Source organism: Hippocampus guttulatus, chromosome 11 (genome assembly GCF_054856545.1).
Source record: "Hippocampus guttulatus isolate MCC_2025c chromosome 11, RoL_Hgut_1.0, whole genome shotgun sequence".
Classification (NCBI taxonomy): domain Eukaryota; kingdom Metazoa; phylum Chordata; class Actinopteri; order Syngnathiformes; family Syngnathidae; genus Hippocampus; species Hippocampus guttulatus.
This window is the reverse complement of record NC_141271.1, coordinates 15457415-15559778: the sequence shown is the minus strand read 5'-3', so window position 1 is coordinate 15559778 and position 102364 is coordinate 15457415. Positions and strand designations below refer to the sequence as shown.

The 102364-nt window shown below is 47.1% G+C and overlaps 4 protein-coding genes and 1 long non-coding RNA gene across 11 annotated transcripts; all 5 read left to right on the top strand.

Moving 5' to 3' along the window:
* Positions 1-14077: 14077 nt before the first annotated feature.
* Positions 14078-54466, top strand: bcor (BCL6 corepressor). Its single transcript, XM_086124171.1, is given in 16 exon segments — positions 14078-14120; positions 14272-14398; positions 28193-28274; positions 28370-31471; positions 33975-34031; positions 34636-34801; positions 35725-35787; positions 35790-36005; positions 36971-37240; positions 39617-39927; positions 40864-41148; positions 48144-48310; positions 49096-49241; positions 51463-51540; positions 52689-52842; positions 53391-54466. Coding segments are annotated over 16 exon segments (5622 nt in total). The 3' UTR covers positions 53746-54466.
* A 1017-nt stretch (positions 54467-55483) lies between these two features.
* Positions 55484-60143, top strand: atp6ap2 (ATPase H+ transporting accessory protein 2). Its single transcript, XM_086124368.1, has 9 exons — positions 55484-55624; positions 56699-56829; positions 57248-57376; positions 57461-57556; positions 58222-58359; positions 58442-58495; positions 58820-58969; positions 59048-59167; positions 59508-60143. Exons 1-9 carry the CDS (start codon positions 55549-55551, stop codon positions 59700-59702), a joined length of 1089 nt encoding a protein of 362 aa, XP_085980494.1. The 5' UTR covers positions 55484-55548; the 3' UTR covers positions 59703-60143.
* A 920-nt stretch (positions 60144-61063) lies between these two features.
* LOC147198311 (uncharacterized) lies at positions 61064-62256 on the top strand. Its single transcript, XR_015102339.1, has 3 exons — positions 61064-61213; positions 61586-61675; positions 61966-62256. It is a non-coding gene; the product is annotated as an uncharacterized LOC147198311 (long non-coding RNA).
* A 979-nt stretch (positions 62257-63235) lies between these two features.
* On the top strand, positions 63236-77604 carry LOC147198310 (uncharacterized). 6 transcript variants are annotated; one of them, XM_086123881.1, is made up of 23 exons: positions 63236-63409; positions 64332-64423; positions 66052-66167; positions 67218-67448; positions 67703-67809; positions 69229-69335; positions 70256-70556; positions 70978-71147; positions 72066-72197; positions 72301-72334; positions 72451-72505; positions 72605-72672; positions 72754-73220; positions 73491-73618; positions 73778-73894; positions 73980-74096; positions 74173-74268; positions 74463-74656; positions 74737-74771; positions 74924-74967; positions 75056-75124; positions 75213-75363; positions 75814-77604. In XM_086123881.1, the coding sequence occupies exons 2-23, from the start codon at positions 64364-64366 to the stop codon at positions 75943-75945; spliced, it is 2931 nt and encodes a 976-aa protein (XP_085980007.1). In that variant the 5' UTR covers positions 63236-63409; positions 64332-64363; the 3' UTR covers positions 75946-77604. The 6 variants fall into 6 exon arrangements, with proteins under 6 accessions (XP_085980007.1, XP_085980005.1, XP_085980006.1 ...); XM_086123883.1 differs by lacking the exon at positions 63236-63409 and adding exons at positions 65194-65357; positions 65455-65621 and having other exon boundaries at positions 64408-64423; positions 72451-72672; XM_086123879.1 differs by having other exon boundaries at positions 72451-72672.
* A 734-nt stretch (positions 77605-78338) lies between these two features.
* Positions 78339-98123, top strand: impg2a (interphotoreceptor matrix proteoglycan 2a). 2 transcript variants are annotated; one of them, XM_086124156.1, is made up of 22 exons: positions 78339-79130; positions 79201-79431; positions 79847-80013; positions 81642-81667; positions 81770-81802; positions 82219-82268; positions 82371-82426; positions 82692-82847; positions 82991-83049; positions 83180-83200; positions 84966-85174; positions 86098-86141; positions 88205-88388; positions 88831-89462; positions 89555-89830; positions 89904-90123; positions 91792-92002; positions 92967-93155; positions 94744-94945; positions 95029-95108; positions 95229-95280; positions 96422-98123. In XM_086124156.1, exons 1-21 carry the CDS (start codon positions 79067-79069, stop codon positions 95269-95271), a joined length of 3153 nt encoding a protein of 1050 aa, XP_085980282.1. In that variant the 5' UTR covers positions 78339-79066; the 3' UTR covers positions 95272-95280; positions 96422-98123. The 2 variants fall into 2 exon arrangements, with proteins under 2 accessions (XP_085980282.1, XP_085980281.1); XM_086124155.1 differs by having other exon boundaries at positions 78340-79130; positions 82368-82426.
* Positions 98124-102364: the final 4241 nt, after the last annotated feature.

The window sequence follows — 102364 nt, the reverse complement described above, 5'->3', positions numbered from 1 at the left end:
TATTCGGTTTGCGTGTGATGTATACAGAAACCTTCAAGCCACAGCAGTGAGGAATAATAGATGCTGTCGGGCGATTTTTAACATCCCGGATGTACGCATTTTGCCAGTTACGCAAGTTACTGAGATTGTCATGCATCGAATACGACAGAAACCTTTTCATTCGTGCAAAAGATACAGTGGCGTAACGATCTTAAATCGTGGCTATTAATTACGGGTCGCACCCTGCTGGCCCCGGTCTCCTCTGCCCATCTGCTTAACTGGATTTTGATGAAAGAAAATTGCGCGCCGTGTCCTCCGCAAATCCTGACTTTTCTTCATTTGCTGCACCCATCTGAAAAAGAAAGGAGGGCGTCCAGATGCTGCAACATTTCACGGCTCGCGTCGCCAGAGCAGAGGAAATAAGCGAATCTCCCTATCATGCGGGAAGAATTATTATTCGCCCCCCCTCGAATCATGGCATGCTTCGTAATTGGATACAATTTAACAGCCACGGCCCACGGGCATGTCGGCAGGCGCGCGGCCTACTATTAGCTCGCCTCGCCTCACCGCCCTATCATTTGTCACATCTGTGTTTGTGTGCTTCTGTGTGTGTGTGTGTGTGTGTGTGTGTGTGTGTGTGTATGTGTGTGTGTGTGTGTGTGTGCGTGTGTGTGTGCGCGCGTGACGCCAGAAACCCGAGCCATTGTTGGAGTCCGGCCATGACGCACAGAGGAGGGAGGAGAAAAGGATACGGAGGGGGGTGGTGGTGGCTTAGGCAGAATGGCGGCAACAGCAGACTCTCCAAAACAAGGCGGAGCTTTGTCACCTCAGCACGGGCCGCCCGACGGCTGCTGCTCGGCGCGCTTGCGCCCGCCGGGAGCGCCGCCTGTTGTTTATTATAGTCCAGCCATCAAACCTCCTCCTCCCTGGACGCTTTCGGTTAATAGCCAGATCACAGCCCGCACGCAACCACCGCTTCAAAGCCGAGCGCCTCACATCAAATAGTTCAATTAGCCGCTTTGACTGGGGGCTGTTTGCCCTTTGCCTCGTCCAATCATCAGCGCGCTCGTTAGACGCAAGCGGCGAGAACAAGAAGGAGAAGAATGACAGTATGCTTGCCAAATGACAAAACTCATTTGACCAGAACTGAGGAGTAAGGGTACAAGAATGTCATGAGAAAAATGAAAAAATTAGAAGACTACCCCCCCACCCCCGTCCCCAAAAATCATAATGCCACAAGAACATCGCAATGTTATCCTCAAATGAGGGTAGTTCGAGCGTGGTTTTTTTTTTCTCCCCCTCTCCCTCCCTTGTTTCTTTCTGACTTTCGGGTTGAGTGAACGCTGGCGCGTTTTGGCTGCCGCTGCTCAACCCGTATTGTTTTGTGTTTTTTGTTATTGTAAAGTGTCCTTGGGTGTCTTGAAAGGCGCTTATAAATAAAATCTATTATTATTATTATTATTATTATGAGAAAAACTTTCCGATTTTTGTCACAAGAATAAGCGGTCATGTTATGATAAAGTCGAAGTCGAAGTTCGGAAATCAAATCACGTATTTTTACCCAAAACGCTGAAATGCCACAACAACAAAAAAAAACTCTAAATCTTGAAACAGAAAAGTCATCAGGTAAAAGAAAATTCATAACGTGTCGAGAAACAAATTATAATATTACAAGTCATACAAGAATGTTCCAATCCGAAAATGATTCGTACAAAAACTTGGTTTCAACAAATCTCACTGTACAAGAAAAAAAACTAACGTTACAAGCAACATCAAAATGCGGCAAAAAAACATAAGGTTTACAGGAAAAGTCAAAATAGTCCGAGAAAAAGTTGGAATGTGAGAAGAAAAAAAAGCTGAAGCGTAATGAGGGAAAAATTATAATGTTCCAAGAAAAAGTTCTGTCAAAAAAAATGTTACAGAAGAAACATCATAACATTCAAAAGAGAAAGCTGTAATGTTCCGAGAAAAAAGTCATTCAATTCTGAGAATAAAGATTTCTCAAAGAACAAAGGTCCAATTGTAACGGGAAAATTTCATTATACGATGAGGGGAAAATTTTAATGTTCCAAGAGAGATTACAATTCTCCTAAAGAAAAAAATGACATATTGTTCCAAGGAAAAAGCCTTAAGTTTGAATGGGAAAAGCCGTAATGTTACAAGTTAAAAAATAAAAAATCTTCCAAGAAAAAGGCAAAGGTGGAGAGAAGAATCACGTATTTTCAGTGCAACATTAGTCATCAAAACAAAAAAGTCAAAATGTTCCAAGAAAAATCCGAATAGGACCGAAAACAAGATGTTATTAGAAAAGGTTATATTTTACAACCCAAAAAATGGAATTATATGGGGAGAAAATTGGGATTTTTACGACCAGATAAGTTGTCGTAAAGTAAACGTCATGTTTCGGTTTGTGACCAACAGTTGGCACTGTAGGGCTCCCCCTGCAGCTGCACACCTGTTGGTCGTTATGTGAAAAGGACTCCCTCCCGACCACTCATTGTCGGGTCATTGTTGCTGTTTGCTTGTTGCTGTTGGCTACTGTCATGTTTGTTTGTTGCTGTTCGTTGGCTGCTGTCATGTTTGTTTCAGTCAGGTTTTGGTCATTGTTATGTTTTATCTTCAGTCATGTTTTGTTTGATACTTTGGACTTTGTTTGTTTTGGATTTAGTTCTCTGAGTTTTAATACAATCTTTCAAGTACACCCGGCTCCTTCCTCCTGCCTGCTTTTTGGGGTCCACCACCACCTCGACACGTGACGGTAAATACTGGTCGACTGAGGTTTGTCTGAGCTTTGATGCTAATGCTTTAATGCAAGAACCTTATTCATTCTCCTTTTTTTTCAAAAATTCTTTGAAGTATATGTGTATGTGCTTTTGTTTGTTGTGTCCGTCGAAATTATCACTGCATTTTAATATTGAATCAGTTGGCTGAGTTGTAATGAAGGTCATGGCCCCATTTGAAAAACAAAACCAAACAAAATGGCGATCGGGCGAGCAACAGGTTTTGTAGGGCGTGACGTCATAGCCAAAACAACCAATCGGGATGAACATGTACGGCATCCAAAAGACGTCTCTGGCCTTCTCGCGCCTCGTCACGTTCACTTGCCCGTGCGCGGAGCGGCGTGACGTCAGCCTTTCCGTCCTGCTTCCTGTGCGATAACGGATGCAAAGGCAGCCGCCTCGCTTCCGTCCTGGAAAGAGTTAAATTCGTCGCGCGCGCGCGCCCGCACGCACACACAGCCTGCCACCGCCCCAGATAACGGAGGGGCGCCTCTCCCCAGCCAGCCTGCCTCCGCTAATCGCAGTGGCGGGGGGGTGGAGGAGTAGAGGCGGGGAGGAGGGGCGGGGAGGGGGGTGGAAGCGAAGCGAAGCGCCGGCGGCCTCCTCACATCGCTGGGCTTTTTATTGACGCCGCCTGCCTGCCTGCGTGTGCGTGTGTGTGCGTGCGCGCGCGCGGCTCAGCGCCAAAGAGGTCCGCGTGCTTGTGTGCGGATGTGTGCGTGAGCCGAGCGCTAAAGAGGCGTGCGCGATTGTGTGTGCGCCGCGACAGAGGCGAGCCGGAGTGTGTGTGTGCGTGTCTGTGTGTGCGCAGCGGAGCGCTAAAGAGAAGCGTGTGTGTGTGTGTGTGTGAGAGAGAGCGTGTATGTGTGTTCCCCGCCAGCAGCGGAAAGCAGGGAGAGGCGGGGAGCTGCGAGGGTGGGTGGCGAGGTTATGAGCGGAACTCGACAGAGGCCGACAGACGCGCGGGAGGGAGGGAGGGGGGCCGGGGGGGGGGGGGGGGCTGACGTGACGGAGCGGTGGGGGGAGGGGGAAAGTGTTTCTTGTGCTGCGCTGCCGAGAGCCACCGCCGCTCCTCGTCGTTGTACGACGTTTTGAAGCTTTTTTTAAATTTTTCTTTCGAATGGAAAGGGATGCTTGGCAATCGCGGCGATAAAGCGGTTGGTTGTTTTCAAGGGAGGAAGGAAACTCGTGTGGAAATTGTAGTTGTGAGAAAAAATGGAATTGCCATTGTTACGCCGGGACAAAAAAACAAGTCGGTTTTGAGAAAATGTCACGTTATGAGGCAAAACGTCGAAAGCTGGCGATGAAAATGTCGTAAATTTTCGAGAACAGTCATATTCTTATGAGAGAGAAGTGCTACCTTTCTGAGAATAAATTGTAAGTTTATGTGACAAAGTGTTCAATGTTTCGCGAAAAAGGCTTCACAGAAGACTCTCAATATTACAAAAAAAGAATAGTTATGTTACAGTAAGGAATAGTTGTAAATTTAAGCAAAAATATGTGCAGTGAGACAAAGTAGACGGTTGTTTGTAAGATAAAATCCCAAGGTCGCAGGGTAAAATATCGTAAGGTTGTAAGGATAAAGTCGCACTTTTCACACAAAAAGTCTAAGAATAAATTTGTAAGTTAACAAGAACTAAGTTGTGTATTTATAATAATGTAAATTTTACGAGGAAGAAAAACTCCTGGCACAAAAATAAAGTTGCGAGGTTGCGTGAAGTAGTATTGGGATGAAATATGTGGAAAAAGGTCGGAATTTTACACTTTTCGCGACAATATATGAAACTACAATCGCAAATCGTAGTCTTACATTGAAGTCACTACATTAAAAGGTTGTACGTTTCCAAGAAATAACATTAAATCAGGTTGGGGGGGGGTCCGAATTTTGTAAGAATAAGTCGTAGTCTTAGCGGAAAAAAATAAACAAAGTTACGACAAAAGAAGTCAGGCAATGCGAATGAAGATGGCGTCATAATGTTCACGAATTCTTGTCACAAGATGTTGCGAATTTTTTTTTTCATCAATTGCACTTTCGGTGAAAAAAATCGGAAGTTCCTTTGTCAAGAAAGAAATTTGTGAAAACAAAGATGTCTTGTCATGCGTCGTCACTCAAATGCGCCCGTCCTGGCAGCGGGCAGCGTCTGTCCGAATGATCCTCAACACGGAGAGGTGCGCCCCTGATTAATTGCGCCGTGACCCCCTTTGATAGATTGTATCGATGAACCTATAGCAGGGTATCGATTCAATCCTAATCTATAGGCCCCATCTCTCTCGCTCGCTCGCTCTTTTACCTCTCCGTTGGCTGGGAGCCCGGCTCGCCCCGCCGAGCCTGCCTGTAATTATCCCCGGCGAGGCCGCGCTAACTCAGCGTGGTGCGCCTGTGGGGAACAACCGGTTAACTCCACACGGGAGGAGCAAAGGGAGTGGGGGAGGGGCCTGTGTGCTCATCCGTGCACGTGCGACGCCGGAGAGGGAGGAAAAAAAAAAAAAAAGAGGAAGCGGTCGCTGTTGTTGTTTTTCTTCAGCATGTCCTTTCACGAACCCTCAAGCTGAGTCCCCGCGAGGAAAATTAGACGCCGTAAATGACTTCAAAACAAAGAACAAGATGAAGCTTTTCAGCGCTGCCGATGTTCCGACCGATGTGTGTGAAGCATTTGGAGATTCTCATTTCCCTTGATCTTGGCAAGAACTTGTTTCATTTGTATTCAGACTTAACCGCTCGATTGTCAACGATATATCACGCTTGATTGTTCACGCCCACGCGGCTGTATATCACAGATTTCCGAGCAATCGTTTTTATGTGTTTTTGCGGCATATACAGGCAAGTCCGAATTTAGAGTTGCGCGGTTTGAGTGTAGTGCTCGGCCGAAGCCGCAACATGGAGAGCGACACTGAGCTCTCCTCGAAGTAAATGCGGCATAATTAGAGACGATCTAAAACTCTTAATGTAATTGCAGAAACGCTTCATGTCACTGAATGTCAGGAAACTGCTATCAATCATCACCAAAATATTCCGTGGACATCTGTACTTCTGCCTATGTCAACCTCTGAAAAATATCAGAACAGGTGCCCCAATATGGAGAGATAGAGAAATCTATTTTTATTGCACATGAAGCCTTTTCCTCGCCATAGACCATCTCGAAAGAGAAAAGCTTTACAGAAAGAAAAAAAAATGTAGACATTTGTACTTATACCCACTTTACCCTCCAAATGATCGCCTCATTGTTTTATATTTGAATGGACATTTAGCGCTTTCCTCTTTAAGGAGACTTTTCACTGTAGCAAATTTGATCTCAGACGGAAACACGAACACACACAAAAAACGGAAATGGGTAGTTTTTATTTTTATTCTAATAGTGCATAAGTATGAGCATACACTTATTTGACACTTCATATAGCCAGCGTAGAAATAAAAAAAGGGAAAAAAATTGCGAAATTTACGATCACCATTTACTTTCACTTACATCAATTTCTTGCATAATGTCTTATTTTGCTCCCGCCATCGTTCATTTTTACTCCCATTATCCTGTCTTCAAGCTTTTCTTTTCTTAACTTCTTGGTATGCAAAGGTCCGTTTTGTCGCCATTTTAGCAACGCAACGTTCGTGCTGCGTCTGAAACAAATCCGCAAATATAAAACAAATATGCGCAGTAGTACATGAAGTACTACTGCGCATGTGTAAACCAGCGTGGTGGTTGCTGTTGTCGTTTCCTAACGAAGCAGTAGACAGCGCTGTGGCATGCTGATGTTGGATTCGACTTTTGCGGAAGGCTTGTTTTTGTTGTGGTGAATCTCGTTGCGAGGCAAGAGCAGAGAAAAAGATTTCGTATCACGGAACAGGGGGACTTTTCGTCGTAGGGGGAGCAGAACAGTGCATGAACATTTTTTCACGCTAGGGGGTATTTTCGCCCATGTAGGTTTCGTTGTAGAGGAGTTTCACTGTATTACAAAAAACACAAGTTGTGCTATAAGGAGAAAAGTCGTGGTGCAACTAGAAATGATCGAGAAGAAAAATCTGAATTTCGGATGAAAAGTTGTACGTTAAGAAAAAAAAAAGTCATACTATGCTAAAAAATCTGTTTCTGAGGAAAAAAAGTCCAATTGAGTTAATGGTTGATATTTTTAAATGTGTTCCTTGTCGGTATAATTGCGCCACATCAAATGAAGAACCCTATTGATTTGTAATGTGACGCAAAAATAAGGTGAATTCGTAAAGTCAACTCAACGAGTCACCGTGCCGAAGATTGTGCAAGAAGAAAAAAAAAATGGTCGCCGCAGCAGGGAGACAGCTGTGATGAATTACAACAAATGAGCCTCGTGATCGTGCTACGTCGACGAGGCTTCTGCGCTCGCCCGGCTGGCCGGCCGGCGTCAATACACAGTGCGTGTGCGCGGCGGGGCTTTCGTGCGTCGGCTTGCGCCCGTGTGACTTGCACTAAGCGATCCATAACAATCTGCAGGTGGATCGTGCTGATTAGTCCCGGCTGCTGCGGCCTGACCTGCGTGCAAAGAGCTTCCTGCAATCTGAGCCTGCCTGTGTGTGTGTGCGCGTGCGTTTGTGTGTGTGTGTGTGTGTGTGTGTGTGTTTCGTGTTGGCAGGCAGCCCTTCCTGAATGTGTGTCAGCCCACTCTCCCAATGTGTGTGTGTGTGTGTGTGTGTGTGTGTGTGTGTGTTTTTGAGGACAGCATGAGTATATTTACCAAAGGGGTGTTTTTGTGCAAATGTGCAGCCAGTCCAGTGCTCCAGTCTGATTGCGGCAGCAGATGGCGGGATCACTGCGACCTCCCAGGGCGCCGCGCCTTCGCCGGGGTGCGCCCGTCTCGATCCCGAGCTCCCCGAGTTGCTCTTTTTTTTTTTTTTTTTTTTTTACGAGGCGCGCATCTGAATCCGCGCACGGAGGACACATGTGGCGGCAGAAGGACGGCGGAGTTTCAAGCGCATTCCTGCTCGCCGCGCTCCGACTCAAAGAGAAACGTGCGGGCTATTTCAAAACCGCCGACGTCGCTCAGGGTCGTAAAAAGCGCAGCTGTTGATGCGTCTCTGTCCAGCTCTCGGCAAAGGTGGGGGGGTTTTCTCTTTCGCGGAAGAAAGCCACGGTCAGTCTTGAATCCAGTTTTCCAGTGAATATTTCCTGAGTGCTTGACCGAGGACCACTGGAGTAAAATATAAAGGCTCTCTTGGAAAAAACTGGATCTGCTGGGATTTTTCTCTTTTTATTGAACTTTTTTTTTGCGGCCATTTTCTTCGCCTAACTCACGACGGCCCTTGGCTTTAGAAGCCTCTAAACCGACCACATTTGCAAAGAGCCAAGCGAACTGACTCGGTAGCCACAATTTGTCTGTGAAGGGTGATAACGACCCCACGCAGGGTGCCCCCTTTCACTCTGCCCCGGAGACTCTTGTACGAGGGGTCATCTTTCGAAGGGTCGGGTTTTTTTTTGAAAGGTCGTTCCGACTTGCCTCCCAACTTGCAACGTTTGAAACCACCTGTAACAGGAGAGGCGGCTGACCTCAAACTGGAAAAGGCACGGATCTTGGTGGAGACTGACTCGTTGGCCTGTCCGCAGTCCCTTTCACAGGGGCCACGTATCAAAGGGGTTATCGAACGAGAAGCCTTCCCGCTGAAGATCAGCAGGCACCCTCAACTTAAAATGTGACACCACCTGCAACAGAAGGAGAAGCTTGTGACCCCAACGTAGCCTTCAAACTGACTTAAACCGTCCACAATGTCCAACAATGCGCCAATCATGGCTCGGTGGCCAAGAACTGCAAGGAAACAGGACTTTTGGTTTGTCTCCGTCACTCACGCGGGGAACACCTCTTCAATGTGCCCCCACAACTGAAGGTCAACTGCCCTCCCGGCTGGCAACATTTGACACTACCTGCAACATCCGCAGAGGCCGCTGAACCTAACCTGGATTTCAAAGTGAATGAAACTGACCACAATGTCCAAAAGGGATCATCGGCTTGGTGGCCAGGAACTCCAAAGAAACGGAATTACTGTCTCGTCTCCGGGGTCAATCACACATGGGCCGCCTATCCAGGGGGTCCCAGCAGCTTAAACCCTTTTGACTAAAGCTCAGCGGGTCTACCAACTTGCAACGTTTGACACTACCTACACTGTGGAAAAGGGTCAGGAGCATACTTGAGGACTAAGAACTCCAACCAGTTCGGGGAGGACCCTGCTTACCGCGCGAAGACCGCTGGGATAGGCTTCAGCATGCCTCTCGCGACCCTTGTGAGGAGAAACAGATCAGAAAATAATGAATGAATGGACGGATGTGTTTTACAATGATACGTAACCATATTTATAATTTCAAATGTGCCCAGGTTTAGGGTTCATTTCAAAATAAGAACAACAAGGGCGGCTGCGGTTTTTCTGTTGTATCGAGTTGGTTACGTGTGCTTGGATCCATTTCCATTTGTGTGCGTGGGTGTATGTCTGCGCCTGTCGTATGTTTTGCGATTGTCCAATTCAGCCGCATTGCTTCCTGTGCACTGGGATTTAGACCCAATGGGGTCCTTAATCCTGAGCCTACCTTCAGATACGATGCGTCGCAAAGTGAGACAGTGGAGTACCCTCAACCCAACCTGTAACTTGACTGTGGCATCGTCAAGGGTTGCGGGGAAGGGCTTGTTGGCATGGTTTCAACCATAATGATAACACACTCATCTCGAGTGACAGCAGACACCCGTGACATATTAGCACTGAGGGCTGGCATGTGTTAAAAAAAGTCAGTGCAAGGGAAATAGGGATGAGGTCCAACATGGCTGAGTACAAAGATACGTTGCCAAGGGGTAAAGATGGTGCCAAACTTGAAAATGTTGGCAGAACTGCATGAAGTGCTGCTTTAAGGGGGGCGGGGGGGGGGGGGGGGGGAATCAAGACAATACCAATGTCTTATTGTTTTTTGCAGCCTTGACCTTTGAGGCCATTTTTGAGGATGGGGCCATTTGTGAAAACTCACAGTCACTCGCCATCCGTAAACTTGAACATAAAGGAATGACCCTCGTTAAACAACACTTGGTCTGTACTAAGTCTGCGTTTTATAACCCAAAATGGAGCCCTTTTTCAAAATGGCCTCCAGGGTTTATAAATTTAAAAATCCCGACCCTGTTTTTCAGTGGGCTAGCAACAACAACAGCCTTGGTGGCTGCGCGGCTACACCGTAGATGATTTGTTTGTGCAGACGCTGCTCACCAGCCGTGACTGTAAATGTCACACTACGTGACTATTCTTCCCGCCTGTGACAATTAATGAGCAAACGCGAGGAAAGAGAAAAAGAAGAGGCTAAGTGTTTCAATGCGGAGTGACTTTTTTCCCCCTATTTTTCCACACGTAATTTGCAGTTTCCAGATCCATAGAAGGGTAATCGTAAATATAAACATGTCTGTATTCAAAGTCGATTCGTTTCATATGGTCTCACTGTATTGCGGATTTTCACCGATCATGGGTGGATCTGGAACATATCCACGCAATGCAGGGGGGGGGGGGGTCAATTTCACGGAAACGGGGCGAAATCCCAAACCTCGGGGCGGTAAGGTAGACATGCTCACTATTCGCCCAACATGCTGCTTCATTTATGGGCATTGAAGCCTGCAGTCCCCCCAAATGTGTACACAAATGTCATGACATCGCCAAGCATTTGCTTCGAATTTACATCACAGCTTTTTCAGTCGCTTTTGCCGGTCTTTGCAAACAGGGATCAACTGCATGCGAACCTTTAAAATGTTAGATGTTAAAGTGTCATTTATGCTCATTTAAAGCACGTAGCCCCCCCCCCCCCCCCCCCCCGAATTTGCAAGCTGTGAGATTGCCAACCATCGGCACGGCATGCACATGACAGCCTTTTGAGACGCCGCGTGAATGGGGATCGATGCTGTCTGTGAAAACTCAGTTGGACATAACCACATCCTTGCCCAGGCGTTTCATAGAAGTTGCACCATTGTGTGCACGCTAGCCGAGCTCCCCCCCCCCCCCCCTCTTTCTCGTCTCAAAGACCTTCCTCCGGTCCTCCCGCTATGCTCACTTAAAAAGAAGAAAAGCAAGAAGAAAAAAAAAAACTCCCGACGGCAAAACAGTTTGCCGTCGGAGTTGAGCTTTGCTGCGGGTTTTTTTTCCCTCCTTCCCCTTTTTTTTGTTCTCGCACACGTGAGAGCCGCGCTTACTGCTTGCCGCAACTCCTACTTTCAACAGCTGTGGTCGAAAAGCAGCCAGAGCCTCCGTTTGCCAAGTCTTCCTCTTTTCCGACTCCTACTCTGCTCCCGACTGCCTGTCTTTCTGACTGTCTTCCTGCCTTGCCTGTCTGTCCGCTCCACCAACACGCAGGCACATCATGCGCACACACCTCAGGCTTCAGCCTCCTCCTCCTCCTCCTTCACTTGACATGGGAGCCTTAACAGATGTGCCCCAGCCTTGAGCGGACACCCCGCACCCCCCCCTCTCACCCCCCACCCCACCCCACACAACACACACACACACACACGCGCGCACCCCCCCCCCCCCCTCCCTTCCATCTCCGCTGCCTCATCCCCTGCGATCTCCCGGCTTCAGTAAAAAAAAAGTGTCCCTTTATTTGGACATGTGAAAATGTCAATTTTGTCATAAAAGGCAGACTTTTCCCATAAAATCAACAGAAAATTAATGACGGTGAGCACAGCAGATGCGCAACGTACCCATTTTGGTCCCTCAACGCTATGTTTTGGGAAACATTGATTCAGTTGTGTGTGACTTTCAAAGTTATGAACACAGGAATGGGGCCCAGCAGAGCCTTGCTCAAAGGCACTTCAGTTGGAATGGAATGCCTTTATTTGTATCCTTATGATGTCCTTTTGATGCAGTAAAACAATAGATGACCATCAGAAACAAAAAAGATGGAACAAGCAGTTGTGAGCATCAGGGCCAGTCCAGGTAATCAAACCTGTGGCCTTTTAGGTCGTAGGCCATAATATTCACCACTAGGCACCGTGGCTCCAATTTCTCTGATGAGCAACACAAACAACAAAAAAGCCCACTTTTTGTAACTTACACTCATGCGTCTATGCACGTCAACCTTGAGTGCCTTCAATGCCAGTCAAGGGGAATGCAACCTGGGGTCTCTCATGTTTCAGGTCGCCCTAATTATGCCCCACTCCCCACCCCCACCCCCCCAGTCCCATTCAACCCTGCAGTACCTACGCGGCTCACCACAGCTCTGCTCACAAATGAGGCTTTTCCATTGGCAAAAGTAAAGGCAATTTCAATTGTCTGGTCTATTGGCATCCCATGAGCATCAAGAACAGGCTGTGTCAAATTGCAGACTTGGACAGCCCGACATTTGTGGCGGAAAGGAGGACACAGGGCGAGATTCCGTCCATGGTGGACAATCCACAGCATCCGCTGCATGGCACCATTTCCAGGAAGCGGAGCAGCTTCAGTGACAAGCTGCTGTCACTGCCCTGCTCCGCTGACGGACTGAATAAATCCTTCCTCCCCCATTGCCGTGTGTCTTTTTAATTCCAGCCTGGGAGGGAAACGCAAATATCACATTACCTCAACATCCTGCACGCTACTTACAATGCACCTTATTACGGACCTTCAGACTGCACTGGAATTATGACTTTCATTTCATGTCTGTATTAAAAAAAAAGACTTGTGTAGCTAATAGATTTAATATCTGTCCATGGTCAACAGTAACATTTAATCAGAGATGGCTTTATGTGTTCTGAAGTGTATTTTTGACGCTGATTCAAAAGATGGCTTTTGGGATATTTTCATTTTTTGTTAAGTTTGACCTATAAAATCACATTTTCTTTACGTCGTCTTGTTTTTTTTTCCTTTTTCACATTCTCTGAATGTTAAGTTCAGTTGTTTTTCTGTCGTGTGTTTGACATCAGGTCTGTTGGAAGGGGGGCCGAGGTAGAGTCCCAAATCTCGATGTGTTATGGCGTTGTTTATGGGCCATTTCACTTGTGTCATTGATATGGACCAATATCAGCTATCTCTTCAGGGGAACTTTACGAGCCCCAAACCAGCAACAGCTAGGAAGTAAGGGGCCCTATGCAGGGGATTCCCGACACTCTGTCATCACAGCAATGCCATTCGTGTGTCATTGCTATGGGCCAATGTGAGCCATCCCTAGGAAATTGCTTGGGTTGCGTGTCGTTGTGGGATCTCTGTAAAACTGGGTACACATATGCCCCCAATCTGGCCAAATATGAGAACTTTCCGTCCCTTGTCATCAAAATAAGCGAAGATCTGACTGTCGGATGGCTACAAAAGATTACCCTGAGTGATTATCCTGAGGTGTGGGGTGTGGGACTATTGAACCTGTTCAAGGAGTGGTGCTTTGACTTACGAGTTGGATACATTCCATGGCCAAGGTTGTAACTCAAAACATTCCTATTTCAAATCAATATCTCCATTGTAATGAACTCACATGCCATTAATCCATTCCTGCCACTGAAAATCACATTTTTGAAAAGTAGTTTGTAACAGTAGTTTTTTTTTCAAATGAAGACAAACCGCTCTATATCGTATAAATTCACCAAAAAAAAAATAGATCAATTAAAAGCATTTTTTAAAGTATCACGATAAAACCAGTTTGTTCAAGTGGAGTCCCAAAAACAGTCGTGTTGTATTTGTGCTTTCCTGCCACTTTTCCATTCGATTCTGTTTGGCATCTCGTCGTAATGACACCAACTTTCATGTTGTGCCGCTAAATGCCTCGCCTATTGCTGTTTTCCAGTTTCCGCGGAGCTCGCGTGTGTGCGACGGTTTATGTGTGTCCGTGTGTGTGCGTCAGCGTCTCTCTGATGTGTGTGCGTGCGCGCGCGCGTGCGCGTGTGCGTGTGTGAGTGTATGCGCGTCAGCGTGTGCGTGCGCTTAGAGGCTTATGCTAATTGCGGTCTCCCGACTGGCCTTCTGGGTAGAGTCTGCGCGAGTGGGAGTGGAGCGCGTCGCTCGGTCTCGACAGCATTCACCCACCACTCCGCGCGGCACTCCCCGTACGTACGTACGGCTCCGTGCTAGGCTCCGTCCGAACGGGCTGCTCGTGTTTGACTCCAGCAACGCTTCTTTTTTTTCCTCTTCGCCGTCTTTTGTCGGCTTCTTCCAATTCTTCTCCGGTGGCGTGCCGAAGAGGGGAACCGCGCGAACGTGAGGCAGAACTACCTCCGGACCGGAGCCAACCCCCTCCCTCGGCTAGATTGAGACCAGCCGGCCCATTACGGCAGACGCGACAACGGAGGATACGGACGGGCTCCGCGCGGCCGGCCGCCCGCCATGGAGTGACGGATACACGAGCCGAGTAGGACGGCGTGCTCCGCTCAAAGCTAACATGGCGCTGCTGCTGCTGCCGCCGCGAGTTTCGGCCGAGCTGAGTTAATTTCCCCCCGGACGTCGCCACCTGTATCTCCTCGGCGGACCGACCGGCGCTTTCGCGGACACTTCAAACAAGCCTGACAGGATTTTAAACTGAACAAAATCTCCTCCGAAAGCGAACTTGAAACTCCACATTTCTCAAAGGATGACTTTCCTCTAGTTTTCTTTTATTTCAAGTGGATAACCGGATCGACACTTTTACTTCTTTTTTTTCACTTGGCAAAAAGAGGACAAAAAAACGGCACGGCTTGGCTGGAAGTGACGCGGAATTACCCAGGTGAGACGAACGCTATATTTCTACTTTTATCAGCTTTTGATCGTTGTTAGGATGTCCTACTTGTGCCTGTCGGTGTGTGTGAAAATATAAAAGGGAAAGACAGACGGAGAGGGAAATAAAAGAAAGTCCCCCCTGAAGGGACCTCGTGATGGCTCCGAAAATCACAAGAAGTCTGCCTTGGTGACGGTGGTGGTTGCTTGGTGGTGTGCGCACACACTGTGAGCGGAACGGGCCACTTCTAAGAATAGCGCATAGGGTGGTCTTTGTGTGTTTTCGGCGGGGCAATGGCATGTGCTTGATAAATAACACACACACAAGCGAGTTGCTTGGGTCCGGTCCGGCCGTGAGCTTGGACTCCCCCGCCCTCCCGCTCCCCGCGGCTGTCCTGTCAAGCGGACCTCGGGCGCGAGTGCCAGGCGGTCCGCCACGGTGAATAAATTCAGCGTTTTCACACTCTGTGTCGTGTGACCGAGTGTCGTGTGTGTGTGTGTGTGTGTGGCTTTGGGCTGCGCGTGTACGTGCGCGCACACGGAACCCGTGCCGCTAAAAAAAACAAGGTTACGGAAGCCAGCCTCGCCCTGCCAAAAAGGTTCAGTTGGAGGGCATCCCCGCAGTGTGTGCGCGTGCGTGCGCGCGCGTGCGCGTGACTGCGTCACCGGAGCCCGTGCGTGTATGTTTTGTTTGGACAGGAGTGGACGTTGATCGGCGGCTTTCGTCAGCCCCGAAGCTTTTCGGGAAGCGTGCGCGTGCGCGGCGCATTGTGTACACAACACACAGACACTCCACGCATGCTTAGATCAAGGTCTAGCAGGTGTGTTCTTTGTGACTTTGGGGCCCTCCATTCTCGTGCCACCGTTCATCCCAAAACACCCCCCCCAAACCCCCCGTGGATTTTCTGCCCCCCCACCCAAAAAAATAATAAACACCTCACCTCTATTTTTGTCACTTAATCTCCACTTGAGCTCTCAGCCGCTTTCATCCCCTTCCATTGTTGTATTATTAATCGCAGGTTTTATTTTGGCTTTGCGCGCGAGGCGGGCGCCAACGATCGCCGCCACCGCGATCAGGGTGAACTAGTTCTTCTTCCGAGTTGAACTTCAATCAACACAAGCCCCCACCCCCACCGCCCATGTCATGTCGTCGTCCCGCGCCACCCCGCACCTTCTGTCCTACAGCCACCCGGGCACTAATTAGGGGGACGCTCTCTTAGGACGATCGATGCGCCTCGTATTGGCTGGCTCCAGCTCATTAACGAGCTTAGTGAGGGAGGCGGCCATAAGAGCTCAAGCTTCGGCAAGCCGCCCCCCCCCTTCTCCCACCCCACCCTCACGTAAGAAACCAATCCACGTCGGACCGCCGAGGGCTGTAAATGCACGCGCCTGCTGCAGCAGGGGCAGGTTTGGGAGCGCCGGGGGCCCCGTGTTGGGACCTCTGCTTTTTACGAGGGGGAGGATTAAGTGATCGAGGCACGGAGGGGGTAGGAGGTGGAGAAGGTGTCAGGGGGCTTTGACACATGAATAAAAGGTTAAATGTGCTTAAAGCAAACCTTGACATCGGGGGAAAATCGTAAAGAGTGAGGCGAGACTACTTTTTAAGGCGAGAAATCAACAAAGGTTCGGTAGCGGCAAAGTGATGACCGAAACTGCTAAGCCGTCATGATTTTTTCGAAAAGTGTTTCTTCTGATCGGCTGAACGAAACGTGTAACGCGGCGAGCGTTTCGAGGGATGAAATGCTAAAAGGGATATCGGAATAACAGCCCAAATTTTGCCATTCGTGCCATTTTTGGGCGTCTGAAAGCCCAGTGCGCACTTGAACGTTGTTTTCGCCAACTACATCATAAATCGAAGGGAGAAAGAGAAGATGTGAGCATCGCAGGGAAGTAGTCGCACATGTTACAGTGCTGCGCAACTCATCGTAGGACAAAACACGGCACAGGGCAAACTGACTGTGACCACTGAACCGACTAAAAACCATTTGAGACCAACTTGACTTTAGGCTAGCGGTACTCTGTTGTGAAGTGAGCTCATTTCTTTGCTCTCTCTCTCCAATGTTCAGAACCTCACAAGTCCAGGCGAGAAAGAGATGACCTGAACCGTTCGGAAACTGACACTTTTATGTTTTTTAATGGTCGCGACCGGATAATTAGATCTGAAGTGATCGGTCAGCACGTTCACGAAACAACCTAATCAACGTTCATTTCACATTTGGCCGGCGGTGTGTTATCGCACCGCGAGACTTTGACATGTAACAATTAGGATGTTAAAAGATTGATCAACTTTCTGGATTATATGCAATTTGTCTTATTTAGATCTCGAATCGAAACTTGTGATTTGCTTTGTTTTCGCTTGAGTGTTTCTTCCCCCTGGCTAAGATAGCTAATGATGGAACCTGGTGTCAGAAATGGAGACATTCATTATTTCTTACGGAGGCACTCGGCTCTTCGTCATGACTGGACAATGAGATGAAAAAAGTGAAAGACCTTCATTGAGTTGTTTTTTTTTTTTTTTTTTACGCTGGCTTGATGTACAGTTTTTGGAAAATCCCATGGGGTTATGGCCAAATGGTTTGTTGTTGCTTATACTATACCGACCCCAGGATGATAACCTTTTTCCCCGTGGTTAATGTGGGTCAGCCTCATACCGTATATCCCCTTTAGCATAAACTCTCCTCGACCAGTATTCCCCCTATATTATTTTTCTTTGGTCAGGCAACCTCAGGTCTAAATGAGGCACACATGATTCATTTTGAGAATCTGCTCAAGTGAACAAGAATGATTTCCCTCCCCATAAAGGGTTAACGGCGCTTTAACCGCGGGTGTAGTTTGGCAGGGTTAACGTGGGCTGCTTACCGCGGTGACTTCTGGTGGCGGTAAATCGATATTGTGGAATAGCATCCGGACTAAGATTTTAGAGGTTTGGGAGGGCATAATGGCATTGCTTAAGATTGCAGTCGTTTCCTGCTTCTACCACAAAAAGAAAAAAACGCACGTCTCGCAAAGATAGATATGCGAGATTACACACCTGTCCGCCCGAGAATCCAGCAGCTTGGCCGGATCCTATGTGTTTATTTATATGTGCCGCGGCGTGATCCCTCAAACTTTTTGGACCAGTTGCGCCTGCCGCTGCTGATGACTCAAACGCAGGCTGCCGTCTTGCTCAGCGTTCTTGGTTCGGCCTCGCGGTGTTGCTAGCCAAAATACATACAAGTATAGGTCATCTGCAGCTACCAAAATAATCCGTTGTCAAATGTCATCCCGTCTGTTCTCTCCAATAACCCGACAACCTCTCAAGCCCGGCCCGGTCGGCCGGGAATGTTTTTTTGGTCGTTGGACCGAGCGCAGACGCGCAAACCCAAATACTTGGCATTTTGTGCGTTGCTTATTTATAGTGCGACTGTCATTTTCCACTGCGGCCAGTGCGGGGCCTGATGTGTTTTCCAGGTGTTGGAACAAGGGGGTCTGGGAGGCAGTGTTTGGTGGGGGGCGGGGGTGTGGGTGGGGGGCATTGACTTGGCGTCATGTCACATGACCCCGCACTTAGGAAACATTGCATCACGGTGCCTTTTATTTGTCAAGCAAAGTGTGCACTTTCCAGGTGATTCGCGCCCTCCCCCCTCGCAGCTAAAGTAGCTTCATTATGCACTAATTCAATTAGCACAACTGACTTCTATTAATTATAAAAATGCAATCACGCGCCTGAGCCTTATCTTTCCACATTAATTCAAATGAGCGTATTTTCACTCGGCTGAGGGGTGGGGGGGGGGGCACACACTGGGAATGTTTTTATTTTTATGTAAATCAGGCAATAGTTTGTTTTTCAAAGGAGACGCGTCAAGCGAACGTGCGCAATCGCCGTGCCGCCGTTTAGCGACAACCGTGCTCACCCCCTATTTTAAAGCAATTAACCTTCTGTTTGTCCGCTTTTCTAATCTGGAATCAATAAGGGCCACGCACGGAATAGCTCCCCCTGATTGAGCACATCAATAAAAGCACGCGGGCGCTTTGGCAGCGCTCCGCAAGTAAGCCGAGGCGAGGCAGAGGGGGGGGCGAAATTAATAAAATCCGAAAAGGACGGCGTTGTGTTTCATGTCTCTAGTTGGAGGCGCGGGCTCTTTTTTTTTTTTTTTTCCCCCCCCCCGTTGTCACGCCTGGATGGAAGACAACAGGCTCGCCGCTGCCGAGGCGGCCTGCGTGTGAACAAAAGCCGAGGAGAGATCGGTTTTCCAGGCGCCGCTGCGCAGCTCCCGGAGGAGACGTCACGGTTTGATTGAAGCTATGCTCCGTGCCGGCCTCCCGGGACCTCGCCATGAAACGGGAGAGCGGACGCCCTCCCCCCTCCTCCTCTCCTCTCCTCTCCGCTCCCTCCCTCCCTCACCAGCTCTTTTCTCGCCTCGCTCCACAAAGCTTTTTGTTTCGACGCGGTCTGGAGCGCTCGGAGCGCTTCCCTGCGGAGATGTGACGGACGCCGCCCCCGACACACACACACAACCGCACACGCACGCCTCCCCCCCCCCCCCCAACCCTTCCTCCAGGGCCTCGAGCGAGACCAATGCGGCCCCTTGAGATCCAGACGGTCCTCTCACGTGATGGCACGTGTTCCTGTGGTCTTCACTTGCACGCGGTTCACTCCGAGATGTTTTTTTTTTTCTCTCGGGCACATGGATGGCTTTACAAGATCACGTAGCGTAATTACCTCCGCTTGTCTTAAGTGTCCTTGCTCCGGATGGTCGGGCCATTGATTGGACGCGCCGCCGAGCCTCTCTCGGTCTCTCTGCAGGCTCGTCGTGGTCGGGCCTAGTTTTAATTTTAGCAGCAGGAGCCTTGGGCATCCATATTCCTGACGTAATCCTGCCTGTGCACAACGGAGCGTTGGCCGCAAGCCCGCAGTCTGCGCGCAGCAGGAATGTGTATCGCCTCGTTGAATATTTCCACCTGACTTGGCCGGCGTGCAAAGCTCCCACCGACTTAACAGTATGAGCCTTCTTTCCACCGCGCAGTACGGTTGGGTTCAGTTCGCCACTTTCTTTTGTTTTCAAAATACAAAAACCAACTTTGATCTATCCTGTACGAATTCCAACTCTCCACCGCACAAGGGAACGGCGACAATTAGAAGGAAAACAAATTTGCGGCGCGTTTCAGCGCGGTTTGCTCTACCTTCAACGTGTACAAAGTAGCGCAACAGAAATGGGCTCGTCACCCCGCTTCAAGACCATCCACCGCAACGGCTGTAATGTCTTTGAGCAAGACACCGATACCCCGAACGAGCGGCGCGCTGAATGCTAAACGAGCCCCCCCCCCTGCTTCATTGTGTCCCACTAATTCTTTGTCTTTACGGTGTCCACGACCGTGATAGGTCAAATACAAAGGTCACATTTTGTGTACGTTTTTGTACGTGACAAATTAAGATGAATCTCCTCCTCCTTTGTCGTCTTCAAAAACTAGTCCGACTGCTACGACGACACTCTTCACAGTTGGATCTCGCTCAAGACCGCTTCTAACTGAAAATGGATAAAAAGTGCAGATTTGAATGTTTATTGACATGACAGTGGTCATTTCGACGCTGCAAGGAACTACTGGCCTGGCATTCAAGTTGATGTTTTTTTTTTTTTCTACTCCAATTTTATTCGGTCTTTGTTGTATCAACCCATCTTAAGTATGCATAAAGTAAACAAGGTAAATGCGGCAAACTGCGACATTAGTGATCATTTGAACAGTGTTACAGCTCGCCACGTTTCATCGGTGCCGTGTGATTTATGCATTGAAGCTATTGACTTGTTTTGCTCAGCGTATAAAATGCTGAAAATTGCAGACAAAACTCTACACCACGCAGCTGAAAGATTTTTTCCTTTTTGGAATCGATTTTGTGATCGAAAGCAGGCACCTTGACATCAAACTGCAAAATTTGAATGGAAAGAAGCAAAGAGAAGAATAATTGATCATTTCTGACGGGTGATGTTTAGCTATCACTTTTCAAAGAACCCATTGCGGTCGTCATTTTTACACTTTTACCCTCACCAATAACATGAAGGGAAAATTTGGTTGAAAGTGTTTTTACGTACACTTACTGCACATTTGGCATATTCACACATGTATGACGGCAAGCAGTTGGTCTTGCTTTGTTGTGAACCGTTTTCAAAACCTTGACTGCCTCCCTCACGACAGCCTCTGGTGTGTGTGTGCGTTGGGTCGTTGGGCTTTTAAGGTTTTGATGTCATTTTTTTTTTTTGGAAATGTTACTCGAGATAAGTGAATATCGCACTGAAGCTTGATGTGAAGAAATTGGCGAACTGAATAAAAATTCAGTCACGGCTACCTGTGAGTAGCAGTCAGCTTTGTGGTTAATTAAACCGGCCCAGATTTCCCACCGGTGGATAAACACTGCCGCTCTTCCACCATATAGATGCTACGAAACTCCGCGTTATGTCTCCGAAACGTGCCTCGTGTGTCACTCTGAGCACATGTCGCCCCCGCCCCCTCCCACCAACTCCTGAGGCTGGGTGACGTCATAGGTGCGAACGCTTCACTGACCTTCATAGAGCCCAATTTACCTTTATAGGCTCCCAGTCATGAAGGCTCCTATTTAAACAAAACCACTCGTACCTAAAGGGGGCGGAGTGATCTCTCGATGAAGGCCCTGGGGGGGGTGGCGGCGGGACGGTCCTTTTAGCACCCCGCGCTTTAATTAAGACCATCCAGCCTGAAAGCAGCGGCAGCGTATTCAAAGCAAAGTCAAGAAAGCTCCGGTAAAATGCTGCCCGACTCTTGCCTAGCGCATCCCCATTACAATCGGACCCTTTGGTGACATAAAGAGCCATTTAGTTCCCATTTGGCCCGCGATGAATAGAGCCAGTTCAGCGGCCGCCGCCCAGGCCCCAGTGTCAGCATGGGAGGGGATGGGAGTGAAGGGAGGGGGCGGCAGAATCACAATGTCGCCGTTGTTGACGGCAGAGAAGAGGCGAGGGAAAGGGGGAGGCGGGGGGGGGGGGTGGCGGTGCTGAACCGTGCAGCGACTTGAATGCATCTGTGCAGCGGGCCTGGAGGACGTGGGGGCCCCTTGTTTACAGCGTGCTCGCTAATAATGTGACAGCTGAGGAGGCGCCGCCGGCTCCCTTTCGGCTCTGCGCGGATCTGTCTTGCTTCCAGCCTCATGTCCCCCACCCCCCCCTCCCAAATGTACAGTGGAAGCTCCGAAGTCAAGTGGCCTAAAAGTGGTACAATTATTTCTGGAAAAATATTCCTCCAAAGTCCAAACAAAACAAGGAGTTCAAAGTGGATTTTTATTTCATCTGAGTATTCTATCTGACTGCTAAAAAAAATAATGCGAAACACCAAAGAAGGATGTGAAACAAAAGTCTCGGGGGGCCAGATCCAGCCCGCCCACTCCTTTTTATGTGTGCCACGAAATCAAATCATGATCCGTCCATGATCCTTGCTCAAATCTGAACCAAATTTTCAACGAATAACTTGGAGATTTTGCCATCTTCCTTTGTTCCGCTTTTTATAGTAACATGAACAATGGGCCGCGACAAAAAATGTCTTCGAAGCCCCCGGAAAAGGACATTAGCGCCCATACGTTATGGTGATAACATTTCAAACATCTTCTCCTTAAAGACTCATGAAGCAGCAACTCATACGACCGGAGCATTTGAAAATACTGACGGGCGAAACCCGAAGTCTCACTGCCGCTTCTCTTCTAGGAGACTTCCGTGTTGCCTGAAATGATGCGGAACAGCGTGGTTCCTACTGCTTTGCAGGAGCGCAACTCAAAATTTGGATTTGCCTTTGTTGGCTACTCTAAAAACCCATTAAAAAAATGATCACTTCAAAAATCGACACGATAGTTGGGGCGTGAATGCCGAACCGCATCGTGGCAGGGGAACACTGTTTGGTTTATTAATGACACAAGTCATGATGGCGTTTGACTAATGCTTTAATAGCATGAATCGCAACTGACGGTAACGATGGCAAGCCGCACCTTGCCTCTTGGGTTATACCATTTTAACTAGACTGGGGTGGGGGGGGGATAGTCCCCAAACAAACACTGTTTATAAATAGCGAGGTGGATTTGCACCTTTTTGCGCAGCCCTCGCAGCGGAATAGACGCAGGGCAGAGAACGGAGGAAGGGGGAGTTGGTGGCGGAGGAGGGGAGGGGGGGGGGGGGGTGATCAATCGGACCATTTGGCACACGTCAGCTTGATGATCAATAACAATTAAAGGCGGCCACGCGGCCTTTTATGGCGCCAAGGTGTTAATGTTGTCGACAGGAGCGTGCACGCTAAGTGTGCCTTTCTCCTCCGTGCGCTCATTTGAGCGTTTTAGTGTAATGTGTGTGTCTGTGTGTGCGCAGAAATCCTGTCTCACACACACACACACTCACACACACACACGCACACACATACGGCGGCGGCGAGACGAAGGGCTCTGATTTGTGTGTGTGCGCGCGCACATCGTTTAATCCCTGTTTATCCCCCCCCCCCCTCCCACCGCCGCACACCCTCCGAGCCTCCCACCCCCGTCGCTGTGGAGATTATCCTGCGTCACACTGCGCCCCCCCCCCCCACCCCACCCCTCCTTCCTCCCCCAGAGTTGATCGCGGCTCTGCGCTCCAGCGCGCTTGGCAGGGCTCCAGGGACAAAAAAAAAAAAAAAGCGCGGGAGGGCGTCGTCACGATCTCGGCACACCAGACCCACATTTCCCCCTTCCACGCGCATGAAGACTAGCAGATACATCAAATCTCTCGTTGACTTTTTTTTTTTTTGTGCGTAATTTCCCCCTGGAGTGACCATGAAAACCCTGGCAAAGTTGTTGCGTGTCGCACATACTACGGCTGCTGCTGCTGCCCTCCACCCCCTCCGTGCCCCCGGTGACCAAAACGTGGGGAATTAGGAGGCCTCCGCCCAGGAGGAAATGATGAGCGGCGCCGTTGTTTGTTCCGGTGATGGAGGTCATGGCGAGTTCAAGTCGCTGCTGTCACAGGCAGGAAATCAGCGGGATGAGGCAGGCGCAAGCGTTCGTCCGTCCGTTCTGCCCACCCCACCCCCCACCCCCACTATTTTTTTTTTGTTTTAAATATATGACCTGTTCTTTTCAAAAAAGCGTTCAATACTGAACTCCAAAGCGACTCGGCTAAAAAACACCCGGTGGTTTTTCTGTTTAATGACGCGCGTCGGGGCTGCGCTGCTGCGGTCTGCTTTATAAACGCAGCACGACCGCTGCACGCACCCCCCCCCCCCCCACCCCTTCCCCCCATCTTCCTCTGCTACCTCTACCCTCCTCCTCTTCCAGCCTGCCTGTCTGCCTGCCTGCCTGCTGCCGGCCGCCCTACGTGATGGATTGGACGGCCGTCGGGAGTTGTTTGTTGCCAGGGACGTGCGTCGACACAATGCTCTAACCCCCCCCCCCCCCCACCACACCCCCCCTTTCCTCCCAACCCACCCCCCACCCCGCCACCAACTTCCTCCTCATCCCGAATCATTCCACGTGCAATATGTCAACATGGCGTTGGGGAAAATCAAATTATTGGTTTAGTCCGGCTAAAATCGGATTTTGGCAATGTCATTTTGGCGACGAAGCATCATGCATATGTAACCGCTTGTTTTCCTCAATCGGACGTGTCTTTTGAGTGACCTCTGTGGATTTTATATTTGAACGTCAACGTTGGTAAACGGGTCCTCAGTTTCCGCAATTCTGACATTTGTGGTTTCGTGCTTTTGCCCTAGTGTGCGCAACAGCGTCAGAACACAGCGTCGCACAACCAAATTGTTCGCCACCCATTCTGTTTTAGGCGATAGAACCAGACCAGTCCCATCCGGGGGTGATCAAAGCAGTTGACGGCTCAAGAACTCAGTTCTCATTATGATTGTAACAATAGAAGAATGGATGTCGCCAATATCGGGTCGCAACTTCCTAAGTCACAATTTGTGTGTTTTTTGTTTTTTTTTTTTCAAATCTTTGACCAATTACAAGTTTTGAAAATGGGTTGCTCTCTTTGACGATACCGTGATCATGATTGAACAAACATGGCGGTTGGGGGGTTGGGGGTGGGGGTTCCTCCTCAAAAGTGATTCTTTTGATAGCTACAAGACCGACGCCAGCGATGTGTGTGTGTTTACACACAACAATAAATGGGGTCCTTAACTCTTTAACGTATTTAAGACAAGATTCATCTTCCGAATATCGTCGAAGCGTCAAGCGGCGCGAGCGTTAGATGGACATTTAGCGTCGTATAAATGCCGACTAATTATTCTAATGTTAGCAAAGTATGATGCGCCCATTTTCCTGAGCTGTCGGCTCAGCCCATAATGACGACGGATAATGGAGCGGCGCTTCATCCCACTGTGCGCAATTTGTGCACGCAATGAGGCTGCAATGAGGGATTGGCGGAAATGCGTCGGTCACGAGCGCGTTGTGGGAAGTGCGCGCCCGTGTGTGCGCACGTGAGATAATTGGCGGTGTTGCCACAGTCTGCAGCAAATTGTTGTCGTTAATGACTTTTTTTTTCCCTCCTCCCCCCGACAACGTAAGTACATTCCACCCGTGAAACTTTCAATGCGAAGCCCAGACTATGCACAAGAGGACACTCATGTCTGACCCATTCGGGCTTTAACAGGTCAAAGTTGGCCCGGCAATTAATAAAGATGCTCTGCCGCGCTCGTTCCTCATTAGACGTGATGTGTCATGGCATTAGACATGTTGTTGTGTATGTGGCTGCTTCCTCAATCGGGAGAAGAGAGACACACGGGCGCGTGGGGGAGAGACGGTACAGCGGAACCTTTGAGCGAGTCGAAAGCATTTTTTTCCGACAGGAAACAATGAAAGAAGCAAGAACCTCTTTCCTTGGTCAAAACTTTATTCACTGTAGAGCAGCAATGTTGTCACAGTTTCACCATCTCAACTGCCATACAAAAGTAAAATAATAAATGAGTACAATGAATAAAATGCGTAGTAAGCACTTTACGTTAGCAATTATGAGTTGATCAGGGGATTTATGAGCAACCTTTTAACATCTCAACCTTCACACAAGTGCATGTTCAACACTATTAAAAATCACACATTAAAAAACACAACAGCTTTGTACTCACCCGATAATCTTCAGGATGCAAATCACTCCGCTCCATTAAGAGGACACACACAACTCACTTGCGATGGCGCAATTCAGATTGTAAAGTTTTTGTTGATGAAGCCATATTGAAATGAGCACGGAGACGTTTGTCGCAGACATCCGCCCATGTGGTTAAATTGCATAAGAGGTCCGACGAAAGATGCGGTTGCCTCGTTATGTTAACCCGTTTTCGACTTGGGGGACATCCTTCCAAACAGCCTTGGCGGGGACCTCGACTTTGGCTGAGATGGGTTGAATTCCCAATTATATGGTGATCATCAGTAGGGCACAAAATAAAGAAAACAATTAGGGAGGTAATTATTTGCAAGCTCCCGGTCCTTTAGTCTTGCGACACTTTTGGCCATCTTATGTGGCCTCTGAGGCATTTTTGTCCCGAAAATGGCGTTCATGTTCGAAATATTACAACCTTCCCGATAAATTGTTGCGCTTACTGTATTTGTATTAATAATTTTTTTTTGTTCATATTTTATTTCTAGTTTGGTGCATGCGTGTATTTGCACAATAGCCCAAACCTGCTCGTGCCCCCCCCCCCCCCTCCCCGACATTTCATCACGCTGTCGTCTTAAGTTGCGCGTTTGTCTGTCAAGGCAGCATGCCGTCAAATGTCTACATTCCTATAAGAGGCTTATTTTTTGTTATCTTGTTCAGTCTCATTGAGCGCAGATTGCTTTTTCAATGCCAGATGAGCTGCTGTGGCGGTGTCGTGTGTGTGTGTGTGTGTGTGTGTGTGTGTGTGTGTGCGTGCGTGCGTGTGTGAAACAGGAAGCGGGAGTGACGCACTTGCACATGCATGCGCTCGCTGCGCCTCTGCACGCACGTCGTTTCAGTTCTGTCACATGCGGATGTTGTCGAGGCAGGCCTGCTCGACTCGTCGGGAGGTGGCGTGTCTGCGAGTGTGCGTGCTCGCGCGCGCGTGTGTGTGTGGGGGGGGGGAGGGGGGGCACACTGGGACAGGGAGGAACCGTGATGAGGGGCCCGCAGCAGCCTGATTAATGGGCCTCGGGTCACGGCAATAAAAGTGGCGTGCCAGCGAGGCTCGGCGTCGTTCCTCTGGGATGATAGAGGAGAGCGCTTTCTCTGCTGCTCTCAGCACTGCTGAGCACGGCAAGGCTCCGCTCTTTACTATTTAAAGGCTCTTTCCTCCCCCCACGCGTCGGCCTCCCACCTTCTTCCTGCGCCGGCTCCCCTTATTAGGGCCGCCTCACAAAAAATGTCCTCATAAGGAGACATCGCGTAGGTAAATGCGCCTAGCCCAGTGATTGTAAGTCGCCATTTTCTCATTTTGCCTTCTTGAATTAATATAGCCTCATGATGCTGTTTCAATTTTAGCATACCATTACAAGGAAAAAAAAAACCTTTTGTGCAAGGAAATTATGCTTCGAATCAACAAAAGGCGTTATTTTCCGTAATGCAGTTTTGCGGTTTTCGAAGAAAATTGGTGTCATTTTGCAACCGTGGAATGAAATGGATTGAAATTTGGCTTTCTGGTTGTTATCTTTTAAAAGCTTGAAGCTAGCGATGTTTATATTTGCCAAGGCGTCACGAGCAAACTCTGTAATGCACGAGAGCTTTGCATTGCAAAAAAGTGGGTCATAGTGTACTTAGTAACGTAGGCACAGACCCACGAACCACGTTCTTTGCTGTAAATTACAATTCTGGTTCCGTGGTTGTCAGTGGCTTTTTCCGTAACCAAAAGAGCCAAAGGAAAAATAGCATCAATTTCAGACATCGCTCGCAAACAAAATAAAATTGTTAAAATTTGTCTCGCTTCGTCTTTTGTCTAAACGATCGTCATAGCCTACCGAATAAAATTCCTGGATTGAGTGTGAAAGGCCAATTATAATTTCCGCAGCCATTCAAATGAATAATTGTAACCTATCAATTTAACAGTCCAATTAATAATGGGTTTAAAGGTCATTTCACACGCAATCAAATTCCCCCCCGCCCCCGCCTGTTTTCGAGCTGAAACGATCTATTTGCACCGTCCCTTGTCAGTCTCCTCCCCCCCGCCACCGCCGTCTCTGTTTTTTTCACAACAAATGTCTTTCGTTTGCTGTGGCTTGAGCCCAGAGATCGGTTTGCATGCTCTGCTTTTACACGTGCGCGTTGGCCGATCTCTGTTACCGTGTTGATGGGCGGTAAATGGTCCCCCGCCGAAGCGGTCTCTGATGTATAATCTGGCCTCGCTCGGTGGGCTGAGGCAGCCTAGAGCGTGGGTCAGTGAGGCCAGCAAAAAACCAGTGTGTGGGGAACGTGACTGAATGGCGGCAGCTCCGAAATGTGCGTCTAGCCTACGGGGGTGGTCAGGATGGGGGTTGGGGGGGTGTCAGTGGGAGGGGGAGCAGGGTGGATGTATTTGTATGGTGCTGAGTGTTCTTGACGGATGGTAGAGGACCTTCACTCATGGCTCTCAACTGTGCAGAGCTTGTTTCTGTCACTGGGACAAGCGAGAACCAAAGGCTAAATGCCCAAATGTCTTATTTCTTCGAAGAAATATGAAGTGATTATGATCATTGTTTGGCTCTCATGCTCCAGTGATTAAAGAATAATGGCGCTTTGACGTTGGGATTTCCATCAGCGGATATGTTCGAGAACATGGGAAGTTGGAGTACAAGGGGGTTTTTGTGGCCGAGCCAAGACACTTGGTGCTAAATACTTGCTCGTCTCCACAGGGTTACTTCTGCTCGTGATGTCGATGCTGAGGCACAAAACAATCTGGAACTAAGACAAGGGAACCACATCACGCGAAATATGGTAAGTCTCCTACCATTCATTTTCACAATTTACTTGGGGTTAAAAAAAAAAAGGCTTTTTTAATTTTATTTTTATGTGCACCGTTTTTATTGCAGGTGGATGCGAGGCTGACACCCCTGGCGGCGATGGGACTGGACCGAGGCGCCCTGATCCACGATGGTCTTCGCCTCCACGGTGGCGTTGTGTATCCGGGGATTAGAACGCTGCAGACAGAGAAGAGTCGAGAGGTGGCTGTTCTCCCTTTGGGTTACAATCGGGATGGGCTACCCGAGCTCGTCTACAAGCCGGATGGCCCTCTGGACAGTCGTAAACCCACAAATGGATACCTGGGCCTCTATAAGGGCATCCCTCCTAATCTCCACAAGCCGGTGCTAATTCCGGGAGCGGAGGGTTTAAGCTTGGACCGACGGTTGGCACCTGGGGAAAAAGCACCTGAAATGAGCTTAGGGAGCAGCGGCAGTAGCTTCCTCCGTCTGCCGTGGCTCAACCCTTACCCGGAGGCGAGCATGTATCCCTTCATGGACTCGTCCAAGTATGCCACTCTGAACATGTACAAAGCTTCGTTGCTCAGCCAACCCAACCCCTACCTCCCCCAACATCTTGCTTACCCTTCTCTTTGTGCGCCCCAAGGCGGCAATGTCAACCCTGTTGCAGTCACCTCTGCTGCTGAAAGGCTCTACTATATGCCCTCTTATCCACCTCCTACCATGTCCTCTCCCCTCATGGCCCCCCAAATGAGGATCCCTCCTGTCTCGGTGGCCCCCACGTCCCTTGTGCACTGCCAGGACAAGGGCCTGGGCGTCGCCCCGCCGTTTGTACAGCAGCTTCACCAGCCTTCCCCGCATCCTCAGCATCATCCGCCTGCTATTGACAGGGAGCGATCGCCCAATAGGAGCAGTCGACCGAGCAGACCTCCCTCGAGGACTGGCAGCGGCGTCAGCAATAACACCACTAGTGCGAGCGCGAGCGCTGCCAGCGGCGGAAATAACAACCTGCCTACTGACTCCTCACCGCGTGCATCCTCTCGTCTCCCCCAAACTCTCATTGACAATTCACTGGATCTACAACGGCCAGTCGCAAGGATGGGACAACCGCCCGTCTCTTCGGCTTCGATATCGTCATCGTCTGCCACGCAGCCCGTTTCGCATCTGCTGTCGGTCGGCAGCATGGCGTCGGAACAGGCCTCCCCCGCCAGGCCACGGCCAAGGGACGGGGTACCGGGTGCTGAAAGGAGACCCAGCAGGTCACCGTCAAAGTCCAGTTTTGACAGGACCCCTCACCAACCCCAAGCAACCAAAGAAACGACAGAGAAGCCGTTGGATTTGTCCGGAAGAATACTGGAGTTTGGACTTCCTAATGGTTTCCCGATTAAGATGGACACTATTGCTCCAGGTGCACGTTATGGACTTCCCCCAAGCGGAGAACTCCTAAAAGAGAACCTATCCCTCTCCCCCTCCTCCCACCCTCACTCTGTGGTCAACAGCACTTCTGCAAAGGTCTCGGAGAGACCAGAGATGATCAGCACTTTACACTCCTCCTGGGTAGTACCCAGCCGGTCTCCCACTCAAACTCAGCACGCCCCGGGCTTATCCTCATCTCCCAGACCGAGCGCCGATGTGGGGTCTTCACAAGCCAAAGGCTCCTCGCCCTCTGTCATCAAACACAAGAATCTGGAAAGAGTGCTCCCTCAGCCACGTAGCTTGTCCTGTCCGAGGATAAGTGAGCCCAACTCTGTTACTTCGGATTCCTCCCTCATCACGTCCAGGGTTCTGTCTCCCAAATCAAATGGCGATTGGGCCAAGCACAGCCCTCTTCAATCGGAACATTTACCAGTCATGGGCCACCACAGAGAGGGAGCGGAGAAGTCCTCCCAGAACGCGAAGAGAACGGAAACCATTCCGGAGCCGTCGTCGTACAAAAGGCCCATGGTGGAGAACGGTCACCCGGCCGGGCCCCTTTACCTTCCTCAAAGTGACGCTTACCTAACCCACAGTTTGGCCTACGCCAATAGATATCTGCACTACCCCATCCCTGACAGCATGGCACTTCACTCCCTGCCAATTGCGGGCAAAGGTCCGGTCTACCCTCACCCGGTCTTGCTGGGCAGCAATAGCCTTTACCCATCCCACTTGGCAGCGAAACCCCCTTTGCCCTACCATAACCTACCGCCCGCTTCCGGAGCGGAGTACCTCGCTTATAACTCACAGGAGATGTCCCACCCGCTAATGCAGCCTCACTCTGATAACAAGCATTCAGAAAGAGGGGATGGCAGCCTGAAAGCGCGGCCGCACGAGAAATCCAGAGGTCCGTTTGAAGAAAGAGACAAGAACTTGAGCAAGGAGATGAGAGAGGGGAGCCAGATCAAATCAGATAAAGAAGCAATAGCACAAGAGCAAAGTGGCAGTCAAACGAAAACATCGTCTCCGCCTGCGGCGCACCGAGAAAAGATTGAATGCATCGACCTCGTCCACTCGGACACCGACGCGGAGTTGACACCGACGGTCCCGAAACAAACCTCTGGTGAATCCTCGGCTCTCGACCAAAACGATCGTTACCATAGCAACCAAAACCCAGCGAGGGCGGAGTACGAGCCAAAATTTCACCTTTCCCACCCTTACCCTATCCTCTCCGGACACAGCCCAACGCAAAAGCCCCATCCCGCAGACCGACAGCAGGAAACTACCTACGGAAAGCCAAAGGCCGTTCAGGACGCGGGCTGTCCTGCAGCGACAACGAGCACATCCCCAAATAATCCTGGAAAGCTCTCCCGGGACGAAGAGGAAGACTCCTCGGCGGAACAGTGCACCAGCCCGGAGCCCGCGGACGATGACCAGAGTACCTTGCGTTGCGCCCGCACGTCCGGTGAGCGCAGCTCTGGTAAGGACAAAGGGGCACGGGACGGCAGAGCTCCTCACTTCACTCCAAATAGCACAGTTATGGCCAAAGAGGTGAACCGGGATGCGTTGAAGTGTCGAGACGCTGAAAACGAAGACAGCGTTGTGGACCTCGGGGAGTCTCAAGGAGAGGGTGACGACGAGGATGATGAAGATTGCCAGAACTCTAAAGGCTTTCGCCGTTCCAGTCTGGCCAAGAGAATTGCCAACTCGTCGGGCTATGTCGGCGACCGCTTTAAATGCGTCACCACGGAGCTGTATGCCGACTCCAGCAAGCTGAGCCGCGAGCAGAGAGCTCTGCAGGTAAGGCCCATTCGCGTTTGTGTGCGTGCTTGTATATGTGTATGTACGGTGCAGCATATGTTGCGCAAATTTTCATCTTGCAATGGAACCCCTAAAGTTGAACTCACCCCTCAGATTTAGAAACGGGTTTCTTCTCTTGAAGTCATGGAGTTCATCTCTTGCAGGGTCAAACTGTCCACGTACCAAGAAACATATTTTAACCACTGTTAAAAAAATAAAAAAATAAAACAATAAAAACTGTGATTGGATGATGATTTAATGCAAAGGTCTTAATATTGTCACACAAGTGTAAAAAGAAGTTAACCCCGAATAATAAAACACTCCAGTCTGGCGAACATTGATACGTAAACAAGAATGTGTGGTGGCTGTGGAGTCTTACTCCTTTGAAGTCTGCGTATTTGACCGACCTTCCCCAGCGTATATATTTTTTCACTCCCCACATTCTTTTGAACTCCACATTTTTGTGCCACTTTAGCAGTGTGTTGATCTACAACTGATGTTGGACTTTAGAGGTTCTGCTGTACTTCAAAACACCGGAACGAGCCTGGCAAGCTCTTTATTCCCATGCCCAAATTCCCAGTGCTCCCTCTGGAAACACATCTTGCATGTGACTGACATACTGCTCTTCCAGCACAGCACAAGACTAATCCCCTTGCTGTCATGCTACTGTCCTGGCAACAGGCTTGACCTTCCCCCCCTCCTTTTTTAGTTTATCACCATCTTAGTCAGCGCGTGCAAGGCCAGTCGGCGCCTTCTATCAGGGATGGCGGTTCAAAGGTTAACCAGGCCTGCCATGTCTGTATGTTGATTAGCGAGCAAGCGTTTGCTAAAGGTTATTCTCTGTGCGTCGGGACGCGCTTGTCCTTGTGCGAGTGCCCCAGGGCGAGAACGCGTGTTTGGCGCCGCGTCGTCTCTTTTTTTTTTTTCCCCTCCCCCCCGAGCATGACTGCGGCCGGGCCTCGCAGCGCATTACGGCCGCCGGCTATGCTTAACCCCAAGGTGAGGGGCAGTGAAGGGCTTGTCGTGCGTGCTTAAGAACGAGCAGCTGCCTGAGCTGGGCTTTCCTGTTTGGCTGCCCTCCACCCCGCCCCTCCCCACCTAGTTGCTACCCGCCAACCCGCTGTGCTGCCCTGCTTGCCTGGTTGCTGTCCAAGGTCATAATTCTCCTGTGCCCCTTTTGGCTAATAAGAACTCCCTCACTCACCCCTTCTTTCTCTCACTTGGCACGCATCAAATCCACATAAATTACACCAGGGGTGGGAACCTTTTTCCCGATCACGTATAAAGTCCCCGGAGGGCCGTTTCTCACCATTCCGAGGGCACAAAAAAACTCACCAAATTGGTTTCATCTGAATAAAAATGTGTGGCTGGTAGTTATTTCTATCGTCGTTGAAAACCACAAAGGCATCCATGCCCGAAAAGCTCCCGCACGCCATTTTGGTTTGAACGGCCATTTTAGGGCTGTTTGTCCTTTCCCAAGGATCCTTAACGAACAAAGATATTCTCTCCGATCGCTACCAAATTTGAAGCGCGCATACCAAACGGATAGGCAATGTTAAAAATGCAAAAATTGGGAGTTTTTGGCATTGTGTGTGGCTAGCGCGCGGAAGCAACGTTTCTCGCAATGGAACGCACAGTTCTAATAAGTCAACTGGACAAGGTCAGAGCACGGCCAAACTTGACGTGCTTGTGAGTGTGGAAGGTTCCACCCTGGGCAGATTAATTGGCGCCCTACTGGTCAGAATGTTGAGTAGCAATCACTCGGCTCCTGACGGTCTGATTTTCCTTCCTCTGACGCATTCAAATTGTGTGCGCTTCATGCGCATGTGGTTTGAAGCAGCCGTTTATCTCAGCTCATGGCTTTAATTTGTTTTTTAGAATTGCATGACAGCCCCGATCAAATGCCCTTGCGGGCCCACCGCTCCGAGGTTCCACACCCCTGATTAGTACACATGACATTGGTCGCTCACATTCACACTTTTGAGCCACCGTTTTGCATCCCCCCCCCCCCCTTCACTTGTCATGCGGTTTGCGTCCATGCTCCAACATTCCGTACAATAAAAAGCCAACAAACCCTATGCTTTGTTATCCACTGGCGCAGAGGCAGATTTGTTAATGTGTCCCAAATGTCTGTCTGTGTTGTTGAAGGCGTCCTCGTGAACTGTGGTTTTGTCTGTGTCATGCTTGTCAATGCGCAGCTGCGGCACAAAACTATCAAACGCTGAATTTTCTGGACGTGTGATAATTGAATTTGTTGAGCGGAAACAAAAGGCCGATGCCGAGTTACTATCACTTTTTTCCATGATGATCATACTTTCTCAGAAATGATTTGATCGTTTTGTGCTGACCTGTCGAGTCTTATTTGATTTGATTATTTTTTTTGTCCTTTTGTGGGACTGCTTTGTGAATGTGTCAAGAAACAGTGGAGAAAGCTTTACAATAAACTCAAGAATGAATTGATGGACAGTTATATTGAGCCCACCCCCCCATTCTAATTGCTTAGATGGAAGTCATATCACGAGAGGGGAGTAATATAAGTCAACCTGCAGCTAACTGGGAGGTCAGTTCTTTACATTTCTTATCACATCTGCCTCTGATGGCCTCTGTCTCCTTGTTGTACACTCTGTATCGCTGCACACTCCTGCTTTTTCGCACTGCCTCCTTTCTCCCCACTTCCCAACCCCCCACCCCCCATCCCCCGCCCCTCCTCTTCCCATCCGCCTCGGGGCTTCGATGTATGTTTCCTAGCCATGTTTGTATTCCAGGAAGCGAAGATGTGCCGGGACTTTAAGGCCCAGCGCGCATGGACTCACGGCGGCTGCAATAGTCTAACCTGTGTCTTGATGCTTGGCCACCCACCCCCACCCCCCCCCCCCATCCCACCCCCACCGCCTTATTTTGTCTTGTGTGTCGGTTACATTTCTTGGCGTTTTCTTTAAATCCAAAATGTTTAATTTTCTTGAACAAAAATATCCTTTTCTCCCCCAATGTACATTTAAAAAAATGTTTTGCATTTATAGCTTTTGAGGCCAGATTCAGGCTTAAGAGTGGACAGTGCGTGTGGCTTGGCCAGACGACGAGTGGTTTTCATGGGATTTCTCTGCATTTCTTCTTTTGTGTGTGTGTGTGTGTGTGTGTGTGTCTGTGCGTGTGCGTGCGCACAGCGGGCGATGATGCGGTTCTCAGAGCTGGAGCTGAAGGAGAAGGAGGGCGGCAGTGGCAATGTGTGCGTGTCTGCCCCAACAGCGGGACGAGAGCTGGCAGACAGCCAACGCAGAGAGCGAGCGCTGGAACTCGGCCAATACGCCACCCGGCATGGGGAGAGGGAGGGTGAGCGCACACACAGTCATCCACACACACACACACGCACACACGCGCGCGCGCATCACGTACGCGCACACACGCGCATCAGCATGCTATAAATGGGGACTCCGGGAGTGACACACAAACAATAAGCGCGCTGGCGTGCACATGCGGCAAGCGCTGTGGCGAGCGAGACCGGGTCACTCTAAAAAAAGACACGCTCTTCCTCTGTCGGCACAGACGCTCTTGCACAAGCGCGAGCGAGCCGGAGGGACGCAAGTGGGGGGGGGTTATTTTCAAGAAGCCCTTTGTGCTTATCTGCACGCACGGATATGATCGGGAGGGAGGGAGAGGAGGGAGAGATTGTGCGAGAGTGAAAGCAGTGTGTGAGGAGGCGAGTGGGGGTGAAAGCGGATGGGAGAGCGCAACAGAGAGACGGACGGAAAGCGGGGTTGTGGGGGGGAGGGGGGTAGATTGGTTGGCGTGGAGCCCAGCTGCGTGTTGGAGCGAGGCCCGGGCTGACGTGTGAGCCTAATTATGGCATGGAGAGGGAATCTGGGAGGGAGGGGGTTCGAGTCACGCTCTATGTGAGAAGGGTGTGGTGCGGTCATGCCGTGGGGGAGGACAGAGGACACGGCGGCGGAAAGCGGGGAGGAGGGGTGGAGGCCGTGGAGCGAGCGGCGAAAGTACACAGGATGTTGTCTTGCCTCCGCGGAAGTGTCGGCGTCGGCAGTGAACCATCAAGCCGCTGGCTCGGCTGACTCCAGATTAAAAAGTCTTTACCCCATCAAAGTTTTACTGCCCGTCTTTAAAGCGGAATAAAAGCTGCCTGCTTCTTAACTAGCGTCTTCCCGCTGACGCCGCCTCCCTCCACCACCACCCGTTGTTTCTTGGCTTTCTTTCATCTTCCCTCGCTAACTCCCCGCTCGCCATTTTCCATCCGTGTTCAGGTGTCCTGCTGGCGTACTCCAATAACCGGGTCCCAGTTCTTCAGAGATGTGGTGCCCAAAGAGAATCCCCAGCCTGAGCGACAGCGTTCGCATGCTGGGGTTGGAGTCAGAAAGGGTTCTTCCCCCCACCTCGGCGGCGAGGGAGTCTCCCGAGGAGGCCCTCGGTCATGACTTTGGCGCCGGCAGGAAGCGCCTGTGCGTTCTCAAGGTGGAGCGGGACTCTGAGCAGGAGGAAGACGAGACGATGTTCCACCCTCAGAAAAGAGCCAGGATGTCTGCCGGTGAGAATTGTTAAATCTGCGCCGCCGCCACCCACACACACACGCTGCGTTCCTATTCAAGTCTTCAGCGCACGTCAGCCCCCTCGTTGCTTTACAAACAGAAGTTCCCAAAATCAATTCCGCCGTAAATTTCAACGACGTGACTCGGAGACAGCCGCCACCGACCTCAGCACCCAGCCTCCATTCCCACCCCGCCTCGTCCGGCGGCCCCGTCGTTCGCTCTGTGCGGCAGCCAGCAACGCCAAGTGTTTAATCCCATCTTTGAGGCCGAGCCTGCGCGCCGAGCGAGAAAGAGGGGACAGTCATTCTCTCTCTTCTTTCGACACCGTTCCCCTGCGCCGCTAAGCCACCACCACCCCCCCCCCCCCTTTCAAGGCTGCTCTTTTCTTCTCCTTTCATCTCCCGTCCTCTGTTTGGGTCTCCTCCTTTTCGTCTCCCGACTCCGGCATATGGTACAACACTCTCCCCTGGCAAGAGCTGACGAGTCAGACGTGGCTCCTTTGTGAATTGTTTTCACGTTTTCTTTTACCGTTTCATTTTTTTTTTCCCGCTCTCTCTTATATACATACCCTATTTTTTTTTTAAATTGTTCATCGGTTCGTATTGTGTCTCACTTAGAGGTGTCAAAATGCCTTTTTAAGAGATGAAATTGTATGGAAATAGCAGGGTTATTATGACCAAAATAATTACGGTTCTCGGTGTTATCGCAATGTTCCTAAAACGAATCGAAACAAAAAAATTAGGGACGCGAGCAGTGGAAAGCATTGCAAGAGTGCCCCCGCTTGGTGGTTCAGGTTATTGCCGTCCTCGGGTTTGTCCAGCCATGCTAAAAACTGTCGCAATAATGAATACAATCTGCCAATGGGAACGCTCGATTTTAAATCGTAAACCGGTTCACCCCTACTTTGTACTCGCTCATCTACGGCTCCGTTTCACGTCCACTCAACACGACGTTTTGTTCGCAGACGAGCACGAGCAGACCAGCGCTGACGACGACGCCGAAGACGAGGAGGACGATGAGGTGCGGAAGCTCAAAGTGTGCATCGAGCTGAAGGGGCTGCGGCTGAGCAAGCCCACCCAGGGGGGCGCGTCTCCCGACCGTCCCCCGATCAAACAAGAGCAGCCGTGGTCCCGCTTGCTCGGCCCCATGCAGACCCAGCGAGAGCGCGACGAGCGAGCGCTGGCGCAGAGAGCCGACATCAACAGGAAGTGGGGCTGCGAAAGACTGCTCAACGGTGAGCGTGCGTCGCGCCACGTCGTGCGAGTTCAGCCAGGGTAACGGAAATCTATCTTTGGCTTTCGCTTTCTTGTTGAGCCGCCTGTCTAGAGGGGGATTTCCCAGGAGCCTTTTTGGAAGCAGGCGGAGGAAATGAGGTAGAGGATACTTCCTTCTGCCAAGGGGGGAAAGGCTGCGAATCGGAGACGGACTGGGAGCTGGGGGACACAAATCTAAAATGCCTCCCTCCCCTTGTGATTTGAGCTTTTTTTCTTTTTTGGTTCCGCCGGCCCGCAGCGTGCTCCGTGACAGCGATGAAAGCGCGCACGAGAGAAGTGGCTGGTGGAGATATGCGTGGGCAGGTGTAGTGTGACTAATGTGTGATAATCCCCCCCCCCCCGCCCAAAGACCAGTCGCAGGAAAAAGGCGAGCAAGCATGTGTGTGTGTGTGTCTTGGGGGTGCGGGGGACTGGAGTGGGGGGGCTAACTTATTAAAACCATGCGCTCCCTTCTTCGCGTGCCCAGACTGAAGCGGAGGGACGAGCATGGCGAAGAGGAAAATAAAAGAGCAGGCGGGAGATGAAAGAAAGTGAATAAATCAGAGAAGATTTGGGTTTTATGTTCCCTGCAGAAACCACAGGCCTTGATTGGCCGTTGATTTCTTTTCATTATTTTTTTTTTTCTTCCCAGCTTTCACCTTTTCAGATAACGTCACCTTGGCAACAGCCCTGCAACGATTTTTTTTTCCCCTTCACTCTGTTAGCTTGCGTCTGTCAGTGCTGCAGTTTGTCCTTTGTTCTCCAATGTGCCTGATGTGGACAAAAGTATTGGGTCACCATTCAAACCAACGAATTCATCCGGAGTAGGCTCGTACTAAGTCAATCTTGATTCACAACCGTCAGGCATTTTGCACTATTCCGTGCTTCCAACTTCAGCAGGAACAATTTGGGAAAGGGCCCTTTTCTGGTTGTGTCCACGAGCAAGGTACAAGAAGACGTGCTCGGGGGAATTTGGTATGCAAGAATTTCATTTGCCAACCTTTGGCAGGACCTATAATATAGCTCCAGAGCCATATGAACAAACAAAACAGTCTTTTCAACGCCTCTTTGGCACAGAGATCCCGCGAAAATTGTCGCATCAGAGCCCTAACAGCAGGCAGACAGGTTATTGCCGTGAACGTGTGCGCTTTCACACTATGACACCGCAACCCACAATCAGATCATTGATTGCGTCAGCGACAATTGAGCGGCGTGAAACTTGGCACCATGTGATCGCCACCTTGCATCGCGGAATACCCTTCTGTACGGGTGCCGTGTTATAACTCTGACGTCGCCCGGAGCCCCCAACAATTTTGTGTCGGTGGCATTATGCAAAACAGGTGGAAAGAAACTGCTTTTACAGGTAGTGTGAAATGGGCGGTCGCTTTAAAGGGGGAACCCAACTCCATATTTCGGCCCTTTTTGCTTCGTTTCTGACCAGCCCTTCAGAATCTGTTTTACCAAGCATGATGATGGGATATTTTCAGCTCCAAATCCTCCGTTTTACATTTAAAAGTTAAAGAATTTGTACCTTGGTATGCGGGCACTGGCGTGAGTTGAGAGAACCCTTTTGGCTCCGAGTACTTTTTCAGGGTTGATTTTACTCTAAATTGAAAAATAAATGGTGACGAAATGGTCGCTCTGAATTGCTTTCGCTCTGCCAAATGTTTGGGGTTAGGATAGCCTCGCCAGCCAAATTGGATCTGAACGCCATTAAGCTGGCACCAAGTGACGTTAGACCGGTCATGTGACGACGGTTGCAGAAGCAGCAGCAGCCTTGTTTGGTTTACTGTCAAGCGGCCTAATCAGTATGGGGGTGGGGGGGGGGGGGTTCATCTGAATGCAGGAGTGCCGCACAAGGCCATAGAATTTCACATTCCTCCTCACTGCCCCCCCCCCCCACTCCACCGCCACACCCGGGCCAAGCTTAATGGCGCGTTTATTCTGAAAACGCAATACAAATCAAACCACAAGCGGTGTTCCCTTCGCCTTGTGCAAAATGCTTCACAAGAATCCTCCAGAGGAAACGGGTTTCCATTAAGCCCTTAAATACCATTTTGACCTTGTGGTTTTCGAGGACCCTGCGCTTTTCTTCTCGGAAAGCGGCGCATTTGCGCAACTTGAAGCTGCTCTGCGTTGACGATGATGCTTGCTGCAGTGCGCGTGCCTCGATGTGAAGGGGGGTGTGGGGGGGGGGGTGTTTTCTTCCTGATCGAGCAGGCGTGCGGCGCTTGCAGACAGCTCTCTGCGCTCATTAATAAACCAGCAGAGGGTGAGAGATGGCCTTGCAATACCTTCCCGCCTTTCCACACACTAATGCCGCCTCCCTCCCCCCTCTTCCTCTTCCTCTCCCACAGGAGTCGGCGCACCTCCCCTTCACCCCGGCGGCCAGCTGAAGGACAGAGTGCACCCGCCGGGTCCCTTCTCAGGTGACCGTGGCCTCAAGGAGCCTCGGCGCGGCCCTCCCTCCCCGGGCACGGAGCCCTCGCTGGGAGGCGCCCCTCCTCTCAAGCTGCGTCGTCATAGCGACGCGGACAAACCCAAGGGCAAGCGGCCGTGCAAGACCAAACACACCAGCCAGCGAGAGCGTGAGAGGAGAAAAGAGGCTGCGCCGAACAGCCCCGGCCAGCATTTCCCGGCTGATCTGGGAAGCGCTGAGGACGACAAGGTGAGCGCTCTTGTTTGCTCCGCTCGAGCCTGCCTGCGCTTCCGCCTGTGGGGAGGGAGAGGAAGGAAGCGCGTTTACAATGTTTAGAGGGCGGCCGGCGCTTTGACCCCCTCCTTACTCGTGCCCTCGGCGCCTCCCTTCAGAGCGCCTGCCTGCGTGTCGACTCGTCGCGGAGCTTAATTGTCAAGCGCGCCTCGTCCACCCCTTTGTGGCGCGTCGACGTGTGCAAAGGGTGCGTGTCGGTGAGCATTCCTGACATAACAACAAACCCCGGAGCAATTATACAGCGGCGCTGAACACGAGGCCCGCTCGCGTTCCCTCCCTCCCTCGCCTCTGCGGCGAGGAATGTGGCAGCCAGAGTCGAGCACATGAACTTCAAAAGCGGGGGGGGGGGGGGGGGAGAGAAAAAACACGAGCATGGGGAAAATTGCGGGGGGAAAAAAAAGGCGAGTTGTTTTCCGCCCGCGCCGCTCTCTTCCCCTGCTCCTCCTCAGCCTGACAGCTGCTCCGACATGGAATTCCACAGAGAGGGCACGCACACACACTCGCACGGAGCCAGGCAACTGCCTCTCTCGCCTGGCGCTCGCAGGCCTGTTGGTTTAGTGGTTCAAGGAAAAGTGGCGTGCCAGCCTGTAGCGTCAGTGCGGAGGCGCCGCGTGCACGTGTGACACATTGCGTGTCTTCCTGACATAAAAACAACACAGATGTTGCGCATTAAGGCCCCGCGCGCGCACGCGGATAGACAACAGCACCATTGTGCGTGCTCAATACGTAACGGCACACTTTTTGGGCATGAAACGTCCCTTTCTCAATGGACCGCTCGCGTGTGCGCTGATGTCCCCCTGAATGTGTGTCCTTCAGTTTCCGTGTGCGTCTACGTGTCGGCGTCATTAACACTTTCTCTCTCTGTCTCACTCTCGCACTCTCTCTCCACAGCTGAGTGAGCAGCGAGAGGCTCCGAGGAAGCGAGCTGCCTCTCCTAATCATTATCCGTGCTCTCCAGTCAAGCCCTGCTCCCCCGCCGCACTCTGTCCGCCCCCGCCGCAGCCCCAGGCCAACGGCAGAGTGGGCGGCGTCCCGCCAGAGGTCATCGGGGCACAACGGATGCCCGCCGCCGACGCCCCGGTGGTGCGGCCCATCCCGCCCGAAGCCCGCCGGCTGATCGTGAACAAAAATGCCGGCGAGACACTCCTCCAGAGAGCGGCGCGTCTGGGCTACGAGGTAATGGGGGGGAGCTCTCGCTTGGCTCCACGCGCTTCTCGGCACATTTTACACTTGGTCTCCTTTTCCCGTCTTCGCTTCCTCTCTGCTTAAATTGAGCTCATTTTCTCGCCCCGCTTTGTTCCTCTCTGCTACGCGGCTCCACGCCTATCTTCAGCATTCTCTCTCTCCTTGCATCTGTCCTCTTTCTCCTATCTTCATCCCTCTGTTTATCTTCCATCTCTTTCACCACAGCGCAGGCTTTCTTCTCGCCATCCTTTTTCTCCCCCCTCCCCTTTGCCTGCCCCCCCCCACCCCTCTCTGGTTTCCGCTCGTTCCCTCCCCCTTCTTTCCTCTCGGCGCTCTTTCTCTTCCTCTCTTTGTGACTCAGATTGTCGTTGGCACCCCGCGAGCGCACACACACGCAAAAGCCTCCCACCCACCCTCCTCCTAGCCACCCCCCCCCCCCCCACCCTTCTCTCGCCTCGCTCCGCTCTCACATCTCATTAATTTTCCGTGAGGCGAAGTGTGACACACACACGGGAGGTAGGCGCACATACACAAGCTCACGCGCACGCTCGCGCGCAGGCGGCATCGGCAAAATCATTATACGGAGAAGAGCGGAGACGCTCGCTGCCTCTCTCACTTTCTCTCGCGCATCCGGACTTCTTTTCTTCCCTACCGCGCCGCTTTCTGGCAGTCGCCCCACAGCGCAGCGCAAGACAAGAATCTCCCATCTCTCTCAAAGCTTTTAGATAGACCGGTTTTCCCACCTAAGAACTTGGCGCCAGGTGGTGTTTAACGCAAATGCGCCCTCATCGGCTTTGGCAGCCTCGCTGTCTCCGCTGCGATGCGGATTTCGCTCTGTTCGTGACTCATATTCTGAGCTTGCCAGAACAACAGCAAGGTAGAAGAACCGGAACATAGAAAAAGAAGTCAACATTCAGCTGTTTAACGTTCACATGTTGACACGTAGCGAGCTTGGATTTTGTGGCTCGGTGCTCAATGCGAGTGAGATCCGTTTGCTTGATGAATCAGGGCCGGAAAGAGATCATAAGTGCAATTTCCAGCAAGCGGTACAGTTTATTTCAGTTCTCGATGGGACAATTTTTCGCATTGTGTGAAAGCTTCCAAAATAGCAGATTTTTATCTTATTGTTGTGTAGTATGCAGTAAATAGACTGTAGGTCAGCTTGCCGTAGGCGGTATGTTGTTCTCAAAATGTAATTTAGTTATGTGCATCAACAGCCCCTCAAGTGGTCATCGCCTAGTACTGCACCGTGTTATACTTCAAGACACGATCAATTGATCCTACACAGTCATCCAAACTCTAAATGATCGATGAATCGATTGACTGCTTGTCTTTGGAGAGGGAGGAGGCGAAATCCCTTCGGAAAAAAAAGTGGGATGGGATCAACTCTTTTGTTTACCGTGTGGCCTTTTTCAATGACTGATTGGCCATTCAAAGTGCGCAGTTATGCTGTTTACCTAGCTGACACAGCTCGCGTCATTCGGGAGGTTATATATTTTTTTAATTACCTTTTTAATTGCTATTTGTTAATGAAACACATCTTTGCGTGTGCTGAACGAAACCGCTCGGTTCACGGACGCTTGACGTAAGTAGAGCGAAGGTGCAGTCCGCGCGTTGCCTTTTAATTAAAGCCGGATGGCCCTTTGTCTCTCCCCCCTTCCACCCTCCTCCTCCGTCCTTTGTGCGCCTCTCTTCTTGACAGATTTTCCAAATTGATTTATTGATCGGCGCAGTTTAATGCCTCCTCAGCTGCGCTGCGTGTCCGCTCGATCGCTCGCTGGCTGGCTGGCCTGCATCTGCGCTTTCCATGCGTACTCTCGCGTGTGTAATATCTTTAATCACCGGCAGAGGCATCATCACCAAACTGTAACTAGGTGTGTGCGTTGCTCATTAACCGGTTGCTTTATAGTCACACGCACATTCAGACACACATTTATGATGATTAGGCGTGTGCGTCATGATGTGTGTGAGTCAGAGTGGGAGAGCAGGCGGCGGAGAGTGTGAATGAGAGGTAAGCGCTGGGAGTATAATCGCGTTCTAATGGCCCTCTAATGTGCCGTGGTGACTGCGGTTCGCGGTGGCAGCAGCAGCGGCGGCGGCGGCTGTTCTTCCTTCCTTCCTCGCTCGCACACAAACACGAGGAGCGGCGGCGGCGGTGAACGGCAGCGGGGAGCAGTCAGCCGTGCGGGAGAGAAGCTGGCTCGTCTCTGTGATTTATGTCTCTCTCTCAAACGTTTTATTCCCCTCCCGCTTCTTTCTCTTTTTTTCCACTCACCCCCCCCCCCACCCCCCGCCCCCGCCATCACTCGCAACCGCCGCCCCCCCCTCTCGCCCCTTTTAGCATTTTTTTCCCCTTCCTGCGTGCCGAGAGGGGGGAGGAGAAAACCTGAGACTACACAAACAAGGCACTGGCCGCTGCGCAAACAACACCCCCGCCTTCCCACCCCCCCTCCCTCCCTCCCTTTCTCTCTCTCTCTCGCTGCCTCTCAGGAAGCGCGTCTCTCACTGCCTGCGTGTGATAAGCCTGGGGCAGACCCCTGGGGCTCCCACACACACGCACACACACACACACACACACGCACGCACACACACACACACCAATTTATGCATAGTGCCTCACACGCAAACACACAAGCATACAAGCCTGTAGATGCACAGCGCTTGTCCCGTACTGGTGTTTTAGTGCCGCAAGCTCCAGGCTTATCACACGCAGGCAGCGAGATATAAGGGCCTGGGAGACATTGACACAAACGCGCGTGCACACACACACACACACACACACACACACACACACACACACACACACACACACACACAACTCACATTTGCTGATTAGTGTGACACATGGAGCGACACCAGTTATGACCTAATAAGCACACTACAGTCACGCCGGCGTGCTCTTCTGAACAGGCCACACGGAATGACTGATGTTATAAAAATAAATGAGTTGGGGGGGGGAAACATGCTATCGCACACCCACACACACCTGCACATGCAAATTCCTAATCATCTTTGGCGCACACACACACACACACACACACACTCATTTAAACATACACACACAGAAGCAGCAGCATGCGCAGACCTTCACACGCACACACACACGTAATTTAAGACGCGTGCACACGCTCCCGATGCCCGGGCGACACCGCGCATATATTCATGTTCGTTTAGTTTCGCGCTCCGTGCCGGCGCACATGAAAGCCCACTCGCTCGCTTCTTCCCTCCCTCGCTCCCCTTTCTATTCGCTCGCTCTCCCCTCGTCTGCGTCGCTCGCTCGCTGGCGGAGCATTTGAAATGGTAATGAGCAGAGATGCTGCGGATGTCTTCATCCCTCCCTTCAACCAACCAACCCACCAACCAACTCCACGACCCCCCCCCCCTGCCTACAGCCCCCCCCACCTCCCTACCATCCATCCCCCTCCATCTCTGCCCATGCCGGGTGCTCCAACAGGCCCCCTTCGCTTCAGTCCATTGAAAGCCGGGATAAAGGTGCAATCTGTCATTTATTCTCCTCACATAAATCATGTCTGATTTTCTCTCCTCAAGCCGGCGTACGAGGGAAGCTGGATTGCATTTTAAGTACCCCCTGCATTTATAATCGGCAAAACTGGGGAATAGCGGTGATTTGGACTGTTTGGCCGAGGAGATAAATAGACTGAATTTTCATGCAGAGTTGTCGGCATCTAACCCAACCGCAAATTGTCACAGATTTATTAAACGTTCGCCGTAGCCTTTCAAGGATGTTGCGCATACTATGTACTGTGCCTTGAAAGCGGAAACTTCCGAACTTCCACATGGAAAACTGCCACGACTCGATACATCCCGACTTCACTCAGATGGCGTTATCTGATAGCGTCCAGAGAAAGGCAATAAAAGTGAACTATTGGGGCGTTTCATTTACGTTTGTAGATGGGGAAAAAAAAGATCAAAAATGGATACAATCATAAGTTTCTGAAAAAGAAATCGGTTGCAATAAAAACGTAATGTCTGCAACTACTGGCCTGGCATGCATACTGCTATGTTTTTTGGTCTTTGTCGAACACAATCCTAAAAACAAACAGACAAGTGTCTGAAAATAAAAAGCCTTATTTCTTGTATCCAATAAAATAAAAAAAAGCATTCAACTTTCCAAACAAATGGCCGGACATGTGTATTACGTTATTTTTAAAAGGTCAGTTTTGGTGACATTGTCTATAAACAAAACTTAAAAGAAGCCAACTACAGGTTGCCGTTTTTGCTGAAATGTTTCGTGATTTATTAGCTTGCACTATCCATTTAAAACGATATGAAGATTGGTATGAACAGGGTTTCTTCGGTTTTGTAGAGAGTTCAGTTCCTACGATGGCGAGGTCAGCTAAATTTGTTTTCAACTCGGGACACTAAAGTCGATCACTCACCAACACTAATACAGCAGAAAAATGCTTCTTGGCCATTATTAGAAAGAAATGAAATGGAAAACCGTATGAAAGGCATCAATTGAGCGTGTCGTCTCGTTTTGCGTGCGAATGTATTCGAGCGCCGCTTGTAATCTTAAAATGCCGGACGAAAGAATACCGAGGCTGCCAAAAAAGACTTCGCTTTGTTGCCAGACCTGCTGCCGCTCAACTTGTGTATTGCAGTTGTTGGTGGATTTCTTTTTTTTCATCTTCGTAGTTCTCTTTGACTTGGAAGCTCCAAAGTGGAATATGTCCTACTTCCTGGCAGGCTCGGAATGGAGCCTTAGCCGCTGATGTAAGACGAGGTTATGCGGAGGTGGGAACAGATGACGTTAACGGTCCCTTGAATTAATGAGCTTTCTACAGCCCCTGCTCATTAGGATTGCCACGCATTAGCCGCTAGCTTGCTAGCCCGGCTGTTCGAGTGCCGTCGCATTAACAAGACGCAGACGTCAGGGTTGATTGATTTCTATTTTGTATTGTTGTTTTTTTAAAGGAGTGTGTCTAAATCTGTATTGTTCTCATGAGATCCGATGATCCATTTCTGACTATTCACGAAAACATTCATGCTTTCCGGCCATGTGGCCCTGCTCCCTCAGACCGAGCATGAGCTACCCTGGCGTCGCCGAAAGGGCACGCGCACACAAACATCTGCTTGTATGCGTGGCGCGTAGCAGGGCCGCGCTGCAAGGGGTTAAATGTCTGAGTGATGCATTGATTGCAGGCGAGCGCAGGGAAGCATTCTAGAGAGGGAGATTAGAGGACGGAGGAAAGCGGCGGCGGCGGTGGAGGAGGAGGAAGGGGGGTGTTGCTGGGAAGGGATGTGTGCGTGTGTGTGTGTGCGTGTGTGTGTGCGCGCACACGCGCTCGCCTCATTATACTGCGGAGACGTGTGTGTGCGTGTATCTGGCGGGAAGCCGGGGCTCTCGTGCTAAGCTCCTCGCTCTCTCCCAGCGATATTAAACGCGGCTCCAGAGGTTTAGCGCTACACCTCCTCCACAGCCACACACGCACACGCGCACACACACACACGCACACAAACACACACACATGCTCATCGGCGCTCGCACACACACACACACACACACACACACACAAAAGCGAGCTGCATATCAGCACTGTCGTCGTCGGCCTTAACCGCACAAATGTGCACACACGTGCGCGCACACTCACTCACACACACACACACACACACACACACACACACACACACACACACACACACACACACACGTGGAAACCCCAGAGGGAAGCTTCGGCACAGCGCTCCCGAATCTCTCTCCAGCAGGCAAACGGAATTCTGGCAGCGGGTGAAAACCAGTTGGCTCGTCAGTCCCGCCTCACTCACGAGCATCTCCACCCCGTTCCCTCTTCCTTTACTCTCACACTTTTTCTTGCACACACTCGTTCACTTCTTTTCTTTTCCTGGTATCTCACTCCCTTCCTCCTTCCACGGGCCGGATCGTCCTCTAAATCACTCTTATCACCACGCGCACGCACGCACACACACACACACACACACACACATTTTGGACCGCCACCCACGACAAGCCCACCCTTTCATCTCTTGTTATTGTCAGCTGCGGCCCAGCGGACGGCCCCGGCAGATCTCATCCGCAGACTCATTAATCTGTCATCTGTCGGGGTGTTGCCTTCGCCGCCGCGGCCCTCCTTCCGCCCGCTCCATTCCCCCCCGCCAGTCAAGTCTGCCCCCCCCGCACCTCCTCCCTCCTTCTCCTTCCGTCCCTCCAGCCGCCCTTTCGCGCAAATGGGGAGAGAGCGAGATAAACACTTGGAGCAGCTGGAGGGCGAGAATTAGCATAGAAATGGAAGTTTGGAGTCATTCCCCAGGTTCACAGGAGGGAGGTCTCGGCGGCGAGCTGTTAGAGGGACAGCGCCTAAGCGTTGGCGTTTATACGCGGATGTGGACGCACGTGGGTGACATAATTAAAACCCTCATTTAGAAAAACGCAGATACACGCGGCAGTTCCTATTTGTTTTGCATATCTACGCGAGCATTCTTATCAGAACAGAACGTCCTCCTTCCTTTCCCCACCCCTTCTCGCCATTTCCTCCATTTAGTAGCAGCAGACACCGCGGCAGTCCAATAAATACCGGCCCCGTCTATTTTTCTGCTGGATGCCGGCTGTCGCGGCCTCAAGACCAAAGAAAACATTTCCAGCTCTTGAGTGCTTCCATCAAATCTCTTTGTTCCGCTTCCATTACGCCACGCTCGCTGCCCGGGCCCGCCGTGACTGTCTCCGCACGCGCGCACGCCTTCGGAATCTGGCAGGCGACACGTCGTTGAGTCATACTCTCGGTCTCCTGGCCTCGTTCGCCGCCAGCTGCAGCATTATGGAGCGTTTGTGTGCGAGTTTTATGTCAGTCCGGCGCAGGAACACGCTCATTTCCCCTTCCCCCTCCTCCCTCTTCCCCTAATTTGGCCGCCACAGGAAACTTTATATGCTAGAAGCCGTCTGTCTTTGTACGAGACTGTTGTTTTTCCCTCCCGTACTGAGCCGTCGCGCTTGTGTTGGCTCCCTGCAGGAGGTGGTGCTCTACTGCCTGGAGAACCGAGTGTGCGAGGTGAATCACCGAGACTACGCCGGCTACTGCGCCCTGCACGAGGCCTGCGCCCGCGGCTGGCTCAGCATCGTCCAGCACCTGCTGGACTACGGGGCCGACATTAACTGCAGCGCGCAGGACGGCACCAGGTACGTCAGCCGAAACCCGAAGCCCTCGGGCCGGCGCAAACAAACGCGCAATGCTAACATGTGGCCTCCTTATCACGCGCCAGTGGGCCGTCAAGGCTTACTCATGTCACGTAGCGCGTCGCTTGCATGATGGATTTGATCATTTCTTGCCAAGAGCGTCATTATGACACACGAGCGCCGCAGGTTGGAACTTGAAGCTGACAATATGATGTTCCCTCGCGGACTTTGTTCGCTGACTGAAATGTTTCTGAAGCGAAGCGTTTTTTGGTTTTTTTTGCAATGAATCTATTTCAGCCCCAGAACCAACTTGCCTTCATATGCAGGAAAAGAAAGAAAGTTGAGTGTTCTGCTTGAATGCTGTCTGTTCATGAAGTCAAGCCATCGTTTGTAAACTGAAGCAACATTTGCCTGACATTGTTGTTAGGGAACCAATTTGTGAAACGAGGTTCCTCTACGTTTCCCCTCTTGTGGGAGAAAGACTGCCCCTCTTTTGTTTTTTAAATCCAAGATTCCTGTGACACAGATCCAAGAGTGAGCTGAGGAGGATAGTTTGTTCCAGTGTTGTTTGTCATTTTGGGTGCACGACCTGGTTTTGTTTGGAACATATTCACATTTTGTGAGTTCATAGATAGTGTCTTTTCATCTTTTTTTTTGTTTTAAAGAGCTGACGCCACTGTAACTTACAAACTTCCCCACTGAGCAGAGCGACTTCACTTCAATTCACTTTGACCAAAATGTGAGATGCATAAACAAGTTACTTAAAATAATTGTTTCTGTATGTGTAGACCCATCCACGACGCAGTGGAGAACGACCACCTGGATGTGGTGCGTGTCCTGCTGTCATACGGCGCCGACCCCACCTTGGCAACGTACTCGGGCCGAGGCCTCCTCAAAATGACCCACAGTGACATCATGGAGCGCTTCCTCACCGGTAAGCTATTTTTTTCCTGGCTGTTCTTTCCTCGTCTTCACTGAAGCATGTGGCAAACACCGACAGTGTATCCATTTCCACCTCGTGGCACAGTTGATTTCAGATCGCCGCAATACAGTTCGGAACGCTAAACTCTGATCCGACTTGAGTTTCCATTGCTGGGTGTGTAAGTGGCAGGTGGTAACATCGGCATCATATACATGGCGGGCGGCTTGGCTCAATTGCTTCAAAGCGCCGGGTTTGATCCAGAGGCCCCTCCCCCACAAGCAAGATCGCGAACCCTCAGTTGCTCCAGATGCTGCGTCATCAGTCGCTGAATGAGGAGACTGTGCTCTAAAGCGCGTTGGTGGTAGAAAAGCGTTTGAAAAGCCCATTTGAAATTGAAGTAGTCTGATGGCGTGGGCGGCCGATTCATTTAAAAGACGGATTCACCTTATGCTTATGAAATAGGAGTCAATTGGTTCGCGTATGGTTATTCTTGCAGCCGGGTTTGTGGTATAGTCGGCTTAGTCACTAAAATGCAATTCGTACGTCACATTTCTGTCTTCCACTTAACGGACAACAGTTTGTCTCGCTAGCCCACCAACTCTACTTGTCACCCCCCACCAAAGGCAGCCAAAGAATCATCCACGTCAATAGAACAACTCTTACACTTGTCATACAGTTAAGATGTTTCGACCTGTATTTGACCTTGTAGTACAAAATGCTGCAAGGTAGGACAAGAGATAAAACGAGTAAGGGGCTGCTTGATGGGTGGTTTCGGCTGGTACAGGCAGGTGATGGGGGTTCAAATGTTAAAGCAGCCGCTCAGCAGAAGCCAGTCCCCAAAGGCCCCGATCCTGTTTGCAGCTCTTTCAGCGCCCCGACCTCTGCCGCAACCTGTTGCGCCGAGTCCCGCTTTGCAAATCCTCACACCCCCCCCCCCCCCACCCCCCGCTCCCCATTTTCCACCCCACGCTCGCCTCCGGCCGTCAGCAGACATGTCAGCCGCTGTCAGCCCATCTCTTCCCTCTGGCGCACCCCCCCACCCACCCCCCCTCCCTCGACCACCTGTTAGACAAGGGAGTTTGAGCCCGCAGGAGTGTGCGCTGTTGCCTCTGAGCTCCTCTATCTGGTTACTTAGCAACGCCAACTGTGTTTGCTCAGCGTACGTGAGGAAATGGGCTTCGCTCCGGCCCGGAGACTTTGCTTTTAAAGTGCGTGTTAGGGCCCGTGCGTGCCTCTCCCAGGTAACTTGAGATGGGGAGAATGGGACTCGGCTGTTGCTGAGGCATAATGTCAGATTGGACTCGTTCATATGGATTAAATCGGGGTGAGCGTGAAGCTGTGAGGTTCATCTCAAGGTGGGGGAACCTTTTTCCTATCAGCTTCCAAAATAAATAAAATGTATGCTAAAATATGATGCAACGATGGAACATATGTTTAGCGTTTATACGTTTCTGAGCATGTTTGGGCTGAACGGTTTGGCGCTTTTTATAAATGGATCAAATGCTCTCGCAGGGCCGTATAAGGTCCACAGGCCACGGGTTCGTAAGCCCTCTTTAAATGGAGGCGGCTGCAAAAAGGTGGTGTTGAACTTTGATAAGAGTGTGGACTCGATCGATGCCTCGCGGTAGAGCGAGGGAGTGAGTGAGTGAGAGCGAGCGAGAGGGAGTGAGAGAGAGCGATGGCCGCCCTCCCTCCACCTGGTCCCACTCATCTGGAGGCCGTTAATCCCTCCAAACACACGCCAGACGCCCCACGCCTCAGCGCTGGCACAAAGCCCGGCTCTGATTCGCCGAATGTGTGTGCGTGCGTGCATTTGCGTGTATGTGCTGAACACACACTTTGCTCTCGCCGCGTGCGCTTATCCAGCTCTCTCGCCGTGTGTGTGTGTGCGCGCGGGTGCACGCGCGCGCACCAGCAAAACTGTGTGTGGTTCTTGTTCCTGGCAGCCGTCTGCAGCCCTGCTCTGAACTGAGCCAGCTTTAACCCAGCAGAGACAGTCGCTCCCTCCCCTGTGGTGAAGCTGCTGGCCCCTGACCATTAGCCCCCCTTCCCCACCCGCCCCTGCTCCACCACTCCACACTCCCCTAACACGTCCTCTCTTCCCTCCTCCTCCTCCTCTTTTACTGCCGTTTATCCATTCGCCGCTCTTGTCTCCAAGGGCAATTGTTTGCCTCGTTGCCTGTCCCTCTGGGCTCCGGCTGGTGAGTCACATGCTCCTCTCCTCTCTCCATAGATTATTTTGCTGACCTTCAGGGCCGCGCAGACGACGACCCCGGAGTTTATTGGGAATTCTACGGCAGCGCTGTGTGTGGTGAGTACTGATCACAACGATCCCCTTGAGATGCCTATAGAAGACCATTTTTTCACCCTTTTTCTAATGTTTCGCACTGATGCGGGAATTGGGGAGGCCGATCCGACAATTTTCTGCCTTGGGAACTAATATGAGGGCGGTAACAGAAGCCCCTTTCACACTGCCTATGAAATGCTGGTGTTTATCTGTTGAGGTTCTATATAGACAGCAAACACGCAATGTGGTGGACCAAATCGACCCAAAGATTTTCCGTTTTTGGAGGAAGGATCAAAGGTGTAACATAAATCATGGGCGCTCCTTCAAAGGCGACATCATTCAGTTGTGTTGCTTTTCTGTCTACAGTGTTCCCCTGTATTTTCCTGAGTCCCTAGTCACAAATTCACATATTTGCATTTTTTTCTTTATCCATCCTCCCTGAGTGATTAAAAAAAACCTTGCCTCTTCACTGCTTTTGTGCTCTTTTTGAAAAATGCCACAAGTTGCCACAAAATGGTGGCAAAACCTTGTCTAATAGTAATGTACTGATTTGGCGCCCTCTTGTGGCAGCTTGATGTCATGGAACTTGAGCCTCTACTAGACAGGCCTCAGTCCTGTCTAATGAAAAAGTTAGGAATGAGCGAATACCAATATCAGGTATCAGTATCGAGCCTATGCTGGCCTTATTTTGAGGTATCGAGTACTCGTGGAGGCTGCCACAGGTACTGAAGGCAAAAAATCTGAAATTGATTGACCTCCTCTGCAATAGCTGGCGCGTACTGTGGCAGCTTAACGCAAATCATCAGCTGTGTCACAAAAAAAGGTTTTGTTTTCACGAATTTTGATCATAGTGTCATATGAAATTTTATTTGTCAAACGTGCTAGAGATATGAGTACTCTGTATCGGAGAGTACGCAGTGATTACTTGTCCTGGTATCAGTTTGAAAAAAGTGATATGAACATTTAAAAAAAAAAAGTAGTGCTTTCGTGCCATCTTGTGAGATTTTTGGGTAATTATAAGTCAACCTGACAAGTTTCCATCTTTGGCGGTGGTATCACAGGTGTAACTGAAGATCCTGTCCCACTGCCTGTGAAAGTCAGCGTTATTCAGAATCTTTGTATGGAAGAGTATGTTCCAAGACGACAGCTCACGTTCATTTTGCGCCTTTCAGAGTCTGCCGAGGAGGGCGGAGCCTACGACATCCTGGCCGACCCGCCGGGTCCTGACGACAACGATGAGGACGACAAGAGGGAGGTGTTTGAGTTTGAGTTCTCCGACCGGCCCCTGCTGCCCTGCTACAACATCCAGGTGTCCGTCTCTCAGGGGTGAGCGTCCCGCCATTCCTAAGTGTTGGGAATAATGCAGTACTTTTTTGCCGTCACACAGAAGCACAATTTGGCACGCACGATACAATGCACTTTTACCTCATCGTGAGCAGATGTCTTTTTTTTTTTTTGAGACATCTCCACTATTTGACTATCTGCACAAAAGTTTCCAATCCGAAATTTATAACAGTTGGCACACATTGTTTGCGCTGTGACACGAATACCTGTTCAAGTTACGACTTTCTCCACAAGTAATACGGCCACTGGTCAACCGATGAGACACTGTTCATGCAGACATTGGGCCGTCGATCATTATACGCAGCACTTGGATTGGTTGTGATGTCACCCTGATTGTGTTTATCATTATTACACGCATAACCAGTGATTAGCCTCCAAGGTTGTTTAAGAAGAGTGAAAGTGTAATGTTTTTCACAATAGACTTTTTAATGCTATTTTTACCTGTGACTATTAAAGAGTAGTTTGTTTGTTAGACACAAGTTGTTATTTCTCATCCGTGATAAATGTTCTCTTTCTTACCTCCCTCTCAGGCCTAGGAACTGGCTACTCTTGTCCGATGTGCTCCGCCGTTTGCGCATGTCGGCCCGCGGCTTCAGGCAGGCCTTCCCCCACATGGAGGTGGTAACGGTATCCGAGGCCGAGTTCTACCGGCAGGCCTCGCTGTCGCAGCTCTTCTCCTGCCCCGAGGAGCTGGAGGGCTTCCAGCCGGACAGCAAGGAATTGCTGGACCTGGTGGAGGACAGCGCTGAATTGGCTGCCCTACTGGGCTCCACGCTGGAGTGCCTGGATGACCGCTGGGAACAGGCCAGGGACAAACTGAAGGACAGGATCAAGGCGGCCGGGCAGGTGGGCCTTATCTTTAACCCGGCTCACAACAAGCACTGACCTTCTTCACCCTCTCGGGCTGCGGTTGGCTTTCCGGTCCATCGGGAGTTGATATCCTGCCTGGAGTTCCCCGCCCGGCACTGTACATAGACTGTTGTGGACCTGCTAGCTGACCCGGCCCGTGTTAGCTTAGCCATACGTTTGACTTTCAATAACTGATGGTTGTATTTTTTATAAATTAATATATGTACAAATAGATATAAATAAATATATGTATGTACATATACGTGTGTGTGTGTGTGTGTGTGCGCGTGTGTGTGTGTGTGTGTGCGCGTGTGTGTGTGTGTGCGTGTGTGTACATAATTGTTTTTTTTCTTCTTTCGGATAACCAGACGCCGCGTGAGCGCAGCACATTGTGCATGTGTGCTATTGAATGTGCTATTTGAGTTCACAGGGAGCACATGATGTACAATTCTTTTTGTTGTATCTTTTTTTTCATTTTGTAATGTTCAAATTGTGCTTCCTGTCCAGTCTGTAATTTAACACGCAAAGCTACAGCGTTGATTGTATAATAAAGTTCTATTGTAATACTGATCTTCACCCTTTGGCAAAGAGCTTGTGTATATATCTAACAGTGAGGCTACTGCAGTAAATCAAACTTTTTGGGTGTTAATTTTGTTTTGTTTTAACTTTGTAATTAAAATATCTCCTAATTTGTATTTATATTTTACAAAAAGAAGTTGCTTTAAAAAAAAATAAATATCCAAACTGCAAGATGAAATACGCGTGCTGGTCCTTGAATTGTGAGGTTACGTTGAGCGTTTGAGGTACTAAATGGAACTAAATGAATTGGGAGTCAATGTCAAATTAAACCGTTTAGCCAAATTGTCCGCGACGACACAATCCTACATTGCCATCTTTAGGAGTACATTTGTATTGTCGCGAGCTACACTTTGTATTTGCACGGACCAGCCGACAACAAGCAATTTAGTGCAGACCTACAGCGCCACCAAACGTCGTAATTGGTAATTACACGATACACATCCACTCGAGTGAACGACTGTACTGTATTGTATTTGCACGGTTGCTAGCATGTCAAAAACTCCTCTATGAATACATCAAATGGAATTGGTTATATTGTCTATCACCCTAGTTAAAATATTCGTTTAAAATTACAAATCGAACGAAGTGAACAAATGAAATGACTGTTTCGACCGTTGCATTCACATGTTCCAAGGATAATTTTACATTTCACAATTTGAAGGGACTTAAATCATCCCACAGGGCTGACATTACTAACTTGTTCCAGAAGCAATGTACAATGTAGTGCTTTTTGCAAAAAGCATGAAGTGAAAACCGCTACGTCGTATCATGTTATTGCACCTTAAGTTTTACAGCACGAAAATATAGCACATAAGTGACTTCGGTGTCTGTGATGCTGTCGTCAAAATATCCCAAGACCAGCATTTTCTAGTTCAGTCGTCACCTGCCTTTTTGAAACTGGTAGCTACTTCTTGGCTACTGATTAACATGAAGCGCTTACGAGTTTCATCCATACTTCTAACAAAACAAATTTTTTCAAATGTTCTCCAATCGTTAGCTGTTAATTAATTATTAGGGCTGCGTGATATGACTGAAAAGTGTATCACGACACAAGTATGAAATATTGGTCGATATAGATATATAAAACAGGTCAAATACACTACACTTAAGAACTCGGCCAACAGTATTTTAATTTTGGCAAGTGCCAAAAGATACTCTTGGTGCGCATGCGTCTTTTGAATTTCAGTACCACGTGATTGGGTGTGACGTTTTGGATCATGTGATCTCTGCTGGAAAGCACAGAGACGACGGGGACAGAATATGTCGCGGATTACCTGTCTGGGGATGGAGGCTTTGCCCTTCGCCGTGTTCGTCCTCCTTTCCCTCTACACGACTGGTATTAGTTATAAAATGACAGACGCAATCAGTTATTGTAAACGGATTTGTTCTTACTTTGGTGTATCCTTACCGAATCGTGGTGTCAAAGTGTTAGCAGATCAGTCAGCTAACCAAGCTAGGCACGATAGCGTCGTCGATATGTTCATTCATTTTCAATTCCGATTGATGTGAAGCGTCTAGGCGTCCCCCCCCCCCCCATTTTCTATTTTGTATACATCTATTTTACCTGACAGGTTTTTATTCGCTTCATCAGCTACTAAACGTTGCTAATGGGGAACATTGAATTATGACAAAAAGCGTATAAGCGTAGTCAAAATGTATTTTTGTCAACCCCCTCTAAAGTGCCACTCGTCGTTGTTTTCATAGGTTAAAATGCACCCAGGATAAGATGTTTATTAGTGCTCTACAGTAGTTGCTATATGTATTGTGAGTCATGTGACAGGTCACGGACGGAACAGGGAAGTTCCTCGCGGTCTTTCCGTCACGAGTTTTTGGCTTGTGTACTTACAAACAATGCAAAATAATGAGTTTTGATTTGACCGTTGCTAGATATTTCATATTCGGCCATTTTGTTTCAAAGGAGACATGCATTTTCTTCACGAATTAAAACAGTTCTCAATTGCATTAATGCACCAAGGATCAATAATTATATCTAACTTCACGCACCCTCTTGGTTGTCTTGAAATTAGCCTGTTTTAAGAAGTATAATAAATAAGAAAATAAATAGCGTTTTCACTTGTGGGTTCAGCACTTCACTCTTTGTATGTAGTACAACTTACCTTTTGGTGTTTGGGTGATAGTGTTTCAGGCAGTTTTGTGTCATTGTCACCTGAAAATGGTTCTGAATCTATCCCCAGCCAAGCAGATCGTGCGGAGAAACTTAATGTAGGACGGTTATTTAAATTAGGCCCACTGTTTATTAAATACTCCATATATCCAACTATTTGTGGTCAAACAATTAAAAAGTTAATTTTCTATGTGCCCTTTAAAATTACGCATTACGCTCATTACATGATCTTTTCTTACATTTAGTGTCTTTTATTACATGCTTTATTTCTTCTCTGTCGTGCAGATGTCCGTGGGGATAGTTTGACAGTGCTGCAAGCTCCAGAGTTTGTCTCCTTCCAGAAAGGAGAGTGGCCCATCTCCGGCGAAAAGATTCCCGACCTGGTGGCCCTAACCATGGGCTTCTCTGTTCAAGAGGTACTTCAACCAGTCGAAGATCTGCTACCATTTTAAAACCTTAAATGACTCTACGCTACAATGTTTTAAGAAATATGCTAACTCCTGATATTGGGACCCCAAACCTCATAGCTGTGACTCAGCCGTATTTAAATCAGTATGTCACCGTGCTACTTGAAGTGTAAACATATAAAATAACATTAAATCAACCCCCAATGTGATGTAAAATGCCGGTCAATCAGTACTCCAGTCGTAAAACTGCTAAACATGGTTGAGCAGAGATACTCATGTCTTAATAAGAATAACACTCCTCTGCTGACTGCTGGTTATTGTCTCCAACTGTCATGATACTGAAGCACTTAGAAAGGTTGTGTACTGCATTTTCCATAGGCATTGTTCAATTAGCCTTTTGGTAACAGTGCGTCTTAAATCCATCCAGGATCTTTCTTGGCCCGGCTTGGAGGCTGGTCCCCTATTCCAGCGTCCCCGCGCGAATGTTCTGGTAGTGGTCCGAGGAGCCGATGACCTTGACTTTCCTCAGAGTGTGGCCTCCTATCCCTTGGAGAATGTGAGTCGTCCTGGACATGGATTTTTTTTTTTTAAATGGACCTCTAATAGGTTGTAGTGAGGTTTTCCTTGTTTATTTCCCCAGCCGGTGCCCTTCACTCTGGATAGTGTCGCAGAGACGGTGCACTCCCTGTTTGCAGAGGACACACCTGTCGTGCTGCAGCTCGCACCAAGTGAAGAGGTAGAAAAATAGTCATAAGACCATCAAACCTCAACTTGGACTTTAAGCTCATGTGTTGTTCAACAACCTTTGGGAGTCTTCAGCTCAGTGAGTGTCTTGAATAGGGATGGGCAACATAAACATTGAAAGGGGCCACAATTGTTTCAGCACTACTAGGTAGCCACATCGGACTACAAATTTCCAAACCAGATGCCATTTTAAATCAGGACAAAAATATGTACATATGTTTGTTTTTTATTGAACCATTGTACATAAGAGTATCTTCATATTTTAATGCTCAAATGTATATAAAATATCTCCTCCACTATAAAGGTTTTGAAGCAAACAAAAGTTATTAGTATTTATTTTTTGCCCTGTGCAATGGGCTCTCTTGCACAAAAATTCCCAGTCAAAGATGGCACAAAACTGCTGAGCAGCAAGAAATGTTGCTGAGCATCCAAGACAAAAAAATAAAATTCACTTCCATGTTACATTTCTTGTCCCGTGATTGCCCTCGCAGTTTTAACATCACTGTTGTTATGCCACCACTGGTACCCTTCTGTGGTGGTGGCATAACAATGATGACGATGATGTCATTCCCGATCGGGATGTACTGTATATGCTTTGCTGCCAAAAAAAAAAAAAGGATCCTTTTTATTATTCTATTCTTTTGTGTCTTCCATTAGAGGCTGTACATGCTGGGCAAAGCCAACGCCGTGTTCGAGGATCTGCCGGTTACCTTGCAGCAGATCCGAGGCCGCTTGTTTCAAGATGGCTCCGTGCTGGCCACCCTGCCCCTCAAGTCCCTCAGCAGGAATGCAGAGGTCACTGACATTAGCATGACTGTTCCACTAAAATCATACCCACTGTACATTTTGTCTAACCTCGCACCTGTCATGTCTGCAGGCTGATTTGCTGTTCCTCTCTGAGATCCAAGTCCTGTATGATATCACAGCTCTAGTGAGTCGTTACTTCTGCACTACATTTCCCACTATGTTTTTATTCCTTTGCAAGGATGAGTTTTAATTTAAACAACTTTGCAAGAATGACTTTTAATTTGTCATGGCTCGAGTAGCCTCACACTATCATCTGCGCGGATGTATGCTCAAATGTCAGACACGTCAATCAAAGTAAACCCTTTTCTTGTACTTGGCCATCAAACTAGTCTTTGTGGTGGGAAAAAATAATTCAAATCACAATAATACTGCAAATGCAATTAATCACTCAGACCTATTTTTCTTCTCCTCCTAACATTCCTGTCTTCATGATGTGACTTTGTTACAGCTGCAGAGACACAGGCATCTGGCCAAGGACCACTCTCCAGACGTTTACTCCCTGGAGCTGTCGGGCTTGGAGGAACTGAGCCGCGTCTACGGACAAGACTCTCCTCAGCACCGCGATGCTGTCGCTCTTCTCTCCTCCGTCCTGCAGAAGGTAAAGAAGAGAAGGGAGGACACTTCCAAATCATTGCTTCAGGCTGCATCACAAGTTTTGCATTCCCTCGTTTCATAGTTTGGAGAGGACGTGTACAGTCTTTATGGCAACAGTGCCGTGGTGGAGGTCGTGACAGTGAAAAACTTTGAGGCTCCTCTCACCAGGAAATCCCGCTCCATTTTGGAATCCAAACAGATCGTAAGTCCAAATTGTGTGCAGAACACCTTTATCTACTAGGCAGAAAGTGCCAGGCGTCTGTTACGGGTAAGGCATTTATTGAGGAAGAGGCTTTTATTTGTTCAAATGCATTTTTAGACTTGGACTTAAGCGCAGTATTAGTATAATTTAAAACAAGTTTACATTGAAAAGCCTCCACAAATAAAGAATAAAAAAGGACTTCATAAGTACTTACCAGGAAGGCGGATCCATTTTTTGTTTGTTTTTTTACATTTTTGTTTCCGCAAATACTATAAGGAATGGTACTTTAAAGATGCGTACTGTACTAGTTACAAAGTTAAAAAGTAATTGTTTTTTGCAGAGCAACCCGGGAAGCCCGTACAACTTGGCTTACAAGTACAACTTCAACTATGCCGTGATATTCAACATCGTACTGTGGCTGATGATTGTGCTGGCGCTTGCAGTAATTGCCGTCAGTTACAACCTATGGAACATGGACCCGGGCTACGACAGCATCATCTATAGGATGACCAACCAGAAGATCAGGATGGACTGAAAACCTGACCCTTGATGACTCCACTCATCCATCCCCTTGGATCCTGCTAGTGATTGTTTTGTGCTTTGTGTTTGTGACATTTAATTAAACAGTGAGTCAGCAATTGGTTTACAATGCTGCTGTGGTAGTTGAAAGTGAATATCAACATTACAACACATCATTCCTCATAGGTAAAGCGTCTCACTGAGTTTTTGTAATGTGTGGTCATGTTTTGAAAGAATGCATGAATTTGTTGTGAAAATATTTTAAGTTAAATATGTGTATATATTGAAAATACAAATGTAACTCTATGACAAAATGATGTTTTCAATGTGAAAAGATTATTGTTTGAAAATGTTGTTTTCTGCTTGAAATAATGCCGTGACTGTTGTAAGCATTGTGCAAAGAAAGTTAACCGTAAAACACACTTGCAAAATAATGAATAAATTATGGATCAGACAATGTTTAATTTTTGTGTTTTTAAGATACTGACACCATTCCTCTCATCGCGTTTATGTGTAGACTACAGGAGGTCCTCGGTTTATTGTGGTCTTTCACGAATCTGCGCTAACAGAAGCAATGTCACAATTATAGTTGATATTTCTATGAAAAGCACTTTCGGGCCATAACTATAAAACAAATGAAAACCGATAATTACGACAGTAACGGGCCTTCGTGTGTCACATACATCTTAGCCAATGCACAAACTCATTGCGCGCCATAATTAGGTTACATTTACACCTACATTGTTCGGTTCATTTTAAACGGACCAGGACTCATGCTGGTCCGGACTTCTTACTAAGCCACAAAAACGACTCCTGTTGTGGATCAAACAACAGTACGTAGACCCAAATTTTGAGGTGCTCTGGGTGTGCTACGCAACAGGTCTGAATACAAACCATTGCCGATCTGCACCACATACAGCCGACTAGCGACTTTTAGGGCTCAACAGTCCATCGTAGCCCGGCATTGAAGGACATACAGTATTAGCCCGAAGTGAATACGTGATCCTTCGTCTTTTGATTCGCCGCGCCGCCGCCAACATGTGGGTCAAAGCATGCAGAGTACACGCTCCTGTACGTTACTGCACGCATTCGCCGACGCTGCTCCAAAATTTTGAAAAAATAGCGTCGCAAAACGTGTATTGAATGAATATGGTTGCCAAGCAAAAAGTATCGTAAAAACAATGTTAAACGAAACTAAACAAACAGGCACCATAATTCAATTGGCGTTTATCAAGATTCATACGTCAACATGAATCATGACGAAATAAATGACGAGCAGCGAGCTCTCAATTTATGGCCATTTCTCGGGTCACTCAGTTACGTTTTACATAACGTCATCTCTGAGCCAATTAGAGTGTAACTGGCACCTGAAGTCCCGCCTTTATTGTTTTCCAGCGTCCTTAATTGGTTGTGAGTTTGTGCAACATTTCCGGGAGTGCTGTTTGTTTACTCTTCGCGAAGGGCGGAAAAACCTCAAAAAGATCGAATAAGTAGAAGCTGCAAACATGGTCTGACTGATTATAAAAGGTAAATTTGAGTTGTTTTAATCATGTGTCTTAAGTTTAGCCTACCATTTAACGACGTAGTGTTGTGAACAAACCAGTCTACGTCTCGACGTACATAACCATTCATCGTTGTTTTTTTAACGCTGATGTGTTTGACAGTCTAATTAATACAGTATTGTACACACTATGGTACTAGTGTATAAGTTATGATTTTATGTTGTCCATCAATGATGTTTTCAATGTGACCTAGGAAGTTGTCACACGATTCTTACTTAATTAGAAACTAAGACTTATCACTTAAAGGTCGGGTACGACTCTGATGTAATAAGAACACGTGTCCTTAATATGTGAAATATAATGGTACTGCGACAAATAATAGTGTTTTGCATGACAGCGAGCGTATACGCCGTCAGGAAGATCCGGGCGGCCATTACTAAGAGAGAGCAAGTGGAAGAGCCCATTGTGACGCCATGTAGTGCTATCGGTAAGATGTGCACAGTCATCTATCTATCTATCTGTCTATCTGTCTGTCTGTCTGTCAAATTGTAATTTTAAGATTATAATTTGCCAATTTTATGACAAATTCGATGGCCATATCAAATATGGCGACGCACTGATGTGTTCCATCGAATAGGCCACTTGCGTCAAAAGCAAAATTGTTAGAGAATAACTGATTGTGTTTGACTTTGGAGGATCAACTCGTTTGCCACGAAACATGTCCACCATACTCAAAATGAAGGTGTTTGAGTTTCTATTTCCTTCTGTTCTACTCAGCTGAAAAGAGAGCTGCAGGAGCGCTCAGAGAGCCACCGGAGGCCATAATGGCATCTGAAAACGATGAGGCCATCAACGGGGAAGTGGCCTCCAGAACACCTTTGACTGTGCATAAATATGACTCTTGATGTTAAAACTGTGCTCCTCTTAAAACATTTATTTGAATCCTGTTGTAAAATGTTGATAATGTCTGCTGCAGCGTATGAAGACTCAACTCACAAACCTCTTCAAAGAGGCTGAGCAGGTCTGATGTGTTTTGCAATGATAATATCAATAAATGCTTGAAATTAAGCCGCTGTGTCATTGCATGATGTACAGCAAAAATGCAGGGACTTTTTCAGCATGTGAGCTCCTATGGTCGACTAATGCAAAACTGTGGCAGGGTTTCTACTTTCTGGACCTGGATTTGCCAACTCGATCACATATCAATTTTCCATAGGGAAAGAATTATCGATTGGGTAACCAGAGCCAAAATGGACACTACAAACTATTTCTCCCAGAAAATTGGTGAATAAATATCGTTAAATATGAGATTAAAGTGCAGTGTTACCTTGATTGACACGTTTTATTTTGTTCTACATGTTTCTTAATTTACTTGTCTAGTCCAGTCAAAAGTATAAAGTCAGGTTCTTTACCGCAGACATTTGAGTTTCAGATCAAATGATGAATGAGACAAAAGCTGCGGATTTCAGCTTTTATTTAATGGTATTTACATCTCAATTTGTTAAACAACTCAGGAGAGAGCACCTTTTGTTCTTCAAGAGAACAAAAATATTGGAACGGACATTATTTTAGAATATCAAATAAAATGCTGGATGGGCTTAACTGGAGCTACACATGTTTCTGATCGGGCTATAGCCCTGGTATAGCTCGCTTTCAAGATATTGACAATATAAATGTGTTCAGAAAATGTACAATTTTCAATTTTAGTCCATCCTTTTCGTCAGTCTTAATCTTTTTCTGTTGGGAAATTGTGAAGAATGAACGGAGATTTACGATGCTTTGCAATGGTGGGTTTTTTTTCCACAGCGGTTAAACATGGCACAGAGTGCACCTGTCATTTCGTCATTCAAGGCTAAAAGCCTTTTAATCAATGCCTGCAAGCTTTAAAGTGGACAGTGTCACACACCTCTATTGTGTCATACAAAACCGCGTATTTGGTAGCTTCTTTTTTGACGCTTGTTTCTCACGCATGCGCAGATGAGGTCTGCAAGTGGCTGATAGAAAATCGTTTTTTTTTTCGTGTTGTAGTTTCCGACGTAACCCGGATGTGGTGATCCAGAACTGGAGAGCCCTCTCTGTGTGTGAATAGCCGTTCAGTCCGTGCCTCTAATGCCTCAATATATCATTTTTGCGCGTTGCTTTGGAGTGAAGTGCTCCCTCTCAGAAGTCTATCTGCACGTCTCCAATAGCTCGTAACGCGAAAACGAAACTACGGAACATGGTAACATTTCGCTCTCTCCGGTCTTGGGCATCTTTGTTTGAGTGAGCTGACCTCGCTGCACTGCTAGCTTTGTGCCCTGGCGTGGCTAACCGCGATTTTCATTCGAAATGTAGCTTCTGAGACGAAAAGACAAAAATAATGTGACATTTTGGGTGTCTTGAAAGGCGCTTATAAATAATATGTATTATTATTATTATTATTATATTATTTTGCACCCCCGAATGGCCACTTTTAAATAACCCTAGTCTAAGCTGCGTGGTTAAACTAAACAAATAGTAAAACAGTACACATATTGTTATTGGTGTCACGCGAGGAACTCAAAGCCTCTATATGAGCTGGTCAAGATACAATCAAGTCCGCGCGAGGTCAGTTCTAAACATTACGCCTTTGTCTTGATTTGATGAAAACAACAACATGCACACAATCGCTGGCTGATGGATTGATTCCCTGCGTCTCTCCCTATTCACAGTTCGGCGATTAAAAAAGAAGCTAAAAGCTGGCACCATATCATTTTCTACAGCATTGTATCAATTGGATGCAACTTGGTCAGCATGTCCCCAAATCCCTCAAAATTAGGTGGAATAGGATGATACAAATGTGCCAGCGAGAACACTTTTTGGGTGGTCAAAATTGAATTATCACACTGTGCCTGCGATAAACTTGAAACTGCATGAAAATTATCACATTGAAAAAAACCAAGGCAACAGAGGGAATTCCCCTGTACATTGTATCTAAAAATAGAGCCAGAAAACACATTCCAACCATTTTTTTCTGAGAGGGGTGCAAACCAACGTGTGTGATGGGATCACATGAAAATAGCGTCATGAGTAATGGCAGTCTGTTGTCACTGTCACTTTGCTTCTTGGGTCCCTTTTCCCCCCTCAGGCTTGTCGTCACTGACATGTTGTTTTCTGTGTCCTAGTATTGCTGCTGTGCCTTACTCGTTTGGCAGTCATGATGGACACGCAGCAAGCCATAATGGCGCTTCCATTTACAGTTGAGAGGAATAAGTTGGTAAGTGGGATTCAGCTGTGGACATTGGCAGTCTCCTCTCTCAAGGCAGAACTGTCCTATTCTGCAATCACTTGAAAAACATTGAATTTATTAAGTCCATTTATCTACACTAGTTCTACAGTTCACCCTCCCTTCTCACTCTGCCCACCTTCACCTTTTTTGACTTAATATTGTGGCCCATGTCAAATGCCATTTTTAGTATTATATAGTCATTGGTCATGTCACGGGCCGCTGAGAAATGGATGGCGGACCGTGGTTTGGGCACCCCTGATATAAGTTATTGTTATATCATCCCAGGCGTAAATCTAAAATGTATATGATATTTATGTTTTGCATCCTGGGCTCTGTCTCTCATGAAAGGCAATTGACATGTTGGTTTTTAGTAATAATAATAAGAACCTTTTTTTCGTCTCACAATGGAGAAATTCCCAATTTACAGCAGCAAAGTTATGAAAGGAAAAAAGCAGAAGAACAAAAAGTATAGGAGTTGCTGTAAAGGCAGCCACTCTTGCGGCATGTTGGTTTTTAATAATAATAATAAGAAAACCTTTATTCGTCTCACAATGGAGAAATTCCCAATTTACAGCAGCAAAGTTATGAAAGGAAGAAAGTAGAAGAACAAAAAGTATAGGAGCTGCTGTAAAGGCAGCCACTCTCGCGGGGCCATCTCGAAGTCATAATAACATAATAACAAAATAATACAACACAACACATAAGACAGTCATTCAATCTTAACCACTTTTCTGCATACTCTTTGTTGTTTGAAGCAGTTATAGATGAAAAAGGGGAGAATCGAAGTGTCCTTTCACCAGTGGATCAGGGACGTCCTGCTGAATATGTGCACACGTCTGCTACAAGCTAAGATTTGAAAGCAAACAAGAAGCTGTTGCGTCCATTGACGAAAAAAGAGATCGGCTCACATCTCCTGTCCCATGTAAATCCGCTTCAATTCCAAGCCGCGACTCCCAGTTCCACACACCCATCGGCGCTCTGCGCTGATGCTCCATTCTTCTCATTGTCTGCTCCACAAGCCATCCATCCATCCAGCCGCAGACTGTCCAACAGCACCAACCTTTCCGCTGAACAAAACGAGGCTGTGAAAAACGCTGCCCGTTTCAGGCGCAAAAAAACACAGCACCCCGGCCAAGGCTGTCCAGCAACGACAGTCAAATGGCAAACGACTGCTCAGTTTGTCACTGTAAGTGCTAGTTTGACAGAAGCGCCGTCAGCTGTGCAGGTGTCGTGTGAGTGGTAAAGAAGCCCACGCGAAACACAATGCTTCAGTGTGATTTTTGAGAAGAAAACATTTTTTTTTCTTTGACATGCAGCAAATGGACAACATGTATTGATTCATTAATTGGGGCACGGCATCTATTAGCGATGTATTTCGGTGCACGGTAAAAAAACAATTTAAAAGTAATGAAACTCCCTCGTGTACAGTGTGCCACATAGCCCGGGTTTTTCTAATTATATGCACTGATGGTAACAAACAATTGTGTCAAAATGAGTATGGACAGTTAGAAAGACAGGTACCGGGTTTGTCCTAAGAGAGCAAATGTTGTCATATGGTTGTCATGACAAATCTTGATCATTATCGAGAGCTCATTGTTGTTGTTTTTTGTGGACAGGTGTCCTGGGCTGCAGTTCCTGGTTGCAAACTCCAAAAATCGGATTTAAAGCTCAAACGGGGATCCAAGGCATTTGATCACAATCATGCTGCTATGGTCAAATTGGGGATGGCCCGGTAAGTCGACACCGAGCAGATGTTTGTCTTAGCAACCACGTCCCGATGCAAAGAAGAAAAAATAAAACGTGCTTTGTTTGTTATTTCTAATACCTATTCAACGCATTGCATACCATTTGTGTGATATAAACCGCTGCAGGTTGCTCATGAGTTGAGCAGATTTATTAGGTGAAACATTTGCGGATACACTTCTAGAAATGAACCCAAAAGTGGCCTGACAGCTCATAAACAGGCACACACAAATCTTTTTTTACTTTTATTGGAAGAATTTTTCTCATTTTGACATTTCGGTCACAAGTTTTAGTGTTTTTCCTTTGGCAAGGAACTTTTCAACATGTTCAAAAATCCCTTGGGACAAAAAAATAAAATAAATTACAGGCGAACGTCTGATAAACGTCTGGCGAGCGTTTGGTGAACATTTGCAACCTCGAACGAACCCTGATGAGAACACAACATTTGTTACCTTGACAAACATTTGCAAATGTTCGCCACTGGGTGGGATAGGAGCTTTGGAGGATGTCTAATTTTTGCCACGAGACGACTTGATTGAGCCGTACGCAACTGATGAAAAGCTGTGTAAATCTAAGCGCCCCCACTGCATATCTGTTTCCTGTTTGGCTTCCCTCAGAAGTTGGTGTGTCTTTGTGTCCGTATTTTGTTCCTGCATTTTTAGAGTTTTTTTTTTTCAGACTCAAGATCATATTGCCTTTGTTACTTTATCCTTCAAGATATGGCTCTTATTTCCCCCCTCTTGACCACTTTTAGAGGTATTTCTGTGAGGAAATTGGTTTGATCAATTAATTATAAATTTTACAATACAAAGATAGTCCAGGAGCAATCATTTGGTCTCTCATTGTTCTAGTTGGCACTGAAGCAGCAGCATAGCCCCTTAGTCAGTCTTACGAACACCAAATGCTTTATCCATGTCAGCTGATGGCCTACCTCTCTGCCCTTCACATCCCCCTTATGACTTCTGAAAAGGTAGTATAAATTAGTATAAACTGCCAGGTAAAAGACGTCGGTGAATAATACCTCTCTTTTGTCTCGCAGGAGGAGGCTTTGTCTGGTGCTGACCGATGTGTTAAAGACTGAGGTCGGCAAGGCTTTTTTGGACAAGCGACTCGGTCGCGCTTGCAGCAAACAAGCCCAAATGGTGAGCGAGAGAAATCCATGCAAGAAAGAAGCCGTCAAGTGTCAAGGCCAAAAGCCACCCAGGAATGACATGAACAAGAGTGCAATGCCCAAATGTGTCCAGAAGCGCACCCCTTCATCCCTACAAAGGTAGCATTGTTCCTTGTTATACACCAGATTGCACGCGAAGTCATTCTTTATCATCGTCATCAGAATTGCATGATTGCGTGCTTTGCTATAAACTGTTTACTGTATTAAGTGTACAGCAACTTCTGGTGATGTTTGTAAGCCTTTCAAATGCTGTCAAAGCGTTTTGTGATGACAGACATTTGCGGCACGTTTTTGGTTGAAACGATCCAATTCCCAAAATGGGCAATCCTCACTCACTTTTTATGTCCCTGCAGGTTGGGGTTCAGGAAGAGGTTACATCACGTTGACAACGAAGAAGAAAGCCAAGATATGGATCAGACAGTCCTTGTTGCGGAAAATGGGGAGGACTACGGAGTGGTCGGTCAGTAACGCACACAGTTATACACTAGCACCTTACGAAACACTATTATCAATAAATGAGTGATTTCGCGCTAACCTGTATATTGGGAGTGGAGTAGAGGTAAGATCGGGCCAAAAAATCCAGCCCGACCAGACCCGGCCCGCAGGTATTAAAGCTCGACCCGAGCCCGACCAGTTAACTTGATTTGCAAGTCCGAGCCCGAAGCAAACCCGAAATTTCACATTTTATTTGTGAGTACTCGGGAGGAGGAGGGGTGATTTATGATAACAAATTAAAGCCTGTCTTTTGTCACGGAATCTAAGTTAAACAAGACTGTATAAACATTTACATCTTTTATATTTCTGTTTCTGCAGAGGGTACATTAACCGACAATTTTCCATCATTGACGGATTTTTTTAAGAGTTTACGGGAAAAATTTTAGTCCGTCCGTCATTTTGACGGGTTGAAAATTGGGCCAAACACCACAGCAGCAGTACGCCCTTAAGAATCTAGCACGCCACTTTAAGAGAGAAGCAGAGAGACAAAGAAGAACAATGACGGGCATCTATGAACTGAGCTGACTGCAGTGTGTTGTTTCTGTATGGATTTTAAACACTTCGGTAAATAAGCTTAACAGATGCTTTTGAGCCGGGTGTAGCACCGCCCCGAAAAGAAGGGCCCAACCCGCATACAGTGCTTTTCAGAAGGATGAGAAAGTGAGGAAACCTTTTGAGTTAAAATCGACTCGCACTAACTGGGATTGACCATCCAAGATGAGTGTAAATTGCAGCACACATTTTAATGATTCAAACTTGGATGGTGAAGTAGTGGCCTCTTTCCTGCTTAAATTGCGACGCTACCTTTCACGTTCGTGTGGGTCTTTGGGCTCAGCTGTCAGACGGCTTCTTGCTCATTATGCGGACATCATTGTCACTCCACGGGGGCTCTGGACTTTCCTGTCTCACTGCAGCCAATGAGGCTCCTGCAGAGGGCTGTCACCACTGACTGTGCAGGTGTAAAAATGCTTCACCTTTCCAAGTGTCCGTAAACCTTGACCAATCATCACCAATATTCATATCCACACTTCCAAATCTGTCCTCCTCGGACTGTAACCCCCCCCCCCAAACCCCCCCCCCCCCCCCCCCCAACAAAAATGATCCATGTCACATAAATAAATCCTCAAATCAACAGCAGTCCCCCAAAACATGAGTACCTTCTGATTGCATCATACTTCATTAGTTTTAAAAGAACACTCGGGTGAGCTATTATTTCAAGTCCATCACAAGTTCGGTGAGGGTTTAACGATGCTCCAAGCCGTTATTTTTCCTGGCCAAAAAACATCTGCAATGACGTAGCGCATTTTTCCTGTCCTACTTTCTTGACAACACAGTGTTCTTAGCGGCAATCAGGTTGTCAGTACTTGTGGTGTTTGGTCTACAGACTGCGGCTTGTCAGTGAGCTGGAAGCCCGCAGACGATACCGAAGACGCTGATGAGTTTTCCCCAACTCCCATCAAGGACATTGGGACTCAAGAGAAACATTTTCTGGTGAGTGGCCGCCAAACATTCCAACCTTATGATGGCAACCATTGGGTATACTGCGCATTTGACAAAATTTCCAATCATTGTAGAGTAGAGTAATGCTACCTGTTGCATAGTCTGCATGCATTTACCTGACATTGCCTTCTCCTATTTGGACTGCGAACAGCCGTGTCAATTTAGTGATTGTCAATGCATCCATCCATTTTCTTCCGCTTATCTGGGATTTGAGTTGCGAGGCGAACCGCACAAGCAGGGAAGCCCAGAGTCTCCTCTCCCCAGCCACTTAATTCAGTTTTTCAGTACATTGCACTAAACGTCACTCTATCGACAATGTTATGTTTGTTTGCAAAATAGAATGCAGAGTTGACATTTTTGATTCATCTGATTTGATAGATTTGCTTTGTTGACTACAGTTGAAATTAGAATAGATGAAGGCTAGTTCATCCATAGGTATACGGTTTCTCTTTTCGGGCAAATTGTCAAGGAAGTGATTTTCTATAGGTTGGCAGCTCCGTAGTTGGCATCAAATCCCAGTCTACTTGCCGACTCAATCAAAACACACAGTGAAGGAAAAGCTTTATCAATAGGAGGAACCTGCCATGCACTGCAAGACTCGTATACACAATAAATGGGTTGGGCAACTGCAAACGGGCACTTCCAAATATGGGCAAGCTTACACGGTCCTTTCGTGCTGTCCCACACCAAGAAAACCAAGTGTCGTGTGAAAAGGCCTTTAGAGCGGGGGCCACTATTGGAGCAAATATGATACTTGCAAGAGAATTAAAAGTGCCCCTGCTGGTCGCAACCAGGTAGTGCAATGCGAATCAACAGTCTGCAAAATTGACATTATTCATTGATAAATGAATCAATGCCAACCTCGAGTAACAATCAGACACTCAAAGGTTGTCTATGCTATCTGTGAACAGAAAAGGAGAAAAACTGTAGGAAGATTGACCAACTGCAATGGAACAAGCAGCCCGAAACGACAACGAGAAAGTGTGGTACGCCCTTATGGGGAAGGTGGACTGAACCCGGTTAGTCTGATTGAACCCGGAGAAGACTGTGATGCGGACAACACGGACAGCAACGTAGACCAGTTCTCCCTGGGACTGGTTGGTAGAGCAGTCGCCAATCCCAATTTGGAATCGGAGGATGTCATCGGAGCTCCCGGTTGCAGTCGCTTGCCCACACAGGACGATCCTGCCCAAGCCCTGCCGGGAGAGCCAAGTGAGTGCACACAGGAAGAATGATGCTTCTTTCCAGGGCAGGCAATCTACAGCCAGCAGAAGCATTTGGTGTACTTGGCTTCCATTACCAACGGTTTTCTCAACCAATCCCCACATTCTTAGCTTACCCGCATGTAATATAAGCATCGCTAACCCGGAGCAGCGACAGAGGGAATTTTACCGTATACAACTACCGTATTTACTTTTATAATTTACCTCAGGCGTCATACCATCAGTCACAGTTTTGAATTTGACGTGGGAAACGATGGTTGTTTGCAGATTTTATGAAAGGTAGAAAGTCGGTTTCTTTTCCTTCCGTGTCACCACAGGGCCTGCGAACCTATATTGCAACTTTTTTTTCAATTAAAATTTCTTTTTTTGATGAGAAGCGTATCGTCTTTTTGACCTTTATTTGCTTTCAGTTGTGCTGTCCAGTGAAGATGAAGAGAGCAACGATTTTATTCATCGAAGAGTCAGACGTGCTCGTACGCTGTTCTCGCGAGAAGATAGAGGAGCCGAGGACTGTGAGCAACATTTGTTACAGGAAATTGAGTCCAAAGATCCCGATGGCCCTGACTTGCAGAAAGTTGAGGTGGGCACAAGATGTCACTCTGTATTCCATTGAAATATCCAAAGGCCACCTTGTGTGACCACTGGTTATAAAGATTTTCAAAAAACAGGAGACCACTGAGGCACTCAAAGTAGTTCAGGATAAAAAGGCCTTTATTTCAATATGGCCAGTTAAAAAAGGCATATAAAGGGAAAAAACATTTTTTTAATCAACTGGTTATGTTAAAATCACGACCTTTTATCCAGAACTACTTTAAGTGCCTCGGTCTCCTGTTTTTTGATGTCCTGCGATGTTCCCTCCACCGAAGAGCACCAAGGAGACATCTTTTGAGAAAGCTTATTATATTCTAGTCGTACTCCTGCATGCTCTGATTTGCTATGAATTAAGTTCGTTAAAATATTTCTGGTCCAGAATGCTGCTGTGCTGACTAGAACTACAAATTGCAACTCCCTCAGAAATGAAGAGTAAACAATTTTAAATGCCACCGAACATCAATAGTTTGAGGACTACAACTCTGGTTAACATAAATTTAAACTCATTTCTGAAAGTATTGTCTTTGTGAAATCTGTGAAGGTCAAATCCTGGATTTTAATGAAATGGTAGCTTTTAAACTAAAAAGGGCAGAAATATGATTTCAAGGTCAGGGAGGCTGGATTTGTTTTGTATTTTTTAATATGTCCAGCAGGGGGAGCTTTTGCAACAATGCAAATCAAGGATCAGATTGAATTTCGGCATAATATCTGCACTCAATACACAAGAGTGTATTGAATGTGTAATCTAATGTCTGACGGCTCATACAAAGGCATAGGCATTGTAGTTTGAAAAAAAAAGACCATTGATTTTGTTCAAAATAGCCCTTTGTGTACTCATAGGTCACGTGATCGAAATGTAAAATCTTTGTGTTATGCTGTGTATGTAACTCATCATGTATGTTTTCAGGTGTTGCATGTGGTTGTAGGCGAGTCGGGGTCATGTTCTCCTACACCCAGAATCGAACGCTCTTGCCTGGGTGTGGCCTTCACCTCCATGTTCTGTGGAGGTTACCAAGGGGAAGCAAATGGATACCTCATGGTAAATGATGTCACCCCCCCCCCCCCCACTACACACCTACACATTATCACTTTTATAAGCAGATGATCGGGATGTAAATTAATAAATTTTTTTACGTCGACAGGTAGTCAACCAAAAGATCATCATACCATTGAAAGGTGATGTTTTTGTTCTGTCCCTTCATACCACCTCCAAAAATAGCTTGCATATACGATACTGTATATCATGGTGAGACAGTTGTTCGAAGACAATTCTGCTTTCCACCTGTCCTTAGACTCAAGCCACCATCTGGATGCGACGTTGACCTTGCAGCGTGCGGATCTGAGGAGGTACAGCGTTTGGGAGTCGGAGGACCTGGAATCGAGGGGCCTGTGCTGGCCTTCCAGTGCTGAGCCTTGTACCATCCTTTTGTTTTGTGTGACACAAAGTGCTGCTGTGACTTTGCACCGGGATCTTCTCCTCCTTTGTGCCCAAAATGGTGCACCGCCCAGCACTGGTAATGCATCTGAAAGGTTGACACAATCCCTGCCTGTCTAGAACAACCCTCCGTGCTTCTGATGGTTCTTTGTTCCAATAGGAAGCCTAAGCCCCTTCCTCGTGGTGACTCTCAAGGACCCTCTGCTGGGCATGGAGGGGGCTCTTTTGCAGTCTCTCTTGGAATTAGACTGTCTCAACGGTCTGGCAAATGAAGAAAGCCATGCCGATACGCTTGATCTGAAGAACTTCACCAGTCCAGGTCTTTCATTGGATGAAAGCCTGGAGCTGATAAAATCAAGCGGCCGAGACCCGCTGTTGCTGCGGATGCTCGGCCTGGACACGGACGCCTCTACATCCGAATCGGACCAACGCAGTTCATGCTCTGATTCGGACGTGGATGCGCAGAAGGAGACAGTAGAAGAGGCCAAGAATTCACTGTTGCTGAACATGGACGAGATGCAGACCTTCCTTGAGCAAGAGCTTGAAACGACTCTCACGCAGGAGCAGGATACAGAGGTGGATCTTGGAAATCAACACAGTCCGGATGAAGAGCAGAAGAATCAAGAGGTTACCTGAAATTGATATGATTGATACACCACGTCCAATTACAATCAGCAGTCGCTAGCTCAGTGCATAGATGCAAATATTCTCACATACATTAAAGAAGTCTGCTTTGACACTGCTGCTAAGCAAAACAACAGCACCTGTCGAGTCACAAAAAAAACGTATTAGAAGTGTGGAGTCGTACTGGCCAATAATCTAGTGGTGGAAACGAGTCTCCCAAGGAGTAGTCAAGAAATTTGCAGTGAATGATCACATACTCCTGTTGTGTTACAGGAGGACAAAATGGCAGGCACCCCTTTGTACACACTGTGTCGGCGTAGAACTACGGGAGCATACACAGTGACCATGTGTCAACCTGACTCCACTTGGGTTAAATACAAACATCAGGGCCTGGCCCACCGGTAAGTCCGAGAAATGTCACCTTTTTCTTTCATGACATCACTACTTTCATTCCATTGATGTTATGATGATAAAGTTCCCCGACTCCTGGGGTTTTATGACATCACTTTTTTTGCCCACCTAATTTTTGCTGATCTGCTCTTTCTTCCGCTTGTTTTTAGGTTGATCCAGTTTCCTCCACCTCCGCTCAAAGGTGGAATCACAGTGACAATGGAAGACCTGCAGTGTCTCGACAGCGGCCAGTACCTCAATGACGTCATCATCGACTTTTACCTCAAGTGAGTGTGACGACGACAGTAATCCAACACCTTCACTTGGTGCGCTTTGCTCATTTGGAGTGTAACGCGTGTGCTCTCGACTCAGATACCTCCTCCAGAACTCGCTGCAGGATGTTGTCGAGCGCTCGCACATTTTCAGCAGTTTCTTCTACAAGCAGCTCACTCGCAGAGACAATGCCAGCGAAGGCAGTGCCACGGAATCGTGAGTCATTTCATCTCAATAAGAAAAAAGATTTGGGACAACTAATGTTGATCCATTTTTGTTTTTTAACATTTAGCTGTCAGAGGCAGAAGCGGCACCAGAGAGTGAAGACGTGGACACGCCACGTAGACATCTTCAAAAAGGACTTCCTATTTGTTCCCGTCAACCAGGAGTAAGTTAACCCTAACGCTAAACATGGTAGAGAAAATTCATAAATGACTAAAATAAAATTGCCGTGAAAGTAAACAATCGAAATATAACGTTATTTTAATCAAGTGATATTTTAGGATTTTTCTTTGCCACTTTTAAAGAATAGTTGTAATATTACAATAAAAGTCAAAATAGTTCTCATGTTCTTATTTTAAGGGCTCACTGGTATCTGGTGGTCATCTGCTTTCCTGGATTGGAGGAGTCCAGGTTGGAGCCCTGGACAGAAAGTAGCCACAATGGGAAGGACGAGTCACCCGAGCAAGAGGAAACCGAAGGCTCCGAAAACTCAAATGACGCCATGACGACACCACTGAAGCTGAACCGCAGCGAGAGTGTGGACACGGCATCTGGTCTGTTACATGAATTGATACACAATCATCTGTTTTACCGGAAGGAATGCAAATCATCACGTTTATTTTATGTGTTTTAGCAAAAGAGCCCACTCAACCCTCTCATAGTAAAGTGGTGAGTCAGAATCAATCATTTATTTCTTTATACCACGCTTCCACGCTATATAGTGTCACAAGTATGTATTAGAGCGGATGTCGCTCATTGAGGAAGTGATTCAGCTTGTCTATCCCTCCAATATTTATGTCTTATTGTTGCTTCCCTAATAGAACTGCACAGTGAAAACTTGCCATAGAAAGCTTGTTTCAAAGAGGTGAGTGGACAAAAAATGGCCGCCTTACTCCACTTGAGCACTTCTTTTCCTGCTGCTATTTTAGTGAATCGCTTTTTTTTTTCTTTAGGCCTTGCATTCTCATCATGGACTCCCTCAAATTGTCTCTTCACGAGCGTATTTTTAAAGTGTTGCGAGAGTGAGTAAGCCGTCTTCGTAGGCTTGTGCCTGCTTTCGTGTGTGTGTTGTAGCAAAGCGCTCACCCCATGGTGGTTTCACCCTATCAGGTACCTGCAGTCGGAATGGGAAGCACGACGCGGCTCGACACGAGACTTTGGTCCCGACCAGATGACAAGCTCCCATTGTCAGGTTCCTCTGCAGGACAACAGCAGCGACTGTGGTCTCTACCTACTGCAGTATGTGGAAAGTTTCCTCAAGGTACTAAACGCCTTCATTTTTTGTCATTCCGTATCAACGCGGGGTATAACAATCTGTTATTGGAGCGATTTTGATATGTATCGATATATCACTGTTTTTGAACAATCAAATTCGATACAATAAAGGCAATTTTGTTGCATTTCAATACAGTAACAATGACTATTCTTTCTTATGAAATATAACCCTTGATAAAAACAAAAAAAAATCTATTTTTTTCATTGGCATTTATTTTCAAACCAACTCAGCTTTACTGATTTAAAAATGTATAAACAAAATAACATTGACATCAGAATAAGACCAAAACGTAAAAAAAATAAATAAACCAAAACAAAATAAAAAGCTTTGAGGGATCACTGTAATCCTCGTCAGGACAATTATTACTCAAGTAATGGATGGAATAATCAATTGGGTAATGGATTCAAAAAAAGATTTGTGTGTTTGTTCTTCCAGGACCCTGTGGTACATTTTGATCTGCCTCTACACCTGCAACGCTGGTTTCCACGGCGACAGGTGCGCAAGAAGCGGGACGAAATCCGCGATCTGGTATTGCACTTGTACCGACAGCAGATGAGCAAAAACTGAGGGTCCCGCGACAATGACACGGCCCACCCAGGAATCTGTATCGCTCATACTGAGCGAATCGTTTCAGCCTGAACTCTTCCGAATCGCGGACCCTTGCTCGGTCGCCCAAAACGATGACGCAGCCGACGGACAGCTACTTTTTAACTGGAATGAATTGCCTTTTGTCTTTTTTTTTTTTTCACTTGAGAGTTTTTTTTTTGTTTGTTTTTAAATAGAATGTTATACAGTATTATTATTGTTGACACGTTATTTTTGATAAATATGATGAGCTTTATTTAATCTCTACACAAATTCACCGGTCAAAAAATATGTGTCCCGAGTTGTTAACAATATGAAAAATGAATTTGTGTTAGATAAAAATTGTTCTAATTGGAATTCATTGATTCTGACCATGTCCTTCATTTCAATGCTGGAGGACCGACTGAAAAAGAAATTGTGTGATAGGGGTTATCGGCAGAAAAAGTCGGCATTGGGCAAACCAGGACAAAGGGCTTCCTACCGGTTCAAGCCGTTGGGGCCGTATTTAATGTCTACTGTTCTATAGAAGTTGTCTTCAGCAGCTACCAAAGATGACCATATACAATGTTTAGGCTTTATTTGTGTTTACACATACTACTACATCTGTATGTACAAATTAATTATGTATATTTATTTAACCTTTGACACAAGCGATAAGAACAATAGTCGAGCTCAGGGGTGCCCATTACGTCGATCGCAATCGACCGGTAGCTCGCGGACTGGTTCCAAATCGATTGCGAGGGGTGTAGAGGAAAAAAAAACATTTGTGTGTCTCTGTGCATGTTAGTAATATATATTTTGTGCTGATGCACACTGCACCCTAATCATCCTATCAGTCTCACTTTCACAAAAATTATTAAATAAAGAAAATAAAGCAGGTCATCTTTAACCTACGGTGGCGCGTGACCTGCGGCACCGGAAGTTGTTAGCGCTCAGCAGTCTGCAGTTGCCGCTTGTGATCAGAGCTGTTGCGACATAGCTTTTATCGTTATCATTATTCTCATTCAGAGTTTGTTTCATGTACAATTCACTGAGGGCACGGGCAAAGAATGGGAATGTGGAGGGCCGAGAGAAGCATTTTAAAACGGTACGCGAACGGTACGCGTGAGCTACGATAGTTAAGTGCGTTGTGTGCCTCCGTGTCAGAATGTTACTCATCGTGGCATGCGTGTGTAAATGCGTGCGTATGCGAGCGTGCGCGGTAACGGGTCGATCGTGGGAGGTTGGTTGATCGAAAAGTAGATCTTCTGTCCAAAAAAAATTGGGCACCCCTGGTCGAGCTGGCTCAAACAATCGTGCCCCTAGTTAATGCACACAAACAGGAAGTGTGCCATCCTGTTTTCCTGTTTGGTCACGTGATTTTCAGTGTTAAGGCCTATTAGTGGGGGAAAAAAAGGTGCCAAATTAGGAAATTTACTTTAGGAAAAAGTTTTTATTTATGATTTTTTTTTTAAGAGAAAGGCTGTGCTTTGTTGTTTTACAGAAAGATCTAGTTTTTGACAGAACACGGGATTATTTAAAAAAAAAATAAAGCGTTGAATTTTAAGAATAAAAAAAGGTTAAGTTATGAGAAATAGTGTCAACGCAGGAAACGTTAAGTACATGTTTTGAGAAATACTATTAAATAACATTTCTACGACAGCTCTAATACAACTCTGTAGAGTTGACTGCATCCTCCTCATTCCTCTTGCTTTCGTCCCCTTTAACAAACAAACATCACAAATGTCCCTTTTTACATTCATAAAGGTAGCTTCGTGCTCGTTGCTGTTTGCTCTACAGGTTACCGTCGTTTATCTAGACAAAATAATTGTTTCGATTACAATGCCAGACATTGTAATCCATTCAAAGGTTTACACCGTTAGCTTTAGATGTTTGTTTCTTGTCTCGGTGTGACTCGACATTATTCCCAGGGTGGCGATGTGCCACGTAGCTGTCACGGCCCACGTGGCTAAAGTTGCTTGGGTCATTGTTCCCGTCTGCTCTTCATCAGAGATTACAATTTAGAAACAGCTGAATCAGTTGTGCAGGAATCTGCACGTAGTCGCCAGGCCTGCTTGAACAAAGCACGCCTAATGAATATTACAGCTCGACACTGACTCCTTGATCAATGACTCTGGGCAAAACTGATCAATCATATTATGGCTCTGAAAGCTAATTTCAATCAAAAAGGAAAAAAAAAATCGGGTGGTGTGTCGGGAGGAGGTGACAGTTGATTGTTAACCGGCAAAATGCCTTAAGCGACACTTTGAACATGAGACGATCAGGGTAGTCCCTGATCGTCTCATGTTGGATCATTTCTGTAAGCCTTATCCTGTTTCGGGTCACACTATCGTCTGTTCGAATAAGGTATTTTAGAAGGAAAAAAGTAAAGTATAAATCTGTAATTTCACGGTGACATTTTTCTAATTCGAGTTTTGGGCTCATGTACAACCATTCAATCACATTCACACCTACAGCGAAGTCTTCACTCAACCGAACGTGTCTGTATATGGAATGTGTCGGAGAAACCGGAGTAAACCTCCACAAGTACGGGAAGCGCATGCAAATAGCAGAAATTCAAACCCAGAACATTTAGATTGTGAAGCAGACGTGCTAGCCTGCCCTGTGTGCTTTTTTTCCCCTCTTTTCTAAATCAAGCAGTGGTAACACAGTCACTTGAAAAGAAATTGGTCCAACCCTTGTGGTCAGTGTGAGATTTAAGCAAGCAAGCAAGCTGTCCTCTGCTGAGAAGAACCATGCCCGCATGGGGATCTTTCTCATGTATCTAAAACTGTCCACGTTTCATCCCGCTGCACTAAGTCCCTTCTCCTTTCCCCCAGTCGCTCCAGTAACTCCGCTAAAAGGCTTAGATTAAACAGGATTAGCACGTTCAAAGATCTTCTCTCCCGCAGCCATCTGCTCACCTACCTTGAGCCAGCAAGTGTCTTGTGAGCACCATGCCACCGCGTCGCCGCTGTCTTTGCAGGAAAACAATAAGTGGTTGCTTGCTCCAACGGTTTGTGACCTTCTGCAGTGGGAGACTTCTGGACTATGCCAACTTGTAGGACGTCCTTACAACACCCAAGGGGAAGTGCTGGTTTCAGGATCTAAACACGGATTTAAAATGTCCATCTTGTGGAGATGTCTTTTATTGAGTTTAGTGCTCATGTTTTTGGACCTGAAGACTGGTAGGTATCACTTCATTGTTGGATTTCGTCCCAACGGTCCGGCCTGAAGCATCCTTTGTGTCTCCGCTAGACGCCGTACGAGAAGGATCCTCCATGGGTCCACTCGAGGTGCCACTTGGCGGCGAAGCAGCGTCGTTCCGGCGTGTCGTCCGTGTGTCCGAGGTCATGGTGTCCCGAGGAAGTCGCGTGGCTCTGTCCAGACGCAAACGCAACATCCTCTTCCCGAGCGGCGTCAAGCTGTGCGCGCAGGAGAGCGCCAAGCAGGTGGTCGCAAACCACCTCAGTTTCTTCCATCTCAGAGGTAGGTCCATACTTTGTCGTATTCACTCTAGACCTTTCCAATTTTTATGTTAACTATCCCCCAAAATGTCCTGTGTTGGGAGATATTCCTCCTAAGAAGCAAGGTAGCAACAAAAACGAGCCTGAGGAGCAAATGTGTTTGAACCTTACTCAATCAAATCCTTGATAGATATTTGACGTGTGTGACATCATGCATTCGAATTTGAACTGAAATCTAAACTTGATGGGTCAAAATTCGAAAGTTGCGAGTTTCTCTTGCAAGCAAATAATGTCCACTTTGGGCTTTTTAGAAGGAGAAGGACTTTTCGATGTAGAACCTGAGAAACAGAGCTTCCAGGAGTGTGGACTGTGTGCTCTACGAGTCCACTCCCCTGTTACTGATTTGGTGGTTCCTTGTGTTCCCCATGTGTCTGCAGTGTGCCAGGAGACGGTGTGGGAGGCTTTCAAAATCTTCTGGGATCGCCTCCCCGAGCAGGAGGAGTACCAGAGCTGGATGAACCAGTGCCAGGAAGGGTTGGCGACGGCACGAGACATTGGTACCTACTTTAGCCAATCGGAGGAGCATCAAGGGGTGATCAAAAAGGTGTGTGGGAAAGCCAACATCAGCATCACACGATCACGGAAATGTGCTTAAAAAAAGAATCAACAAAAGACCAAATCCACAATGTAAGAGGAGAACGTACTAAATAATGGAAAAATAACTCAGGCTAATATACCAGCAAACAAACTAACAAATGAAAGAACTAAATTAACCAACTGAGAACTTTATTGGTCTATGCACGCCTCTCTGAGGTTTTGGTTAAATCTTTTATTGGTTCTTTGTGGAGTTCTTAAAGAAAAAAAAACTACTACCCAATGACAGAAAAACAAACTAACAAACAATGAGCAAAGCAGTGAACGAAGAACATTCAAACTAACAAGCAACAAACCAACAAATGCCCAGATGAAAGTGCGACGTAGGTATGTGGGGAGTGCCTGTGCGTGTTCCACCCTTTCAGGTACAGCGGTTACTACAGTCGACAGCTTTCGAGCGAGACCACCGAAGTCTCTGTGTGGGAGTACTTAGCTAGCTAATGAGCATTAAACTGTGATGCAGTCGGTCAATAAAGCCCATCTCGGCAGTGTGTCACCACCACAGTGGGTCATTACTTTGCTGTTGGGATCTCACTTCATCATAGCAGTAAACAGTTTGCCAGCTCAGGCCCCGGAGAGATCTCCCCAGCTAGCTTAGCTACAGTTTTCAAGGATGAATCATGTCCAAGCAAACAAGAATGGATTTATGGGACCAAAATGCGCAAAATTCAACCCGATTGTAGCTCTGGCCATGGTACGGCAAGGGATCTTGGTTGAAATAAGCCTAAAAAGACAAACTTGGCGGTAAAAGTCACCGTCACAACACATTAGCGTACTTGAAAGCTCAACAGATGGATTTCAAGTAAGCTAATGTGAGCCTATGGGCACCTTATGGTGTAGATAAAGCGCTATCTATATAAGTGCACACAATTTACCATTTTGCATTTTGAGTTAATTGGATTTGTCGTTTGTTGGACTGTAACCATTTGATTCCATTTAAAAGTCACCCAGAGGTGTCAGACAAGAAGGCAAAGGAGCTCTCTGGGAACTTCTTTACCTGCCGGTTGAGTCGAAGCACCAGGGACAAAAGCCAAAATGTGGCAGGCTTGCTTACTTTCTGGATGTGGATTTGACGCTTCTGATGTCAACACGAATAGCAAATTTGATTTTAGGTTTTGGAGTGTGAGCTCTTGAACTAACTAAAAAGTGAAGAACAACCTAACAGGGTGAAGCCATAGTTGCCAACTGGCAAATTCGATTTGAAATTAGATTTACAAGTGTGGTCACAACTTAGACGTGTCTCAAGGGACCGTGCTATTTGTACTCTTGTTATGTTACGGAAATGGCACTCCTGTACAAATTCTGCCTTTTAACCAACCAAGCCACTTGAAGCAACTTCCTGGCCCTCATTTTCAACCTTCGTGTCCTTGTGACCCAAGGGAGTTAACCAGACGGAGTGTGCAGAAGTGAGTAGCAGTGAGCGTAAGCACATTAGCATCCACCGTACGTCTCCTTGAAGGTCCCCTTGACCTCCGTCAATCCTTTTGGTGCTTCGGGTTGCCACAGAGCAACAACAACAAACTCAGTGGGAGGCTAATGTCGGTGCTAACCTTTCCTCTTTCTTCTTCACACTTGCAGAAAATGTCAGCGCCTGGCTTGAAAAGGTAAATCCTCTCAATCATTCGTCAGCATCAAAACATTGTCTGTGTTTACCACATTGATTGATTGATTGATTTTTTAACGCTTCGCCCTCCAATAATGTGTAGTGAACCCACTCGATCTGGACACCATACATGCAGGTAACGTCTTTTTTTGACTTTCTATCATGACCGTAGTTCTTCAAATCTCGCTTGCTGTGCCTCAATCAATGGCAGTTCGAATTAAAAAAACACCTCACCTCAAATACGGCCACAGTTTCTGATGCATTTCAGTTGTATTATTGCCGTGAGCGAGAACAGAATGGACATTTCATTCCAGAGCTGCTATCGGCTACGACTCACACCCAGGCACTCCACACAAAGACTCTCTGACAGTCAGAGTCTGACTTCAGCCAAATTTCAGGCTAAAATATTCCTTTCTTGCTACATCTTATTTATAGCATATCATGTTTTTATATTTATACTACTACTATTATTACTAGTAGTACTACGGTACTTTTACAATAATTATTTCCATTACCTGCCTGCAGTGTATGCATATGTTGTTGTTTTTCTAGCACGCCAGCTCCCGAAGTGACGATCACCACTAAGGCTCCTGCCAAAGAAGGTAAGCATCACTTCTAACGGAGAGGTGCATTTTATATTGATGAAACGATCATGTTAATGTTACTAACGACGACTCTTTCTGTCCATTTCAACCACTCAGAAGATATCGACGAGAGCGAAAAAGTGGAGGAAGCAGCTGTCATTGTGCCAGAAATGGAGGTGAATCCATGCGCGAAATATAAATATTTATATTTTACCTTATTGCTTACATATGTGTTTGACATTGGTAGCATTGTACAGTGCGGGTTTGATTCTTGGTCAGTGTACCAATACCCAGCCACTGCCCAAGCCCAGATAAAAATGGGTGGCTTGCCTCGGGAAGGCCTGAAAAACTGTCAAAATAAAACATGCGAGTGACTTGCTGTGACACGGAGAAGACGAAAGTATATTTATGTGTATGATTTTTTTTATTCCCCTCCCACAGCTGGACAACGACATCCCTGTGGAGCCAGTACCAGCGGCCGTGTTGGAGCAGGTGGTGGAGCTGAGCATCCTCCTCACGGGAGTCGTGTACGATGATGACTTGGGCGACCCTCACTCGCTACACTATCAGACGCTCAGCAGACAGCTTGCTCAGAAGGTCTTTCTCACACACACACACACACACACACACACACACACACACACACACACACACACACACACACACACACACACACACACACACACTGTACCTAATGAAGTGTCCAGTGTGAAAACAGTAGCAAAATTATTTTTGTGTAGATTGAGGACGCCCTGTTGGCACTTCCTGGTTTCAAGAGTGTATCTGTGATGGACTTCAGGTAAATTTTCTCTCACGTGGCTTAATCCCAACTCATCCCATTTGTGTCAGATCCACTTTATGTTGACTGCCATGTACACCGCACACAAGTGACGCTCCTTGAAAATTGCTTTTTCCTTGTTTTCATGGAGGCCTCACAAGGACCTGCAAGGGTAAGTCGGCCTGTTTTCACCTTGAACTGCACCTAAAAAAAATGTAGTTCTTTAAGCCAGTTGCCTCATGAGAGCGCTTGTGCACGCGCGCGCACGTATATGTGATGCGTTTGTGTGTACATAGCTGGAAGAGTGTGCACGTGTTTCCTGAGTCTTCCTTGCTGCTTGTGCTAATGGTCTTAGCAGGGTTCAGTCACCTGTTAAGGTGGATCAGCAGGGAGGCCGGAGGGGACGGTGAGAACGGTTATTTGAGCTTTAGCACCTGAAGCTAATGACTTTTAAAAAAAATGGTGCTCTGGCATTCATTTTCACATTGGAAATCTTAAAAATTATCTGTTCCAGGGTCAAACTGTGGCCATCCTGGAACATTTATCAAATGGACTGACAGTGTCTTAAATGACCAGTTCATACAAGTGTAAAAAGAAGTTAACCATTCTAATGATGTTCTGTGTGAGTGTGTGTGTGTGTGTGTGTGTGTGTGTGCGTGTGTATGTGTGTGTGTATATATATATATATATATATATATATATATATATATATATATATATATATACACAGTATATATGTATATAAAAACAAAAAATGGACAAGTGCTTTCAGGTAACATTTGCAGAGGTGCCTAAATATTCCATCTGACAGGAAATACCATGCTATTCAGTCAACCTGATGTCACCAAGACTGTGTGCCTTGTAGAGAGGCAAAAAAAAAAGAGTAAAGCTGTGTGCAAAGTAGGTCAGAGTGGACAGCTCCTTGTAGTCATCCTAGGCTGATAGATGACTTTTTCCTCTGCAAAGCCTTTTTGGACGTGTCCTGCGCCATTAGCACGATATTGATCGCTGTGCTGACTCTGCCTAGAGCGCCTCCCGGGCGCGGGAGTCAATTGGCCGAGTCATCCGTCATGGCTGAGAGATGAACAAGTCTTTTAACAGCCTTTTGCGTTTTCAGTCACATGATGAGAGAACTCATGTGATAGTATTTGTTTCAGCAGGAACCCTATTGATTTTTCTGCATATTTCTGGGAACGGGTGGTGTGCCAGCTCACGTGAGAGGCCAACTCTGTTGTAATGTTGAAGGGAGAATGTGGTTAAAGTGTGGAATGGCCGTACGTTTTTTTGGGGGGGGGGGGCGTGATCGTGTGCCAACTCCAGTGGGATGTTGAAGGGGGAAGCAGATTGTGGTTTGGGATTTTTCTTTCCTGTTAGTTTATATTTTGACTTTCTCAGTTAATTTTAATTCATTTTTAGAGTGGCCTTGTTCATTACTTCAGTCTCGTAGTTTTCATTAGCTTTAGTATGAGTTTTAGTTTTTTATTGAGTGAATATTTGTTGAGTGGAAGATTAAAAAAAAATCACACTAAGTATTGTGTATTGAATTTTGATTCCTCAACGACTGTTCGACCTTACATCTACTGTGCACCGGTATAATAAAAATAAAACCTGTAAGCCCGAGTATGAAATTGATTGACAACAATGACAACTTTAATGTCATGATCATTATATTTAACATTTATTGTGAAATATAGATTCAGCTAGTAATGTAAACAAAAAAAAAGCGCTAGCTAGTTTTTTTTTCAATTTGAGTTTTAGTTCTTTCGTCCATTTTCGTGAATTAGAAAAACCTTGGTGGTTGCTAAAAAGATGTCGTTTCGATTTTGTGGGCGAGGCGTACAACGTTAACTGCTCCGAGCGCAACCCTCCTGCATGTCAACAAGAATTTTTGTGTGAATTGAATTTCCTTGAACTCATGACGGCCGTTGTTAACCCAGGCTGGACGGCCTCGTGGTGGACTACGCCGTCACCCTGGTGGTGGACGACGCGGGCATCAGCGGTGACCAACTGGACTACCTTACCCTGCAGTCCAACCAGGTGGAGAACTCATACCGCGAGGTCAAGGAACACCCGACACTGGTCTACGCCATCAGCGAGCTCAAGACTTTCGTGACTGAGGACCTCCTGAAGGGCGCCCTGGAGAGCGGTGAGACCCGCCTGCACAAACAACTACTTGTGAAAGGCGCTTGCATTGCCGTCCAATTCAAACTTTCTCTAGGTCACCCGAGACGCTCGGCAGACGCTGCAGCGACATGACGACACAACGCTTTTGCCACATGAGTAAACATTCTCAAGCGCTCATCTGTTTCTTATTTGTCTGCTCTCGTCGTCAGAGAGGACAGAAGCAAAAAAAAAAAAAGTGGTCCATATTTAATGAACAAATAACAGTGGCGTGTTTTTGGGACGGCGTAACCCGACTGCGCTGCGGTTTGGGTCCTTGTCACCGACTGTGCCGCAAAGCCAGGAGGACAAGAAATGGGAGACGCTGGGGATTTTTACTCGGTTCACTCCAGGCTTTTGTGTTGGCTGTGGGAAGATGTGGCGAGGTTGCACTCATCTGCTCACTAAGTAGGATATAGGCTCCCGCTGCTGCACCGGAAAATGAACAGACAATTATTTTGTCATTGATTGACAATTAACTCATTCACTCCCAAAGACGTTTTTAAACGTCTTTTCAGACTTGGTCCAGAATTGGCTGGTACTGAATGAGTTAATCACAGGTATCGTCTGCCGTCTGCCAAAAGTCAGCATGGATAAGCTCCAGTTATTCTGGACTCGCGTACATGTCATTGTGACCGTCCCATTCAAAATTGGCTTGCGGTTCACTGGTGACCTATTCCTGATGCATTGCATTCACGCACCCATGCGATGAATGCCTCTTTTTATGGTTGACGAGTGTCCGCACGTGCTTATGCAATCGCGGCCTCGGCGCACAGCGGCTGATCTTTTCAGATATTTGCTGGTGTTTAGCTAAACGCTGACAGGATGAAACATGTTGTGTAAGTTCTGGACTTTTTGCAGTTAAAACGGCATCTTGTATTCATGCTGGTTCCTCTCCTGCTTCCACAGTGCCCGAGACCCCCGAGACCATCCATGCTGCAGGAGAAACATTGGTGAGTTCAAAATCACTGACGCAGCTGTGATTAGCTCACGCACTACAAACAATTTCCCGGTGCGACACAGCCACACATATACACACAATGGGCAGTTTCTCCCCTCTGGCGGCAGCGAGGTCGCGTAGCATCAATATGGAAATGGATTTTTAAAAAACAATAATAGTGCAACTGAGAACCAGCCGCTTCACACTGATCGGTCTGCTTTAGAGTGATCGCTGGGCAGGCTTGAGGTCGCAGAGCTTCACCATGGAGGAGAAAAAAAAAGGGGAGGAAAATTTTTCCTCCAAGGCGACCGGGTTGGCACACCGCCGCGGCCACTTCACAGTGTACCATGGTCAGCCACGATTCTGCCAGTGGCCCACAGATGTTCAACGGAGCCAACACACACAAGAGACACGGTGGCCACAAAACGCCCACGTATCGGCAACGACCAGTCAGAGGATAGATGTTTTCCCCATTTCACATTAAAGTGAACAGCGATCCAACTGGAACAAAACGTATTTACATGTTGATCATTTTTTAAATTATTAATGAGAAAACAGCCTGTTCAAAATCAAGGACATTTCTGACAAAAGTAGCTTGAAAAAAAGGGCATCCTGATCACTTCCAACCCGACTTCTTCTACAAACCTGATAAAAAGACAACAAAGATGAGAATGTGTTTTTATTTTTAACATTGTGGCATGGAAGCTTTTAAATACAACTCTTAAAAACGGTTTCTTTCTTTCAATGTTCTTTTATTGTTTTTCTTTCAGATATATTTTACAATGCGGTGCACTTTTTTTTCTTAAAATTGGAACAAACAAAAAAATAATATTTTAGGAGATGGTGATGGGCCATTTCCATTTATTTTGGTGGGGGAGCACTTGATTTGAGCCATGATTTGTGTTATCAGCATGGTCATGGGTCGAATGAAACTCACTCGTCAACCCCGCCCCCCCCCCAAAAAAGTACTGCAGCATGTGTGACATTAACCTGTAGCACTAGCTCACCAGGTAACAAGGATAAGCGCACCAAGGCGAGGGATGAAGCGGATTAGTTTGTTTATTGTTGCAATAATCTGCTGCTATTTTCAGGTCAAGCGATACCATCTAACGTCTGACTTTACTTGTGCGGCGGAGCCCTTCGGGGCTGCTCTAAATAACGTCTGGTGGTTGACTTAATTGAAACCCATGATTCCGTGAAGTGAAAAAAAAAATGTCGGGAAGTAAATAAAAGCTGAAAGCAAATCCTCGATTTAGCTGATTGCAGTGCTTTTTTAGACATTCTTTGGAAAATATCATTTCAGTACAATATTGATGCTGGCATCGCGTTCCATAAACTTTGGCCTGGTCACAAAAAACGATTCACTTTGTGGGATGCTGAAAGGAGCCCCGATGGAAACATCGATACGCTACAAACGAATTCTTGTGAAGAAAAACTGACATGCTATGTAGGAACGGGTGTCCATTGAGGGCCTCGCAGCAAAGATTTTAAAGCTAAAAAATTGAGGCTTTCCCATATTTAGTCAGTCAATATCACATAGTTAAGGTTGCCTGTGGCCCCAAATTTAGATTGTCCCAAATAATCCTTGTAAGTGTATATTTTCCTCCCAGAAGTAGGACTTCTTTCCTCAGAATTCATTTATGCTCTTCTCTCTCTCTACATTTTTTTCCTTTTCAGTGTAGTCCTTCGTACTTAGGCATGCTTGACACGTCATCTCAACAGTTTTGGTACGGCTCATCATTAATTTGAATTGAAGCAGAGCTTCTCCAAATGTTCGACTCTTGTTGTGTATGAGACCAGAATTGTGTCAGCAATGACTTTTACTGAGCCAGCATGTTGAACCCATGTTGTCGTGACGGCTTTTGAGACCGGGTCGGGTCACAGGAGCACACGTTCACAAAGCAGCTTTCGTACTACATTAATTGCCTCTCATTTCACTTTTCTCTGGAGCTTCCTGAAAACGGTGTGCAACCCGATGCACGTCGAGGTCTTGCTGATGTTAAACAGATGTCAAACGCACACTACAACCTCGAACGGGCTTTTAGTTTTAAACAATCAATCATGTTTTTGATGCAGAATGAACCGGCAGAGGCTCTAATCCCGGACGACGGCATGGATGACGTCAAGGGAGACCAATTGCTGCCTGAAAGCGTTGGGGAGGACACGGTGGAGTCTTCTGAAAGCGACATCGTTGTCCTGGAGGAGAGTGTCGAGATATCCTCCCCTGCTGTGGTTGCGACAGCTGCGCCTGAAACTGGCAGTGAGTCTTTAATCGTCAACCCATGTTCCCTCCACGTGGAAATGTTAGCCGTGCTTTGAAAAATTTCTCTGAGCACGGTTAGTAGTAGCAGGTCAGTCGGGTTTCCGGTATTCTATAGCCTATAGTACAGTATTGGGGGTGACCTAAACCATTGCTAGTTGATCACTAATCAATTATAGCCAATTTTTTCACAGCATTATTTAATTGCGCAAATACAACACCCCTAACTTAGCCAAGTTCTTGAATCACCGCTTATGAAGTCCCACCTAGTGGCATTGGTCCACAGCCCATTTTGTACCGGGCTGCAGAGAGATGGAACAAAAATATTTGTATAAAATTACCAAAATTTGTTAAAAAATGTTTTTTTGCTAGTCATCAAGATCTAGTCATCTTTACATGGCTAACTCACCAAGTTTCACTGAATGTATCCATTTATTTTCAGGTATCAGGGAAGAGGATCTGCTTCTAGAGAACACCGCGCAGATCGCCGCTGCAGACAAACCCGTAGAGGAAGACCAGCAGGTGCATCCCCCCTCCGAGGATCAAGATAGCATCACGCTGCCCGAACCACTGGTGGTGGCGGAGGCCTCGGGCACAGGGGACCTGGACAACCTGCTGTGGCCAGGTACAACTCCGGCGACACAAGACACTGAAGACGTGGTTGTCCTGGAAGAGGAGCATCTGGACAATGGTGTCGACACCGAAGACCTCCTCGTGAGTGAAACCGGAGATGACGACTTCGTTCCTGAGGTACTGAGTGAGGCAGCTGAGGAAGGAGGCTCGAAACATCCTGAGGAACCTTTAGTTGAAGAAGCTAGCGTGGAAGAAGCAGCAGAAAGTGACGGACAAACTCCTGAGGAAGCACCCGCCTCAGCTCCGGTGCCTCTTGAAGAACCTCCAGAATCTTCCGAAATCGCGAGCGACGACATCTTGCTGGTCAACAAAGACGCACCATCGGTTAGCATTCCTTTAAGCCCCGCCCCACCGACTGCAATGTCCGCCGAAAAGGAGTCGCCCTTCACCCGTGTAGCCGTCGAGGGCCAACCTGACATTGTCATGCCGTCACTCGTGAAGGTAAGATTGAATGTGGCGCAGGAGGTTTAAAAAAAAAAAAGGGATGACGCCGATTGACATGAACTCACAAGAAACTTACCATTATTCCTCAGATCCAAAACAGTGATGAAAATGATCCTCCCGTCGAAGACCTCGCTTATGACGTCTTCCCTTACGGCTTGATCAACCACACGGAAGAAGGCAGCACTGGATTCCCGTTCAGCGTATCTCACGTCACCGACCCGGCCAGCATCGCCATGCCGGCCAACCCCGGTCGAGCGCTCATGGTCTTCTTCAGCCTGAGGGTGACCAACATGATCTTCTCGGAGGATCTCTTCAACAAGAGTTCCCCAGAGTACAAAGCGCTGGAGCAACGCTTCCTGGAACTGGTACGCTTCAAAAGAAAAATCACTTGTGGTAATCTACATTTCCCACTCACACGTGTCCGATTTCGCCCGGCAGCTCGTGCCCTATCTCCAGTCCAATCTGAGTAACTTTGAGAACTTGGAGATCCTCAACTTCCGCAACGGGAGCATTGTGGTCAACAGCCGGATGAAGTTTGGCAAGCCCGTGGCTCAGGGCGTCACCACCACCGTCTATCTGATCCTGGAGGACTTCTGCAACACAGCCTACCAGACCATGAACCTGGCCATCGATAAGTACTCCCTGGACGTTGAGTCAGGTTTGTGTTTTACTGCGGCATTACTAGACTGTGATGCAAGCATCTTGGAGAGCGCCTGAGATTTAATGTGTCGGGGCTGTCTGGTAATAATAGCAACACGTTTAGTGCAGAAGGTTAAATACAAAAGGTAACGGGGGCATGCCAACTCTGTCAGATTTTTGATTTTTTTACTGTGCAAGGATTCCCAAACTGGGGGTGTGGAAACCTAACGCAAGAGTAGGGTTTTTTTTGGGGGGGGGGGTGGTGTGGGGTACAAAATGAACAAGTTGGCTACATAAGCACTTCCTCAGAGGAGAGGGGATGCGGCAACTACGTTGTTGAAGGAGGTGTGAGGGAGTTTGGTGTTTTGTAGTGTCAGTGCCGTCAATCACCAACTGCCATGTGGGCACCCTCCATGAGGTGGGAATTAAAACTGTAGTGGGGGTCCGGCATGATACTCATGTGAATTATGATCCATCTGTTTTCGATTGGGCTTATTCTCATTTTGCTCACGTGTGATCTACCAACTGAGTTTTGCGCGAGAGGGAGGACACACCTGCTAAACTTGCTAGCCAATTACCAAGCGCCAAGCACCAAACAAACAAGCAAGCATTCACGCTCACATTCGCATCCAAGGATAGTTTTGGAGGCTTCAATGTACCTCTTATTCATACTTTGTAGCAGTAAACACGGTGAGGAGGAGGATTTTGCTTGAGGTTTCTTATCCCCCCCACATTTTTTTCCCTTGCCCAGTTGGGTGCTTACGTCAGGGGATGTTGCTAATATTTTTCAACTGTGAGTTTGTGAAGCCCCTTTGAGAGACAAAATAAACTTGACTTCCTTACCAGAGCAGGGATTCGCACACTGTGGTGCTTGGCACCCCAACCGTATTGAGAGTCTTGTTTGGCAAAGGCTACGGTAGTGACATCGAACATGACATCAACACGAGTGAGTCGACTGACTCAGCGCCGAACATCAAAAGCCACCGTCACGCCCATGAAGTCACCTTGGAAAACATGTCTTTATGCAATGTGAGACCACGAAGTCCCATTCTAATATCCCGTCCCTGAAAATGGTGAATCATGTTTTGTCTGCAATGCAGACTGTCAAAGTCTTTCTAAATCAAAAGCTTTGCATACGATGAGGTCACAAAAAAACATGACTTAGCTCTTTTTTTTTTTTCTGGTCATATGTTCCTCCTCAGTGGCAATAAAGTTCGAACTCATGTAGGCTTTCTTTTATTGCTCTCTTGCTGATCGAAGCAACATGGCTAATGCGCTTATCGTGACGGAAAGCCGTCTTGCTCTCGCAGGAACAGATGACAACTGTTGAGAATCATCTTCACGGTTCTGTTGCAGCTAGAGCAATAATGCAAACTTAGACACTTGCTATTGTGTTTTTGCGGTTTCTGCAATAAACATTAGCGCCCGTTACGAACTTCCTAAACACAATTTGTCAACCGTTTTCATGCGAGGTCTGTTTGTAGGATCAGCCAGGAAATGTGGAGCCATGAGCATAAATGATCTGTGTACAAAGTCTGTACGAAACTGCGATCCCAACATGCAAGTGCTAAAAAGTCCAAATGTCCCCGTTCGTATTTAAGTGCTGATATCACATGTACCAAATGTGTTTTTGATCTGCTTTGACACTTTTGCACAATAACAATTCCTGCGGTTCTGCGACTTGTAGGCGACCGGGCGGATCCGTGCAAGTTCCAGGCATGTAACGAGTACGCCAAGTGCAAAGTGAACAAGTGGTCGGGCGAGGCAGAGTGCGTGTGCAACGCTGGCTACTTCAGCGTGGACGGTCTGCCTTGTCAGAGCATCTGTGAGCTACGCAGCGACTTTTGCCTCAACGATGGCAAGTGTGACATCATCCCTGGTCAGGGAGCCATCTGCAGGTGGGTGGAGATTAGGGGGAAATCATCTGTGTGTGTGTGTGTGTGAGGGTCAGGCGTGCGCGTCTGCAGGTTGTCGAGGCTTAAATCACAGCAGGCACGTCTCGTCTTTTGCATAGAACATGCGGGAGGAAAACAGAACGCCTCCCGTGTAGATGGTTCACTCAGCATGTAACTTCTATCATGTGCATAAAATAGTTCCATTTCAAAACCTGGGCCTGTAATCAGTCTCTGAGATGAATCACGGTGAGAAGTGTGCAGTCTTGCCATGTTAACAAGTAACTTGCATAGTGTGAAATTCTTATTGAATCAAATATATCCCTTACCTGTGCCAACCATCTTGACTCAATGTTAATATATGGTCTGCGTTCTTTAACTATTTTTTCTTTTGTCTTGTTGTTTTATTATGTTTTATTCTGCTCCTGCATGAGTACAACCTGCTAATGCGGACATTTGGAACATCTGGTTGTTGTGCTCGCTGCGGTTTTATCAAAATAATTATGAACAGACATGCTGGAGTCTCTAAGCCACGCACAACCTTTTGTTTGCCGCCAAATAACACATCATTGAGTACTTCTTGTTGTCTTGGGCACTGTATGAAGTAAACAAATGATGGCGTAGCCTCACGTTTTTCACATTGACTGCCACACAAGTAAAACGCAGATCAACCCCAATTTACAGACGGCAAAATGTGAAACACACTGATTTTGGCTCACAAGTAACAAGCGCATGGCAGCTAACCAGTCGGCGGCTAGCGTGAGAAGCTAACATACGGGTATCGATTGCCCACACGCTGCTGCTCCTCATCAGAAGGCTCAAATCGGATGCACCCAAATGCATGACGCCGATCACACACGATATCAATCAAAGTCCTTGGTTCCCAAAAGGTTGCTCAACACAGACTAGCAACTCCATCAAGCTAATGGGAAAGACAAGAACTCGAATTGACATACGCTGCCCTTCCCAGGTGCCGTGTTGGCGAAAACTGGTGGTACCGAGGAGAGCACTGCGAGGAATACGTATCGGAGCCTCTAGTGGTTGGCATCGCGGTGGCGTCAGTGGCCGGATTCCTCTTGGTGGCGTCTGGAGTGATCTTCTTCCTCGCCAGGACCTTACGGGATCAGTATGATAAGGATGAGTCAGAGGACCCAATACGGTATGGGAACTTTTTACCCTTTTGTGACATCATTTCCTGTATCTACCCTATTATCCAGTAACCCAATGATCCGAACTCAGAATATGCTCCATTCTAGCAGGTCAAAGCATGAGTATTAACCCCGGGCATTGAAATTATGGAGCGAATATCTTGATTTACATACCAAGGAACCACAATGACACACTGGACGATAAAGAAGCATTATTCAGTCTTTTGAAGTATTTGACCTTATTAATTAAGACACAAATAAGTCGTCTTGAAGTGTTTTGGAGGTCGGTTCATTGTCAAGTGAAGCGTTACACCAACGAGGGAAGTGAACCTTTCGACCTGTACTACAAGTAAGGCTTTGAGGAAAGCATACCATTTATGGGACCCAGGAAGTGAACCCTTCTAGACTTCGAAGAGCCAAGGAAGTGGACCGTTTCAACCTTGCAGGGTCCAAGAATTTCCTTCACGTAATGTATTTCATAATGAATCCGTTGGGTTATTTTGTTTAAGGTGCAAGACTGAGTGGAGACTCTCCTGGCAAGTTTGGAACTCAACTTTAGCCACCACACACAATCCTTCACTCTTTATTCATAATCCTTTTTGGGCAGTCACACAAAAGAAGGACACAGTCTTTGTCTTACAAGTGTTGTGTGTGGTGATGCCGCCTGCAGAGAAAAACTGCTAATCTCAGCCGATTAACTACTCCGATAGGATGTCGATTTGCAGTATTAAGGCAATTGTGATAGTCTGGAGTGTGGTTTAGGCGGAATTAATCTGCATTATTGTGGTGACTAAAAGGGGGCATGTGTTATGGGGTCATTCTGTTCACCTCGAGCTATCCGGGCTATTTTTTCTTTTAGGGTGCTTTCACCTTTGCCCTGGGGTTTTCACACCTGTTAAAAAAAATCATTTACTCACGGGATCAGATCAAGGTTGATTGCTTTCTCGACACCTTTTCAACTGATTCATGACCAACTGGTTGCTTTCGTCCGTAACACAGTTTAGATCACACCTGACTAAAGAATCCAAATGTAATAATTTGCCAGTTGGATGGAATTTGCTGTTCTCGCCGCATCCGAACTAGGGGTTCAATTGTAACCGACTGCTCCACATCAAGTTCGATGACCGTGTTCACGCCTGACCAAAGGGAGTGTATTGTTGCCACTATGCTAACGCCAAGGAAGGCAACTGCTCCAAACATGCTATGGCTAAAAGACAAAACATTTTAACTGTACTACTGTCAGTAAAGTGTATAATCACTACTATAAATAAACGTGTTCCAAAGTGTATTACTAGACCTGTGCTAGGAAGGGTCATGTTCCAACAGTTGCAAAAACCAAGGAGGTGTCCCATTTCAGCCGTTTGAGGAACAAGCAAATGTTCCATTACAACTATACTGTGCTAGGGAAACGAAATTGAACCGATACAATCGCACTTGGGCCAAAGTACTGTACTGTCACAACCAAGCTGAGGCCAAGGAAGTGTACTGTTACAAGGTGCTCGGGCCCGCGCTACAGCTAGATCATGAACACCGGTTCAAAAATTGCTAATGTCTAAGAGGCTCAATCAACCCCCGCCCTCATGGCACGATTCTCTGCAGGCGCGCAGAGAGCATTCCGTCGTTAGAGAGGGCGACCAAGTACAACCCCATGTTCGAGAGCGAGGCCACCACCGGCTACAGCCACTACTACCGCCGTTACCCCGAGGCTCCCGTCTACAGCAGCGCCAGCGCCGAGGCCTCCACCGACTTCAGTAGCGAGGAGATCCGACACATCTACGAGAACAGCGAACTGACCAAGGAGGTGAGTCACCACGCGGTAATCGCACCTCCGCCTGCCCAGTGTACACTTTTATCTCCATGTGATGTCATGTTCCTTTCCGACAGGAAATTCAAGACAGGATACGCATTATCGAGCTCTACGCCAAGGACCGTCAGTTTGCAGACTTCGTGCGGCAGCATCAAGCGTAAATCAACACCATATAATCTACCGTACACTTGTCCGGCCTCCATTCCCCATAGAAGCTTTGCAAATGCGTCCACACGTTTTATGCCGTAAGTGATTCTCAAGTGTTTTTTTTCTGCAGTGTTCTGGATACCCGAAGAGAAAGTTCTTCAGCACAGACATGAAACAAAAAGGTATTTCTGGTCAATTTGTCTCCCCCGAAAACCGTTCAAAATTAAAAAAAAAATCTGCCCTTTTATAACCCTGAATGGAAGAACAACTAAAAACTCAATACGAAATTAAAAAGGTAGCGGGGCCAATGAAAAACATGTATTGTCACCACTTAATGGTGACATATAGTTTGCCAGGTCAGAAAGTGGTGTTGTCGAATGAAGACGGCGTTATGTGCCAGGCCACCACTTGGCTACGAGACAGTCAACGACTGTCGTGTTTTTATTGCGGTTCTGAGAGGGATTTTGCAGCTCCAGCGGTGCCAAGGTTAGTCGCCTTCTGGCTGCAACTTCAAATTTCTTAATATCCTCCAACTCTCTACAAAACGGGCAGATTGCATTCTTGTGATTACAACAAAAGTCGACCTTCCCCCAAGGCCGAAAGATCCTTTGTCTGGATCGGTCGATGACATTCTGGGAGATGCTCTTCCACCCCAGCATAGTCTGTTTTTTATATATAAAATAGTCTGGAAAAACCAACAAAGTGACATAAAAACCTAACAAAACAATACAAATTAACCAATTTGTATTGTTTTGTAAACCAACAAAACTAGTCAAACAAAAACTCATCATCAAAGTAAAACAACCAACCAACTTAATACAACCAGTAAACTACCAAAATGACTGACAACCAACAAAAACAAATCAACCATCTAACAAAAAAAAAACAAAACCAACCAACCAACCAGCAAAGAAGTGGACAAAAACTAGTCAAGCAAAATGAAGCAACCAACCAACATAATCCAACCAGGAAACCAACTACAGTAACCACCTAACAACCAACTAAAACAAGCCAACCAACCAACGGGGCAAACTTATCAACTCACAGAAAATGAAGCAAACAAGCAAGCAATTAACCGACCAACCAAACGCTCAGATCAACCAACCAGCTAATAAAAAGTAACCAAAAAACTGGAAAACAAATCAACCAATCATACTGAAGCAACCTCCAGAGCCCCGACAAAAACCTTTCAACCAACCAAGCAACTTTAATGCAGCAACTAACCAAAATCAAGCAACCCGATCAAATATGAAGTCACCAACCAACCATGCTAACCACCTAGCGATCACCGTACCAATCGGACGTGTTTCTTCTTGTTCACAGAACAACACGTCTGTCTTCCTGAAGGCCTGGTCTCAGCACTCACACACGGTCCGTCATCCAGGACACTTTCACTTCTTTCCATGTTTGCATCTGTCTCGCCGCGAGAGGCGGCAAGCGGTCGCAGACCGTCTTCTCTCCCGCGTCCTTCCTCTGTGCCTTTTGCTGGACATGTCCCTCCGTGGAATATGTACTTCAACCATATTGTCAAACGGATGAACATGAAGAACTTCAAGCATTGCTCACGTACCCGCAGTAACGTAGCTTAGCTAATAGCGACAGCTATCTCCTTTTTTGCGCGCGCGCGTGACGCTCACAAATGAGCCGAGAGATGCCGAGTTAGCTGCGATTTAGTGGATGGTGCTCATGCTCGTCTGTGTTTTCTTGATGTTTTTGACGTAGTCCTCTAGCGTGAAAGTGACACGTAGGGATAAATTCTTGTCTAATGGAGTACTTTAGCGTCAAGGCGGCCAAATATTCGATGTCGTGGAAGGAGTTTTCCCCGACGTTTCAAGGCTCCCACCGAATCGGATGCTTGGACATGTTTGGACGTGGCGAGGCAGACGCTGAAGGCAGAAGGGAGCGAGCCCCGTTGAGAGGCAGCATACAGAAATAAGTGAAAACACATTTTGCCGAGGGAGATATGTTTGGAACAAATGCTGGACTTTCATACGTCCCTGCTCGAGAACGGTGGAAGAAGCGACAAAAACACTTGAAGGTTAGCAGCAATTCCTTTTGAATGTGACTACCAGTTTGGCCCCGTCATGGTGTTTTCTTTGGTTTTTGTCTCGCATTCCACCCTTGGACGCGTTGCACTCCATCAGCGTTCTCCCCGCACTGCAGTAAATCGTATCTGTCCCACTTCGTTATGATGTTTAGCTCGCACACATGCACACACGCATACGCAGAGTTGATGAACACCATGCCTTTTGCAATCAATCGCTTACTACAGTGGAACCTCTTAAATCCAACCAGGTTGAGCAATTAGGACCTTGACCCAGTTTGAACTTCGGTACGTCAACTGGCGACAGCGGGTATCACAAAAAGCACACAAAGGATTTGATTTTTCTTTGAGTTTTTAGAGAAGAATATTCTGGAAATAAGCAAAAAAAAAATAGGATGAATTAATTGTTCCAATTAAAAAATGTTTTAGGTTACATTTTCCCCAAAACCAAACAAAACATATTTGTTTTACTATTCATAGTTAACTGCTGTGGTTTAAAAAAAAAAGTGTATTTTTACTAAGTTACAGCGGCTTGTTTTGTTTTTACATTTTATTATACAGATTGCCTGAAATTAATAAACCATTTATGACGCCAACAGTTTGACCATTTCCCCAACGGCGGGTTCCAAAATGGAATTTTGGCCATCGACTGGTTTGTGCTTAACTTTAGAGGTTCTGTTGTAAAGCTGTGTCTCAGTTCAAGCAAAGGCCACCAGACACCAACGTCCACTTCTGCACAGTCAAGCGCACGCTTCTTACACACACACATATATATATCTATATACCCCTGTATATACATATATATATATATATATATAAATGATTGAAAATATTAATTCCGATATCCCAAATGTTTTATTACCTAGCCATGTATTTTTTATACTCTTAATCTTACCGTGTGTTTCCATCCTGTGCAGCTGCTTCGCTGCCCTGTGCAAACCAAAGCCATGAGTGTAAAATAAAATGCTTTGTAACACATCAGACTTTCTATGTGACACTTGGTTTGATGCACTCTGCCGGGTCGCGGAATTAGCATCTAATCCCACAAACCGGATTAGCCTCAAGGGTGTGGATTAGCGGCCCCACCTGTGGCGGTGACGCCGTTAATCGGCCTACGTCACGCGCTCGCGCGCACGGCCGTCAACGCCGTTCTAGTGACACGGTGTGGCGCAAGTGTGCGGGTGTGTTGATGTTGCAAAAGTGCAAGGGACAAAACAAATGGATGCAGCTGGTATTTGCTGATTTTGTAAAACGCTGGCCAAATGCGAAAAGCAGTGAACCCAGAGCACCTGTGCTGGTTGCAGCTGTGTGATGCCCTCTTTTCGCTCACCGCGATTCAACAACGATCAATTCCACAGCATCGACAGAGTCATGTAATCCGCACTTTTAACCGGATCTGCACTGATTAGCGGTGGTCAGAAATTACCCGGGTGGAAAGTAATAATACTGATAAGATATCTGGTGCCTGCTCCTGTGCTCAAACATCAGCAGGTCAATGAAGAGATGCTCAGAACTGATTTCCACAAACTTCCACCGCAGAGGTGCGGAAAGTTGTGATGAAACGCAGAGAGGAACGCAGACCTCAATGAAGCGAGGCCTCGGAGGCTTCCAGATGAAAAGATCTGCAGCGGTTCTCTGATTGGGCCCTGAGGGACTCCTCCAAATTGTATTGAAGGGTCCTTTTAGGCGAAGCAAAAATTCACATCAAATCTGCACGATCAGCATTGAGGAGCACAGTTTTTTAAATATATTTTTAAAATTTGTTAACTGGATGAGCTAACTCCAAAATCCTCCTGGCACTCGAGCCATGGCGGAGGAAAATGAGACCACAAGAGAGTCCCATGCATCAACTTTTGACTGAAGGCCTCATCAATCTCCCGCCATGCACTTTTAATCCGCCATCGACAAGCGTTTAAATGGCAATGGTGTTTGAAATGCGAGAACAGGTATCCGCGGCAACGGGAAAAAGCGAAATAAAATATGCGGCATCATAACGAATTGGTTGCGGATGGTTTGGCTTTGCGGTTGCGCTCGACTTGACAGTAATGATAGCCCGCAGGGATGTCTCAATGAGCCTCCATGCAGACGCTCTCGTTAAGTGTCTTATTTATGAGTGTGTACTTTAAATAAAAACCGAATATGCACGTTGGCTGACGAGTTCTGGATACGCCAGCTTATATACAGGTCTACAAATATTAGTGGTAGGAAGTAGAGAAATACAAATATTTGGGTACTCGACTGTTGTCAGTGCTGGTGCAGTTACCTTGAAAAAGTAACTTGGTTGCTTTACTGATTACTTGATTTTAAAGTAATTTAATTACTAATTGTTTGATTTTAAAAGTAACTTAAAAGTGATATTACAGGTTAATTTGTTACATTCAGCAGATGCTGACAACACCTCAATGTAAAATTTGCTAACCAATTTTGCCAATATTTTTTTGCCCAAAATTTTGAGGAAGTGTATTTCTTTATAGTAATGCTTACACATAGTTTATTTTAAAAATAAAATAAAGCCAGTCTTTTTTTTTTTTAACTTAAAAAAAACAGGTCAAATTTGTACCCCTTTTTAAATCAGAGGTTCAATTAAACTTTTCTAGACCAACATTTTCCACTGATTTCAACTCTCCCCTTGTTGGTGAGTGTAATGAGTGTTTCTGGATTTCACTTCACACTTTCATGGACCCTGTAACCTGAGAACATGATAAGCTGTCCACTGTAGTAACTGCTGTCCCTGAAAGGGTTAAATAGGCAACTTGTTTATTTTATCTTCCACAAAAGAAATAAAATAGACATTCTGCCTTGAGTAGAAATCAGTAAACACAAATACTGTACATTATTTAAAAAAATGACAGTCCTCCCAGATTTCATATTACATAAATAAGCTAATATGAAGAATTTCAAAATACTACTTTAGAAATGGAAAGGACATTGCTGCTCAGTACTACATGTGCAAGCCAATTCATTAAATAGATCAATTTCACCCCACTCAAAATTATGAAGCAGATGCTAACATAAATAGCGTGTAACAGATGAGTTCAATTATTTCCTACGGGGGAACTGCGTTTTGAACACAACTGCAAAAAGTCAACCGCAATCTGTTTTATTTTTTTAACCTTGGCAATCACTGAAAATTGATCTCATCACTCTTATGAGAACCCTGCAGTTCATTTTGTGTCCTTTAAGCATTTATAATACGCTTTTTGCTTTCAAGATGCTTAAACCGGGTTTGGGTTTCTGGCGTCAGCATGTCAAGCAGATGTTTGTGGATAAAAAAAGGAAACACAATAGCACCTTCTCAAGCGTTCTTACAAGTCACCTGACCACAACTCAAGTGCAGATGGCCTCACTTAGCAGTCACCGAGAGAATGATTCCGAAGACAGTTTTTTTTCTTCTCACAACTATGGCAACCACTCTGTTTAACGGAGAGCAAAACGTCGGAATTCATTTGTCAGGTGTCTCCCAAAAAGTCCCGCTTTAAACACAATACGATACTTTTGCAGGTGCATCCCGCTCTGACTCCCCTTTGTATGGATTTGGCACTTCCAAATGATGTATTTCGGCTCATGATACTTTTATCTCTTAGCCATGCTTAGTCAAGGGGTTTTCTGTGTCACACCGAGTTTGATTTATACGACGCAGATGGGCCGGGGCCCTTGGGATGACTCAACAGAGCGAAGACCGTAAAACAAATAGCCATCATGAAGGCTCTTTCCAGCATCTTCGGCAAAGGGAAACGCTCAAAGGTCCAACGAATGACATGCAAACGTAAAAAACAACGTCAGCAAAGGGGCCAGTGAGCGAGCACGCCACTGACGAGTAGACCTCAGCTGTCAATCAACAAGCGATCTCGAACAGCGTTTGACTTGAATACTATTCTGTATGTTTTCCACACCAAAGCTGCTACCAGCAGTGGAAGTGTGATGGCTTCACATCAGGGGGGGCAGATTTGTTTCAAAATTATTCCCACAAATGCACCCGTGACTTTGTTCATTTGTTTTTCGAAAGGAGGTTGCTCATTGTACATTAGGTGTGGGTAGAGAGCCGCGAGAGGATCGCTCAAACAGATGCATTGCGAGTGCGGGCACGTTTGGAAATGGACGGGTTGAAAGTAAAAGCCTGCCACTTTACCAATAATGACTCAAATTAAAAAGAAAAAAAGAAACAACTTTTTTTATGGACTACAGTGTGTGACTTTCCACTTTTGTTTTGTTTTTCTGCCTGACCAGATTAGTCAGATTACTGGGCCAAAGGTGCAGCTGCCAGACTCAGAGGACTATGCGGAAGGGACGCCAACCTGCATTTGGACACGCGTGAGTACTGATCTGTGTGGTGTGCTTGAAGAGGTGATGTCTGATGTCACATTGCACCACAAGGTGGAGGTGAGTGTGCCCGCCTGTTTGTCTCTCACTCAACTTAAACTTCTGCTTCGTGTACTGCACAACAGTGTCAACTTCACATAGACAACCCAAGCATCATCAAGCACTTCTGGAATATGTTTTTAAACCTTGAAGTGGACCAAGTTAGTTTAAAAATGTGTCTATGTATGCATATATACAGTATATAAAATATACAGTCTACATACATATGACTAACTTGGCCCACTTCAATGTCATTTTAAAACTTGACCAGAAGAGTGTGATCATGTTGTTGTGGAGTACACAGCAGTTAGTTTTTGTCTCAGTGAGAGAAGTCAGACGTGCTCATGTCCCCCTTGGTCTGTCATGAGATGTCAGTGACATCACGCAAGAGCTGGTCAAGCACATGCTCCCATCTCAGGCCTGTCGTCAGTGTTTGTGTGCGTGCAACTCGAACTGGCCCACACAAAGATTGACTGGTCAAATGCTTTCACATTGTCATGTTCGCTTTTCTGTCCAATAAATTGTTCAACTTGAATCTGAGTCTTTGCCTTTCATGACTAAATCCATCCTCAATTCACTCGAAGCCTTTTCAAAGACTGACGTCTTGAGCTCAGACTTGCGCTTCAGTCACATCAGACAGTCTTTTCACTGTTTCCGTTAGTCTCCACATGACTCGGAACTCCAGGAATCGAGCTTTTGGGTCATATGAAACCGACGGGAACAGTGAAAAGACTGTCTGATGTGACCCAAGTGCAAGTCTGAGCTCAAGACTCAAGTGGGACTTTTTAAAAAAGTGCTGCAATGCCCGCCCCAAACCACACCCAATTTGACATGCACCAATCGCGGTGAGGCCCTCATCACCC

Excerpts from the sequence above, each read along its gene's own strand:
- atp6ap2 (XM_086124368.1), top strand. The coding sequence starts at position 55,549 with ATGTCGCGGATTACCTGTCTGGGGATGGAGGCTTTGCCCTTCGCCGTG. Across the intron at positions 58,360-58,441 it reads CCCTCAGCAGGAATGCAGAG|GCTGATTTGCTGTTCCTCTC; the intron begins GTCACTGACATT and ends TCATGTCTGCAG. Across the intron at positions 58,970-59,047 it reads TCTCCTCCGTCCTGCAGAAG|TTTGGAGAGGACGTGTACAG; the intron begins GTAAAGAAGAGA and ends CTCGTTTCATAG.
- LOC147198310 (XM_086123879.1), top strand. The coding sequence starts at position 64,364 with ATGATGGACACGCAGCAAGCCATAATGGCGCTTCCATTTACAGTTGAG. Across the intron at positions 71,148-72,065 it reads CTGACTTGCAGAAAGTTGAG|GTGTTGCATGTGGTTGTAGG; the intron begins GTGGGCACAAGA and ends GTATGTTTTCAG. Across the intron at positions 74,657-74,736 it reads GAGTGTGGACACGGCATCTG|CAAAAGAGCCCACTCAACCC; the intron begins GTCTGTTACATG and ends TATGTGTTTTAG.
- impg2a (XM_086124155.1), top strand. The coding sequence starts at position 79,067 with ATGTCCATCTTGTGGAGATGTCTTTTATTGAGTTTAGTGCTCATGTTT. Across the intron at positions 82,269-82,367 it reads TAAGGCTCCTGCCAAAGAAG|AAGATATCGACGAGAGCGAA; the intron begins GTAAGCATCACT and ends TCAACCACTCAG. Across the intron at positions 89,463-89,554 it reads TCATGCCGTCACTCGTGAAG|ATCCAAAACAGTGATGAAAA; the intron begins GTAAGATTGAAT and ends ATTATTCCTCAG.